Below are 144179 nucleotides of genomic sequence, written 5' to 3' on the forward strand. Positions count from 1 at the left end.
GAAACATTTTCCTCTAATTTTGCTTCTCTCAAGTAGTAGGATTAAAAAGCATTTGATTGTACATGTGAAAAAATTATGTTCAACTCTCAGTCACCCATCATCCGTTCTCAGGTTGCTGTTATGTGATGTGGTATTTTGTAACCATGGAATATCTCAGATTGGAAGGGACACAGAAGGATAAAGTCCAACTCTGTGCTCCTCACAGGACCACCTAAAGTTAAGCAGCATGACTGGAGCATTGTCTGGTTGCTCCTTGAATTCTGACAGGATTGATGCCTATTATATTAAAGAATATATATTTTAATGTAATTTGCATCAATGTTGACTACAGGCTGATCTCTAAATCTGACCTAATTGTCAAATATGGTATTAATACTCTTCTGATTTATTATAAGAAACCTTTTGTAGATGTTTCCCACAAAAATTTAAAGGCAATATTAGAGATTCCAATTAAGCTTATTCTGAGCAGCTAAGTCTATTATTTAATTTCATATTCTTCTGAAGCACCAAGTGCCCTGGCTGATTCTGTTTCCTTAGGAGTCTGTGGAACACTAGATTATTTATAAAATGAAATTAATTTTCTTTCAATCTATCCATTCATAATGGCTTAAAAGAAAAAGCTATAATCCACCTTACTGCTTTTGTTGCATGCTCACTATTTACATTTTTGTGTAAAATCTCATTATTCAGACTGCTGATTGAATAACTTTGAAGTGTTCTGTGTCTCATTAGCAATGCTGCTCATTATGCAGGGTATGATGACTAATGGAAAGCCTTTGCCTCACAGCTCTAGGTGATGGAGATTTTTTTTATCATAAGCTTCAGACATGAAATGATTATGGAATTAATAATAAATAATTAAAAACTTAATTACAATTTCCTTTCAAGGATTGTCACCATTTTGCTGGTGTTTAGGTTCTGTTGTGATGCTGAATGTGGGTGTTCCCTTCTAAATGTACATAGTCTGGTGTGACAAATAGCAACTCCAAAAATGATACATTTATATCAGTGACAGAAAGTAAACAAGGGGGAGAAACCTCAGACAAAGGTTTTGAAAATGCTACACTCCCCAGTCCTTTAGATCAACACAGGCCAATTCCTTCAAAGTGGGAATCCTAACATTTAATCCTAATTTAACCCTAATAATGTTTCCTTTAACCCAAACAATGCTCAAGGTAGCCTCAAGATATGGAATACATGCATTCCTTACACTAAAAAACATAATATTTTTTTTTCTGCATGGAAAAATACATCCCAACAAGGTGATCCACACAATAGTAATAATAAAGGGAGAATTCAGCCCAAGCAGAAATATATACAGTTACACATGGTCTTCAACAGAAGTCATGAGTATGATTTCTTCACACCAGATAAATAAGGAATCCAGTGGGGACATAAGAAATGCTCTGGAAAAAAACATCATGATTTGCTTTTCCTGAAAGGTCAACCATGACTTCTTTATCCATCAAGTTTGTAATAGATTATGAAAATAAGAATTTCCAGTCGGGTTTCACAGCATTTAGTGCATTGTCCAGGGTTTCAGCTCTGTGATTGAGAGCATTCCATTTTGCTAAAATATCTCTAATTTCCATCATTAGGAACAGCTCCTTTTTAAGAAAAGAGGTGAATTGAATTTTGTTTTGCTTGTTTGCTACATATTGTAGTTTGTGATTAATAGCTACTTTACACACAAAACGTTCCGAGCCGTCCCTCTACAACAATTGCATCATTAAATGCTTTTTAAAATCATGGTCCCTGGAAGAATTTATCTACTTGTATTTTATTAACTATTTCCTGAGTTAAAATGAAAACCAGAGTTAAGCCGTCAAAGAAAAATGAAAGACATCCTGAAAAGACCCAGAACTAAAAGGAGCCTATTTTTAGTTTAGAGGAAGTACAAATGTACCACACATCATTATCCTCACCAGGATGACAGGTGATGCCAGGATAATAAACAAAGTCTCTGATTAGAAATGAAATTGTTATGACAGAATCTAAAGGCCACAAAGCCTTCAGATTCCCCTCCTCTCTGTCCTCTGCATACATTCTTCCTCTTCCTCCACAATAAACTGTCTGTTCATTCAAATTCAAGGATACACTGCAGGGAAGAATCAGCAAAGATCAACATCAGAAAACAAAGCAAACAAAAATAAGACATACAGCTGTTGGTCTCAAATTTCCTAGCCACAAAGTGAGCCTGAGGAGGAGACATTAACCAAATTTCCTAGCCACAAAGTGAGCCTGAGGAGGAGACATTAACCAAATTTCCTAGCTACAAAGTGAGCCTGAGGAGGAGACATTAACCAAATTTCCTAGCCACAAAGTGAGCCTGAGGAGGAGACATTAACCAAATTTCCTAGCCACAAAGTGAGCCTGAGGAGGAGACATTAACCAAATTTCCTAGCCACAAAGTGAGCCTGAGGAGGAGACATTAACCGTGCCATTGAGAACACAGGAAAGCCTTTTGGCAACGGTTGGTTCTGCTTTACCAAAACACCAAAGTGAGAAGATTTCCACTCTGTGCTACACATCTCCATTCTAAATCAGGAAGTACAGTAATAACCTCAAACACACACTGCATTTTCCCTTCTCAGTTGCAAAGGAGAGCAGCCCTGCTGCTATGCTGGTACTACAGCCACAAAAGGAGCTGCCCATGTAGGTCCCATTTTCAGGAAGCAAAATGCAATTGCAGGGATATTCCAGTAGCAGCAAGCCCAAGCAAATGTGTATTGAATTATTCTTCCTTGGCTGCGTTGTTTATGACTTAACTGCATCACAAGTAGCAGGAAGTGCACTTTGAAAAATCATGTGACATTTAATTAATTAACAATAACCATTGTTTACATGTAAATCAGGTACTCATTAGAGAATTAGAAAATAATTTCTTTTGAAGTGGGATTATTTCTATCCATTTGACTGATAAACTTAACTCTTCATTATATTACTCTTTGCCACCTAAATTAGTATCAGTAGGATTTGATATGACCACAAGACACAGATTGCTGCAGAAGCTGAGAACAGAGACCACCTTCTTATTTAAACTGAAGTAAGTGAAAATACTTTCTCAGTTTCTCAGATTTTGCCTTCAGGAAACACACATCTGCAAGTTCCAATGGGTTAGATGAGATTGAAAGTGTATTGAGCATCTTTGACCTAAGGTGTGGGCTTTTCCACCTGTACTGCAGGGTGGTTTGCTTATTAATTACATCTACAGCCCTTTGCAAATGTGCTTGAGGATTGCCCATTTCCACAGTCTAGGGCTGGAGAAATGAAATCACAGCAAACTGATATTTTGTGCCCCACCAATCAATAATGACAAACCACAGAAGTCCTTGTACTACTGGAATGCACCAAGGGCAGCCCTGAGCCCTCAGCCAGGCTGCAGCATGGTTTAAATGGCTGCCGTGGTAAGATCTTTGTGCATCCCTTTATTTTCCTAATACAGACTCCTGTAATCTCTGAGGCTAATTTGTCATAAAATACTTGTCTTCTGTCTCAGTGTGTCTTACAGTACCCTCTTCTCGCCTAAGTATTTACACAAGTAATGACTTGAGGGGCAGAAGGAGGCAGAGGTTTTCCAATTCCTTTATTCTTCTCTTCCTGGGTTACAGTTTCAGCCAGCAAAGCAAGGCTTGTAACAGAGAAAGTTCCTATGAATTCAGTTCCATTGTACTCCACCTATCAAAGCTCAGGTCCAAAAAAAATTCAACCTAATTTTTGAATATCCTCTCCAAAGCTCACAAAGCTCATGGTGCAACTTTCTTCATTCCTCAGTTCTCAGAGTAATAAAACTCTGAGACAAGATCAAATGATGCAGATCAAATGTATTTATTGGCTCGCCTGGAGCTGCTCCACTTTTTCTAGTTTGGTTGCTATGGGACTTGATATTTAAAAGGTTTTCATTGACTTGAGTGCAGAGTTTGTACCTTTACTGGCAATAGCAATCTACAGCCAAATATATAGATGTTAATTTCAATAGCTAGCCTTTTTTCTCAGTTTCATAATATTACTCTGTTAGTAAACTTTTATAGCAGAAACTCACGAATAGGTATCTCCAGCATTTCTACACACCTTAGAAAAATGGCTCTCATAACTGGATACTCAATACTGTCACCTAGCAGAATGTGGCATTATTATTTCTGCTTGGTTCTGTTCTATTTTGCTCTTTCTTTGTACAGTTACTTATTCCACAGCTGCACAAAGTATTATTATTACCACCCCTCCCAATGTAGTGAATCTAGGAATTCAGTCCAAAACCACATCATGTTGCTCCTTCCATAGCCTGCCCATGAGAATGTAATTTGCTGTGCAATGCTGGTAAGAACATTAGGAGTTAATAATTTGTCCAGCCCTCTTCAACAGCCTAGAAATATGCACGGTACAGATATGACTTATGAGCACTTATGAGAAAAAAAGAATTATTGTCCTTAATGCACAGGACTTACAAAGGAAGTGGAATTAAGGGAGGAATCTGACTTGGACCTGAGGCCACTGCCCTTTGTGTTCAATGATGTGGTTTGATTTTACACTGGATGTCTAAGAGTCAGGAGCCCAATGGTGGCAGTGGTGGCAGCTGAGCCAGTGGCTTCTTTTTCAGCTGAGTGGGTTAACAGCATCTGTATTTATTTTTTATTTCAAAAAATGAGGCTAAACCAATTCTATTTTGTAGCCAACCTGCAGCAAGAGGACCTTGTCCAGGAGCAGCAGAGATTCCCAGACAACAAACTGAGAGCCAGTGCCTTCCCACAAAGGTGTAGTTGGCACAGATGTGTCACTCTGTGCACTGCTGACTGCCTTCATTTGCTGTGACTTTGCAGACCTGTATTAGAAAGACATTTTACTTTTCACACGACATCCCCTTTAAATTGGTGGAGAGCAGGTCTCTCAAACTTGGAACATTTCCCAGACAAAACACAATGCACAAAGCTGTAACTTGTTCAAGAAATGATAGCAGAAGTTAGAATATGTTCCTGATGAAGCTGTAAACTTCAGCCGGTAGACTTCTCAAAATAAGGCTCAATGCTCCTGCTCAGTGATGAGTGGGGTGAAAAGCACTTCCATCTGTTGTATTGTGCAGAAATAACATCAGCTTCAGAGAGGAAGCTCTTAACCTGTTTGCTTTTGCTGGAATGAAAACACCAATTCAGCAATTCATATTTTGGAAACAAGTCTCCAGTAATCATAATATTTTTTTGGATGCCAGATGGCCTGGCCTGCTCTCCTGGTTTGTGCATCAGAATAACTAAATGCTTGTATTTCTTGACATGTCCTTTTAGGGGTGAAAATGAATATATCAACTCATGAAAATTAGAAGCTCTGAGATGAAACCTCAGTCCTGCTGAACTCATGGACAATTCTGCCATTGATTCAGCACTATTACATTTTCATCACTGCTACATCCCAGAGTTGAAAATATGTCTGGTTTATTTTGACAATGGCATTTCCAGACAGATAGATTGTTTCCTCATGTTATTGCTTCAACAGACAATCCTTAGGAACTGAGAGCGCTCTAAAAATCATTTTATGACAGTAGGCAAAGGCACGTCCAAAGTGGCAGAATCAATCTTTTTTGGACTATTGTTTTGAGTGACATATTTTACAATGCTTTCCTTGTTAACCTGTAAACGTAGATCCTGCGTCCCTCATATTTACAGCTTAGTACCTATGCAATATACAATTGATAACCTGTAAAAAAACAGGTGCTTTACAAGCTTCCTGAAACAAAAGCTTCATTTCAAATGCTTCTCTTAACAATTTCTTGCAAATGAGCATCATAACCCATTCATCTGAAAAAAATGTAGTGTTTTGTTTGGAGGTGTTTACAAATGTACCCAGATTTCACCTAAATTTTAAGTTCCCTAAAGACTGGGGCAATGAAAATAAATGTGAGAGTTTCATAGGCAGTCAGCAGAGCAAGACAGAGATGTCTCTGAAAACTCCCTGCTGTTTACTGTAGAATACTCTGGCAATTCCTAGACTTTACCAAAGAGAAAGTTAGCTACCTACATTAGTTAAAAAGGTTCTTTCTTCAGGATTGTACCTTCAGTAAACCAGTACCTCTTTTTTCATCTGAGAATTAATGTAATGACAGTAACCACTAAATGGGTATGAAGTTATGGTGGTAAATCACTGTTGGGTTTAATTTCAGCCAAGTCCCCCTTTCCTCAGTGTAATTTCATTGGCCTGAATGGATACCCCTTTCCCTCACCTTGTATATGACACAACGACTGTGTGAAGTATTTCTAGATCAGAATGGCCTTACCCGTGGCTCCTGTCTGACAGGACACGTTTGGACTCACAGCATGGGACACGTGCCAAAACACAAAGGCCTCCACCAGGTCAGTGCTCCCAGCACAGCACTCACCGTTATCCAGGGTGTGCCTGTGAAAAGCAAATGCTCCTGACACTGCACCCTTTGCAAACAACAGGCATTTCAATGCTGATTCCAAAGGGACTGCAAACTGGACTAACCAATTATACCATGAACTGCTGTCATTTTTGCCTACTCTGTCAGCTAATAAGACAGTGCTAGAGAAGGATGGCGCACATTTTCTTGTCGTGCTGCACTGTTACCGTCTGGGTTGTGGTGCTGATGTAGCATTGAAGATGAGCTGAAGAGTGTCTGTTGTATATTTATAAAGAATTCTGTGGCTAATTGCTCTAAATTGGGCATGTAATGAACGCATTACTGCAAAGCAGGGAAATAACACCTATTAGAGGCTAGACATGAATCATCACAATGGAAAATCATTTTTTAAGCTGCAGTATTTTCTTTGTTATTGCTTTGCCTTAAACTTTAGTGAAAAGCAATTACTTTATTCTTTCTCTTTACTTTTATTGCTGGTGATTCTTATGCTAATTTTTCCTTCTATGTTTGATTTGATTTTGAAAAGGTTTTAGAATTGAAGATTAAATTGAATTGGTGATACTGCCCTACCATCTTCACCTCCTACCTTTCTTATCCTCAACCCTCACTCTGGATTATGAAGAATTCTTAAGAAAACAGACCAAGCAAACTCAAAGCTAGCACATTTTAAAATGTTTCTTGTTCTAAATAAATTAGATAAATAAGCATCCTCCAGTCATCAAAATAATAAAAGGTTGGGGTTTTTTATATTTAGCTTATTATTAATTTAATAGTTTAAAGAAACAAAAGTTGCCTGCATTTGAAGTGTTACCTATTCGAATTTTTCCCTTGAAGAATCACACATCTCCTGCAATTAAGTGAAATGTATTCACTTGTGGTACTTTGGTTGTTCTATGCCACTGACTTAGGTCGGTATAAAACACGGAAATCTTTTCCTTACAGTCAATTTAGGGAACAGAATGTGCTGTTTTTCAGAGGCGTCAATAATTGCTTCAAGTAAACCAAAGAATCTGAAAATGAACAACTTACCTTTGTATCCACAAACCTGGAGGTAATTCTCAGATCATACTTTTTTTCCTGGGCTACAGCATTTTACAAAACAAAAGATGTTTATTTATTATCAAAAGTCACTGTCAAGATACAGAACTAGTGAAGATTTACTTTGTTGAACACTTAGAGAAGAAATTAAGGAAAGAGCTGTCCAAGGTCCCCTGTGATCAAATGGGAGAGAAATTCTAAGTGCAAATCTAGAAAATCATCTGTATTTATGATCTTTGTATTAGTTATAGTTAGGTGAAATTAAACTTCAACTTCCTTTTAATCAAATGTGTTCATCAGCAGCATTCCTGGAAGAAGCCTGCATAGCGTGCCTACAATGACTGCAAGGGTGCTTTCAATTTGCTTACCTCAGGAAGATCAAATGATGCAGAACCAGAAATGGAAATTATTCTTTGCCTAATGCTGGATCTAACATAAAGGCAATATTTTTTTAGAAACCATGAAATGCTACAAGCAAGTAATGAAATACCTTCCTGTAGGCTTGGGGGCAATCTTTGATGTAAGCAAACTTGAAAATGCATTAAAATAAAAATCTTTGAAAAAGGCTCCTTGTTTTCTCCCCTTCCTGAACTCTGCCCTAAGACACCATGTTCTATTCACAGCTGTAATGTCAGCAAACACTGGGCTTTCACTCAATTTATTTTGGAAAACTTAGAACAAAAGACATATTCAGACTCCTTGCATAGGCCTCAGGCAATTGTGTGTATTTCATTATTTCAGAGCAGATATTGCAGGTTAGCTGGAAAATTGCAGTAAAAATGATTGTCCCAGTCACAAAGGTGGCAGTGCCATATCTTTTCTTTCTTGCCAAACAAACCCAGGTGATTTAAAAATATAAAAAAATGCTTGAAAATTATTTATCTAACAGAGTCTAGGGACATAGGTAAGGATTTAATTTTTTATGTCTTTGAAAGCTCAGAAAACACAGCAATACCCACACAACAGCCATGGTGAAAAAGAGAAATATGCACTTAACATTTCAAGAACTTCTGTCGAGTAAAAGTCAGTATTTTTTCATTTCTCTTAACAGAAATTTCTTTAAATCCTCACTGCTTGTTTTAAGATCAAATCAAAGACATTGTGACTGCCAATGAGCCAGGAGATGAATGATTTAAAATAACTTGCTATTCTTACTGCTGATTTAATGAATTTGAGCATGGTACATGGAATAACTGATTTCCAGCTTGTATGGCCCAACAAATGAATCATAGTTTTAGAAAACAGCAGAGTCATTTAAAGCTGTGATTCTGACTTAAACTGATTAAACCCTGAGCATTAAGCATTGGTTCTCAGTGTATTGTCACATGTATTGAATCCACACAGACCTACTGAAAGCCTGGTTAAAGTCAGACTAAAGCAGGCATTGCAGCAGGTAAGGAGCTCATATGCAAAACATTAAGAGCCTGAAAGTTCCTTTCTGTCAACAACATATAGGCTGTCCTTTTGAAACCTTCCAGCTGTAAAGAGCAGGTCTGACAGGAAGGGGAATGCAGCCCAGGCATCTTGCACTGTCTCTTCTGTGCACTTGAAGTCTTTGAAGGCTGGAGGCTGTGCAAAGAACTGGCAGAGATTACAGGAGAATTTTTCAAAGGCATGAAGAGTTCTGAGGGCCCCAGCTCCTATTCCTAATCTATGAGTGCTGGACACCTAATTAGCAAGGGTACTTTGAAAATCTCCCCCTCCTTCTCTTTTATGCAAGTGCCTTGCTATAGAAACCGTACTGAAATAGAAATCTAATTGGGAAACTGTGACCAGGAAACAGAGGTGAGCAAGTGGACTAACTGCATATATCAGTACAAAAACTTTGTCTCAGGCATGTTTATTGCACTTTCTGGTTGAAATCACAATCAGCATCTTCACCAGTGTGCAAATCCTTTTATTTTTCTCCTTGAATTTCAACATTTGGACTCTGAAGATACCTTGTGTGTTATTTTTCAGCAATATTACTTTGCTTTCTGTTATGTTCATATTCGTGTTGTTTTCATGAAATAATACAAAGGCCCATATCTGTGTTTAGAGAGCAGGACATTTTCAGCTTGTCTATGCTAGGCCTGATGAAACCATTCTTTGATGATTTGACATTACAACACAGCAGCTACAAGCAGGTGGATGATCACTGCATTCCCACCACTCTCCCAGTTTTGAACTAATGTCAAGGAATGACTGGCCAACCACAAAATTGCATCTCCATTACCTTTCAAAATGTCAACTCAAGGGCCAGCTAAAACCAGTGTGAACTAGGAGCTGGAAATAGGAGAATGGAGAACCCAAAGATGGTTTGGAGAGACCTGCTCTGTGTGTGTCTGCATTTTTGTATTACCTACAGTGATAAACCAATCCTCTCCAGAGTTTTAGATATTGCTGGCCTTGGAACAGTCATCTTTTCATTTCCATTATTATTTTCCTAACCACTCTCCTGTGCTATTTCCTACATGACATTGCAGGCGATTGCTCCAAAGCAATACATATTGTGTGCCACCTCAGTGGCACAGGTCCTAAGCTTGGACCACTACAATCATTAATTTGAGTCTAACTTCTCAAAGGTATCCTCATTTTCAGGTCAGGTCCTCCCTTACTGAGGCTCTGATTTCTGAAGTGACCTCTATGCTTGGTGGGAGTAGGTCTTTGTATAACCACTGACAATTGCTGAAAATATTTTATTCCTATTATTTCTTGCTCTCCTGATAAATGAGGATCAGCAGGGTCACCTGACAGTAAGGAAGCTTGCCAAAACATTATATCCTTTTATTGTCATATGCTTTGAGCAAGGACTTGATTTTCTCCCTTGGGGAGTTGAAATTGAATAGAAGTGAAAACAGATCAGGCACATGGACTACAGAATGGTTACTAATTAGGAGTTTAGAAATGTTTATGCACAAGTGGAATATTTCAGAAAAGAACCAGGAATGGTTATTCTCATGGAAATGATGACAGAATTAAGGCTGTTTTGATGAGAAGGACAAAGGCCACAGAGGCACATATGACTCCACAGCAGAAGCAGCTGTTACAGCCACACCAGATGTGTTGGTAGCTAAGAGCAGAGATGGGCCTTTACATCTCCTTGGCAATAGGTATTTCTCTTGCCAGGAATCATTTTGATCCTTCATCCAAGAGAAACATCCCTTCTTTCCCTTAAATATAATTCTGCTTTTTGTCATTCTGCCAGCTGACTCAAAGTCTCTGGCTCAGTGCCTCAATATGACACATTTTCAACTTGCCAAAAAGAAAACTCTTCTGTAGGCCCATTTTGGCAAATAGCTATCATCACGAAGCAAGAAAATCAAGGTTCCACTTGACACACGGAACTGATTTTAATCAAAGTATTAGACTCCAGGATTGATAAATTGGCCAGGAATTGCTCAAACAGTGACTACTGATACACTGCCTGCGTAACAATTAGCTTAATGACGCAAATTACTGTGATGCAGCATCCCAATTTCCCCTTGGTCTTCACAAAAAGAGAACAAAGTAGGCAATACCTAAACCTTTGTTAAATAACTTGAAAACTTCTGAAATGCTTTAAAATACTTTTGGTTTACATTCCATATAATTCTCTCATCACTCAAATATTGTACAACACTTAATTAGGATGTCTTACAAAAGGAGCCATCCTGAAATGATTCCTTTCATCCAGCTAAGAGTTTTCCTTGTTTTAGGTCATGGTTTTCTCACAGAAACATTTCAAGTTATAGAAATATCAGGACCATAGTCCAGCATGGATTTACTAATTTCTTTCACTTTGAATGTATTTTCACACCATGAGTTATAGTTCTGATGGCATATGATGCATGCAACTAATTGTACCCTGTGAAACAGGTAAGTATGTCAAAGTTGTCTGACCTTTTAGCTTATCTTTTAAAAGAATAATTGAAATTAAAAGGGTACTGGCTTGCCAAAAGAGCTTTTATTTTTACCAGAGGGATTGAATACGTGAAATTTGGAGGGAAATGCTTGAAGATCCCAACATTTCCAATACAAGCATAATACATTCTGATATGTGTAAGTCTCACACTTAGGAAGGTCCCCACTACTGAATGTGATTATCTCACCAATGCATTATCAGCACAAAGCCTTCAGGGCAGGCTTCCACAGCTCCTTTGCCTTACACAGGCCAGCAGAATTTTCATCAGTGAATTCCACTAGGAATTACTTGTCATGGTGATACGCAGCTACATTTCATTTACCATCATTTTATTACAGCCTCCTGCAGCTCAGTTCCTTTTATTATAGTTCTGTATGCTGCTACATTCTGCCTTGTAAGCTGGAGGGTAGCTGAGTGTATTCCCCACAATCTATTAATGTAGTGAAACCTCTGTTTCTCCCACTCCACATTAGTGAGGGGGAAAAATGTCTAGCATGTGCACTCTCTGCAATATAATAGATGTTAATGGGTCTAATTTAAGAATACTTATTGCCAGGAGGAAGAGAAAGGAAAAAAACAGAACTGCTTTGTAAAAGTTCTGTTTCTTACATAAATTCTGTTCAAGAACTGGAACCATTAAAACAGCAAGTGCATGGAAAGTAGATCCAAAGAAACAGGGGGCCAGATCTGGATCCATTTTTACTTACACCAAGTGTTTATGCAGCCAAGGCACTTCAACAGCTGCTGTTAGAGACAAGCATCTATCAGACTAACACGGGCCAAATTCTCTGTTTCACACATAAGATGTTTAGCTTTAGACAAGGGCAAGAGGTGGGGTCTGTCACTTCTTTATGCTGAGAAGATTTGAGGATCTGCACCATGCTGCTATACAGCCCAATTTTTCAGAACAGGTCAGATGGCAAATCTGAATCTCCTAATATTAGCGACCAATTCTGAACTGTAAAAATGCTCAGACAATCAAGATGTAAGAACTTTCAGTTGAGGCAAGCAAAAAGAATTAAAACACTTTCCTTTTCTATACTTGCAATTGGACTTTGGTGTTCCAAGGAAAACAAAACACTGTTCTCTCAAGTCCCATGCACAGAGACAACAATTTCTAACTTGAATGCCTATAAATAGTTTGTCTTGTCATCCTTCCAGCTTCCCCTCTCCCTCCACTCTCAGTGAAACAGTACTTACAGGAGCTAAGCCAGGAGTCTTTCCAGGAGCCTTCTCAATCCATTAATTTACCTTTCTGATGTGAGGCTGCGGTCTAGGTCCAACATGGCAGGTCAGTGTGGTACTTGAGGAAGTAGAAGAGAAATACACTGAGAAGAATGATTCTCTGCAAATGGCAATCCTCAGAGGGAAGACAACGTTTCATCTGTGAAATAATAAGCAAATTAACACATGTAGAACACGTGGAAATGTGTAGGAGTGATTTAAACAAACAAGGAAATGGTAGAGCAAACACACAGCCCCTAAGGTGAAGGCTTTAGCTGAGAAAAACCATTTATACTGTACTCTGCACTCCTTGCAAAGAAACAAAGATAAACTCAGGCACCCTGCACTTTCAGATCTTAATACTAAACTCAAAAACACAAATTCATCAGTCGCTGACTTGAACCAGTTTTGAATGAGGCTCTTTAGGAGAAAAAAGAGTATCCATGAGGATACTCCCCACCTTCAAGCCTTCCCCACCCTGAACATTTGCCTGACAGAGAGTGTAACCCATCCAATCACCCATGCAACACTGTACACGAATCATTATCAGCTTATGCTGATAATTAGAGTCCCTGCTCTGACCCCAGTAATTACACTGTCAGCAAGCAGAGCTCATCTGTCACTCCCCAGCCCTGGCTGCAGCTTGGGCAATAAGAGTTTTGTCTACATCTCCTGGAGTTACTGCAGAAGTACAGAGCACATCTGCAGCATTATTGAAATTAAAACTTGTGGTTCCCAAACTCCACTTTTTAGGTAGTATGAAGAGAAAAGTTGAAGAGTTGAACAGGATGTATCTTTGGCACCCTGAACATTTCTCCTTCAAGTGTTTCTGTCATTCTCAATCATTAACACAGACCTACTTGAATACAGAGCTGTTTAATTACTTTTAAATGTTAGTTGCTGTCTTTCCTCTGTTATTTTCTCTGTTAGCTTTTGGCAATGGAGGAAAGAACAGGAGAACAAAGGTCTGGAGAACTTTGATCCCCTCAAACACTACAGGCTTGAAACACCACATGGACCTCCTGATACACTCACTTCAGCTAAGATTGTCTCCTCTGACTGTTTACTTGCCAGAATATTGTATTCAGCTTTACAATTTATATTTCACACTGTCATTACAGAGTGTGATTTTTTTATTTGGGCCTGGCCTGTAAAAGTATAAAGAGATCATATTGTTTGACATTATTTTCTCCTCATATTTCATTGAAATCTCAGCTGTCAAATTCCTGGCACGGAGTACATTACCTGTCAAGTGCAGTGTACCTTCTAACAATCTCTTATTTCAAAGTTACATTTCCAGTCATAACTCAAACCTGCATCTTTCCCTGTGGTGCTCTCCCTCTACAGATTACGGAAGTCGAGTTCTATTAGAGGATTAAAGCATTAATAATATTTATTTACATCTGCATTGGTTTAATTTCTGGGCAGCTTTACTGAGAATACAGAAGAGTACCTTTCCATTGAAGGGAACACTCAGGGAATGAACTTGGAAGGGCTGTGGAGTTATTTGGGGCTGTTATCCCTCATCTGTGTGGTGCAGGAAGGTTTCCACTTTCATATTTCTAAAGTAAAATCACTTAGAAATACTACTTGCCATTTTGGGGTTTTTAGGACCTAAGTTCATCCTGAGCATCATTTGCCAGTAACAAGAACCTATCTGATTAAATATCAAGGTCAACCACAACACACAAAGGAGGGACAACTTCCCATAGAGGAGAATTTAAAATCACAGTTCTCCTGAGAATCCCAGAAATCGTTGGTCTCCTAGAAAATATTACTGTCTACTTTCCCTTGATTTTACTTTTCCTTACACCGCATTCCCTGGTAAATCACTCACTGACATGTCAGATTTGGTACATCAAATCTGTCAGCACTGCTCACATGACACAGAAATCTGTAACAAGTATTCACTTGGTAACCTCAGGAATAAAAGGAAAACTTGCAGTTTAACCATCTCAGCTATACCCCACGAGCTTTTCTGTCTTGGCTGCACTCAGTGAGCCTCAGAGCACCTTGGAAACAAAACTGGGTATTTCTGGGAGGCCATAGCTCCTTCTTATCTCTGCTAAGGATCTAATCATGTGTATAGAAAGGAGGGTCATTAAAAATCCCTACAGAGATAAATGGGAATTACTTTATTAGTTTGGTAAGGCTCCATATCCTCAATTCAGTTCTCTTAACATTCAATACTACAACACTGAATTTTATTTTTTTCCCCTAGTTCGTTTCCAACTTAAGCTGTTCAAAAACTGGCATTGAAAAAATTAATAAATTTCCAGAAACTGCTCTCAGGGCTCAAAAAGGAAGCACAGACTGTATTTTCTCTCCATCACAAGCCATATTTGTCTTCCTGTCCAGGATGCTATCCAGAATAAAGGAGGGTGGTCAGAAAGGGAAGAAGGACAGCAACTCCATACTAAAGGAAAATTACAATGCACAATGAGGGAAAGGCAACAGATGGAGACAACTGCTGTTATAGATCTGCACTGATTCCTCTACTCTAAAAGAATATTTATTGACCACCTGCTGGTTAAAAAGGGGAGCATTTCCTTCAGAACCTAAAATGAAGAAGAAAAAAATTAAATGGGTTTTTTCCCAGTGCTCCAAAACCAAAACGAAGCACACATTGAAGTTTATTTCTTTTGTTCCTTCTTTTTCTACTTTTTCAGTGAGAAACCAAAACTGACCTACCTGGCTTTGCCCATTACAGTTATTACACATCTACCATTTTAGGGGAAATAATGCATTTCAGCCATTATAGGAGCAAAGGACTAAATGAAAGAACCAATCTTTCTCAAAGCAACACCAACAAACATATTGTTGACTTAACCCTTGTTTTCAGTATGAAACTCAGCCTGAAGAAACTTGGTTTATAAAGACAAACTACTAAAGAAACACAAACCCATTATTTGAATCTTCACTCCAGGAGCATGAAGCCTGGCTGAATTTGTACCTCCTTGGATGCCAGCCCAGCCTCTGGTTTTGTACTTCCAGAGCTGGGGAGGAGAAGCAAAGGTATGGCAGAAAACTGCAACCCAGTTTAATTGGGATTTCATCAACTGCAACTGCTCACCACCTATGCCTGTTACCATTCTGCAATGTCTCACTGACTGCTCTGGGGAGGATAAAGTATCACAGGCATTGGGAAAATGGTTTCCCTGCTCAAAACCTGGAAATATGGCAGGAAAGGTTTCATCAAAGTTCTCAGAATACTTTGCCCCACCTAAGTAACTTATGATTTGGAGGGAATCCTACTCAGACTGAGCTACTGATACTCTGATACTGAGCTATGGAATATCAGAGCTGCTCAATGGAACTTCAAGGAAGATCAAGAGCTTCAGAGACCTGAATCCTTGAAAGTCCTTTTTCTACTGAGAATACCATCTCAAGACTGAAAAACTGTCCAGAAGGAAATGAAGACCTAAAACCATCAGCAAATCATCTGATTTTCAAGCCTCTGTGATATTTCTGCATGACTACATTTCAGGAATCTTTTTTGAAAGTCACTTTTCGGCTACAACATCTTGCAGTGGCCTCAGTCTCACACAATATTCATTATTTAAATAGAATCTCAACAAAGTCATTTACCTGTCACTAAAATGCAAGTCCATGCAAAATGAGCTTCTCAAGTGCTCATCCTGACCTTTCAGGTGTAATACATAAGACAAATAGAGAATATAGAACCAATTCCAGCATAAAATGAAAAAACAGATTTCTAAAAACATTTTTGTATCTATAAAATGCATGCACTTCTGTAAAGTGACACAATAACATCTACAGAACAAAATAAACACTTGCTTACATTAATTAGATGAGAGTAACATAAAACCAAACAGGTTTGAGTTTTTCCTTTCAAATTCACCCATAGACCTCTCATAGCCTGTAAGAAATTATTCAGGGAAATAGCAGATATTTCAAATGGTTAGTCTCTTATTACAGTTGAAAGAGCAATAATCTTTATTGCATCATTTTCATGACACCAGTAGAGCTCCATTAGGAATATTTCAAAATACAATATTAGTATACTGTCATTTTCATTTATAGAGATAATTTTTTGCATTTGCATCATCTGTATCATTTACAATGCTAACTCTGCATGTTCACAAATTAATACAAAATGGGCTATTTGCTTCCAGCTAACTACCCACATGATGTGATGAACATGGATCATCACTGGATTAAAAATAAAAAAATATTTATTAAAATTAAAAATATTTTTGTAATTTCTACTCACCCACAAAAACAGATTAACAACTCTAGAATATATTGCATTCTATCAAGTTCAGAAATAATGGAAACATGTATAATCTTAAAAAATCATTCCCTGTAAATGATGGAATTAAGAGGATTTGACAATTTCTCCAAACCATTAGTAGCTTATTCTGTAATTTTGAGAATATCTTGATATGCAAGTGAGTTGTGATTTTTGGAATTATATCAGAAGAAGCAAGATGAAATTAAAACAGAATAAGCAAGATAAGATTAGAAAGGCATTTTTAGACTGAATATTACTTAGGCTTTTTTCTATTATTACAAAATAATGAAAAGAATAAAGCATGTGCTTAGGTTCATGACACAACACATTCTCTGGACAGTAAACCTCAGGAATCAAAGCAAAGTCATCAAGACGAAAATTCAGATCTAAAAACTTAACACTGGAAAGCAGAAACAGAGATTCCATTAAGTGGCAAATACTGCTTTGCAACTCCCTGATTTCATATTCTGATTTCAAGAAATGAAATGATCCCATTCCAAATCCAGACACTTGTGCTAGAATAAGTACTGATTCCTCAGAAAACCATAACGGTTCATGAGCACTGAACACTGGCAAGAGATTTTTTTTTTTTGTGAGTAACATTGAAAATAAACTCAGGTGAGTGTGTGTACACTTAAATAAGGAAATATTTAAATGCTCTTTTCTTAAAGGCAAGAGGTTGCAATACATCAGCATTGTGAATTAATTTATTGATTCCTATCTCAGAGGCAACATCTTGAGATGAATAAATTTTGAAATCAAACTTAGTTTTCCATCATCTTAATTAAGGGGAGGGTTAATTTCAAGAATTCATTACAGAATTTATTCAGTGATCATTTTAACACAGCTTGAGAATATCTGTCTACCTGAAAGTTGTCAGGTTAGTGCACTGCATAAATTTTTAAACATTAATCTATGCCTTATTGTCTTTTGAGCTTTAGAGGAAGAGGTGAGTTCATTACTGTGTGTCAGACAACTGATTTTCCTCCTGGCAAGGGCTGATACCAGGGGAGGAGAACTGGAACACACTGCATTAGACACAGCAGGAAACAGCACAAAGCAGGGCTCAACCACTCCACAATAGCTCCAGCGCACTTTTTACAGTTTCAGTACCACAGAGTACAACTTCTTGTCTGTCAAGTCCTTATTGGAGAGAATAGGAAGGAAGAACAGGCTGCTCACTTACCCAAGTGATGGATTATCTGGTGCTGTCTACAATACCTGCTAAACTTTTACTTCTGTCTATCTTGAGGTGCTGTAAACATCCCTACTAAATCCTATAATCCACTGTTAGGGCCTACATAGGGCATAAAGGAAGAAGGATGATGGTTTCCTTGATGGAAGCTCATCATCTACCGCCAAGCAAACTGTGATGTTAGTAGGGAACAAATTTCTTCTTGCTCCCATGCCCTTCAAAAGCAATTAGCTTTTACTCTTTAAAGTGATAACACGCTCCTTATTTCAGTTTACATCACTTCAAGTGTTAATTTTATTGTTTATAAAATTGCCCTTCTTAAAAATTACACATAACTATTTCATACTATAAACTTCGGCGGCTCTGATTTTAAAAGCTGGATGCTGAGCTATGGAGCATCCTATTTATTTTTAGATGTAGCTTTATTTATTCAAATTGCATTCTTGAGTTTAAGGATCAAATGTGTATCTGTGTCTATATCAGTATCAATGGTATAAGAACAGCAGGTCAGCTCTTGGCTAACAGATTTATTTTCTATAGTCCTGCCACTGCAGAAGTCTGGAAAACACAAGTGTACTGCTGCTCTGAATTGTCTCTGATTGTGTTTCCAAATCACAGAACCTTATCTGAGCACCATCAGACTGCTCTGCAGCTCCTTTAAGCCCTGTCTGTACACAAATATTTTCAACTGGCTGCTACCTTTCCGGGCAGAACACTGGGTTCCACCGTGTGAGCTAAGTTGATAGGGCTATTGGCATGCCAATGTGCACGGGCAGGGATTGCAAGAACCTCCTCTCTGCAAGTCAGCAAATCCAGACTCATTCACAGCAGACAGGAGCTGCTGCTTTACCTGGTTTATTTGTCAAAGACTCAATAACTCTATCTGCTGAAAATGAAAGTGCACATCTCAGCCTAACAGAACAACTCAGACATTGCTATTACAGCTGAGATGCCAGATTCAGCAAGACCCATGTTCAGAATAGGATGTTTGTTAATTAAATACCTGGGCATATGGCTAATTTATGCTTCTTAAGTAACTCCTGTAGCCCAGCTACTGTGACTGTCATGAAATACATAGTGGTGCAATTTATCTGGCTAGACTGAAATCATGAGCTCATAGCACATCAAAGACAGCTTTATCCTTATGCTGTGGGTCTGCACAGCAGAGACAGACAAGATAATTTCACTAACTCTTATTTAGTTAGATAAAGGAGGAAGAAAAACAAGTGGAGCTGTCCTAAGGGTATCAATCCCACTTGACTTAGAGAACTGTCATTTCAAGTCAGATTCAGTGCTAAGCACATCAGAACTTGCTGACAATCAATTTGGCTCACTGGCATCCCAACAGGCAGAACAATCTGTATGAACTCTGCTGTTGAACAGACATTGCCCAACCCCCTGTAAATTATTATTTTTTGTAGTATAAGACACCTAAGCAATTTTGATAATTGAAAGTATTTCAATAATCTGTTCCTCAGCTAGAAGGGCCTCCAATCAAAATGTCAACTTCACTCTTATTTCAATAGCAGGCATCTTCATAGAAAGATTCTACCTACATTTCTGCAGCAATAAATTTGTTTCTGTTAAAGAGGTAGGGAGATTATATTGATGACAGAAGTGACTAAATGAGATTTTGTTACAGTTCTTGGGTTTACCTCTGAAATCTAATTCAGCAGGCAGCTACATGCCAGTAACGACCACAAGCAACCACAATCTACAGAGCATTGGAGAAGATAAATATTTACAGTGAGTGAAGAAAGCCAAGTAAAGCTTAGCTCAGCCTCACAGGGTGAAATGGGACTGTCCCACCCTAATAACTGCCAGAATATTGACTCTGGGTGCTCCCCAGTGCAGCTCTGTTTGTGCCATTATTGCTACCCCAGCATTCCCTTGCAAAGGCTCCTCAAAGAGACATTTCAAATTCTGCTCGCAGAATGCTGAATAGCTTCAATTTAAATAAAGTTACTGCAGCATTTTCATCCTGTGTTTCCAGGTGATGCAAAGGCTGAAAATTCCTAGGGCACTGACACTTGTCCCAGGCCGTGGAGACAAGGCTCTGCCACTGGGGCAGCACAAAATCTGCACTAACACCTGGAGCAGTGGGAAAAAGCTCCTCAGTCACAGCCCATCTAACCCTGCATGGACACGCAGCCTCACTTCCAGTCAGGGCTTCAACCACAGCAAAATACTTGAGGAAACATTAAAAAAAACTTGCTTTGAAAACCATCATCTCAAAGGTTAAAAGAGTCTAAAATGTAGGATTTACAAACCTGTTAACTATGCTGTGGCGCTTTCAGTTATTGCAACCATAATATTGCTCCCAGAGAAAGATGGGAGCATCCCAAAGGCAGATGATTGTCTTTCAAAGGAATCCTGATGTCCTATTTGTAGCAGGTAGCATCATAAAAATAGCTTTTTTTTCATGTTGCCTCAAGCCTAAATAGCCAACACCATCTCAGAGAGGTATTCACAGATGGATAAACTCTATAACCACTGGCTTTTGTAAGCTGCACATCTCTGGAAATTTGTTACGAGGCCAGTAGTGATGCAAGCACTTCAGGTTGGTGTCATCAAGAAAAAAAATTTAAATCATGGTTTAGTATTATGTACAGGTTTGGATTTTTTAAAAAGTTATTATTTTGTTAACGTATCATGCCACAGAAGAATAAAAATGTATGTGGCTGTTATTATCTAGGAGTTGCTCTCCTACTGATTTACTTCAAAGCCACCTAGATTTGGCACCTGGGGACACGATTTAGTGGTGGGCTTGGCAGTGCAGGGTCAGCACACTTGATAATCTTAAATTGATAATCTTAAAGCTCTTATCAAAAGTACATGATTCCATGGGCTGGAAGGTGGCTGAAATATTAACTTACTCATCACTGGAAGTGCCCCCTTAAAGATGGTAACGGGTTTAATGGACCACCCCTCCCTTTCTTAGGAAGCTCTTCATTCAACTGTTCATTGTGCTCCCGTACCACAGTCATGTCACTGTGAATATATAACCTACATAAAATGTATGTTTGCACAACATATTTCAGAGATCAATAGGGGATTTGGCATGAAATAGGAACACATAAACCCCATCATTTCAAATAGAAAAGTTATTAACTACTTGAAGGAAAAAAAAGAAAGTACAATGCTGGAACAAATTTATCATATATGCATTTTAGGTAGGTTTTACACCTTTTTTGAGGTCCTTTGTCTTTATTCCAGGGAAAAGAAATTCAATACACAATTTCAGTTTTATTACCTTTGTACTATTCCCATCAAATAAATCTAGCTGTAAGAAGGTTGTTCTCTGTTTTTTAGAAGATCATTCTTGAAATGAAACTTGCTTTTCATTTCAGTGTAACATATCCTGTTTTAATAAAGAGTTTTGCTTCCTATTGAGAGCATTTTGACAAAATAATAAGGTTGCTTTTGTTTGCCATTTAATTTACCAGTGGATCGATAGAGTTAGACATAACTACTTCTGGTATTAAAACTCACAAATTCCAGGGGAGCTGGAGGTTAAATTGTAAACAAAATATTTCATTGGCATTGATCTGAAAAGCAGACTGACAGCATTGCTAAAATTCATCAGCTTACAATTATAAATCTCCCCAAACTGACAAGAGACAGATTTGATTATTTTGCTTTGAAAGGGTCATGCCTTTAAAGCTGCAAGAGTTGATCAATTTATAAAAGATCCAATGAACTGCATTTTGCTTTAGTTCCTGTCTCAAGTCCTCCTTGTGATCACCCAGGCTAGGTCAGCTTGTGAGAGTGAGTGATCATTTTGCTCTCTATTTTAGGCAACATCAAATTTACAGGATTTATGACCCATACTAGATCATTTGTGATATAAAGATTACAGGTAACCTGAATTTACTTTATCTACCATGATACCCTGCCAGAAGTACAGCCACTCATTATGCCACAAGCGTATGAAAAAGTGCCTGAATTTCATCCTCCTTTTGGGCACTATCCACCAAAGTTACAGTGACAGCTTATTCCCTTAAATAAACAAGAATTTTCACGTACACTGTAGGTGACAGAAGTACTGCCTTCTTTACCCAATTCCCCTCCCACACCTCTTTTCTCTTGCTCCAAGAAAAACCCGAGTAGGCCGGGTCTTGACACAACCTTGACTGCTCTATTTCCATCACTGATTGTGCACATTTTAATTGCCAGAGAACATGGAACATTAGCAAATTCCAAAACAAGCACCAGGCCTTATAAACCTCTGAATGGAAACTCTGGTAAAAGAGAACCCTTCCCTGAAAAGCACTTCTCAGATGTTGGTTACTGGGATTCCCACATTACCACACAACACAAGTGGGATTCTATTTTGACTGCTGATATCCCTGTCCCTGGATCACGCTGACCCCAACCCCAGGGTATCAGTCCCTCTGCTGTGCTGATGGCTGAGCTCCCAGCAATGACAGAATTCTCTGCCTGGTGCCAAGAACCCAGGAAGCCCAAACTTCCCTCTGGAACCAACGTTCCTCCTGCAGCTCTTACAGCCAGAACAAAGGCAAGGAGACAGCAAGATGGTGGGATAATAGCTAAACCCCAGTTCCCTGTGCAGGTGTGCACAGCCTCCAGAGAGCTGCTCATTCCATTGATGAATTCCTGCAGCGCTTTCCTGGGAGCTTACAGGGCTAGGGAATGTGAGGGGGAATTCTGGTGGTGGTGTGTGGGCAAGCATGAGTAGGAACCAAGCCTGAATACCAGTAAGAGAAAACCAATGAAGTAAAATACAACACTGCTTTTAAAATTATTTTTGTCTCCTCCTGCACAAGACAAGTTCAGATGCCTCCAACTCCTGTCTAACTACATCTTAAAAAAAAAAAGCAGACAAAATTTTTTTAAATGGTAACACTTGCAATAACAATGGTAAGGTTGTAAAGGTAACTTTTTTCTTAACCTTGTACCAATCTGCATTATCTACCAAAACCAGAGCTGTGCTCTTTTCCCTCAGATTGTATGCACAGTGTTAATTAGATTAGTTTTTTCAGCCAGGTTACTATATTATTTAGAATAAGGTACTGCACAACTTTCCTGGGTGTCTGTTACAGCCATAAATAAAGAAGCATGGCTGTAGTGCCATATGTACAGTGATAAACAGGAACACAGAAAAGAAATTATTAATATTGAAGTTATTATTAATGGAAAAATGAAAAAGTGCAATGGTAGGTGGAAAGTGTGAAAGTGAATACCTCTAAACTTTGTTTAAAGTACTATTGGTCCCTAAAAATATTTTCATGAATTGAGATTATTGTTAGTGATGTTTTTTCCTGATTTGGACAAGGTTTGTCAAAGAAATATTGTTAGAAAGACCAGGACAATTCATAGCCATTACTATCATGAACATCATCTTGCAAATGAAAACTTCAAATTATTTCTCTCATCCACTTCCTGAAAAAAACACTTTTGCTATGCAGACAGCTACCAACGTGTGCAGTTAAAATCTTGCTAGAGCACTTCAAAGGAACCTTAGTGACTTATTCTGGTTGTTTTCTTCTTTACAAGGAGAAACAAAAAACCATAAGAGACACCTTCAAAGATGTTCGCCTTTCTCAAACTGCCCACCACTGACATTCTAGTTTTGAAACTTACATTAAAGCAAAACCCCTCCTCTAAAAACTCCACTTCTACTGTTCAAACTGTCCTTTACTTCTATTGAAATATAAGATGTCATGCTATAAAATGTACGTTCAGTTACAATTTTGCTTTACTTTTATGCACTAGATGATTTACAGGAATTCAGTCCACTAAAAGTCAGCTCAGTCAAAATGATAACTTTACCAGCACTTTAATCTGTCTCTTATTTTAAGCTTTATATCTCTCCTTTTTTGAATCAAACGCCTTCCAGCCATTCTAAGCATTTTTGTGTCAGTATTTCAAAGTTCCCTGTATTCTAAAAAGCTACCGATGAAGCTGGTGCTCTATAGCATTATGTAATCAACTCATCAATTTTTTATAATTATTTCCAGTAGTCTGCTCCCATCACTCTACATGGAACTATCTGCCTGAGGCCACCACTCAGAACATTGTTATTTTAAAGCAGATGTGGGCAAGACTTTGCTCTTTCTTGGCCAAATTTTTTTTTCAATTGTGTTTCAATTTTTTTGCTTAGTCATCCATAAACAGGACTCTATTAATAGTAGTTTTGAATAACAAGAAAAAACGTACAACACTGCAATATTTGCTAATGTTTCAGCTTCACATTGACAAACATGGCTCAGTGCAATAGGTGCAAGTCAGAAACAAGGAGATAACCAAAAAAATCCATACATTTTACTGCAAATTACCCCATACAGGTCTTGTTAAAAGGATCAAGCTTCAGTGGAAAGCAGAAACCCTGAAAAACAACAGTAAAGGCATACATACTTCAAACAGTGAAAGAGAAGGAGACTCATGCTTGGCATTAGTAAATAGCAAATAAAAAATCAGCATTGATCTGGAAGTTGTTACTCACCAGCTAAGCCCTTGGTCAGAGAGGAACAGGACAGCAGTTGTTCTTGGCTGACTTTTAAACAGCTAAGATGTAATTTTTATTTCTTATGCACAGGTTTCTAGAGACCTGAACAAAAATATTGCTACTCTGCACAGTCTATTACAGAGACAAACTTTGACTTCTGATCTCCAGCCTAAAAGTTAGTCATTTCTGCTTTTGAAAAAGTGTGTGAACAGGCATCAACCTTCCTACACACACTTTACTGGGATGTATAACACCACAGGCTAAAATACAAGAGTTTTTGCACTTCTACACCTGGTTCCTGGCATAGGAATTGCAGATATCACCTACATTTTATTCAAGAGTTAAATTAGCCAATACAAACAAAGTTTGATAGTCTATGTCTCTTGAACTCCCTAAAAGGGACTGTTGCTCTTGCTCATGTAAAGGCATCCCCAGCCACAGCAGTCAGTGAGCCAGCATAAAGGACACGTGGCTGTGCAGCCACCCCTCACGGTGCCAGCAGCACCAAGGGAATGCTGCCACTACCTCGTGGCTCTGTGCCACGGCGAGATTTCCCAATATCACTGAAGGTGGGATGGCCCCAGGAGTTGAAATTATCAGCTTTCATTCATTCATTTTGATGCTGGCTGAGAATACCTTGATGCATTTTTGTGCAAAATTACAGTAGTAGCACGCTTGAGTTCCTTCAATCTGGACACCATAGACATGTTCATTTATGTTTCACCACATCTTAATGACAACTGTTAAAGGTAGGAATGTGAGATTGGTAAGCATGGCATTTTACAGAGTCATCTTTCTGAAGATGTTCCGTTGTCAATATACTAAAAAACTTCCATATTCCTAAAGTTTTGTACCTCCTTGATGTTTCCCACAGGCAGCTCCCCCAGACACTGGCCCCTCTTTCTCCCACAGCAGCCAACTGACTCCAGTTCCCCTCAACCAACCAACCCACTCTTTTATAGCACTCTTCTTAGTGGCTACAGCTGTGGCCTGGTAAAGTCAGGCCTGTTCCCAATCCCTAATAATTAACCCAGCTGCAACTCCTTAAGGGGTAAGATTACTTCCTATACTGCCTTTATTTTCTTATATTGTATCCTCCTACAATATTTTATATTTTCTGGTTAAATTATTTCATTTATATCAAGCCCTCTGAGCTTACTGTGACCTCACTTGCAGCCAGTCAGCAAAAGCAATAAACAAAGAAGATTTGCACAGCACATTTCTCTTTTTACTTAACTGCTAACAGAGCCCTCATCCAAAGATTGTTTTGGAAACAGTTGTCTGACTCACTGAAATAGAAAGGAAGTTTTATCAGGAACTGGAGGGAGAAGGAGCACCACAACATGCAGTTGCACCTGGGAAGAGATGGAGTAGCTTCTGAAACACATCAACGCCTATGGTGGCGTCTGCAGACCGACAGACAATTGACCTTAATGAAAGAATTAAACCTCAATTTTAAAATTGCTGGTGCTGTGATTGGGATTTGGATTGATATAGGTAGGTTTGCAGACAGCAATACAAACTAATCTGACAGAAACCACAGATCTGAAAGCCTTTTACAAAGTAAGCAGCATCTGTATCAGTACTTTATAAATGGAGTAATACTGGCATAAGATAATGAAATGCTTAGGTTATTCAACAGGCAAATTACAGACTTCAAAATAAAAGCTTAAGCCTGTACATCCTCTATCAGCAATGAATTCATGGACTTTCTCTGTTAAAGACATTAATATGATAAAATTTAGAAAGGTTCAATTAATCTCTCTGTGGCTGGGGTTTTATTTTTTTTTGAGGTACAGGTTCAAGCAGATATTTAGAAAGGAATCATGAGTTTTCGCCCTATAGCAGGCCAAAGTTTAGGAAGGAAAGGCAGCTGAAAGCAGAGTGTATGTCTGGGACAGAATTAGAATGCCCTGGTCTCTTTTCAGGCAGATTGCCAGAAAAACACTGGGTTTGTGTGTGAGGGAATGGGATCCAGGCAGGCTCTCTTTGAAGCAGAAGCTGGTGGGAATTTGTGTTTTGCAAAGCTGCTGAGAGAACAGCTCTGTCTTTCTGCCCCATGTGCCTGAGTCACACCTGCAAGCCAGAATTAGGTTTATGTGCACACAGCAGAACACTCTTATACACAGACTGTCGTTTAAATACTTCTTATCAATGTTAATAATTTTTTAAAAACTCCCAAACTCTTAACCTATATCTAATGTAACAGCGCATCCTCTTCAGTTCTTGATAATTCTTTAAACCAGTTGTTCTTACAGAGAAGATTTTCTTTGACAATAACATCAAAGCAATTCACTTTTGTCACCCATTCCCCAAGCTAATTTGTCACTGGGAGCTCTGCACATCAGGCTGTATCAATCACATTACACTACAATGCACCAGCCATGCCCCAAGGCATGAGTGATGTAGCTGAGAGGAGATGTCACAAACACTCACATTACTGAGATGCTTGAGAAGCCAGAGGATCAAATTCTTGTCTGATATGAAGTGGCTTAACTTGATTGGGAGAGTCTGGGAGATTTTCTCTTGGGGGAGAAACTCTAAGACAGGATTTGCTTTATCTGCCAGCATTACACCATTCCTTTCGATTCTGTGTCATTTGCTGTACCGCTATATGGGTCATGTAACAGGAGCACATTCAGCCTGTGTTCCTCCATGGATATTTGACTAGCATGGAAAATCACCTCCTGGAAGAGCAGCTGGTGCAAACTGACCTTAGCAAAAGTGAAATGGTGGTGTTTGGAAAAGAAAATGTTTCAGAATTTTTCACAAATCTTACCATTTATATTTGTTAATCCAGTGCACATGCCTGGGTCTTGTAGGGTCCCTCCCAAACTTTGATGAATCATGAGTCTCCAAAAGGAGCCTTTGCCCTTCCATTTTATGAGTTTAATTTTGCCTGAGGACAGTTTCCCACAGCAGGGTCTGGATTTACCATCACATCTTTGTGACCAAATCAAGAAGAGACAGCATGACCTCCCCACTCACTGCAAGCCCATGCCTATGCTACTTACATAAATCAGCTGAGGGCATTCCATACGGCATGGCAGTACAATCTAACAGCTTAATGAGAAGAAAAAAATCCCAGAATTCAATATTCCTGTTAGACAGGGAAGTCTAGAAATGCATGAATAAACTGGTCATAACTTTATCCCTCCATGAGGAGTGAAATATATGTCATTTGTACTGTCAGCTAACTGAGAATACAAAAAACCCAAGAATATAAGACTATCAAAAATATAACAAAAGATAGTTAAGTATTACCAGTACAAAAAGGTAAATAAATAGATAAGAACGGTCTAAACGTTTCCTTTTTTTAACTTTAGAGCTAAGTTTATTCCCCACTGGAAAAATGTTCATTACAATGGACTATAATACCATAAATACACATGCCAGTCATACCCTTTGATGTCTTCTATAGATTCATATCTCAATAAACCCATCAAGATTAGGTGTGATGGCTTTATTTCTTTGTGTAAAAGAATCTCTCATGATAATGCCTTATCACAAACCCTGCAGAACTTCAGCCCAACACACCCAATAAATTCACACAAATTCAAGCTCCTGGATTCTCTCTCCAAATGATTCTGCATTTTTGTAATCTGATTCAAAGACCAATAGCTTCAGGTTAGTCAGAAGAGTCTAGGACATGAACAAATACTGCAATGGATAGAGATACCTTACCTGGGCCAGTTCTCACATAAAAATTCATGAAAACCTCGAGAGCTGTGAACTGCAGCTGCTGAGGCACCGTGCCTGTCTGGACATCCTGGAGTCACCCCTGCACTGGGACTGAGGCCCCTTCTCACCTGTGCCCTCCACACTCACAGCCAGACCAGGTCTGCTCATCAGCTCCATCCCAGGATCCCCACAGTGGAGTCTCAGACATCACGATCCTTAAAATACTTTATTCATGGTGCAATAAGAAAAAGAGCAGCTCCAGTTTGGTGCCTGGAATGAGAAGGCCCACACAAAGGAACCCCTGGGTTTTTATACCCCCATAGTGTGAGCACTTGACAGTCTGGAGTCCTCATCTCCTGCTCTGTCTGCGCTGGTCACCTGCACTGATTGCATTTCTCAGCTCTGGGAAGTCACCACTGTGTGTCACATCCTCCAAGCAGCTCTAACAAAGGAGTTTGCCAAACAGATCTGCGAATTCTCTGCCTTAAAAGTGTCTCATTTTCCCTTGTGATGAGTTGTTTCTTACACACATTCCTAATGACACATAATGTTGCTGCTTAGGCTCCAGACCATCTATAGAGGGTGAGCACTGTCCACCTCCACCAGGGCTTTTTATTGTGTAGAGAAGGCTCAGAAAGAAGAAAAGAATGGGCCCACCTTATACTTACCACAGAAGAAAGGAAAATATATATTTTACAAAAGATAAGATTCAATAAAAATCAGATGTCAACTAAATAAAGACAGAACTTTGTGCAAAAAAGGAAATAGGAAAGACAACACCACTATGACACCTGGACTATGTGTCAGAACACACATTGACATATGTGTTCACCTACCTTGTGCTGTGTCTCCTCTAATAGCACTGTGCACGAGTAAGACACATACAGAATGTGCCAAAACAGTGCCAAAAGAGGCAGCACCTCAAATTAACCTTCTAAAATGTAACCTTCTGAAATGCAGTCATTTGGTAAAATTCACCTACTAATTCTAGTGTTTCAATATGGAGTTAGAGTACGGATGCTCTTGTGTGATACTGTAAATTATGAACATTTATAAATTCCTTCTGTTTCATTACTCTGTGGCTCCAGTGAGGTGCAAAGGATAAGTTAAATAATGAAAGTAATTGCAGATGATAAAAAAAGAAATAATTAGCTTTGTAGTAGAAAAAAATGTCTGTAGCCAGTGTAGGATGCTAAAGCCAATTTTAGCTTCATTAATTGAAGTAGTTATTCAGCATCCATGAATTCAGTCCCCAGAATTTAGAAATGGCAACTAATCAATAAAAAGAAATGAGTATTGATAGGGCAGGACCTGTGCAATGCTGTGTTTACAGTGCCCCTGAGGCAAGCTAGATCCTCCATGAAAAGATCCATAAACTGAGGCAGAGGCTGAGGCCCTGCGTGCAGAAAGCCTCAGTGGTGGGGATCAGGGAAGGAAGGTGAACACCCACCCCCGTGCTCCTGACGGCACTGCAGAGCTCTGCTGGGGCTGAGCCCAGCCAGGGATTACCTTTCCAGCAGAGCCCGGTGCTGCTCCGCAGCGCTCGGCCAAAGTCCGTCCGTCAGGAAAGGGCTTCCTCTTCCCGAGGCTCCGGCACTCCCCTCTTGGTCACTGGGAGAGAAAGAGAAAACCTCCCCTCTTTATCAGCAACAACACAGCTCTGCAAGCTTTGAGTGTGCCTGACTCATTGCTCTGCTCTCAAAATAAAAGGAGAATTAGAATAAAATCAGATTTTTTTTTACTAAATTTAAAAAACAAAAAGAACCCCCAAAATCTAATCAAAAATTGAATCAAAACTAATCAATGAAAATTCCAGGCCAAATCATGTCATGCAGAAATTTCAGTAACAGCTATCAAAAAAAAAAAAAATCACAGTCAGCCCCTTGATCAAATGCTGGATTTTCTCTCTGATACATGTAACACAACGTAAGGGTAGAATCACACATTCCAAAAACCTGCATTACTGCAAAACTGCACATAACACTCACCTTCTCAGAATTTAAAGCAGCACTGTTTGTATTAAGAGACTTGGGCTGATTTTATTGAAGGATATATGAGAAATAATTAATGGGTTTTGTCATAAAATATGTGACCGGATAATAGAATGTCAAAATAAGCATTATTTGATGAAAACCACATAATTTTAAAAAAGACTGCTTCACTTTCTTATTACTTTTTCCCCACATTTTTCGTTAGATTAAATTTGGCTTGAAAACAGCCAAATCTGATCATATACTACTGCAATACATGTATTTTACGTTGTTCATGAAAAGAGAAGGAAAAAAATGCAGGAAAAAAAAAATCTGTTTTCTATAAGATGGATATACTTCATAAGTTGTTTGCCAAAATGATTGCTTCAATGATTTTACCCTCAAGAAAACCTTCTCTCTAGAGTTTAAATCAGATTATCCAAACAAAATAATTTTCAAGCTTTTCTAATAAAAAATATTTCAGCCCTGCCTACTCTACAGTTTGTCTTCACCTGGGCTTTTGTTTTCTGTTTTCCTTGTTTTGGCTCAGAGCCTGGATTTCCAGGTTCATTGGTCAGCAGTGAGAGTGACTCAGTGAGGTGACATTCTTCAGCTTCCTGGGCTGCCTTCCAGTCCACACTATGAAGAGATTTCAAACTATCTCACTTCCCTTAATTGCTGATTTAAAGGGATTGACAAAGTGGAACTTCTGATAAAAATGTATTCCTGCAGAGTCTTGTATTTCTCAGATTTTATAGTACCTAAAACAGAACTACCTAAGCACACTGATTGGGCCTTGGTCAAAATGATTGAGCTGACACAAAAGCATTAATATCAGTGAAGCAAATAGAAATAAGGAAATCAAAGATTTCCTGACACTTCAAGCTATTTTTCCTTGGGATCCTATACCCTCTCTATTGCTGTTAAAATTGGCCCTTCCCTCAAATCACAATTTTGTTTTCATTTTCAAAGCAATTGACCTGCCTGGAGATTTCACTGCACACTTGATGTGCACACCTGATTCACACACCCAGCAGCTTTGATTTTCTGCACCCTTGTGCCGGTTTTTGGCTGGGATACAGCTTGCATGACCTCTTGTTCAGTCAGTATTTTACAGTCTAAGTTAATTTTTGCAAGAACTACTCTTCAATGGCTGCTGTTAGGTAACTAACTGTGATAATGGTAAAGATATTTTTGTACATATGAACTTCTCAGGCAGCCTGGTCAGTAAATCTTACTTATTAGTACCAGCTATGTATGGATTTGCCAGCACTAAAGAGTTTAATCAGGATTTTTAGGTAGCTGTGATTAGAGAGCAGTTCTTGTGGCTGGGTTCATTGGGGTTTTTTAAACAATAAAAATTGACACCTCTGACCTCACCCTCTTTATTTTGATGAGCATTTAATCTGTCTTTAAAAAGACCACTTTTGTTTAAATAAAGACTTCCAATTTGTGCCTGGAAATAATGCAATCCAAGGAAAAAGAATACAGTCTTTGCTTGAAATTCCAATGTTTTGAGATGATATAAGAGTTGATTCTGTTCCTAAATGCTGGTGCTGAAATTAAGATTGATAAGTAAGTATTAGAAGAAAATAACTTTGAGTTACATGCAATAGCATTTAATTGCATCATTTAAATTCTTAAGCATTTCAATTTTATATTCATTCAGGGTTTTTCATAATTAATTTGCAGCTTTCCAGAATGCATTAGGATGAAACTTTTAAATGGCTGGATGGTTATTAATGGATGATATAAATATATTATTCATTATTTTTTGTTGTCATGGTAAATGGCACTGAATACTTCTGAAGGAATATTAAATTAAACATCATCCCATGAATTCAAAAGCAAAATGCATTCCCAGTAAAAATTTGTTGTAATATAGAATACTTGAGGTGCCATTTCATAATAAATACTCTGTAACAAAATGTTAAACATGGTTAATGTCACACTTTCCTTTCCTCTAGAAAATGACAGGATCACCCAGGCAAAACTGAATTTCAAGTAGCCAACCTTTTCAAAGATGTCAACGCCAGCAGATCTACTCCAGTCCAGAAATAAATTCTCAAAGCTCAGATTACCTGAGCAATACTAAAACCTGCAGCCCTGAATGCTGTGCTAGAGAATAAGTGCATTTATACCAAAAAGCACCAGAGACATGTATGAGAATATTGCCTCAGAGAAGATCCACTAACTCAGGAACAAGCCCTTTTTAAACCTTTCACATCACACAGTCTTTAATGAACAGACAATCACCCTCTCCCCACCAGTCCTATGCCCTAATTCTTCTCCTTTAGAGCATGGCCGAACATCTCCACAAGCTGCCCCTTCTGGCAGAGCAATCCATCCAGCAGTGTGGCACTGACACAGTGGAGTTCAGCAGTGCTTAGAAGGGTTCTGTGTGAGGATGGCCTCGGTGCCCTGGCTGCAGGGAAAGCCTTTCCCTCACGAGCAGCCTTCAGGGATTGCCACAGCCAAATCCAGCAGGCTGCTCTCTTCTTCCCATGCAAACATGGGAAACACAGCTGGAAATACCATTGTAGGAACATGGGAAGCTCCTACCCAGCCATTTAACCAGTTTGGTTTGGCTCTGCGCTGATGGAACTGTGAGAGGTGTTCTTTTTGCATTCCTAATGAGCGCAGACCAGATGGGAAGGCTGCTAGTTTAAAGCAAAAAGCCCATTTCTAAAAGTCTGTGGTAATTCCTCACTCTTAAACATGTGTTTCCCATGTTTGCATGCATTTCTGCTTTCTCTTCTTCTCCTCCTTTTGGCACCACCCCCTTCACTTCCCATGCCCACACTCCTGCCCTTTCACCACGTTGATGAGAAGTCACAACGCGTTTCCCAAGCTTTGAAGCTCTTTCTCTGTGGGAATCATCAGGATAACCACTGCTCAGTGAAACACGCCAGGAGCAAAACTGGAATGTCACAAATGCTGCTCCAGTTGCTGTTGGCTTGCACAGAGCAAACACAGCACTTTTCACTGAAGGGACAAATGCAAATGTGTCAGGTGAAAAATCTGCTGCACCAGTGACTGTTGAGGTTTCTGTGCACAGGAAACGTGTTCAGCAGACTGACAGGGCAATGCCCCTGCTCATCTGCACAGGTAACTCCGTGGGGATGAAATGGTTACAGCTTAAGCCTTCACACAAAATTGTCTCACCCAGACTGCCCAAAAAGCCCTTCCTGAACTAGGGGATTCCAACATGGAATTCATGGACAGGATTTCAAAAGGATATTACACATATGTCAGTAAATAATAAGGTTTTTGACAGAACCCATAAATAGACGTAGACCTACTTTGCAACACATTAATTTTAACCCAAGTTTTGGTTTTTGTGAAAAGCTGAGTATGAAACCCAGTTATCAGTATAAAGTTGATCTAAAGGTTTTTCAGAACCTGAGAGAGTATCACAAATTTCCTGAGATCTTTCCTCTCAGTTAGGTGAAACTCGTACTCTAGACCAGACAATCTCTTCTCTGGAAACTTTTCAAATCTAGCAAGAACCTTTGAAAACACACTGCAGTTATTTAGAATGGTAGGTCAGCAACATGCAAGCAAATAAAAACAAAAAACAAGCAAACAAACACCCCTAACAACCCCAACCTTTTTTCCACACACACTCATAGACCACAGTAAACTTCTTTAAGAGTGAGGAATTACCACAGACTTTTAGAAATGGGCTTTTTGCTTTAAACTAGCAGCCTTCCCATCTGGTCTGCGCTCATTAGGAATGCAAAAAGAACACATCTCACAGTTCCATCAGCACAGAGCCAAACCAAACTGGTTAAATGGCTGGGTAGAAGCTTCCCATGTTCCTACAATGGTATTTCCAGCTGTGTTTCCCATGTTTGTGACACATACAAGGAAAAACGATGCCCTGAACGACAGGGAAGCTTTAGAGTTAATAAAAGCTTCTTTGTATCTGCTGTCAGACACAACGATCTGTCAGGGTAGCACTGCAGCTCATTCTCCTGACCTAGACCAGGAGCTCAGTGCAAAAGTGAAGAGACAGCACAAAAAAACCCCCAGTGTACATTTATCTGGAATTAGAGCAACACCTTGGGGTAAAAGAATCTACTCCATCTATCATTAATACCTCAGCTGCTAGAAATTAGTGTGAATTTTATATACCGAGATATCACTTTTATTAATATCTTGGAAATCTAAAAAGTGCTGGGGAATGCTTAGGTCAGGAAATGGCATCTGGCTGGCAATAATAATGAATAAAAATACCCCTTTAAAAAGTTAAGTTAGTTGGGTCTGAATCGGGAAATATCACAAATGCAGAATATAACGGGTGAAACACTAACAGAGATATTTGAGAAGCAATCAAAAGCAAGAGCAGATTTTTAAAAACGTGAAAAGCAGCCAGACTGAAGTAAAAAGGAGTTGCTTGCAACACTATCAGAGAAAAACGGGACACACATAACAATTCCTTTTCTTTTACTAGAGATGAGATACTGTGAGACTGCAGCAAAGCAGCTCTGCCATGAGACTTCCACAGACTGCTGGTGGTTCAGACTGAAAATGGGAACAATTGTGGTTTGAGTAAGAGGATTTCTAAGCCATGTAGAAGAAATTTCCTGGAATCCTCCAGACTTCTAACTATGTAGCAGTCGTTAAACGTGCAGGAGATAGATAATAGATGGCACATTTAAAAATGTATTGGTTAAATTACTTAAGAAAGCAAACATTGCATAAGATAGCACTTGGTGTTGGAGATGCTATGTTAGATTTAAAGCAGATTGTCAGTTTCTACTTTTCCCCATTTCTTCAAGTTTTGAAAATAAAATTCATGCTTTAAAAACATAACTTGCTTTATAAAAAGACCCTCAGAATAAACACCTGCACACATTCTATAAATCAATCCATTTCTTTCCTAAGTTTCATGCCAATGCTGCACGGTATTTCTCTTTTCCATTTCAGCAATTATTTATAACAAAGAAATCCATTCACAATTGTTCTAGTGGACTTTCCTCAAGCAATGCAAATCATTGTTATCACTCTCCCTGTATTTTCTCAGAACTTATTTAGACTGAGAATCTAATGATGCCAACCTGGTTTTAAAACACTTTTTGTGCTGATCGGCCTTCTACCATTTGAGGAACAGTTCTGTTATTTGAGGAACATTGGAAAAGATTCTCCTTAAATATTCTAGGAACACTGAAAAGTCTATTCTGTTTTGTGTGTTAAATGGGGCTTTCTGAGGGTGTTTTATTTTGCTTTGGGGTCTGAGGGAAGCACCCCATGGAAGGGCTGATTCACCCTGACAGCCCAGTCAGGAGATGGACCTGGCTTCCCTCACAGGGCTCTGAGGGGGCTTTGGGGGCCAAACTTAAAAACAAAACAAAACTCCAAACACGCAGAAAGAAAACGCGCAAAAAAGACGGCAAAAAATGAACTTACCAAGCGCAGACAAGACAACTGGAGAGCTCCGCCGGTCCGTGTCCACCCGTTCGGCGATCCTGAGGCGAAGCTGAGGGCGGGAACGCTGCCCCCTCACGGCTTCCCGCCGTTTTTCAGGCTTCTGAGAGCAGGAAGAGCCGAGCCCGCCCCTCACGGCTTCTCTCCCTCAGAAATCCTCAACAAGGTGGGAAGTTGTGGGGCGCAGCTGTTCCTCGTTCTTTTGAGGACTTCTGAGGGCGGGCAGCTGTGAGGGGGCGGCGTTCCTGCCCTTTTAGAGGCTTTTTAGCCCCTTTGCTCAGGGCTGTGAGGGTGCGGTGGGGCTTCCGTAGCTTGGTGGGTCTTTCCGGGCTGGGAGTGCGGTGTGGCTGGGGGGTGCTTCCTCCCTCCTCTTCCTCAGGAAAGTTAAATTTTGTGTTTTAGGAGGAGTAGAACTGTGAGGGGCTGTTTACGGCCCGTCCGTGCTGCCTCCCCTTGCGGCTCCTTTGTTTTTGGCTGTGTCACTGGGTGAGGTATGAGGTAATACCTTTCTTTGTGCTTGTGGTTTTATATATGTGTATGTTTTTTTAAAGTACCTGTGTATATCTATACATGCTGTATGTGTGTACATACATATATCTTTGTCAGGCCCAGAGGCTGTAAAAAAGACTCTGCTGAGCACTTTCAGGGAGGTGAGGGTTAACCCTGCTTGTGGACCTGATCTGTGAGGGATAATGGTTTCACTTATCTCATATACTTAATAAACTAACAAGCAGGGTGTTCATAAAAGAAATAGCTACTACTAAAGCTTTTTTCTCTCATAGCAGAAAACAAGTCCGTGACTTTGGTTTTATCAGAGCCCAACATTGCCTTGAGGGAGTGGGGTGGGTTTAAAGTAGCTATTAAAATTATTGCTGGGAAATGAAATTTGATTAAAAAAGCAGCAGCGCCATTGTTTTACAGAAGTATTTGGTTAAAAGGGTGCCATTTCGGGTTGTTATTTGAACTCTGGGTGCTGCTTTATTGAAGATATCTACTTAGAGTATTACAACTGTGAAATGGAGAACTGCCTCACCTTTTATTATTTGATATTTGAACAGCAAATACAGGCCATTAGAAGGAAAAACATTTGCTTGCCCCACTGGTAGATGTGTATTATTTCTGTAGCATGCATGGCTCTTACACAGCAGTATGATGGTTTTTTTTATGGCTTAGGGATTTTTTTGTTGCTATTCCTGCCAGTGATTAGAATTCGGCAGAGACAAGTGTGTGTGTGTCTGTGTTTTGTTTGAGTTTTTGTTAGTTTGCTTTGAAAGGGGGCCCAAACATGTCAATTGCTGCTATTTTCTCCTTGAAACTGAGTTACCGAAGCCTTCTTTGCCCGTGAATAAACACTTGTAGTTGCTGGCAGCCTTCCAGGGGAAGGTCTGCTGTAGTTCTTGATCCTCCCAGGGTTCAAGTAGTAGCATCGGCCAAAGAGGTGTGAGAAAGGCCGTCTCCATTATGGCTTTCATTCCACAGAAGCAAATTGTAAGTAGTGGGTGTAAGTGTTTTATTTGCTGACATTTATTCATCTGAATAAAAACAAGTCATGTTAGAAGAAGAAATTAGGAGAGTTGTGTGAAAGGAGACAATGTGGGGTGAGAAAAGCATCAAATGGTGTGTGAGTGACTTCCATGCACATAAGAAATAGTTATCTTGTATTAGATGATATTAATGACTTCAGGAAGGAAAGTTTCAGACATGAACACTGTAAGTGCATGTGTGAATGGCTCTTATGGCATCAACCAGAAAGCATTCAGTGTTAATACTTTTATTGCATTGATTTTATAGAGTTATGTTCCCTTAAGGGCTTAGGGAGGCTGCCAATATTTGACATGACTTGTGCTTTGCTGTGATTAGGTCAAGGTTTTAGTATGAAGCTCGGTGAGTGTTGCTAGGATGTTTGGCTCATGTGATAGATCAGTATCCCTCAATTTTTCCATATGCCTTTGTCTGTTGTAGCTGCTTTTAACAAATGGGCTTAATTAGTGCTAATAAAAGTGAGACAAACAAGCATGCTCCATTCTTTGCTAGAGTTATTTGGGTTTTTTTAAGTGGGAATGTGAATCTGTGTGGAAGGTAATCATGCCTATTTTCTCATTTCAGAGTGCCTGATTTCAAACAGCTCACTTGGCTTTTCAGGAGAATCCTGCTTTGTGCCATTCAAGGCACCTTTGACAGCCTCTGCTGGCCTGGAGTTTTCAATAAAAGCACAGAAAGTAGTGAGTTTGTCCCACGGGATTCAGAACAGCTGAGGTTTGACCCTGGTGTCCTGTGTTTCCTTGCCGTACTCATGCTGTGGTTTTGTGTGTCTATAACAGCAGTAAATCCTCAGTGTTACTGTCAAACGGATCAGGTAGGTGCCAACTTCACCACTTACAGGTAAGGGCTTGGAAGGAGAGCTTTGTTTTTGTGTCTTTGTTGCCGAGTTCCAAAGTTAATACAAAGTAACAGATAAAAATGTTGCTGTGTTCAGCCGCTGTTCCTGGTGTTACAGTGTTACTTCTCTGTCAAGGGGCATTTCCGTATGTACTGCATGCAGGTGTAATCCCAGAGATATGGGTACACAACCAGGATCCTTTGTGTTTTATGTTCCTACAGTTTTTCAAACACTTGAACAGCTCCCATAGCCTTGTTTTATTTATCTGTAAGCTGCTTGGAACTTGCTGGAAATGGCAGGCTCCGAGGCTGGAAGCACAGCTGGGCCCCCAGGTCAGAGGCTTGTTCTCAGCTTATTCAGCAGTTTCTGCATTGGTTATTCCCCTTGGGGAGGTGCCACATTTGGGAGCCTGAACCCGAATTCCAAGCTGGGTGTTTAACTCCAGGCTGTGAGTGCAAAACCTTTGTCTGGAATACCGGATTTCCTTGTGTTGGCTGTGTGGTGGGGTACAGTCAACCTGTGGTGCTTGGGAAGATTTTTCTCGAGACTGATTGTGCCTCTCAGAAAGAGAATATGCATTTATAAGTCTTGTTGGTCTTTCTAAATCTGTAGCTTTAATGAATACTGGCTGTTGTGTTTATCCATTTGGCCTCACTGTAAATCCATGTAGAATTATTCAGACACATTAAAGCAAACCCAGAGCTCTCTGGTTTGTCAGCTACAGAAGTGGAGACTGGCAGGTGAGTAATGGAAATCAGCTCATTTTCTTCTCGTAAAAGGTTTTAGGAGAAATACTTTACATCATCCTGGTTTGTGGCAAGGGATTTTGGATCTGAAGTGGACCATGAGGAGCATAAAATCCTTCATGTTTGCACTTCTGGTCTGTACTGACATTAAAGCTGCATATTCATTACAGCTCCTCCCTGAGAAGGATGCAAGTGTGTTTCCAGTTTAGCACCGTTTTTCAGCTGAAGTTTTAGGTAGAAGGATGATCACATCTGGCATGCAACATGAGCTTGATATTGTGTTGTAGACCTTGTTTTGGCAACATCAAATAAGGGTAAGTTTCTACCTGTTGGAATTCTCCTAAGTTCAAGGAAAGAAGAGAGAAAAAGTTAAGTATTAAAGCAATGTTTATTTCATATTTATAAACCAGTAGATAATCCCTTTCAGGTTGCTAATTGAAAAAAAATTTGTTTTAGTGGGTATATTCTCTATTGAGTAATTACAGAAAAAAATCTGATTGCTGAGAAACTAAGTTATAGAACTGAATCTAAATCAATTCCTTGTGTTTTTCTTCTGGCTGATGGATGTCTGGCAGGGTCTATATTCTGTCTTGCCTTTGACTAAAACACAGAATGAAATATTTTCTTGTCTTTGATGGTGAAAATTTATTCTTGTGTTCTTGTTATTTTATTACTTAATCTGAGCTGTGCTGGCTGTGCTACCTTTTCCCTGGAGCAGGCATCTTTGCACAGCTCAGCTGGGCTGTTTTGGCTGAGCCAGGCAGGAAGGAGAAGCAAGAAGAGACTCTTGACCTTTTTCTCATCCAACTACAATGGGGAGTGTCCTTGCTGTTCCATCATGTCATGTGTTGCACAGAAAGGATGGGTACAGATCCTAAAACAACATGGACACACTTGGATCAAATTCCACATGGGCTCTCCTCAGAGACAGCGAGTATCCAAGGTCTGAAATCATGTAGGTGTGGCAGTCTGTATTATCTCTTAGGTTCACCTAGGAAAAGGAAAGAGCTGTGTAAAATGAGAACATGAACAAAAAGGGTTCCTCTATTCCTGCCCACATTGTGGAGCTAGCTGGTAGCACTATAGTGATCCCATGCATAAAAATCTTGCTTTCAATTAATTGCACACTCCTTCAGCACTGGTGTAATGCACGAGGCTATCACAAATTGTGGGACTAGATTAAATACAAAATGCAAACTTTTAAAGGAATTGGCTAGCTCTATACAGGAGCATTATTTAATTAATCTGAAAGCCTAACAAACTGTTAGTTTCTACAGTGCAAATGCCTCTGCATAATTGCTTACTGCTGTTGGGTGTTTTTCTTCACCAAAGCCAAAAATCCTAGGATGACTAAATAATAAGCTTTTTCATGGTCAAAAGCAAGGTTGGAATAAGGTTGGCATGGTTTTAGTCTTGTTTTGAACTCAGGGTCTGAGACTTATTGTTCCTTTTAGGAATAATAGGCAAATTTTACGTGTACTTCTAGGACAGTACTATTCATACATCCTTTGCCTGATTCTTTCCCCAATTTTCTCATTAAAAAAAACCAGATTTTTTTCTGTTTTGTACTTTATTTTTCTCTTAGAACTGCTGCTTTTTATTAAATCTAGGTATCTTTACATTAGGCTCACAGATGTGCTAGGGTTTAATAACACAAATGTGTATGATTTCTTTAACTTGATTGCCATTAATGATGTGACATTTAGGAACTAGCTATAAGTGTAATAGGTCACAGGGCTTTTCTCATGGATTTTGCTATGAGGAAGGAATAATGCATGGACTAATGGGGGTACAAGCAACAGCTTTATCTTGGATGCTGTGATTTCTACTTCACTTGGGTTTGCCTGTTGTGCTTTGATGTTATTTAATAGAGATAATTATTGTGGTGCTCAGTGTATTGCATGCTTTGAATGACAAGAGCCATGGTTTATAATTTAGTGCTTAGGAGCAGCTTTTGTGTTGTGCAAGTGCTATGGGGGGAAACAAATCCACTGTAGGAATAAGGAACACAGAGTCTGACGGTAGGACAGGGTACATGGCTGCTGCCATTCTCAGCAAGCAGAGAAATTTCTGTTCAAATGACTCAATTTTCCAATTAGGGAGAGCTAAGTGTTCTGTTTGATAACTAAATGCACCACAACTATGACTGTAACACTGGAAAGAGAAAAGCAGCCAGCAGTAACCAAGATGTGGCTCGTGAATCTACTGGGTTAAGAATAGCTGAATGAATTTATTCTTGGTCTTGGAACAATCTGAAATGAACGGGGAGTTGCTTACTAACAAACCTTCATAGCACACTGCAGAAAAGACCCATTATTAATCTGTGTAATGAAACAAGTCAGATTCTGTTGAACAAGTTTGTGTTTCTGCTGAAATTGAACATGCATCTACAGCTGTTTCTTGTTATTCTGCACATCAGAGAATGCTAAAATGCCAGTAAAAACTGAGTGATCTGCAATGAACAAGACACATTACAGTATGGTACCTTCATTTCCCTGGCTTTGCAGGGCTGTTTGTGCCATTATTTCCCTGGATACATTTCCTGTGTTCTGTTCTTCTCAGTCACAGACGTCTGAAGCTGTTGTTTGCTGAGGAATTAACCCACCTTACTGTGCCCAGGTTGTAGTAAGGAGACACAGTTGCTGAGGTGGCTGTGAGGTTGCTGAAGTACCTCAGAAGCCTTATTTTGTATCCAATAGAAGAATGTGGGTTTTGCTCCAGGAGAGGTGTCCTCCTTTAAAAGGAGGAATATGCTCATTTACAGTCAAGAGGGGGCTCCAGGCCAGGGATGAAGGCTGGATGCTTTGAGGCTCTCATGAAAATCTCATATCTGAGAGTAAAATTTTTCTGATTTGATATTTGTCTTAATTGCAGCTCAGTGGCCCCATTCTTGGGCAACACAGCCCTTTCCTGACATACTTATGATATTGCTTTTCTGGTGCTCTCTATGTTGTTGTGCCACTGAAAGAAGCTGATGGTCCCTGGATAGCACAGGCGGGGTAAAGGAGCTCCTGTGTTGTCTTCCAGTCCCTTTAGATCTTGTAGGAAGGAGGTGACATGTTTAAATTATCCTGTTGCTCTGGTGATCTCTGGCTTGCAGGATCTGCTGCAGCAGCTTGGAGCAGTTGAATGCTGCCCACCCCAGCCTAAATCAGATGTGTGCCTACATATTGGCAATACTAATTGTGAGTGATTTCTTGCTATGGTAAAAAAAAAATAGGGACTGGATATGGCACTCTTTGAATGCAGTCTGTGCAAGAACAATTTAAAATAAAATGTTCTTTTGAACACAGAAGATACTTGTAACAAAAAAAATGGACACATTTCACAATATTTTCATCAGTTACTGGCTGCTGTGAATAATTTCAAATCAATTCTAAAAACTGAATGTTGGAAAACATGATGAAGTTCTACTAGGTTCCTGGTGGGTTTTTCAAGAAAGAATTTTATAGTAAAAAAGATAAAGTGTGTAGTAAAATTAGCCTTTCCTGCAGCAATCTCCACTACAATTAGATGTCATTAATAATGCAGTGTTGGAAGAGTTTGCATAGGAAATCTAGAGCATGAACATTTTCTTGTCACTAATACACTTTGATTTCAGTTCACGTTTTCTGACTGGAGCAAGGGAAAAGTGGTTTCTAACAGTGTTTTTTCCATATGAGTGGGCAAGTATTAATCACTTGCTCAGGAAACCCCCAGGGGAACTTGCACGTGGGCCAAGCTTATTTTCAGGCTTCTTTCTCGTTCAGGTTTGCTCTGATTAACATCATGTGAGCCTTTTCCTTTAAATTCAGCGTGTAAAATCTTGTTCTGCCACAGCCCGAGGCATAAATTGCCTGCTTAGATTTGGAATGAAATTCTGGCCCTACTAATAATCAAAGATTTGACAAATGCCCATGTGCTGAACGTGATCCGAACACAGAAGCTCATTGCAGGTAAGTAATTCTTGACAGCTCATCACTGGAGTCCTTTCCAGCAGCTGGAGGCCTCCCAGCCTCAGGAATCCTTCACCTGTAGCACTTTATCAAAGCACTCACATGGACTTTGGTGATGACTCACAGTGGCTGCTGGAGTTTGACACAGTGAAGCAATCTGCCAAATGAGAACCACAGCAGAAGGGAGTGGGTTTGTATTTCAGAGCAGAGCTAAGGCAGGAGGATTTGTGTGCTCTGCTGCTGGATGTGCATGAGCTGGAACCCTGCTATGGAATGCATCAGCAGAAACCAGAATCCTGGTGAAACTGTAGGAACAGTAATGGGTGTGATCCCCACAAAACCCTGACTTAAAAACAGACCCAAAACTTGTTTGAGGTCAGCAGGTGCGAGTCAGTGGCACAAACAGTCTGGTAGTGTTGTTGTTTTACATGACTAATTTATTCCTCACAGATACTTCCGGTCTTTCCTTTCTTGCTGTGTACTTTGTGTTCAGATGACTTGGAAATAGTGTTAGCTCTGTAATTACCTACTCTGATCACCAATAAAAACAATAGTCTTATATCCTAGAGTAATTTCAGTGAAGCTATGATTTCATAGCTATGTAAGTGTAACAAGTTAGTGAGACATTGTTTATGGAATACTACTGTACTGGTAAAGAAGGCTATTTCTTTGGTAGATGAAAATATGACTACTTTGACATTGAAATGAGGATCCCTTTCCACTGCAGTGGTAACTACAACTTATAGTCATTTACCCTCAAAGTCCTTTGTTACCTCCCCTTTTTAGTTTTTTTAAGGTGACATTTTGTGGAAATAAGTAACAGTCAGATCTTTGTGCCAGTGTTAAGCTGTTCCAGCAAATATTTAAGTTCATGTAGTAATATGTCCATTTTGTTGCCTTAACAGTATTATCTGGTTAGCCTTTTACTGTCTGTGTCCTTGATTGAAAAAAAACTTACTATTTTTACATTACTAAAAATATTTGTAGTAAAAATATGCCACATTAACTGTCTTAAAATGGTATTGTAGAGGGAATTACTTTAAAGATTTATTTACTCAAAAATGTTCTAAATTACCTGATTCATTATTTCCCCCCTTATTAGTGGCCTTGTCAGCATTTAAGGCCAGCATGGCTAATCAGATATCAACAAAATGCAATTACTACCAAGTGAAAAGTCATTTTCATCCTTATGTTTGTAATGAGCCTGATACAAAGCAAATTTAGCTGTAATTGCAGCGTTCCTCAACTGTGCACCATAAATTTATGGCTTGGGCTTTCCATCACTGACTGCCTTGGAAAAGGGATTTGAGGTACTGAATGGCTTTCTGTTTCCTTTGACTCAATTTCATGGGTTAGTCAGCTCCCTATGGAACACTTGTTGGTTTTATTGGTAATTACTGTATAGTTTTCTGAAGTACAAAATTGAAATATTAGTTTTTATTAATCTGTGCCTGGTTAAATTTTGTAGAGTCCTCTATTAATGCATTAATAGCAATTCTATATTTTTTTATTTCCAACTTTATTTTCCAATTCTAAAAATATTTTTTTGTTAAGAAAATCCTCAAGTCCAGCACTTTCTTGAGCTTTTATTGAACAGGAAAATCTGTTTCTCTTGGTGAAACTGTTTTTAGTTATTCTATAGTTTTGGGGAATGAAGGAAACATTGATAGCTTAACAGCATGAGATGTTTTTGAACATCATCAATTACTGAATAATATATTGAAATTACTGGATGGACACAATGGCACTGGAACTTAATACTTGAAATCCTTTGCACTGTGCCTGTGTCACAGCCTGTCCAAGAGCTGGGAGTGCTCCTGGTGACTTGGTGAGCTCACTGACATTTAGGAGGTTTTCAGTTGTTTCTTGTCCGTCTCTGAACAAACCCATTTGGTACCATAAGTCTGTAGCCATGGAAAAAGAGAAGCCAAGAGCTCCCAGATAACACCCTGCTGATGTGTCTGGTGCTTTTGGAGGCAGTGCCAGTGAGTGTTTCTAAGCAGACTGAGGCACTGAGGTCAACTGAACACTGGAACAAGAACACCCCACCTATACAAAAATAATCAACTATTATCTCAAGGCACATAATTACAGAGTGATATACTTGCCTGTAGCAGGATATCTTAATGATGTATTCTGAATGCTCCATGAGAGCAATTTTCATAAGTTCTCTTTGTATTTCCCCCCTCACTGTATCCATAGCAAGTCTTTTAATGCAAAGATATTGTGGCTTTCAGATCATACCTTAGAGCTGCTAGAGACTATTTGCCAAGATCTTGAAAGTTACATAAATGAACTCTGAGATGACAGAAAGAGGAGTGTGGCAATTTGGGTGCTGGTTTGCAAGCACCACTGTTGTGTGTCAGGAATTTAGCTCAACAGAGGTGGGAGGATCTGAGCCTGTGGAGGCCTCAACATCCAGCTCTTGCCAAAATATGGCAAGGTAAGAAGATGGTTCTGTTTTGTTTTCTTTAATCTTCCTGATTTATGATGCTGGCAGTTTATTTACAGACACAAACAGGATGCAGGATGGGGCTGCTGGGAGAGTGTCTTGAGCTACTTATTGTTCAGCATCAGTCTCATGACATGATGATGCTAATGGAAAGATGTGAACAGCTCACTGTCTAAGCAGCAGGCTGGAAAACTTAATGTTACAGCATACTTTGTAACTTAGCCAGTTACATGAAGCCAAAGCATATTGACAGTAGTTCTATCTAATCACCATAAACACACATAGCTTTGGTTAAAACAATGCTTGCTTTTTTTTGAATACAATACCCATTTGTGAGGCATAATGCATAGAGCCCTATTCATAAGCTTAACCCTCCTAATATCTAGCTAGATCAACTTCTTGCAACTTAGAAAGCCATTCAGACAAGCTCTATTGTTCTATTCCCATGTCTTCTCTACAGCTTAAATAATTTTTCTGCTGCTTTAGCAGTGTTCACAATTCTGCTGTATCTGAGGCCTGTCTTCTGCAGTTTTCCTAAAGCCTTCTGATTTTATAGATTCCCACAATTTACAGTCACCGGCTGCTCTTCGTACTCATGTGTATTTTGCTTCTGAGTACCTTAAATACACAGCCCAAGTTTTGCTGAGTCTTTGAGCCACAAAAAGTACTGCTGTTTGCTTTTTAAATGCAATGAATCATCTCTCCAGAGCCTACTGCTAAATCTATAATTTTCTAGCTACTATGACTACTATTTTAAGGTGAGTGCCTTTGTGAATGTTAGCAAAGCTCTGTTTTCTGCTTGCCCCTGTGTTTAATTGCTGTAGCTGTGCCAGATGTGACTTGTGATGTGATTGTTTCACTGCAATGGCTTGTGTTATCCCCTGCTTCTATTTTGGATGGCCAGATTAGCCTCAGTATTTTATTCAGATTTTACAAGCTGAACTGTGTTGCCTCAGCTGAAGAACTGTCACATGAAATAACATTCTGCACCTCACTGGTTGTTACCAGTAAGGGGCTTGTGGAATTGGGAGCATGAGGAAGACCTGGAACTGTTTAACAAAATGCCTAACTCCCCTCACCTGCATACTAAGGGCCAAATTGAATTGGGTTCAGAAGTGCTGTGTTAGAGAATTGTGCTATCAGAGTCAGTTTGCAGGTCTTTGCTGAGTCTCCATACTGTTCTAGCCAAATTTTCTCTTTGTGCTGCTTGCATCAACATCTGTTTTACTAAGAACTACACTACTTTTTCAAGTGATGAACAGAAATTAAAAGAAGACCGATTGTAGTATGGCTACATAAGCAATTATGTTTTCCACCCATCTTGTGAAGTTAATATTTAAAAAAGCCGTGCATGTGTTTTCAGACTTCAAAGCCACCTAACATGTGAAATTACAACTTGCTGCCATCCTGATAGAAAGTCAGTCAGGCAGCAGAATGACAGCTGAGCAGGATCCAGCTGGACAATTTTCACTTGGAAAGTAACCTGAAATCCTACCAGCGTGTCACAAGGATTGCAGTATCATGTGCAGCAAGATAATTTTTTTGTTTTTCATTATGGTAGATGTTTAAAAAATATCTTTTCTCACAGATTAGTAAGTGAGGCTTGCCAAGCAGTGCTGAGGTGCTGAATATCCAACTTAAAGGAATGCAGGAGCACAGCTTGTAGTAATTGGGAGTGGGGCTGGAGCCTCCTCCCCAATGGGCTGCAGCTGTGCCAGGCAGGTGAGCAGCATTGAGGGTAAGGAGCCATGGAGTGCCCAGGGGCCTGACCAATCAACCAGGGCAGCAGAGGGCACACAGGGGCTGTGCATGAACAGGAGGGGATAAAAGGCTGGGCTGGGGAACGAGAGGGGCGGATGCCCGCAGCCTTCTGAAGGGACGCCATGTTGTACTGTGTGGGCTGATGCCTGCAGCCTTCTGAAGGGATTGATTCCATGTTGTACTGTGTGGGCTGATGCCTGCAGCCTTCTGAAGGGACGCCATGTTGTACTGTGTGGGCTGATGCCTGCAGCCTTCTGAAGGGATTGATTCCATGTTGTACTGTGTGGGCTGATGCCTGCAGCCTTCTGAAGGGACGCCATGTTGTACTGTGTGGGCTGATGCCTGCAGCCTTCTGAAGGGACGCCATGTTGTACTGTGTGGGCTGATGCCTGCAGCCTTCTGAAGGGATGCCATGTTGTACTGTGTGGGCTGATGCCTGCAGCCTTCTGAAGGGACGCCATGTTGTACTGTGTGGGCTGATGCCTGCAGCCTTCCGGTGAGGCTGGCGTTACTCTGGGTGCATGAGTGCTTAAAGCTTTCTGAAACTGTGTGCTGGTTCTCTGGGTGTTGTGGCCATGTGCTGCAACAAAGGAAAAGTATCCAAAGGAGGACACCTGCTCTTCAAAGAACAAAAAAGTGCTGGTAGTATAGGTGGAAACAGAGTGCTGTTCTCTTTTCCAGTGTTCTGTCTTTGTTTAAACACCTTGGGGATCACGGTAACCAAAGATAAAAAAAAAAACCTTAATTCCAAGTTTGTTAAAGGATTTTTCTTGGGTGCTACCCTTCAGTTAGGAAAAATGCAGGAACTGGAAGTTCACTGAATACCATGAGTTTCTTTGGAGACTGTGTAGGAATGTTTCGATTTCAGCTTTAGGAGCTTGCCAGATCTTTCTCTTAAGGAATGTTATTTGTTGTCACATTTTGTAGCTTATTAAAAAAATATTGCTGTGTTGGGTTGTAGAATAGAAGTGCTGGAGACTGGCAAAAAATGGGAGAAAGAAAAGAATTACAGCTTTCCAAATGAAAAACCAAATATGCTTGTCCTCCTTCCAGAGACTTGTACAGTTGGTAAATTATAATGAATTGGAACTGTAGTGTTAATTATTGTCCTGGAGTCTCAGTGCAATAGGATAATCATAATCATCACATTCCTCTGGAAATAATTAAGCTGGAGGACAATCAGTAACTACAGATTCAGGATGGCATGTTGAGCCACTCAGATATACCTTGAACCTCTTATGTTTTTCATCAGGCATACCACCAGTGTGTTACACATTCATGGATTTAGAATCATCTATGTAAGTGGGAGATCTGCTTTCATATTTTTTCAAAGCATTAACTGTGCAGCTATTAATCAGATAATGGAGAAGCTCATTACTGCTTAAAAACTGTTTGCTGTGGAGTTCATACCACTTTTCCAGCGTGGGTTTCTTCTGGTTTAAAACTGGGCAGTCAGACAAGTCCCCATCTTGCTGAACAGAAACTGGCACCTGTGCTCTCTCTCTCCCAGGACTACAAGTCTCAGCTGGGGAAGGCAGAGAGGGAGATCAAGCCCAGTGTTTATGCTCCCTAGCAAAGTGTAAGAACTTGGGAGAATGTGAACACATCTCTTCTGTATTGAACAGAAAGCGAGTCAGGCACTGTTTGTGTGCAAGAAAACAAGTGTCCCTTAGTCCATGCAGCAGAGTGACCTTATGAATTGCTGGGATTCCCAAATTCCCAAGAGGTACAAGCATTCAGTTTTTCCTCCCTGCTCAGTTTCTCAAGTTGCAGAACTGAAGCATGTCATCCATGGGTGCGTGCCACATACCCTTTGCTTTGGCATTTTCAATGTGTGGAAGAGGAGGCATCTGTGTACTGACAATGCCATGACCTGAGCTGCTGAGCACTGAGTCATAATGCTAAATGCTAATGGCTAAAAGTCATCCTGCAATCCCATTTTGGGACTCATTCACTCAGTGCTACTCTCCCCTGGTGTGCACAGACCTGCTCTTTATCCAAGTCTGTGTTTTTGCATATGAGCTGGTTTGAAGTTGCTGTCTAGGCACCAGTGGGCTGCTTTTTGGGAGAGGCACGGGGAAGGAAGGAAAAGCAGATCAGCTGTGTTTGCAGCCTGTCTCAGTGACAAAATGCACTGCGGTGTGTGTGAATTGCTGCTGGGTAGCTGTGTAAGGCAGCACCAAGGTGAGCAAGCTTAAGTGACTGTGATGTCACTCAACGCAGTGCCCCTGAGCTTTGATGTGGGTGGCCTTCCCAAGTGTGACAGCAAGTCAGGAGCTGAAAGCTTTGGCTCTATTTGCCCAGTGTGATCCTGCTCCCAGGTATCTGGGAAATCAGACAGCAATATCAGGTGTACTGTCTCAATGTGCTTGTGCAGATGCTCAGTTTGCTTGGGATGATGAGTCAGGCAAGCCAGGAATCTTCAACTTCCTGAAGGGTGGCTGTGGTGAGCTGGGGGTCAGTCTCTTTCTTTGAGCAACAACAGACAGAACAAGAGGACACAGTCTCAAGCTGTGCCCAGGGAGGTACAGGCTAGAATTAAGGAGGAAGTTTTTCACAGAAAGAGTGGTCAAATACTGGAGTGATCCACCCAGGGAGGTGGTGGAGTCACCATCCCTTGATGTGTTTATGGAAAGACTGGATGTGGCACTTGGTGCCATGATCTAGTTGAGGGTTTAGAACATGGGTTGGACTTGATGATCTTAAAGGTCTCTTCCAACCTAGAACTTGTGTGTTTCTGAGATATTCCTTATGATGCCTAGGTGTACATCAATGCTCAAGTGTAGCTTACATGATATCAGCAGTAATACTTGTCTGCTTTGCAGCTTCCAGGGCTTGCATCAACAGAGAAAGAGCGACATAATGGGGTTGAGTTTTGCTGCTCATTACAAAAGCTAAGTGCTCTAAGAGATGCTTGGCTTTTACCAGGTGCTTGGATAGGCGAGAGGCTTCAGCTTTTCCTGCTCCAGGAAAGATTTCATTCTTAATATGAGCAATGCTCCTTTAAATCAAGTCCATTTCTGATTTTCTTTTCCTCAGTCTTCCTCAAACATGGTTTTGTAACTTGTGTCTGGTCCATAGCATTAGCTCAGAGGTAAAGGTCTCCTTGTAGTGTCTGCCCGTAGAATGTAGAGGAAAGCTGACATCTTGTGAATAGCCTTTAGTTGCTGTTACAGAGGAAACCCTGCTAAACAGCAAGGTCAGAGTAGTGTGTGCTTCAATGTATGCTGTAAAGCAGTGTTAAAATTAGTACTAATTAGCCTCTCTGTTGACAGAGCTGTAAAGAAGAAAAGTAAGATTTTTTTTTCCTGTGTTAGTGGGGTCCTTTGCTATGATCAAGCCTTGTTGGTCCATTTGCACTTCCTAATTTTATTCTCCAGGACTTTTAGCCAGGAACCTTTCACCAATGCACTAAGCATGAAAATATTTTCTACAAGAACTATGAAACAAAGAATGAATAATTTAGCATATTAGACAATTATCCTGCCAAGGGCTCTGTGTGATCAGACACCTTGCTTGGCAGGAAGAGTGTCTCCACTTCATAAGAAATCCTTTTGGGTGTTCCTTCAGCACCAGGAACTCATTCATGGCAGAATAAGAGTAGTTGAGTATAACTGTACTCAATAGTAAGCCTTATTTTGGATCATAATCCTATAAAAATAGGAAAAAAGACATCTGGGAACTTTTATGTCAGATATAATTCCAATTCACTAATATAAAATGAGTAGTTTAGCTTTCAAGACACTAAAACTGCAGCTGTTTGCTCTCCAGTATCTTACATTAATGCTTGTGAAGTTGTCTTTGTTACTTGGTAATATTTGCACCCTTGAGTCCAGAAGGTTTAAGGGAACTGGAGGAGCCAAATGCAGGTTAAACTGCTGGAGTTGTTTGACTTGACTCTAAAATTGCAGAACAGGAAACATTTGGGCAAATGGGACCTGGTTTTGTTTAGTCTTTGTGTCTTTGCTTGCATAAACAACCCTCCTTTTCAGGCAGTAGACTGCTGAACTTTCCAGTATGTGTGCAATTTTAAGTTCTCTTTTTTCAGTGACAGATGATTGTCTCTAGTATTTGGTTCCTGCATGTACCCATTTGCATTGCTATGGAGTTTCATTGATGTGGTTTTCATTGTACTGCATGGAAGTCTACACCTTTCACTATAATAAAGTGCAGTACTTGAGGTGATTGGGGAAGGTTACAGGAGTGGGAACTATGTAAGTGGTGTTAGCTTGAAGGTACTTGGAGGCTGTCAACAAATCAGTACAATCAGTGGAGCAATCATGCTCGCTCTCAATAAAGTGCCATTTTTTAAGCATTGTACTTGCCTGTGTTGTTATGCTGAGCCAAACTGGGGCTCTTAACATGAATTTCCTCTTAACATTGCTTCACATTTTGTGGAGGACATGGTAAGATCTTGAAGCCAGTCTGAAAGGGAAAAACCAGGGTTTAAACAACACTGATCTCTCACAGACTGGTGGAAATAAGATTACAAAGGCTGTATCAAAAGTAAGAATACCAGATGGATTTCAATGTTTTTGCAATTTCAATCCAGTTCAGACTGACGGTCTCCTTGGGTTGGTGTGTTTGGTCTGTTTTGCCTCTTTCCAGTCTCGTCTTAAATGGCAGAGAAAATTTCTGCTATTCATGACCACAGTCAGTGTGGTTTTGGTTATTCATGCAGGTGCAATTACAGGGCTTATGTGCAGTTTTAGATTTTAGGGAATGACATCTGTGTGTACAATTGCAGTCACACTGATGATGCAGTTACTAAATATTTAGGCAGTAGTCCCTGTGACTTTAAGCCATTGCCATATTGAGACAATAAGTACTTTTTTGGTAGTTTATGGTTTTGGAGCAAAATTCCTTTTTTTTTCCCCTCAAATTAGTTTTCTTTGTTTTCTAGCTTCTCCCAGTTTAACTTGAGCTCATTTGGTGTCTTGAATGAAGATTAATTTTTTCTTCCATACTTGATTATATGCAAAAAAGAACAGGCCTAGCTGTATTGGGACTGTATATATAAAAAAGGATTTGATATTTAAGTATCAAAGTTTCCAGTGTTTACTGAATAGGCTTTTTTAATTAGCTGTCTCATGAGCTGGTTTTACCACCTGAGAAAAAAGAGGTGTTTTTGTTTGCTTTTTCATGCAATTATTGACTATGATATATCCTGAATTTTTTGAAACATTTTTGCTGGTTATTGGTTTCAAAAACACTGGGTATAGTAGCAGAGGGGCATTCTTAAATAATGTCAAGGTAGTTCCTTTTATGATGAATGAGAGAAAAGGGACGTTTCCATTTATTTCCATTTCATTGCCGTGTTACCTGAAAGAAAAGAGCAAGGAGAGGGCTTTTGCACCTTGTCACTGAGTGTAAATTGAGTAATTTATTGAAATAAGCCCTTTTTATTTGATGGCTGATGTCTGCTGCTGTAGAGTCATTAACCACCTCTGGCTGACTGGAAGGGAACAAGTGTGTTTGGGATCTTTTCCTTTCTGGTAGACAGGTATAAGGAAAAGAAAGGTGGGGCTGGATTATTGTTTCTCAGCTTCTGAGCTCTGACCAACTGCTGCATGCCTTGAGTTAGGAGGAGGAAGGGATTTATTCCTTTTCCTTTGTTTGTCTCAGGCTTTGGGGATTTTGTATGCTCTGATGCTGCTTTGTGTAATGCCAGGAGTAAGAGAAGTGGGGGCTGAGTGTGGCAAGTTTTGATCTTGAACAAGGTCACCACAGTTACCAACAGATCCTGAATCCCCAAACTGTGAGGTTCATATTCAGCTGATTGTTTTTTACCATCTTAGATAGTACCAGAGAATAATGAAGGAAGCTGGCATTGAATTTCACATTTCACGGCGTAAAAGTTGTCTTTTATGGGAAACATTGCAGAAATTGTATGGTGCAGTTCTCCACAAGATCCTGTTTCCCCTTCATGATGGCTGTGGAAAACTCCAAGTTTTAGACTTGATTGTCCCATTCATGACTGAGGTTTGTAAGAAATGACCGTGGTTGTGTGCATCCCTTTGCAGGCTGTAAACTTCAAAGCTTTACCTTTTCCCATACTTAGCTGCTTATGGTAAAAGGAGAAACATGTTTTTGCCAGGCACAACTGCTGTATAGCAGATTAGGCTGGTAAAAAACTCAGTCCATGGCATTGCATGTTTTAACTATTGAAGGTGCCATAATTAATCACTGAATTACCCATGAAAATTAGCAGTGTGTTTTGGATGTTATATCTTTGCAGCTGTGGGAGTTGTCTTCCAACAAGGATAAAAATGGGGAAGAATTCTATTCGCCCTTTTTTTAGCATGGCCTCTTAGCCTGTCAGTTGACCAGCACTAGAAGTCCTGGGATCTAATCCAGGTTCTTAGGACACAAATCCCTTGTAGAAGACCAATGCTTAAAAAACCCCTGAAGTCAGGAAGGGCAGGAGAAATTGACTTTTTTTTGGTCCAGTTATCCAGGAAGGTAAGTTAATGTGTTGTAGTCCCTGTTTCATAAACTACCTTTAATTACCATGGTAAATGGACTTTTACATGAATTTTAACCTCTTTGTTCTGCTGAAGCATGTCCCAGTACTTAGAGCTCTTGCCTTGGGAGCCAGCTGGTGTCTCAGGACCTGGGCACATCACCCACAGACCATGAATGCTTCACCAGGAGAAGTTATCCTGCTTGCTGGGCCTTCTGAGCCTTGAAATCCTTACAGCAGCAGATTTCTGTGCTTGTCAGTCCCCTCTGATGTGGAGAATTCTGTGCAGAGGTATCAGTTTCTTTGGAGATGGAAAGCTGAAAATGTAGTGCCCTTTCACCTACAGAGCAGAGTTAGATTTTCCTGCAGCTGTAGTTATGAGGCATTGCTCATTATTAAGGATTTTGAAGTGCAAAACAGGGGTGAATATTCCAGCAGAGGTGACTTTTGAACTGTAGACTGCCAGTGTGGCAAGCCCTGTTCATCTTCTGATAGGCTGAGGTATTTGAAGGTAAATTCCCACCTCCTTTATAGAACAGTGATCTGAGTCTTTTCATTGGTTTCCTTCTACCATTTTACATTGTGGACATGTTGCAGTTCTGAATGTTTGCTGAAGTTTTAGCTATGGCTTATATTGTGTGAAAAAGCCAATTTTTGTGTTTCCCTTACATAAGGAAGTGCTTTGCATGATATTTGTCAGTGTATTTAAAAAAAGTCAAGTTGCTTTAAAAGGAACTTCATATATTCCTGTTAGTGCATCATTCAGAACTTGTATTTTGGGGAACCTTGGTTTCTTTCAAGGAATTTTTTTCATCTTCTGGTTCAAGTGTGAGAAATGCAGTGTAGAAACATCCCAGGTTTTCAGTGATTTTCATCTCTAAAACTGGAGAGGTAAAAGCCGATACCGTGCGCATTTCAAATGGTTCTAGGAGTACTGTACTTCATCTTGAGATGAATCAATTATTTTCACCTGAAGCCTGCCTTGTAACTGTGATGTGCAGTGGGTTGGCAGCACATTTGGTGCCTACCCTTGGCAAGACCCATCTAATTGCATCAGGTGACCTATTGAGATGAACTCAACCTAGACTCAAGTTACTGATTATTTCTGAGTGGAGAAAATGTGCTTTTTGTTTTTCTCTGCAAGACTGGAAAAGAGCTGCTGTCATTGCCAGCACTATCAAGGACATGTCATTGTTCAATTTGTGACTTTTCCAGCATTGAACAGGGCTCTTTGAAAATGATTGATACCTGCAAATCAAGTCCTTTGGTCCTGAGCTTGTGCCATCACTGATAATTTAATTACAAAGACAGGTAAGAACTTGCTTGGAGAAATGTAAAGATAGACAGGAATGGAGCAATGTGATTTTAGTCACATCACATTTTTTCTGTCTCTAATTCATCTCAAGTTGTTATCACCAGCCCTATCTTGACACAGACTACTCATAGTAATTGCCAGAGTTTGGCTGCTTCATAGCTCTATTTTAATGCAGTTTGGATTATTGAGGTTTTGGATGGTTTTCAAGATGGTGAGCTACTTTGCACAAGTGTCTTTCAAGGAAGTGTGTGCCAAAATAATTAGTACATTATTTCTGCTTCCAATCCAATGTTGTCTAGGTCTTGCGGATTTGAGGAACTAAACTTGAGCTTAATAAGCTTGTCTGTTCTTTCCAGCATGAGATCAAGTGAATGAAATGAGTTGAGACAAGTGCGTGCCCTAAACACATGTGAAATCCTGTCTGTCAGACATGGAATACCAGGTTAGCCTTTGGAGGGACCCATTCCTGGTGTGTCCCAAGGGCTGCAGCCCATAGGGAGCACCCCTGCTGAGGCAGAGGGAAAATGAGAGGAAGGAGCAACAGAAAAGACACTTGACTGATGAATCACAGCCCCTCATTGCTCATGCCCTCTGTGCCACCTGGCTGTGGGAGGAGGAGGTGAAGGGATAGGGAATGAAGGATTGATGTTTGGCCTGGAAAGAAGGGATGGTGGCTAGGGAAGGTATTTTGGCTTTTTTCTTTTTGTTTTCACCTCATCATCCATCTTTATTTTTAATTGCTGTTATATTAAACTAATTTATACTTAGGTCTGTTTTGCCTATGATAATAAGTGGAAAAGAATCACCCTGTGTTTACCTTGACCCATGAGATTTTCCATGTTGTTTTATCACCCTGTTCTGCTGTGGAGAGAGAGTGAGAAAGCAGCTGGCTGGGTGGGGGGGGCCTCATATCTGGACAGGGTCAGCCCACCACAGCCGTTTGAGGGTGAGATGAAGGAATATATATTTATGTTTTTAGGTATTAGTCCTTAGATTCAGAGTACTCCTGCTTGGCAGGCTCAGTGTCACAGTCATAACACAGTCACTTTTTTATTGCTTCTCCTAAAGGAGTAGCCTTGAAGGGAGAGAGAAATCCCACCTTCCCTGAGCAGACAAGTGTAATTGGAAACCAGGTGAGATTTACTGTTCTCTGCAGCAGGACAACTTTGTCTCCCAACACATCTGCAGCCCCATGACAATCAGTATATTTATCTGAAATTATGATTGCCATTTCTTCACTTATTCTGTAGCAGGAACTGCTATTTATGCAACACAAGTGGCATGGGTGGTGAAATTGGTATCCAAGCAAATTTTGCATATTTATAGGGTTTTTGTAATTGGCTAATTGTCAGTAGTTTTTCTGAACAGTAGTCAAATGTGTTCTGAAGTTGTGCTTATTTTTGGAGTAGTGCACCTTTTGCAAATTGTGTAGCCCACAGCAAGTGCTGCGTGGGAAATTGAACATTAGGAGCTGCAGAAACTGAAGAGAAGATGTGGGGTTCTTTTTGTGGTCAAGGCATCCACACTGAGGTTGCCTTTATTCAGTTTATACAGACTGAGCATGGCTGTGAAACAGAACGGAATGAGGCAGTCACTGGATGGTGAGCGGTTGTGCTGACATGCCAATACTAAAAAGATAACTCCTCTTATGTAGTTCAGGGTAATCCTGGAGGTTTTTGGAGCAGTTACTGGATTCCCACATTCCTTGCTTATGTATGGCATTTGCCTCAGAACTCCATAGAGATCTAATGAAATGATGAAAAAATAATTTATTCATACCACATAATATAAGTTATTGTGGAGCACAACCATTCAGTTTTCAACAACAAAATATAGTTCCTATTTAAAATACGCAGTTCTATGAAAACAGATGGTGCTTTTGAACATTTTCTCTCACAGTAATTAGTAATTAGCTGAGAAACTGAAGTTAATATTTTTGAGTGTTGTGCAAAAAAAAAGAAATCACATTAGTGGTGTGCATTTCATTATAAAAATGCTCTGTAAGCAGTTCATGTTCCTAAAATGTAAAAGAGGAGGTGACCTATATTAGAAAGCTCTTCACAGCTCTAGATAGAGTAAAAGGATTAATATTTATGCCAAGGCTTAATCCTGTGAAAAGTTCTATCTTGATTGATATCACCTTTTTACTTCAGTTGGAAGCAGATCCACAGTAGCTATTAATCTGTTTCAGGGTGGTTTATATCATAAACTTGAAGGGGTAATGGTTACCAAAATTTCTGCTGTGCCTCTGCACAGGACTGTGCTACAGCTGAATGTATGGTGGCACTTAAACAATTACTTACTGGTGTATTCCATCAACAGCACCAACAGAGCCCTTAAGCTATCGCTGAAAAAAATTTTAGGAATAAAACCTAAGAACCGTGACAGGACAGGAGTGTTGGAACTAGATTGTCTCTAATGTCCCTCCCAATGTAAAGCATTTTAAGGTTCTGTGATTAAAGTGTATGGATATGGAAATGTAGTTAGACCAGTTACACCAAGAGTTCCTTGATACATTGCTATAAATGGAGATTCCCAGCCTGTGAACTCACCAGTTTTTCAGTAAGCCAGGCAATCATCTTGTGTAACATTTTATGTTGTAGCAGCCAAAGGTGGTAAATCATCAATGAGGCTTACTGTTGAGGTTAGGGCATGAAATGGAAGATGATGACTTGCATGTGAAGATGCAGTTTTTCAAATTTCAAGACGATGTTCCCACAGGCAAACAAATATGAGCCAGTAAAAATAGGTTTTTCTTCTCCCCTTGAAACTGAAACACAGCCCTTGCCTTGAACAGGCAAAGGTAACTGGTTTGATCAATCCCGTAGCACCTATTGTGGTGGTGCTCTTTCAGAGCCAGCTCTGTGGCAGTTTAGAACTGGCATGTAGTTACAGAAGGAAAGTTTCCTGAGTCCAGTGCATTGTTTGATTGTGCACTTAGCGTTGGTGGGTTAGTGCATGCTGGCTTTCAGAGAACAGACAAGTCAGAATTGTTCTTTAATGTTCTTGCAGCGAGGAACTGAAATCCTATCACAATTCTGTGGGCATCCAGACCCCTTTGAAATGTCAGTTGACAGACACCTCCCTGGGGAGATGTCAGAAAAAGCTGTTGATATCCTGAGTGGAATACAGGAAAATGTGTCAGAGCTGGCTGTAGATCTGTGAGGCACCAGTGAGTAGTGAACTGCTGTGTTGTGATCACAGCAATGAATGAGCTGACTGAAAGCCTGTGCAGGGAGATGAAGGGAATACAAATGGCATCATAAAGCAGCACGTCAGAGATGACAGAGCTGTTCCTGAGCCAAGCAGGGCATGGAAAGCAGGCACAGGATTGTTCCAGTGCAGGTGTAGTGCTCCTGCTAGCCCAGGGGGCAGCCTGGGTTCCCCTGCACTCAGGAGTGTGGCCAGGCCCTGTTTCGCATGGTAGAACAGGCAGGACGGCCCACCCTGCCCGAGTGGCTCTGTGCCCTCACAGAAATGGCAGCGCTCTGGTACCTGCCTCAGTGGCTCCCTGCTCTTAGCCCAGGTGTTAGCAGGGAGCTGGGGCCTCAGGGAGAAAAGGAATGTGGTGCACTGAGCCACTGCTTTGTCTGATGAGAGGGCATGGATGTGGCTCCTGATATGGGACTTCTGAGCGCTCAAAATGTGAAAGGAGGCGTAATGGAGTTTGTTTGTAAGCTGTGTCCTAAAGTGCTAATCCTAAAATGCACTAAACTGATTCCTGGCAAGTAAATGGTTTTGTGATCAAATGGAGCAATCTTTGGCCAATATACAGGAGTATACAAATATTCAGACAATATAAATTCTTTTCAGATTTTAAGACAATCTGAAGGAAGAGTAGGATGGGTTCTTGTTTTCTGAGGTATTCATGCTGGCTTTGTCTCTCTCTGCTCGGTTATGTGCATTAAAAACAGTCCTCATGTTTTTCTGCAAGTTCTGGCTTACAGTACCTTGTATTATACAATTTTATGGTGTTGCACGTGTTCCTCTACTTCCAGCTACATCAGGGAATTGGAAGTGTTACACAATGCTGCCACCTGATGGTAAGAAATGATGGTATTGGAGGCTTAGACTTTAAAAAGAAGGGGTTTTCTCTTTTATTTTTAGCTGGTCTTAATGGCACATCTGGCTTTGTGTTTGGATTTATTTTGTTATGTTTCAGTAAAATGGAACACGGAAAATCATTGCTTTCCCAATATTCAGCTAGTAGCTTTACTGTTAGAAGAAGACTGTTGTTGAGATCCCTCAGCTGCATAATTGAACTTGTGTCCTCTGCATGGCCTCAGCTGCAGTTTTGGGTGTAATTGCCTTATCCAGGACCAAGAGATATTTAAACAAAAGATTTGGTATACATTCTGCAATTTTAAACTGAGCAATTCAGTTAAATCTGGTTCTGTTAGTTATGACAAGCATAGGAGATGTCACTTCACCCACATGATTTGAACCCTGATATTTTTTGAGGTGATTTACTAAAGAGAGAACTTTATTATTGTTGGCAAAGACCCCCAAACTACTAAATTAGAAAAACAGAGGGCACCTGTGCTGTGTGAGACACTTGTAATAAGAAGAAAAAAATCAATCTGGAACTTCACAAGAAGACACCAAAGCTGCACATAGTGATCTGAAAGGCAGAAATGGTGAATTGGTTTCAAGAGAATGAAATAATTCCTTCCCTCTTTCCCTATACTGCCTTATTATTGGGAGCTGAGAAGTCAAGTTGCTCAGCTGTGTTAGGAAGAAAATATTGCATCTTTGAAAGTTTTGTTTTGTATTTGCTTCTTTTCCTTGTTACTGACCTAAACACCTCAGCTGCTTTGTAGTTTTACCTCTTGTGAACATCTGGAATAACTTATCCACTGCTCAGGACTTCAGATGAGAAAGGGAATGACATGTCCTGAATAATCCCCTTATAAACCAGTGAGGATCTAGGCAGGTAGCTTTTGTTTAATGGAATTAATGGGCTTCTCTATTGAGACATGTAAGGCAAATCTTTCACAGGTACAAGCTGAAGATCCGATTGACTTGGGTTAATGCTGCTGAATTTGATCCCAGTGATTACAGGAGCCTCCAATGTGGTGGCCAAACCAGAAAAAGGCTTTAACATTTTTCAAGCAACTTTTACTGATCTGCACTGAATAGTAACATCCTTTGAAGGCAAAACAATTAGAATTATCTAGTCTTCTTCCAGATGCAGAGTTCTTCTGGATTCCTTTAAAAGGTCCAGGTATTAAATCTGGGGATTTGAGGAGGTGTGTGAGGCAGATACTGAATTAGAAAACTATTTCCATCATCTGATTAAGGGTACTTGATGTTATGGTTGATTTCCCCATGATATTTCAAGTTCCTATTTCTGGTATTTTTCAAGTTACTGGAATTGCTTGGTGGGAGAAGTGGGCAGCAATTTCGCAGTTGCGCTTTGCAGAAAGCACTGTCAACTTTTTTCAGTTCAGAATGAAGACAAATGGCAGAGGTGGCAGACCTACAGGTTTGCTGGAGCTCACATTTTTCCCTGCAGTTCACATTTAGCCTGGTAATCCTCAGAAAAAACCACAGGTTACTGAGCAGTGCCCTGTGGACCAGTACAGGGTGAAAAGCCTTTAATAAGGGGTGTGTGTAAATAGCTGCAACTTAATTCCCATATGGCAGCATTATAATAAATATTTTTTCCCTAAAGTAAATCCTTGTATGTGTAGATGCTAGTCTGCTGTATTTTTAAAATATAGGGTTTATACTATTCAGTTTAATTATTAAATTAAGACATTTATTTTATCTTTGCCTAGAAAAATGTGGAATATCACCTGTACCTTTTGGGAGCAGAAGCAAGCTGGAGAGCTGCAGGGGCTATCACCTTAGATTTCAGGAAAAATATGTGTGCTGTGTCTTCATCAGAGATGTCAACAATTGAAAGGAGAGGAGTCTGTCACAGCAATTGGTGTTCGAGGTTATTATCAGACAAAGGCTCCTCTAGAAGGGTTGGCAGAGTGTGAAGGAAATGATTTTCCTAGTGACAATTAATCAAGTATCAGGACAAACTGCATCAAGGTAGGAATACCTAATCCAGAGGTAGTCCTCTGCTTTGCAATCAAGAAGTAACCTTAAAGAAACCTCTGCATTCCAAGTGTTTGTGCATTAAATCACTGATGGAAGTGTACTGTCCCCTTTAAAAATAGTGTGTGTGCTGACCCTCAGAATGCTGAGCTCCCAGTGAGGGTACAAGTGACAGAGGAGCTTGTCCGAGGGCACCAGGAAGGCGATTACAATGCTTATTTCTAGCCTGGAGTGGCCATGCTCTTTTCAGGGAAGCTTTGGTCTACAGGGAAGCTGATCTTTGCTTTCCCTCGCATGGATGGGGTGATTTAAACTGTTTCCTTGTGTGGAAATAATTGCCAACAGCTTTTGTGTATCCAGGTGGAGTTTGTATCACATTTACTGGCGGTGTTTAGGCTTAGGAGTTGTGTGAATTACAGTAGTGATTGTTTGTTGTCTGCTGCTTATAATAGCAAAAACTTCTGAGCAGTTTCAGTGAATATTGCTATTGAGTTTATAGATTCTTTATACAAAATGTGAGGGGTGATTAAAATCTAACCTGCTCACATGTGAGTAGAAATTTGTTGAATTTAGCCAATGGGGCATGCTGTGTAAAAAGCTGTATCTCTAATTGCCTCTTAGTTGCAAAATGGCTGCATAGGAGAAGGGAATTCTTCAAGCCTTGTGAGGAAAGCATTCCTTTAATTGTTGAATAATTAAAGTTAATAATGTGTAGTTCATATGATGACTTTCTGCCCCATTTGTGCAACTCCCATGTGGGAAATACTTACCACAGTATTTAATTTCTGATGTTCTCAGTCAGTTTAATTTCTGTTACATAATTGGGTGTTTTGCATTTTCATGTAAACAACGTGAATTAGGCATAAGTAGGGAGGGGGAGAGGAGGGTCTGTGGTGCTGTTGTCAGACACTGTTTGTGCCAATGGAATGAGAACCAACTTACCCTCCTGTTTCCTTATGGTCAGTTCTAGACTTTGTTGCTTTCTAAACCTCTAACTGGCAGCTGTGGTCATTCCAAGAAGTAGGTTATTCCTGGTTTTCATGTGGTGGGAGGGAAGAGATCATCAAAGTTTGTTAAGAGAGGTAAAGATCTTGTATAGATGAGAATCAGAGTAGTGGAACGGCTTCCATGTGAGGAACAGCTGCTTGCCATCTCTTCAGTCTGGAAATGCAAGAATTGGGTGGAAGGCAAAGAGGGCAGAAGGATTGAAGAAATGATGAACTCATTTCTTCGATGAACTCATTTCTTCTTCAGGAATGTGGTAGTAGCTGGAGTGCCACAAATGAAGCAGCAGGTCCTGGGTTTGAAACAAAAGAGAGAGCTCCCACACTGTAGTTGATCTGTGTAACTACTTGGAATGGAATTTTGAGATGAATCCCCATGAAATCTGAGTTATGGAGCTTTCAAATGGAGCTTGACTTTGTTCTAAGTAAGGTAGCAGAGCCACACTGTTGAGGATCAGGCTTTGAGTGCAAAGAATGAGTACCAAAACCAGCTGTGGGGCAGCACAAGACATCAGTAAGTATAAACCAAGCACAGGAAGCAGCAGTTGAGTTGTGCTGTGGTTGCCTTGCCACTTGGAGGGGATGTTTGACTTTTCAAATGGTGAACAACAATACACTGGGAAAAGTTTCATTGTTATTCAGCAAGAGGAGCCTGTTGGTGCTGCCTCATTGAGGAGCTCTTGGACACCCTGGATGTGGGAGAGGGGAACATCAAGGTCACTACATCACATCATGAGGTTCTGAGAACTCATTGTGCAGAAGATCAAGCTTATGCTTGAGGAGAGAAGAGCCCTGAGCTCTTTGTCCTAAAAATTCTATAGACATGAAAAGCTGTCATTACATATTATTACTGAATAGAAATTTTTTGGTTGCTAAAAGCCACATTAAATTTGAATGTTATGACAAGTATATAAGAGTTAAAATATTTCAAGGTCTAAACTCTAGTTTATCCAAGTATTCAATCCCTCAAACTCTGATAGAAGGATTGGCAATATAATCCTTCCTAGGAGTCACTGTCTAAATGGGTCTTTTTACCAAGTTTAATAATTCTCTCGTGACCTTGCAGCATTGGGTACTGAGGGTGTCATGGGCAGCTTCTGCTTTCTTCTCACCAGTCTCTGCTCTGGCTCAGTCTGGGCAATAGGGAGTCACTTCTGGCTGAGCCCCAGCTGTAGCTCTTGGCTCCAGTGGAATCCAGCCCAGCAGAGTGTGTTGAGCCAGACAAGGGGGTAATGTCACCAGCAGGAGTGAGCCAGAGATTCCTGGGATAGGAGGAGAATGGGAGTAAGGTTTAGTGTGACAAGGTAGAGGTGTCATAAGGAAATTATGCTTATAGGCGATTAAAACTTTTGAAAACAGTTATCTCCAAGTTCATGAGACATGACATACTGGAGAGAGTGCTGGTAATTACAGTAAATAATCATTTTATGAGCACTTGTGTGATAGTAACCCTAATAAATTCTGTTTCTCCCACACTGAGGTCACCTTCTCCCTGTCTGTAACACATCTTATGGCAAAGTTTTCTTCAGCTGTGAAGTGCTAGAAAATACAGGAGTGATAGCACTGGAGAAGATGGAGTAGAAGTGCTTAGGAGGAAAAATAGATCAAGAATAGACAGTGTTAAAGGGAAATAAATAGGGTTATTACTCTACTCTATTTTTAAGGATTGCACAGAGAAAAGGGATGAGTAATATTTATAGAGCTGTTGAACTACAAAAGTTGGTTTGGTTTAATGTTCAACACAGTGAATGGTGGAGTCCATAGCTCCTTAACAGAGTTTCATGAGGAGTAGCTCACCAAAGGAAATGTTAATTAAGCTGAATTGTGCCTTGCCTGCTTAGTACACCTGAGAGGTAGAGAGGCTGGGGGTGTGGCAGGTGAATAAAGTCAGGGACAGTTCAGACACTTGATTGCAAGTGGCATCTTCTTTCAGATGTGTCCTGACAGAATCTAAGGCACTGCTGTTTTAACTAAGAGTGTGAGATTGGCTGGAGCTGTGTAAAATAAAACCTTCCAAAGGACACGAACTGGAACTGCTCTGCTGTGCACTTGAATGCAAGCAGGAGTTTTTCCTCACTGGGGTTGTCACTGCACTGCTTAGGCTTTATTTCATAAGGTACAGTCCTAATTTAAACTTTGACTTGCTGTTACAAAGTATAAATCAGAAGATTAAAAACCTCCTGCTATAGGTTTTTTAATAGAAAGTGACAGTTTAATTTGGCAGAGTACAGCTGAAAGGATGCTTAAACCTGGTAGAGAGTGCCAGCATCAGCAGCTCCAGAGTAGCTGGAAATGAAAAGAGAAACATGAATAATTAACAGATAGGCCTGAGTTCCTCAGATACTTTGCAATTACTTACTTAAGAAAAGTTTACTTCTCCATTAAATCCTGGAGATCTATTTCTGTAGTAAACCTGGTTTTGCTTAATGAAAAATAGTGAATCTGTGTTACTGGTGCTCAACAGTGAAATTTTGGGGTTTGTTGTTTCTATTTATTTAATGAGAAAGTACTTTTGGAGGGAAGCTCATTTTTTGACCAATAGGTAATTTCTTGCTGTCATATTGGTGTTTCTTTACCAAAATACAGCAACCTTTGAAACTGAATTAATTTAGGTTTGTTGTGCTCCTTGAGGTCCAAGAACCTTCGGTGTTTAGGTGCAGTAAGGAATTAATGATCACTTGTGGCCCTCTTGGCAAGGCATTCCAAACCAGGGTGCAGCTTTATGTAACAAGGAGCTGTTAAACATCAGAGTTATTCCATGTGCTGATGGAAAATGGCATTGAGGAAATGATCATCATGCTAATGGCACAGGAAATACTCCTTTTTTAGTATTTACACCATCTATTTTACTTGCTGTGAAACAGCTTCATGAGGTGGACTATGGTTCAGCCAGATGGTGGAATCAAAACAGCCAGTTTGTCCTGCAGGGAAATGACTCTGCAAAGTCCTTGCTTTGCGAGTTTTTCTATTTCAGCCTGCAGGAGGCTTTGTGAACCCAGATGGGGATTTCAGTTAAGAAATTTGTTTAGAGCATTTTGTTGGTAAAATCTAGGCGGTTTTGCTTTGAGAAAAAAAAAATTAATGCCAGCAAGTTTGTCTTGTCTTCCCCCCGCCCCTTGTGCCGCCTTACCAAGTAGGATGACAGCCTGTTTTTGTTCCAGTTTCCTCTTCATAATATTCTAATTTGTAAAATGTTTCTTATTTGATGAAGGTATGTACTTTTTATAGGAAACCAATTTAACTTGGGTTCTGCTGCTCCGATTTCCAGTGTAAGTGTATTTGTAACAGCAGTGACCAAACTGAAGAGGAAAAGTGATGCCAGTTTGTGTTTTATGCAGAACTGGTTAATATTTTCTGCATTGAAATCCTGCATTTGATGTTTACCATACTGCCTTGCATCTCCCTTATGTATCAGCATGTTCAGATATTCCCATTTTATACCTGCTCTGAGTCTTTCACAAAGGATTTGCTTCCCAACATCTTTAAAAAAGAGAGCACCCTGTCTCTTACTGCATGTAGCTTTTTGGTATTAGTGATTTTTGTGTAAAAGCACAGAGTCAAATTGCTCCATCACTTTTAAGGGTAAGGAATATTGCAGGAGCAATTCCAGCAGGATTTTTCTCCCAAGGTAAGAACAGAAGTAACTGAGGTCTCAGCCATCCTGATGATGACATCTCTGGTTTCCCTCTGACATGACTGGTGTCATTAGTGAGGCAGGATCAGGAGGTGCTCTAGTGAAGTGTTGGGAAATCTGCAGTAGCAACAGGTGCTGTCACTCTGATTCTCCTGAGGCATAAAGTCAAAGGACAAATGAAAACAAACAAAACCAAGCAAACAGCCTCCAGGTATATGTGTTTATCAGCAAGTCAAAGCAGCACAATTGTAAACTAAGGGAAGGCGTTATTTGGCTTCTGACATAGTGTGAAGGGTATTTTTTAGAATGTGGGATTACTGAAGTGTGATACATTGTATTTTCCTGTTCTAATGCTGCTTAATACCATAATGAAAGGAAACAAGAGAACTGAAATGCTTTCAGGCTCAACATAATGAAGTAGACAAATGTTCTTTTTCTGTTCTTTAAATGTCAGATTTGGTTCTCATTATTTTAAGAACCTCTGTTAAGAAGCAATTGGTCAGGCACAACTTTCAGCAAGCACTTGGTCCACAAGCCTTAGCTTCTCAAATGCTAATCCCAACTGTATTTTATTACCATTCCTATTAATGCAACACGTATCATGGTGTCACTTTCCTTATTTCTGCTATCAGGGAACAGGTTACTGACAAAGTACAGCTCTTGCTGCTTGCATTTTGTGACTGTTCTCAGCTTTAACCTTGAGAATACATTGGTAACATTGCTTAGAGATAAAGCTGACTTTATTACTGGAGTAAGAAATTCAAGTTTGGGACTGGGGAATTTGATGTGTTTTTATAGAAAGACTATGAGCTTTGCATTACTGAAAAACTACTTATTGTGTTTGGCCAGTTAAAAAGGATCTGTTCTGTTGCTTTAACAAGTTCCTTTGTAGCATGTTTGAACTAGAGATGATGATTTTGAAAGGAAGGGTGTACAACTCCAAAATCCTGTAGGAAATCCTGTTAAACTTTATCAAGTACTTGATCAAGTTGAGGCTAATCCCAAGTCACAATGTTTGCTTTTTCTATCCTGGAATTTGTAAGCAAATTGTGGTTTTAAAGGTAACATCTACAACTTGAAAAGATGGAGGAAAATCAAGAAGTTAAATTGATTGGAAGGAGTCTTGTGTGGAAATACATAGATATTAAGATATAGATCAGAAAACGTAGTAAAAAAATACAATTGGTGTCACCTATTAAGTGAGTTTTGATGGAATAGTCAGTGTCTTATAAAACAGATTCTAGCAGGGTTTTGGAGATGAGTTATTGCTTTTCACCTGTACTTAGTATTGAAAAATAGAATATCCATGTTATGTGAAATTAAAGCAGCTTACTAGTAAATACCAGGAGTTTGTTTTTGATGATAGTTCATGGTACCTTCATCATTTCTTTCTGTGTAGTGTGGTGGATGTGTTATGTCTCCCTTGGGGAGTGCAGTCTGTAGTGTGGTGTAGTGAATCCATCTGTTGGTCTGTCTGAAAGCTGGATAATGGGGTGAGTAGCAGAATGGCATCTGCTGTGAGTTACTGAGGTACTATCCCTGCAAGAATGACCCAAATGTAACTCTCATTCCTTCAAAAAAAGTCTTTCACAGCCTTGTTATTGGTAGAGGTAGTGCTCTTTAGCTGTCCATTGTCAATAAATGTCTTTTTTGTTAACTGAAGCCTCACGCCTGTATTTGAATCTCATCTAAACCCTTCACCCAAGAAACAAGGCAAGAGGGCTTGTTTTCTGAGTGGAAGGATTCAAAAACAATCAACAGTGTGTTGTTTCTTGTAACTTGCTGAGTAGCTTGAGTTGTTTCTTGAGGGGATAAATATTTTTTTCATTTTCTTTGTGTGTAAGTTGTCCCTTAAGGGAAAAGCAGAATACAATCCATCTGCAAAAATTTGAAGCAATTTTGTGAGTTTGGTTAATTTGCTGTCCAACAAGAATTTCTTTGTCCAACTTGTCAGTGGGGGAGCAGGATACAATCTGGGAAACCTTGATAACACACGGCAAAGAGCTTTTAGTGTGTCTGATCTGTCATGCAAATATAAACAAATGCTGCTGCATAAAGCAGAAATGTATGGCAGGGAGGTGGGAAACTCTCCCCCAAAACAAGAGAATGAGCAAAAGGGCTGTGTTTAGCTCCACTGTCCTTTTAAGCTGTCTGAGAATGTTGTGCAAAAGAGCAGCAGTCATTCCTCAACTGAAATATTAAGTGTACCATGTGCCAAGTAAACATTGAATGGGTGCCAGGAGCTTCCAACAGCAGCCCCAGGTTTACACCTGGTGAGACTGAACTCAACAAGGATCTCATGAAGCTGCTCAGGGAAATGTTGAGGCAGGTGTGATGCTCAGCAATTTGTGAGCATGGCTCTTACAAAGCCAAGGGTGTATCTCCTTATTCCAGATGACACTGAGGCAGCTGGGTAATGCTCACCAAACCAAATCAATTCACTTCAGAGGGCTTGGAGGGAAAGGCCTTTTGTCTGTTGGTTGTTTAGAAATGCAGCTGGAAAGCACTAGACTGGCAGTTTTTTCAGAATCAGACATTGCATTTGTGCTTGAGAGAAGATTAGTTTGGGGCTTTTTTTTTGCTTTAGGGAGAAAAATCCTTCAGTGTGTAGCAGGTTGCTGAACAAATACTGAAACATTTCAAAATGGAATTGACATGCAGATGTTGTGGCACAAGGAAATGTAATGCAGCTGTACCTTTTGGTATGAGGAATAGAAAAAGAAGGTTATGTTGGTTATAAGAGCAGAATTCCACCCTTTCTAGGAATGACCTGAAAAACGTGAAATTTCTGTAACAGGCTTCATCAGTATGTAATCAAAATGCAGAATTTGCCTCAAGTTCAAGACTTGTGGTTTTGATACAGGAGCTTCCCTCAGCAGCTGACAGAGTAAATAGAGAAGTGCCTGCTGGTCTGTGTGCAACAGATTGGAGCCTTTTGTTCAAATTCAGGAAACCAATGCAGAAATTGCTTTCTGGATGTCACTGCACCACTGTGTTTATCAGCTGACAAACACACCAGTCAGTGTGTGTTAATAGCCACTAATAATATGTGCTCCCAAAGGAAATGTTTTCAGTGGCTTCAGCATATTTTTTCAGGTGTGAAAGAGAAGATGGGTGGAAACAAGCTTTAAATACCAGCCAGTGTGTGCATTTCCTGTCTTTCTCTCTTTTAATACTAAATTCTTCTGTTAGGAGACTAATACATGGATCATCTCTCCATATCTCTCCAAGCACCTATCCTGCCTCCCACTGAAATACACATTAAGCTCATCTATTGTGAAATAAATCCCCAGAAATCTCTGCAAGATAGACTTACAGGTGTAATGGATTGAATTAAAATTGAGTGACATAAGTTTAAAAAATACTTGGTAAAAACAGTTAATCCTGATGAAAGGTATAAATACCTTGCCTGAAGCAGAGATAATGTTGGACTGAAAAAAATGTTACACATTTTAATCACTTTTACTGCAACCATTTTTATCTATGAAATAAGCGGTCTTGGAAGCTCTTTTCAAGTAAAAGAAGGCTTGAGTGGTATTTTAGTTGTGAAATCTGCTCAGTTTGGAACCTGGGGAAGGGTCTAATGGTCTGTTCTCTTTCCTTCTCTGTGTAACTGCAGCTGAAGAAGTACTTTCAGTACCACTTTAGACAAGTTCTCAGGAATTCTAAGCTTAGAAGTGAGCTTCTTTTTTGTCACAGTAGTGCAGAGGAAATCATGTTATATTTACTGGAGAGCCATTAAACTTTGAGCAGGGGATCCCAGCATTAGGTACCATTGGGCCTGCTTGTTCCTGATTACAACAGGGAGGTGGTACCTAACCAAAATTGAAATCACTGCAGCAATTGTTGTCATAGGTTTTGCAGCCCATTCAGTGTCTTGTAGCTGCAGCTCACTCCCAGCTGTCCCAAGGCCATTGCACAGCATTCCAGCACCCTCTCTAATGAGGCTTCCTGTGTCCCAGCCTGGGGCTCTGGCCAGGGACCGGCCCCCGGTGTGGAACACCGGGGTCGCTGGGATGGGGGAGCAGCCTCTGTTACTGCTTGCTGTGCTTCTGTCACATCTGAACTGGCCTGTTCTTGTGAGGAAGCTGGCAGGGGAGTGATTCTCCTGAAAAGGAGCTAAGCCTCTTGGACATGGAAAGCCTTTGGGAGTTATTTTCAGACGACTGTAATGTTTTCTTTTCTCAGCCTTCTGTGGAGTCCAATTAGCCTTGTCTTTGCCATTTCAAGTCATGTGCTGGAGGTATTAAATACCCAGGTGGAGAGGTAGATAAAATAATAGGGCACTGTTGCAGACAACTTGTATAAAAAATCCTTTCCTTAGTATTTTTTCCTCCTGGGAAGCTGGGAGGCCTTGGAAACAAAATGTGGGCAGTGATTATCTGTTGCTGTGGAAGGCAGCCAGGTGGATCTGTGATTGGTCTCATGTGGATGTTAGGAATTGATGGCCAGTCACAGCACAGCTGGCTCAGGCTCTCTGTCTGAGCCACAAACCTTTGTTATTCATTCCTTGCTGTTCTTAGCTTAGCCAGCCTTCTGAGGCGAAACCTCTTCTTCTATTCTTCTAGTGTAGTTTTAATGTAATATATATCATAAAATAATAAATCAAGCCTTCTGAAATACGGAGTCAGATCCTCGTCTCTTCCTTCAGCATAAGACCCCTGTGAACACGGTCACAGGGCACAAAGTACATTTTGACCCAACTTTATCTGTATCCTAGGTGCTTAATTCAAAACTCAGCCACAGGTATATTTGTAAAGAAGTTTAATCTGTAGCTGGTAACAGTGAGGTACTTGAATGGGCAACAGGAGTATGAAACATTTTCCTTTATCAATGCAAACTTTGTGCAGCTACACTACTTCTATTTCTACTTCTTCCCCACCAAGTTTTAGAATATTGCTGAATTGATGGCAGAAAAAAAGCTACAGCCACATCCTTACAGAAAACCTGTTGTGTCCATGGGTAGGTTCAGACTTCGCACTTGGTTTAACATGAAGCAGATTTCTGGATATAAAAAGCCCTATACATGTGCCCTTGGCTTACATCGTGTTGTGGCCTGGCTTTCTTGGTCATGATTTTCTTCAGTAGTGTCTGTAAATAGTTTTGGGACCCAGATTAAGTAAATGGTGTTAAATCAGGATATCTCTCACCTCTGCAGTCTCTCAGAACAGACCTACTCTTCACGGGAAATTCATAGCTGATCATATGTTAAGCACAAAATGTGGTGGTTTTTTTTGTTTTATTTTTAACTCCTTCTAGCATAAGCGTATTTTCAGGTAATACTGATTTTTTTTTTCTTGCATAGAGTGCACAGCTACCAAAGTGTCTTCTCATTTAATGCACTGTACAAATAAGCATTTCAAGAGCTGAAGTGTAATATTTCAGGGGTTTTTACCTGCACACATTGCATTGTGAAGATGCTGTCCCTTGCCAGCCTGCTAAGCAAAGAGGAAACTGCCTCTGAAGCAGAGTCCCTGGGAAGAAGCTTTGACATTGTCTCTGTCACCTGGTGTTAATTGTCTTGTGGCAAATGCTGTTTCTAGTAGTGTTAAACACATTAGGTGAACTGATTGTCAAGAAACAAGACAATTATCATAATTTGCCTTGTGCTTTACCTTTGGGGAAGTATCTTATTAACAGGATTTATCTGTTTAAGGTTGGTGGCGAAGTGTGAGTTCAGCATTGCTCTCCTTTGGCATTCTGAGCTGTGCTTACACTGATACTGCACTCCCATCTCCATCTTCCTAGTGCCACTAATGGTTTAGATATTATCTCTGAATGACATCTTCAGGAGGTCTCACAGGTAAGAAAATGGGACTGATGTCCTGGGATAACTTGTCCAATCTTTGGCAGTGTTTTAGTACCTTACTTCAGCCTAACTCATTGCCCTCCTCCCTGGGAGACCCTTACACACTGCAGTCCATGGGATCTCTGTGTGCTGAGGGTGAAGGGATGGGAGATGCTTGCTAGTGATGCTTCAGTCAGTGTTTTACTGGCATTCCAAACTGCCTTTTTTCCAAGCTGTGCATTGCAGACAGCGTTAAATCACAGGTGTCAGTCCTTTTTTTTGTTTTAAAGCACCAAGCTACTTAACACCTAGTGCCTCAGGAGGGAAGCCCTGTTATGGTTTTGCTGTAAGAAGAGAAAATCATTCCCCTATTGTTAGTCTGTCTTTCTTAATAGTTCAATGAGACACTGCACCTCGCTTGAGACAAGGAAAGCAGCAGTGGACATGGCAGAGCAAGCCAAGTCAGCACTTTGCTCATCTCATGTGCATTCATTATAAAATCAATACAAATGTAAGTGCTGTGGAACAAGGGTGAAGCAATCTGAGTGTAGTTCTTTTGCATTTCAATTTTAATGACAACCTTTTTGCTGCAGCTGTAGTATAGGTTCATCCCAAAATAGACACCTAGAATAGCCATTTTTACATAAATAATTTCACCCAGAGGAAGGAGAGAGTTTAAATTACCTACTATGCAGAGCTCACAACAGAGTAAATGCTGACTCTACTATAAAATGCCAGGTAATGTTAGTGAGTATAATGAGCAGGATTTATTTAAGGACAATGAAAGACAAATATTAACCTTAACAAATGGGATGTCAAAAAGATGGGCTTTAACATGGAACTGAAATGGTAAAATGCTGATTTTCTTTTCTGCTATTCCAGTCCTGAAGGGAAAAGGGATTCATTACTAAGTTTTGAGCTTTTGTCAACTCAGTAGCCTTTGAACTAAAGAGAACTACAGTGCTTAGGTAAGTTCAACACACTAATGGAGTTTGTCCCTTCCACTTGAAAATTTCTAGCCTGTAGTCTACTTGGATGTTCTTACTCTTCTTGTATTATCAGAGGTCCTGGCAGATTTCTCATTTATTATTTGATTTATGATAGCATAATGAGCAGTCTAATTGACACTGAATAAACTGAGTGATAATGAAATAGCTCTGCTGACTTGATGAAGGCAAAAAATTTACATAAAACATTAAAAACATTAGTACTTTCTCCTGTTGTTGGCCTTATCTCTTAAATATCAGAAACCACACTTTCTTAGCTTTATCTGCTAGCAAAAGCATCATGCTCTCTGTTATCCTGGAAATCCAGGGCAGTGAAATCCTGTGTCACATAACTTCCTAGAGAAAAGGCCTTTGTTTGTAACAAAATGCCAGTGACTGTTTGTGTTCATTTGCAGTCAGTTCAGGTGCCTGCAGAATTTTGATGGAGTCCATTTATTCAAAAAGCAAGGGCTTTTCACAGTTTATGCCAAGGACTTCTGGATAATTAATTGTAATGGATACTGTAAAGCTGAAAGCACTTTATTTGTGCTGTCATGAGCAGTTTGGGATAGGATGAAAATAGTTTTTCTTTTCATGCATGATTTGGGGAGTGAGAGGTCAGCTGGCTACCATGTCAATGAGATGGGCTTCTGCCTTCAGTGGAGCAAGAGGCTTCCCCCCATAAAGCCACTGGTATTTAGTTGTGCAGAGGCATTACAAAAGTGCTTAATCCAAACACTTACTGGCATAATTGGTAAAATGAGGTCTGGAGTTTGGCTGCAGCCAGTACCAAGACAGGGTTCTTGAGCTGGAGTTTAGGCTAGAATTTCCTAAACTGAAGTTCTGTGCTGCAGGACTGGGGCACAGCCTTTTTTTTCAAGGTTGTGTTTTTAAGGCAGAAAACAGAGGATCTGTTGAAATTGGTCGAGGATGTTACATCATGTCAAGACTTGGTTTATCTTTCTGCTCTTTTGGTGCTTGTAATAATGGGCAGGTTGCTTTTCTTCCCTCCTGTGTCATTACCATGGCATGTGTTTCCTGAGCTACTTTCAGCCAGAAATGCCAGAGAGCTGATAAGTACAACTGGTCTGAGGAACACGGACATCTGAGTGTTTAATGTAGTGTTGTGCAGTCTTTGCTTATCTGCTCTGTGCAAAAGGCAGCTCCTCCATGGCATTAAGTATTTTGATGTTCTGGTGCTATTCAAAATAATACTTTAAATGTTGCTGTTAAAATATTTAATCTGGCACCAAAATAATTCATTTTGTTTTACTGTAGCCATGAAGTAAAATGTAAAACTGTACAAGCTATGATTTTTTTTTTAGGTGTGTAGGTGTTTTAGAGGTTTAAACCATGATTCCTAAAAGCAGTATTTCACAAGTATTCTGCATTTCTTCAGGAAGAATGTGCGTATAATATTGGGGTGATTTAAATTAGAGTTGCTTTCAGGTTGTTAACTATGGAGTGCACTCAGCAGGCAGTGTCTGTACAATGGAGTGCATGTGCCCAGTGCACACTACGAGTTACAGGGAAAAACAGCAACTGGTTTATCAAGGCACAGCTTTTTACCTCATAGCAGTGGCCTAAGGGTGGCTAGGTGGCATTCCCAATGGAAAGCCTAAGAGAGACCACACTTTCCGAGAGATGGTTCCCCCTTAACTGCTAGAAGGGAGAAACAATCCCAACTACTAATTGGGCATAATAGTTTCAAGGGTATGTAAACAGGCCAGACAACATGCAAGCAGCTGCAGTTATGTGCTAATTATCTGTTGTTTCCTGTTAAACAGGTGGTTTCTTGAGCCACAGAAGCAGGAAAAACAGCTTGGGAAGGGGTCTTTATTTAGACAGAAATCTTGTGTCCACATAACTCTTTCAGAGGACTAATTTGCAGATTTGTGTATCAGACCAGAGCATTGTAAGGTAAAACTGAGTTTGAGAACAATCTGATTTTTTTTTTGTACGTTATTAAACATAATTCATCATTCCAACACTAGGCACTCCAAAATTCTGTGGCCTTCATTTGCACATCTTACTGTGTGTGCTCCTTCAAGATTCAAAAAAACTAGAAAGGCATTGATAGTGCACTGCATGAGCCTTGCAGTGTCAGTTTAAAGAGGAAACTTGTTGCTGTTTGCACTGGTCAGGCTGGTGCTGAAGGAATGGGGCAGGGCTGATCTGTGTCCGGAGAGGAACAGTTAATCCATGTGGCTGCAGGGAGAGCTTCCTGTGGAGCAAATGGAGCAGCTGTACGTGGGGATGCTGCAGAGCTCTGCAGGATGAGCCCTGGTTCTAACAGAGATTGTTCTAGCAAGACTTAGTGTCTCTGAGGGCGTCCTTTGACACAGAGGCCTCTCTGTAATAATGATGCTTGCTCATGGACAAATGTGACATCATTAACACAACTGGTAATGGTTTTTTGTTGTATGTCTTTGAGTTTGTCAGCCTGAGGGAGCCTGGTGAGCAGAGTGTCACTGTGTGACCAAAGAGCTGTCTGTGGAACAGCTGCAGGCTCCACACCTGCACCTCCACTGGAAATGGTCTGGGAGCTTCTACCTTAATGAAACTTGAAACCTCACAGCTAGAAAAGGTTATCCTGTCATTTCTACTAAATTGGCTGCTGGGTTATTATTTTACTCTGCTTTTCTTTAGTGCCTGGACAATTCTGATCTGCCACCACCTCTTCAGCTCTGTTCTGCTCAGTTTTGCCTTAATGGAAGATCAAGTTGAAATGGTACTTCTAATTTCTTTTAAGTTCATTCTTGTGGCAAACACTGTCTTCTGAGTAAGTTTTTTGGTGTGATGTTAAAATAATAATTACTAGTCCTTAAATAAAAACCAGTCTTTAAAATAACAATAGTAGAGTAATAACAAAGATGATTCCTGCAGTCAAGGACTCGCTTGCCCTTGTGTGCTGTATGACAGTGCCAGGACGTAGTGCCTCAAGCTTTCCTTTCTGTGCAAGTGTGATTGTGGCATTCCATTCATATTGGTTTGTGATAGAATCAACACAGCACAGCTTGAAACAAACACTGAGAAAATGTGATTTGTGGGTGCATTGAAGCAACTGAATAATTTGGTCTGCCCCAAAGCTGAAGTAAGACTAGAAATATTTTTCCAACCAGGGAAATGTTATAAAAAGCTGTCAGCCAAGTGTACAGTCTAGTTATCTTGTGCTATTGCATCTTGCAAGTGTAATCAAAACCCATCATCACAGATGATCGCCTTTTGCTGATTTTACATGTAAGGAACAACTTGCCCCAGGTCAGTTATGGTCATTATTAAATGTAAGTAACTGGTGCTAATATTTACATTTTTATCAGCAATAAAGGCCTTTGACTGTAGGAATAAGTGTTCTTTGGACTAGATATTGAAAGCCAGAAATTATCTCTCAAGTAATTTATTAGCACACTGTAAATTTCTAACCATACAGTGCAGATCTTATTTCTGAGGAGTGCCATTTGTTGAGTGATTTCTAGGGCTGACAGCACTAAGTTCAGCAAGTGCATTAAGTGCTGCAACTTCCTTTTGAGAAAAAAAAAGTGCTTTATGTTATCAAAGAGTCATCAAACTTGTAGTCATGAACCTATCTGTTGCTGTTAGCTAATCAGACTGGTTGTTCCATGGATAATATTTTCAGGTAGTGTTTTAGTACATTGCCTCTTTTATTGCTTTTCTAACTCAGTAACCATCTTTTCCTTGATGACTCACCAACAGGGTACATAAAAAGTCCCTTAAGAATATGTCAATCTTTGAAGTGAGAACATGTCCCCCTCTTCCACTGTGGAAATCCATTTAGAAATTCAATTTCATTGTTAATGAACAGAATAAAAAGGAAAACTCTTGAATGAGGAAAAGAATTATGGTCAAGGTCAAAATTAGTGCTCAAAGTTGTCAGCAGCCCCAAAGACATGAGATTTGCATCAACACTTCTGCTATTGCCAGTTCCCATTGAGTTTCTTTGTAATTCCTGTCCTGTGGTATTGCCCTGGCTTTCAGTTGTTGAGCTACTCCTGGAAAACTGAATGCATCCAGCAGACAGTCAAATGAAGGACTGAACCAGGCAAAGTGTGCTGCAGCAATTGGCTCATTTCCTTTCTTACAGGAAAGTGTTGGGACAATCTAATGGAAAATGGAGACCTGGGTGGTGAGCAGTGAGATAAACTACAAACAAAAGGTGCTGTGCTATAAACTATTCCCTTCCCTCTGTTATCTCCCCCATCTTCTTGCTTGTCCCCTCTCCTGTGACAGGGACAAAGATGGAAATGAAAGTCAAGTGCCAGCCTTTGACTGCCTTACTGAATGAAAAGGATTCTGAGTGCTTGAGGTGAAGGAAGCCAGCAGGAGAATGAAGGGTGTCATAAAAAAATAACAGTGCTGCTGTGTTTGTTCTGAAAGCCTTTATTTAATAACTAAGTTATTAGTGCAATTGTGTGCATATTAAAAACAAGTCATTTTATTGACATTTGATTAGCAAATCAGCTTTATTAGGACTGGGAATAATTGTCCCAGGTTATTTATTTCAGTTTAATAGTACAACAGCACACGTATCTGCAGTGTGTGTTCTCATTATTAAAGGCTCTTGGTACAAATATTTAAATACCTAATAATTGGGGGCTTGACATTTATTAGAGTGTAGGCTTGGGGAGGACTAAATAATGCTTTTTAATATAACTTGACAGCATTAAAATGCAAGTTTTATTAATTCCATTATTGTAGTGCCATAATGCAAAATTATAGAGAGTTGCAACTTGGATTTATAATTTACTTCCACCTTCCGAGTCTTTAATGTATTATGGTTGCATTTGCTCAAATATATGGAAAAAAACAAGGGATCTTGAATCTTACTATGTTTTTTTCCCCTTCCCAATAAAGGGCAAACAGATCTGAGTTCATTTACCTAGCAACATCCAAGTGTCTGTGCTTAGAAATAGAGTTAGTGCTAAATGAGGTGGACAGGTGGATAGTCACAGAGATTCTTCATTCTGGAAAAAGTCAGAGCAGAATGCCAGAAACTGAAATTCAGGATAAAATGCTTCTGCATGTTTTCTGCTTTTCTGCTCCCAGACAGGATAGTGGGCTGATGCAGAGTTCCTAAAGAATCTTCCATGCCCACATCAGGAGATGCAGATAAAAGCCTGTCAGGGTATTTATGCTATTTTTTTTCCAGTTAAATTGAGAGATGGACTTCTCTTAGCCTGCTGCTCTGTGGAAGAGCACATATTGACAAATGACACACTTTTAATGCTTTCTGACAATAGCAGTGCTTCCTGCCAATTTCTGCTGCCAATAATAATGACTGTCTGCTACAGCAAACAACTCAGGGATGTCTCCAAATGACCTTTGAGCAACTGCTGTCAACATGAACTACTCTGCAGCATTTCCACCTTCCCTGGGAATTGCTGGTGTTGCATCTGGAGTGTGTGAAGGTAACGGGCAGAAGGACAGCTGGAGCTGTGTGAGTCTGGATGGCATTGACACTGGTCTAGTTCTGCATCTTGTGATGAACACTCAAGGTTACAGTGACAGATGATCTCTGGGGATGGGGAAAGGCGCTTGCCTGTGTGCAAGTTTGTCACATAAAGGGGATAAAAACCACACAGGAGTTGTTCTGACCTGTGCAAGGAGCAGGGAATGAGCTTTAGAAGCCACTGGATCACATGAAGGTCATGTTGTTCAGGTTCCTTAGAAAACAACTATAAGCATGCAGCTTCCTAGAAATCACAAGGCAAAAATAAGCTACAGGAGGTGAAGCTGGAATTGGGGAGTTGAAGTTCCTGATCAATGACAGATTTCCTGTGGGACCAATTAATCCTCAGTTAATTGTGTAAACCAGTTGTGTAGAACATGGCTTCTTGTAAGTGAATTATTGCTTCTCGGTCATGGCAGTTTTCTGTCATCTGTGTGGTGTGACCCCATCTGGTTCCCAGGCAGCTCTCTTTAGCTTCCAGCCCAGAATGCCAAGACAAAACAAATATTTGAGAGTAAGGAATAAGATCCCTTGGATTTGAAAGAACACAAACATCTCATCCTCTTGCTTAGAGAGCTGCTCTCTTGAGGCTCATGTCAGAGGACTACTCTTTAAAGATCTTTATATGTGTAACATATATTTAAAAATAAGTGTGAAAAAGAGGTTGCATAACATAGCTTGGGCTGCTCTGAACATCGCTCTTGGAGGTTATTTTTCTAACAAAGCTGAGAAATTCTTCTTCTTTTTGGCAGAGAGAAGAAGACAGAGCTGGACCAGTGGACGGAGAAGATGGGGATTACAGTACCAGAACCAGAACTCGTGGAACACCAGTTTGCCAACTTGCCACCAGCGCCTCAGACTCAGGTTTGCATCCTGGCTTTTTATGCTCCAGCGTCAGAACCTCTCTGTTCTGGAACACACTTCCCATCCCCCCAGCACAGGGCCTCAGTAATTCACAAATAAGTTCTCCATCTCAACTGTGACCCTTTGTATGGAACTGTGTAATAGAACTGAATCCTTATAGCTCTGCTTGCTTCATGGGAGTTGTTCAAACACTTCTGCTCTTGTAATGTGAGGCAGCTGTTGGGCACAGAAATCTCATTCCTAAACACTGAAATTTAACAGCATTTTAGTAATTAAAAGGCAGCATTTTTGGTGCTTAATTTTAGCCTGGTGTTGCTATGGAAAATAAAGAGCTGTGCTTTCCCTTCCCCCCTGGTTCCCAAAGAGAAAATTGAAAGCCTTTGATATTCTTCCTCTCTGCAACGTAAAGCAAAAAAATTCCTAAATAAAACGGCTTTTAGTACTGTGGTACCCAATATAAGAAAGCACACTGTAAATTAATTATTCTCTACAGACTACATTATTATGAGATTGAGATAAGCTTTGACCTTTGCTGCATCCATTTGCATAATGCAGCGCACAGTGCTGTGCCATTGTGGATTTTTCACCATTGCCTTGTGCTGCTGCTGATACTGAAATGTGTTCACTTCAAATACTCCATTGTGTGAATTTTAATTGCCAATACTCTTCATGTTAACTGTTGGACTAAAGTAGTGCTGAGTACAATTTATCTCTTAATACCCACTGGCTTCCGGTATCTGAAAGACAACCAGGACTGGAATTGGATATTGAGAGCACAGGATATTGATCATTAGAAGTCCATAGAAATATTATGCTTAACTGGGGGGATTCCTTGGAATAAAACATTGGCCCTAATTTTCACTGATTTCACTAAAGCTCTTTTTTTTTCTCCAAATCCTAAAGAGGAGCACAGTTATGCTTTCAGGAATTAATCTCCTTGTTATGTACATGACTGACTTTGGAAGAGGTGGGTTAAATGCTGAAGCTATTAATCAGCATGTGAAGGCAAAATGAAAACAGTTAAGAAATATTCTTTATTAGTAGGATATCTTAAATACAGGTAGTGAAATGGTGTGCTGGGCTGACTGCTTGGCAAATAACCAGAATGGACAGATGGTTTTTCATTATCTTTTATATGGAAATATAAGGTTTGTAACAGTGTGTTTTATATTGATGCTTATTCATTTGTGAGAGAGCAATTTTCAGGCTGCTTGTTCAGCAAACATTCTACATCTTCCTTTGCATCTGCAGAACAGCTGCTTAAGCTAGGATTGTCAGTGTTTTATTTCTGGGAAGCTGCAGGCTGTCCTAATGTCTTCCCAAAGCCAAAGAAATGAGTATAAAATAGGATTTTGGGGCTGTGATCCAGGGTTTATTGTCTATGAGCTTTTTTCTTTTTTGGTGTGTAAAATCCTACTCCATACTCACTCTATTCCTGCTAATATATGATGTCAACAATTAGCACAGAAAAAAAGTTTCTCTTTGTAACAGTTTACAAATGGTGGGGGATACATTGAGTTTAGGTAGTCATGCAACCAGCGTGTTTGCTGAAAAGGATCATTGTAAACAATAAGGCCATGGTATAAAATCTTAATAGCAAATAGTTGGTTACTCAGGTGGTTACTCTGGAGAAGGGAGGCGGAGGATTTCACAGCTACAGGAAATAAAAATTAGAAGTTGTTAATTACCCTGTCTGTTTCAAAGCCTCAGCTTGGAAGTTGCACTAGGTAGGGTGCAGAGTTCAGATCTTTTAGGTAATCAATATTCCTTTAATTTCTCATGTGCCAATAATACTGGTATCTTTGTCCAATCATGCCACCCCTTGCTGTTGACTTCAGTCCTTTTGATAGCTATTGGAAGCATAAACCCATGTCACAAGCTCTGAGAGAACGTGTGGGACAGTCCCATGGTTGCCTCACGTTTATGGTATTTACAGGGGCAGGAGAGAACTCAGGATGAATCTCTCTGAAGCACACACAGGTATCCCATGTGTAGGGCAATACCCCTTCTTATACAATTTTTTTCACTTTGGCAACTTCATCCTGGTGTTAATTCCGTGAGAGGTACTGAAGATGAAGAGGAATATTTTTCACATTACCATGCAGTAATGTGAAATGTAGTGTTTGATTTTTTCAAAACATCACTCAATATGATTTGCCAGAAATCAGAAAAATTTCTGCAGCATGATCGTTTCACTTTATCCTGTTCTTTTGTATAACTTCAACAAGAGGTTATCCTGGTGTAAAATTTTCTTTAATGTGGTGATTTTCAGAAAAAGATTTTTAAGTCCCAAGAACACTGTAGTACTATTTTTGAAATGGTAAGTAAGTGTAGATGATGAAATAATTAAGGTCAGAGTCAAGGTTTTTTCCCATTTTGGGAAGGTTTAACCTTATGCCACCTGCAGACTGTGTGTTTCAATGGATGTTGCTCTTGAGAAGAAATGGTCACTATTCTGACCTGAGCTTTTCTGTCTGTTGGATAAAATGATCTCCTCTGTCTTGGCTCAGCAAGGAATTTTAATTTTTCTGTGAACCTTCCTCTTGTATTCAGGGTTTCACTATTTCCATCTTTCCACTACAATGGGCACGTCCTTCCACCTCAACTTGGTCAAGGCTCAGCTTGTAAGCTTGTGGGATGAAACCTTCAATCATGCACACCTTACATCTTAGCATAAAAAGACCTTTGTCCTATGAAATATTTTGAAAATTCTTGGGAATGATTTCCAAAATTTGAAATAGAAGAAAGAGCCAGTTACACAAAATAGATCAATAAATGAGTGTTATAATATATGCTTTGGAATGAGGATTAGCTTTTCTAATCCAATATCCTGTGAAATCAGTCTGTTTGTACACACACAATTATACTGATTTATAGCAGTTATATATGTAGTTACAAATGCTAATTGATAGAGAATGTTATACACAGAGTGTGCCACCGGTTTCATTAGTCCTTAGAAAAACAAACACTGGAAAGGACAGAAGGGACCATTTTGTGCTTTTTGCAAGGCGCCATTTTAGAGTGTTTTGCTCATTCCCTTAACTGCATGATGACCATGGATATTGACTTTGAACACTGAAACAGAATTTTGGCAGCCTTTTGTGAGATGAGGGTTCAAGTTATACCTGAAACTGCCTCTGATCAGAGTGTTTTACTTTTTCTGTTGGATGTGTGAACACTCCTTAGGCGTTTATTTCTGTCTCAGATTACAGGATGAGGAGATGAAATTTGTAGCTGCCATATGTGGTTAAATGTTGTTTTAAATGTAGTGATCCTCAAAAGAAAGTTGTTTCAGAACTCATCCAGGTGTGAACATGAGGCAGACTTCCTAAATGAGGGTGGTACTTACCCAGCCGTTTCCTTCTGTGTTAATTGGAATAAACAGCTCATCAAGCCAACCTGAGATTTTAAGGTGATGACATTGCTCCTTCTGGAGGTTTTCTCAGCATGATGGGTACAGGCTTGTGGTTGTTAGTACAGCAGATAGCTGAGTTTTCTTGACACTTATTCCAGCTATTTTCTCTGCTGGAATTTTACAGATAGATATTACTGCCAAGCACTATTACCACCCTGAGAAAGTCCTGGACAAATTATCCTGCTGAGTCCATGTAGAAAAGGGAGCCCATCAACTGATTTCACCTCAGTTCTGTAATCTGACTTTTTCTGTTTTTTATACCAGATTGTTTTGGAACATAAGGATCTTAAGAGTGTTGGATCAAGAGAAAATAAGATGTTTTTAAAAAACAGTTGTTTTTATTTTGCTTTTGTGATGTAACAATCACTTTTGGGATTTCATTGCTGAAGTTCAGCTGAATTATTAGTCTGGCTTTTGTGACAGTGTACTTGTGTTTTGTCATGCTCTTCTTTCAAGGTAGCCTAAGTTCTCAAAACCAAGTTTGTTTGCTACGGAGCAGAGAGTGTGGTGAGGCTGCTCCTCAAGTGCAGATTACCAAAATTCTCTGAGTACACTTAAAAGTTAAATATCCCCAGGATTGGACTTGTGATGTGCCAAGCAATGATCAATGAGGCTCAAAAATGCTTCAAGACCTTGACAACAGGATAGCAGATGCTTAAAGAAGTAATGATCACAAAGATTGAGATGCTGATTGCTTTTAAGAGCAATACTGCAGCAGTCAAATGAAAAGATGTTAAAATTGCAGGGACTTGAGGTACTTTAATTTCTAGCACTTCATTTGAGTTGAGACTTCCAACAGGAGAGTTATTTTTACATGGTAATTAACTCTTATTTCAGGTGTACCTTAACTGAAACTAAATGTAAGCAATGTGTTTTCCTCACTTTCCAGTTCTTATCATTTATCTGAAATTGCTATGACTGGAGTCAATGCTTCCATTTAAGTTGCATTTCATTTTTTCTCTACATTTTTAAGTAAGCATCTATTCATTTTTTATTTAATTTATTGATTGATTTCATGGCCACAGAACTGCAAAGAATTTCACAGCTTTGTACCTTGGACAAAATTGCATCATGCATTTTGAATTCAGTTTCATCCAGTGGATTTCACACAAGTAAGCCAGGTTAGTTGAAGATGTCTTTTTTGAAACCACTCTTTGAATGATGATTTTTAGCAGTTGGTACAAATAACCACAGACTTAAAACCCACACTGTCATCATCTGAAATCTTAAATCAATTTAGGTACGGTCAAGTGGCTGACTGTGTTGTGAGCTGGACATACCTAATTATTTTCTTGCTCTGCCATCTCTTGGCTTTAAAAAGTGTTTAAGTTAAAAATTCACCCCTTCCCATTTTTTCTTCAAAAGGTGTTTCTGTGAATGCTGTGGTAGCTGGGGAACATGGAGATGAGCGGGGCTGACAAGTGATTAAGTCCTGTCCTGGGTCTGAATCTTTGGTTGGGTTGTGATGAGCACAGAGCCAGTTTAAAAACTGCTCAGTACAAACATCTGCTGAGGAAAGCAATTGGCTTCCCCCAGCCGCTCTGTGGGTGCTGTGGGCTGGAAGGAGAAAAAGCCATTTCTTGCACTGAGCACAGGGCATTCTTGCATTGAGGACCACACTTAGTGGTGAACACTAAGAATTTCTCCCCGAACACGCCATTAGTGGTAGCTGTGTCTGCTTACAGAACTGGCAATTATAAAATGCACTTGTTTTGCTTTATCTGCAAGTGGTTTCTGCCAGTGTAGCATCCGTTACATTTTTGAGCAAGGCAAGGTGATCCCTTGGAGAATATGCAGGAGGGAAAAGCCAGAATGCTCAGTTTCAGAAAATATCTTTTTAAACAGCCAGAACCAGGAGAGAGTGGCTGTTTCACCACTTGCTGTCCTTCAGTGAAGTACTGTCTTCTTAAATGCACAGCCACCAATTTAATGCAAAATTGTCTTAAATTTGCTGAGCTTCACAATGGCCAATTATTTTTATGAGTATCATTAAGTGTTTATTGTTGGCAGTTAGTGTTTACTGTTAATGATCATGAGTCTTTATCTGTCTATGGAGAAACAGCCACAATTATTTATCCTGCTGTGTTGGTTTATTCTGCATCTGTGGTCAGCAGAAACCAAACTGGAAAATAGCCACTAAACTTCTATTTGGAGAAAAAATTTATACTTTTACAGTAACAGGGACAGCAACTGTTCTTAGACATTGATTATTATAATCTTTAATGGTTAATATACATGAGTTTTCATAATATGGAGTGATAAAACCTCTGTTTACATCAGTATTTTTTAATACTGATTCACCAAAAAAAAATTAATGTAATGGAATTTGACATTTATTATTCAGAAAATTTAGATTTCCTTTGAAGTACTTTGCGAAAGACTAAAAAATGAGTGAGTTTGTAATTTAACCCAAAATGAAATTAATCAACTTCAAGAAATAGAAAGGAAAAAAACTTACTGAGTTCTTAACACTTTTTTTTCCCTCATGTTTCAGACAGAAAATTTGTTATTCTGACAGTACCAGAGTCTTTTTCTTGACCCTCTATGATAAATATAACCTTTATAAGCTTGGGTGCTAAGGCAGTTTTCAGTTACTTATTCCTAAATCTTACTTGAAATTTTTTGTACCTGGATGAAATTTGCATAACTCATCACAAATAACTTCACTGCTTTAACAAATGCTTTAAATTACATTTAAAAGCTTCTGCAACAGAAAACGTTTAGACAGCCCTTGTGGTGAGGAACTTTTCCCTTACATCCAATCTTTAATGACAGAAGGAACTGTGACACAATCAGATAACAGTGCAATTTGGCTGCTGAATGTCTTAGAATGATGTGGAGTCTGGATCAAAAGTCATGAATGATACTTTTGAAGTTAGTAGTTACGGAAATAATAAAAGCTGAAGGTGCTTTTTATTTATGAAGACCTTCTAGTGGAAAATCAGAATGAAGGGATTTTCAAGGACCACCTCCCATAAGAACATTTTGTAGTCTCAGCTTTAATCAGGGCCTCTGTTTTTATTTTGAACATGGTTGTGGAGAGGAATATCTTCATGTCCTCACATGCTCACTGGCTTCAGAATTAAGACTGGTTCTGCATGAACAAAGTCTGCAGGGACATCCTCTGTGAGATTTTGCTTTGTTTCTGTGCGGCTCCCATACCTCAAAGAGGGAGTGTGACCAAATTGGTTTTTTGCTTTTGTTTAGCCATTTTAAAAAAATTATTACAAATTAATGATCCCAGAGGGAGATTTTATAGCCTTTCCTTTTACATTTTTAATGTTAATTGACTGATTCCACTATGAATGAAAACTACTTGTAAAGAAAACAAGGTCATATTTTCTGCAAGGAGAAAGTTCCTCAAGTCATTTTTCCTATCTCTGCGGGGAGAGTGTAGGTCGAGTTTTCTACTTGTTTATTCTGCTCAGTCAGTGTCAGGGGACACAGCCTCCTCCTCTCTATTGCTTTTTTGGTTTTCTGCTAGGGATCATAGTTCATCACATGTTCTTCTCTGTTCTCTTCAATTTGCCTCCTTGTGGTATCATGTATCAGGAGGGGTCTTGTCCACTCTTGCTGGGTGCTGTTGTGCCTTAGCTTTACTTGAGTTGTCTCATTAAAATGTTGGTGCCATTTCCAACACACCTGTGATACCAGACTTCATCATCCAGTTATTAATCGCTGCAGAAAATATACTGATTTCACCATTAGCTTTGTAAATCTCTGCAAGTTAATTTAATCACCTTCCTTCTAATCTTTTCCTGTAATTCCTCTCTGGTGTTATTCCAAAAGAAGCCATCCCAAAGCTCTATTGGCTTCTATTTGAGACTGCATGCCAACATTGTGACCACAGTTGTCTGAATTGTTTTGTTCTATTTCCTAATGCTTAACTAATTCTTGGCTTGAATTTCAGATTGCGAACTCTGCAGTGGTGACTAATTTTTTGTGGGATTTTACAGCAGAGTCCAGAACTGGGAATAGACTCAAATGATCCCAACAGTAAAACAGGCAAGGTGAGGAACTGTTTTAGCTGTGATGGGGGAATTCCTGGGACCACAGCTGCAGTGGTACTGGACACCTGCCTGTAAGATTTGTTCATATTCTTGTGGATATTTAGTGTCCTCCAGCCCAGATCTGGTTTTAGCACTCCATATTTAAATATGGAATTAGTTCAGAACATTTCCAAGACAAAGGAGAAGTTCTTAATTTAATGTCATAAAGAAATGAACACCTTATTGTAGCCATAATTGTAGCTTATCTGGGACTCCAATTGTAGCTTATCTGGGACTCCAATGTTCCAGACAGACCTCCCCAAAAATGAAGATTGGTCTTTACAGGCAGTGTGCAGAACACTTTGCAAGTCCACAAATTTCTTGGACTGTGTGGGGGAGTCCTATTGCGATCTGAGGGCTCTCAAAGGCCTTGCTGAGAGTTGTGTTGTCACTGTCTTGGTACTGCTGCATGTTTTAGCACTTTTTTTCCCAGACTCATGGATTGTGACTTATTGCTCCAGACACTTGTGACTGTTGTGCTTTGAGCTTGATGCCTGAAGACAGTGACTGCAGCACTTGCTCTGCCAGAGCAGATTCAGAAAGCCAAACCCTGGTGTTGGCATGTAATTCCTTCAGTGTAAATACAAGTTCAGGTTGATGTCATCTAAGCTCCACTGTTATCCTTTCTCAGTCATGAGTCCTGCAGCAAGGAGCATTAGGAAAGCTTCATTTGATCCCAGCTCTTGGATCTGTGGGGAGAAGAAATAACAGAGGATTGAAGGAAAATGTGTGTTGTTGGAGTTTGGCAGGACAATTTCCAACCTCAGGCTTAAGGAAGGGTCCCTGATGAAAGACAAGGAACTTGAATGTGTTTGTGATTGAAAGACAAAAAGTTCTAATGCATTTTTATCCTTTGGTATCCAAAAGGTTAGCTTAATACTCAAGTTTAGCACAGAATAATGTGATGGCAGAGTGATAACACTTGGATAGAATAGGTTAAAATGCATTGGTTCTATTCTTGTCCCATTACTTCCTTTTAGCTGGGTAATTGCAAGAGAATTTGGGCTTATCTCTGTCTCGGGCTAAATGCAGAGAGACAACCAGATTTTGTGTTTTTCTCAAATGCCTGAACTTTTCTGCCTGTCTTCTGTCTCTGTTTGCAATCCACTGTTCCCTGCAGCGAGAGAGTTCTTCAACCTCTCAGCAAGACTCCATAAACTCCCCCTGTGTATGGCAGGATGGTGAATGCTTCTGATCTAAAGGCATGGCTGAAGGGACAGTGAGACAGAACCTGCACATCAATGTGTTCAGACTGGTTTGGTATCTCTGCTGCCCCTGAAGTGTTGATAATGCAGCATAAAGCTGGGTTGTGTGTCAGACCTCAAAGTGTGGAGCTGCTCTGTCAGATGGAAACATCATCCAGGGACTCAGCCATTATCCTGTGATCTTCAAATCATCTGTTCCATTAAAAACATGTGGAATATGCTGATAACTCTTTTGTATTTAAGCAGTGTTCTGGCTATTTACTGTCAACTAATGATGACTTTGAAGTCACTCAAAGCATGGCAGAGCTAATCATTGCATTGGCCTATCAAAGTGCAGCACACAAATGGTTGTTGAAATGTAATTTGTATTTTTTTCCCATCCATTTCTAGATATGCCTTAGAACAGTGCATCCCAGCCCCTCGAAGCTGTAATGCAAGGGGCTCTTCCATGTGCTCTAACAGCCCCTGCTTCCTGAATTCCCTGTTGCTGCTGAATGCAGGGCTTGGTGGATCTTCATTTTGTAACTCTGTCTTGTACAGAATAAAAATGTTTTCAGTGCCAGTGTAGTGCAAGAAATTACATGAATAATTCTTCAAGAGTTTAAATGAACTTGGTCTGTGGCTATACAGTTATTACCTGTAAATAACATCTGATAGGCTTTAAACTCAGTTTAAAAAACCTGATTCCATGAGCCTTGCTAGCTTAATCACGGAGCAGATTTTAACCTGCAAAATATGCTTTCAATGTTAAAGAAATTCACTTTTTTGAATGACCAGTTAAAAATAATTAATTTCCGTGTAACATACAGAACATGACTTCAAGGGGTTTTGCCATAGAATTTCTGGAAGCTAATATTAGTTATTTTTTGTGAGCTATTTGTAAGCAGTCCACAGTCTCAAATGTTTCTCTGGGTTCATGTATCTGCCATAAAATCTCAAACTGTGTGTAGCTACTGTCAGCTTTATGTCTACTTGTGTGATAAATCAATACCTGAGGATCACACAGATACTCAAGGAGATTCCCACATCCCATCCCTTGGCTTGGATGCTCTATGGCCAAGTGTAATTCAGCTCATCAGGATGTCTCTTGACCGCCAAGGATGATCAATATTCGTTTCACTTTGTCATGAAACGTGTCGTTTACATGCTTTTCCAGAGCCTGCCTTTCTTTGGTGTCTTGTTCTGCCCTCTCTTTTCTCTCTCTTATCTCTTTTCTGGGAAATTCGCTCTCTCATGACCCTGCAAGTTTGGCTCATTGTCAGGAAAATTCATCAGAGGACAAAACATGGACTCTTGGAGGGGATTTGATTACCTGTTGTTTTCCAGTTCAGGTATTTGTTTAAACAAATACAGCTTAGATCCTTCTCCAAACCAGGGGTCTGAGAGACCCCATAGATATTGCACAAACTTGGACCTGGATGGTAATCCATTTTTATTTTATCCTGTCTTGGACAAAGCCATGATCAGTAGACACAGGACAGTCAGTTTTTAGTCATCTACATCCTGAGCAAGTCAGACTGATTGTCAGGAAGTTTAGCAGCCTGCCTTGTGGTCAATTCTAGGAAAACATCCTCCCATCGCAGCCTGTCCTTGCACATCAGGAAATGGGGCTGCTTCCCTGGCACACCTCTGGAGCTGGCCTGGAAATGGCACTGGGATGTGCTGAGGTGATGGAGGGATTTGGGGGTGTCTGTTTTGCTCAGAATTTCACCCAGACATGATTCAAATCTCAGGAAGGATTGTGGAAAAGAAGAATGATTATGAGCAGTTCAGGCTGCTGGAGCCATGTGCAGAGACTGCAGGAGATGAGGGTGATGGGCTGGGATTTGGTTTGCACAGCCCGTGGCAATCCAAGGGTTAATTGCCTGTGGAACTGCACACAGGGTTAATTGGAGCAGATGAGATTACCATGATTAGTGGTGCCTGGGGAGCAGCACCAAGTGATTCACCATTCCAACAGGTTCGCTGCTGCTAGAATGAAAATAAGCTGTGCAGGAAAATCCAATTATCATTGCTGAGAATGTGGGTGTAGGTTTTGAGGGATGAGCATGGTTCTCCTATGTCTAATTCAACCCAAGTAAAAGCAGTTTACAAATTTTTTCTCAACTCAGAAAATATCCACAGGAATTAACCCTGAGGGGCTGCACACACAGAGCTGAACTATCTGGAATATCGTATTTTAAAATTAGGGATATGAAATCTTCAAGTTAGTTCCTGAAAAAAGCCAACTTACCCAAATTAGATGGTGGGATTTTAAAACAAATAAAAATAATTGCTAATAATAATAATAGCAACAGTTACTCAGAGCCACACAAGTGGAAATGCAATGGAAGCCTTGTTTTTATCCTACATTTTTATAAAACTCTAAGTAGAAACAGAATAATATTTCAGAGAGGTAGGACAGTTTCTGGCCTGTGTTGTCAGGCAGAACAAGGGTCACTTGAATAAGTTCTGTGTAGCAAAACCTTTCACATTTGTCAATTTTTATCTGAAATACATTTATGAAAAATTATGTCTGTGCTAGCAACACTACTTAATGTGTTAAGTATAGCAATATTTTGTGTGTCTTCCTGCTTGTCAGCAGTAAATTTCTACCCTTCCAGGCTAATGTATGCCATTAATTTCAGCTCTTAGTTATGCCCACTGCATGTGTTCTTAAAGACTTAATCAGACAAATTATTTTGTGTTATTTAGCAATTAATGCTTGGATATTACAATTAGACCAACTCTTGAAGTCATAACACTTATAATTGCAGTACATGTTTATTACTCTGACTATGATGATATAAGTTAAATGCTAGTCATTTAACTGTACATAAGGTCTTAGTATTTAGTGGTGCACTTACTTAAAGTGTCCTAGAAATTGTTTTTGATTTTAGATGAAAAATTGTTCTTATTAAAGTTGATTTATTAAAGCTTGGGCAATGTATAGTTAATAACAAATTGTCCCCAGTGACATTAATTAGCAAACAAATTCATTTAACAGTCAATAAATAACTGAATAACTAAATCTAAATTTTGTAGCCAGTTGTCTGATACTTAGAGCAAGGCATTGGGAAATTGGAGAGATATGTCTGTGTGTATAATATATATGTATACCTGGTACTTGGCAGTAGATAGATACCTTTCTTTAAGAAGGTATATGTCCACTGCTACTACTTGAAACGTTTCTTTTTGTTTCTTAAACATATACCAAGCTGGCGGCTTGTTATTCTAAGAAAACCCTGTGAGAATAAATTATTTTTATTAATATTGTTCATGTCAAAACCTTGCAGTCAGTCAAATAACAGGAGGAGTTTTCATTGTCTCTCTCCCCACTGATGCTGTTATAGGAATTGGAGTTACGAGATTCAGGCATCAAGTGAAACAGTGAAAGATGATAAGAAAATACTTCTTCACAAGGTGTTTCTTACTAAAAGAGATTTTTTTGCAGTTTTGTTTGCTCTTGACACTATTTTGAGTAAACCTGAGCTTCTGAGACATGCTCAAGGCAATTAAATATTTATGCTCCCCAAATTGAATTTTTAAAGCACATTTTCTGTTTACAGGAATCAGGTTTGCTTTGGTTTTATAGCTTTTCTTACAGGATATAAGAGGGTTTTTTTTTTCATTAAGGGAAAAAATAAGTGTTTCTATGTTTGTCAAGACTTTGCTCTGCTGAAAAATGCAATAGGTAACATGGGTATAACATTGTGGTCTTCCATATTTCTGTTTTTAAGTCCTATTACCTGTGATATTTTTCACTTTGCCTTCTATTAGGCCTGAAATGGGAAACCATTTAAAACCTAACAAATCCCAGAGTTTATCCCTGTTCTCTGAATAGCAGCAGGAATGTGGCTGCAGGGGTTTGACATGGAAATGAAGAACAAGCTCTGCTCCCCAGCAGGTGCTCCAGTGGAGCTTGTGCAGGTGAGCTCTCAGCAGCCGTGAGACCTTGGCTGCTGCCTCTGCTGCTCTTGGCCTCCAGTTCAGGACTGGGCAATGACAAATGGTGAGGGAATCAAATTGATTTTATTTTTAATTTGGGACAATTCTGTTTTTAAACATACCCATACTCTTCCAATGCTTTCAGTAGTCAAGGAGGAAATTTTGAGCAGACAGGAACTCCTCACTTTTTTTCTCTGAAGAATAGAATTTTGACTTTGCCCGCAGAACAGTCCTCACTGTAGGCAGATGTTTCTTCTGTTCTTCTTCCAGCAGTACAAGTGGCTGGACACTGAACCTCAAAGGAGAGGGAACTGAGCTCCCTGACCTGGATAAAGCCACAAGTGACTGCACTGGGGAGGTTCTTCCACCAGAACCAGCTCTTGGAAGGCTTTGCAGCCCGTGATAGGGAATCAGCTGATTCCTGCGGGGTGCCACATGAGAACCGCCTGACTGAAGTGAGCACCCTGCTGTAGAAGGCTTTGGGCATAGTGCATGATCATTTGTATGGAAAGTTAATCTGTGCCAAATTGGGCATTTTAATTTTTTTTTTACTTGAACAAGCATCACATCTTCATAGAGAGATGTTGTCTAGCACTTCTGCTGTGGATACCTGAATAATTCAGCTGGTCAGGTGGAATGATGAGGTAATAGAATCCACATGTTGAAAGGATTTCTTGGATGGTTTTTCATAGGTTCAAGCTGAAGACCCTGATTTATTCAGGCTTTGAAGTCTTTCCTGTGGAAGAAATTGTGTTTTATGTAAATAAGTCACTGTGTAGTAAACTAGAGCAAGACAGGGAGCAAAAAAACTTCCTAGGACCTTAAAGCTTCACGTTTAGTGCAACTGTACACTTTGTGTTAGAAGACAATTCTTGGAAGTTGTTTTCCTTTAAGTTCTTTGGAAGCATTCACCCACTGTTTATTGTGCTTTTATTGTTACTCTCCATCCTTTTTCCCCGTTACATTTTTTGGCTGTAAATGGTTAACTGAGCTAGCTTTTTCCATTGCAACACAGCAAGAAGCCATAACTAAAAAATGACAAATTTTATTTTCAAAAATAGTAGGACCTTTATTCAAATAGAAAATATTCCCAACTCTCCTCTCCTTTCCTCCCTTCAAATACTGTTTTAAGATTATAGAACTCTGTACTCTGTTACCTGAAAATGCTCTCCAATGCTCAAGAAAATGTAGACATCTACCTGGACAAATCCAGAAATGACTGTTCTTTGTGATCTTCAGTGATGTTCTTCACTCAGAAGCCTCAAAGCACAAATCCTTTCAGTGAGACAGGTAAGAGAAGCCACTTGGATTTTCTCTTCCAGTCCAGCAGCTGCTCCTGTAGCTCATGTGACAATGGTTTGGGCAGGAACACAAGAGGTGAAACTGTGGGGTGAACTTGGCTTCACACGTCTTTTCCTGTGCATCTTGGAATGCTCTCAGCCAAATGGTGAAATTCAGCACAGTTCAGTGCTTGGCAGCAGGGCCAGTCTGCTAAAGCTAAATTGGCAGTAGCAGCAACACTGGAGTATTGTGATGCTGGTGCTTCTTATGAATGATTTTAAATAGCAGAAATTAATGAAGCTGCAGCAGTAGTGAAATATTGCAGTGCTGGTGCATATTAAAAATCCTTTTAAATTCCAGTGACTACTAGAAGTCTAAATTCCTAAGTTAACCCCCAAGGTTGCAGTTTTTCAGAACTCAAACTATGCAGGTCCTGGAAAACCTGGGGATAATATTTCCTTTGATTTTGTGTCAGAAAGGCACACACGGTGGAGCTGTTTGTGCACTGAGGGCAATCCCCTTTGTGGTTTTTTGAGCTGAAGTTCTTCAAGCTGTACTAGTGTGAACAGCAGCAGCTTAAAGCACTTTCTTATCTGAAAGAGAGCATCAGTAACACACTGCTTTAACAAGGTGGATTTGAACGCGATTCAGCCAAGTGATTTGCCTTTTCCTGTGTTTCAGTTTTATTTGTGCTTAACACTGAATTGTTTTAGCACTGGAATAGTTTAAAACACTCAGCACTTAGATATACAGCTTACCACAGGAAGTGAGAATAAGGTTTCTAGAGTTATGTTCTTAATGTGTTCATTGTAGTGTGAGTTATGTGGCTCAACCCACAGAAATTCCTTCAAATTTTAAATTCTAACAAGTCAAGGATTAGGTTTTGGGTTGGTTCTATTATTCTGGTGCAGATGGGAATGATTTTATATGATTCTGTCCATCTGTAGTAAGTCAATCTCAGAAGATTTCAGGGTTTATTTTAAGTCAGTTTCAATCTTTAATATAATTCCAAAATTATTTGTATCTAATCCCTGTAGACTGAAGCATCTTTGAGACGAATTACATTATATGTTGGGGATTAGAAGAAATGGGGGAAAATATGTGAGAACTGGAGAGAGAAAACTGTCTTGCAATAAAGTAACTACCAACCCAGATCTTGTCATACAATAGGAAGAATAATCTCGTTTTTACTACAGTCCTGTTCTGTATTCAAGACGTTGTGGCTGGTAAAACGAGCTGTGGGAGTACTGTTTTATGAGGTACTTTTGTACCAGAAGGTGGAGCAGGAGAGCCTGGATTCAGGATCTCAGCAGGCTCAACGTCCTTTTACCAGGACTGACCTGGCTTTTGTGATCTCCATGGATGACATCAAAAAAGGAAAATTGAGATCACAGCTATTTAACAATTTAATAGCCCTGTAACCATTAAAACATAGTAAATCCAAGAATAAAAGCAGAGCCCAAGTGAAGTCAATTTAAGCAGTGAAGGAGCAAAGACACATTTCACTGGGAAACATCCATAAGGTAATGCAGAACTTTTTTGTACCCAACAAATACTTACAGATTAATTTTAAATTCCAGTGTGACTGGTCTCAAAAGTAAAGCTGAATGTGATTATTAATATAAGATCATTCATAACTCATTCTCTGTAGGACTTTCATTGAATTATGCAAAGCAAGGGATATGGTACTGTGAGCTTTGTCACAGGCAGATCTCGTATAGAAACTGTTGTGGGGGAATTTTGAAGCAAGATGCTCAACACCAATTAGTTTGAAGAGCTACTGCATGTTTGGATCCCCTGATGGATGGCACTGACTAAGGTTCAGCGTTTTGCAGACTGTTTTATACCTCGCAGAGCCATGAAATATGCCCACGTGATTGCCATTTTCAGGGTTTCTAAGCACAATAAGAGCATGGACGTTTTATTAATGCAGATGGTGACATTTTAAAAAAAGAGTTCTAATCATTCACGAACTGTCCCGTTCTCGGCTGTTTTTGATGGCTTGCAAAGGCTCGGGGTGGCCTTGGGACAGCCCGCGCTCCAAAGGACGAAAGGAGTCTTCAGGTTTTTTCTCTCTCTTCAGTGTTTATTAGTTTTTATCTACAAGATTTTCTCCCGGCCCGACAGAGGTCCACACAGCAAGCCAGCCATGGACACACTGACCGCCTTCGGGGCGGTCACTTATCTTGATACCAAAACTACGTATAAGATATTTACGTATTTTCCCCAATACCTTTCACCCTTATTGACAAGTGCACTTTCAGTAAGAACCAATCCCAAAGTGCCACCACCACCACAGAAGATGGAGGCTGAGAAGAAGAAGAAGGAGGACAGGACACGCCCCAATTCCTCCATCTTGCTTCTCTAGACCCCCCTGTACCGAGATTCTAAACCCTGTGTTTCACACTACAATTAACCCATCCCTTCACCATTTACCCCAGTGAGATCCTCCCATCCTCATACAGGTGTCGTCTCCTGTGCAGGATCACAGTCCAGCCACCAGACACTCCTGGCAACATTCCAGGACCTCCGAGCCCCCCAAGGGTGGTCTCGGTGACTCTGCACATCAGGGCTGATGTGCTGAGATCCCACAACGAACATTGCAACTTCCCCCTCTCCCTCCCACTAATACTGCAGGCATTAGAGATGTAACTAACCCTGAAAAAATAACCTTAGAGAAGGATTGAAACACAATTGCATAATTGCCCTTTTTTTAATAGCACCAGTTGCAAATGCGTACTTGATGTTGCTGCCACTTTATCCACTTATTGCAAATACTACATGCAAATCAGTAGGGGTTTTTTTTTCTGTTTTCCAAACTAATCTTCAATGTCGAAAAAGCACTCTGAAAATGTCCTATTTCAATATTTAGCTTAAAAAGTAGTATATTCTGTCACTTATTTGTGCACAAAATCCTCATTGTTGTATTGAGAACTCCTCAGGAAGTTTTGCCTTGTTGGACATCAATTCATTCCATCTTGCAGACAAACCAGTGCTTGCAGAACTTGTTGAACTTGAGGTTGCTGCTGGAGTAACAGCTCTTGGACTTCCCACAGGAAACACCCTGTGTTTCATCATCCTTGTCTTCCATTCTTCTTCCTAGCAGCCATTTGTGCTTTAAATTATTGTAAACACTATCCATGACCACAAAACACCAGTAGTTCCAGTGCCAGTATTTGGTTTCTGTTTTCAGGGTTATGATATGGCACAGTGTGGTTCTGACTGCCTGGTGTGCTACTGCAGACTTTTGAAACAAGCAGGACAAATGATATTTGGTTGCACTCTGAAAGAAGTCATTTTATGTAAGAACTGCAACCTTTGAGTCACTTTTCAAAATGGCTTGAATGACATTGTGTGTTTCAGTTATTTCATTAAGTGCCTAAATGTTTCAAGCATCTTTGCAAATGAACATTACATTGCTATTACATAGAATCTCTTGCTATGAATGTTCTATCAAATAGGTTTTTGTGAATGGTTAATACTTGCATAGAAAAATCAGACCCATGCACTTGAGAGTTGTCACAGGGCTGTAGTTCCAGAACTACAGTTGCCTACTTTGGATATTCCCAGTGGCACCCTGCCACAGTTTTAGTATGTAAAACACAGGCTTTCATAAAACCCTGGTCCCTTTGCTTTTTTATTTACTTCTGAGTAATTACATCAATTCATCTGTGTATTGTATCCAGCTGCACATGGGATTCTTGCTAGATGGTTGTAATTCTGTTGTTAACCCAGAGTGTGATTATTAACAAATAATAGCAAATGTTGTGTTGTGATCAACAGTAAACCAGTGGGCTTGAAAATGTGAGAAAACACTTGTATTAATTTTCTGTAAAGCTCTCGGGTAACTGAGAAGCCCTGGCTCACAGGAGTAGCAGAGCACTGCACATTTATTCAATAGGTCTGTAATTTACGTCCACTCCTACCTGACCCCCTGTCCTCATGTGTAATGTCAATAACTTCCTCTTGCTTATTAACCTTGGTTAATAGGCAAAATATGGGGTCAGGGAATGCAGAACTCATCTCTTTAATCTACCCCCAATAGTCAAAATACTGTTTCCTTTTGATGGAGAAACTAATGATTTTACGTCTTCTAGTTTTGCATAAAATTGCTGCATAATTTCTAAAGGCTTTTCTGTTGCATTAATTCCTCTGGGAATTGGTTGTGAGGTTTCAGGTCTCTTCTTATGGGTCTGGTGTCAGAGCCTTGCACACAGAGAGCAGGAATACTCCTCAGCCATGTGGCTAAAGGAGAAACTGCTGGAGTGAAACATCATCTATTCTGTTTTTTCTTGGGGAAAAACAATTGCAGTAATTGAATCTGCTCGGGCCTCCTAAAGGGAATTCCTCCCAGAGCATGAACACCTTCAGTGGGATGGAGACCCACAGAACAAAGATTTATGCTCCCCTTTTATGAAAAACCAAGAAAGAGAAGCATGTGGTCACAGTTTTCCTGTTTACAGTTTTAGCTTGTTGAACTGGTGTTTGTTTTAAGGCATTATATTCCTAGGGCTGTCACTCTAAAATTTGAAATAATGAAAACACAATTAGCTTGTGACCTCATTATGATCAACACTGCATTTGCTGTTTTGCATTTTTGTAGTTGAGGCTAAATTGGGTGGGGAAAAAAAGCTGATCTCAAAGGTGATTGGAAACTAAATCTTGCAAATTATTAATAATTTGCCGAAGCCCACAGTGCTTTATCTTATGTACTTGCTGTCAAATGGTGATGCTCTTCCAGACGTTGTCTAATTAGCCTCTATCCATCTCCTTCTATCAGTTTCATTTCCGTGTGCTACACTTAACACATTTCAAATCTTGTGATTTTATGCTAAATGCTTCTGCTGCATAATTAGTCTTAAAAGACGTGTGTACAAATCAAACAGATTAATATTCTTCCCAATTTTTCACAGTCTAAACTTGTTTTGGACAATTATTAAGAAAGATCTTCCCTTTCTATTTCTGTCCTTGAATATAATTCCCCAGGGCTAAACTGAATCTTTTCTGCATAGAGGAGGGCAAAGATTTCAGGGCTTGCTGCAAAGTCTCCTAAGGCAGCTCTACAGATAGTGTACAATTCTGTGTAACCTACTGCATGTTTAAAGTATAAGGGTTATAAACAGCATTTCTGCAAGAGCAGAGGAAGCACAGTAGAAATTGTAGCTTTAAATAATAAAGGCAAGCCAAGTGTGCGTCTCTCTTCTGTAGCTTCCCCTCTGTCTCAGTTTAATTCTAAATTCTGCACAGAACAAAAGAATCATGTGAGTCTTGGTATGAAGTCACTGAAGCAGAGTTTTCTCTCTGCTTTCGCTCCCCTTGGCATTCACAGGATCCTATCAGCACACAAGATCAGTGTTTCAGAATAAGTCAAAACTCTGCTTCTCTACCATAACAAGTGTGGAAGTCACTTTCTGTTGTTCCAGTTCTGAGTTGTTTGTGTGGAAATTGCAGATCTTCAAACTGGTTAGTGTCCTATTTCATCACCACATTTACCATTTGCAGGTGCTAAAGATGCCCTTTTCTTAAATGGCTTTTGTGTAGGAGTCATGCTTTAGTCTGGACTCAGTAATTGTGAGATTCACTCAAAAGGCTGTAACCATATGACAGAAGAAGAGCAATTAAGTATTAAAATTATTCAATTACTCTTAATGTAGGGATTTAAATGTGTTTGGCTGCATTGTAGTGCTTTAGAACATTTGATGACACTTGCACAGGCATAGAGTCTGTAACCCATAAAACAAGCAAGAGGCCTAATTGCTCTGTGCATGGATTATTTATAGCTATATGGTCTGTGAAGGAATGAGAGTCCATAAAAAGAATGCCACTGAGTGCTAAAACCAATCTGCTTGCTGCATTTTAATTGGGAAGACAGTCTTAGCTCTTAGGTATTGCATTAAGGATGTGGTGCTTGCATTCTAATTTTAAACACAAATACCAGAAGTAAACACTGATTCAGGAACTTTGTGTACCAGGGGTACAGTCACTCTATGACAGATGAAGCCATTAAACCTTGGAAGATTTCTGTGTTACTTGTTTTGAGGTTAAGATCTACTAATTTACTTGGGAGGGGCAGGGAGAAGTTAGGATTAGTTAATAGGATTCCTGGCTCTGTCTATGTATTTGTAGAGGAATAGCTCAGGTTATGCAAAAGTGTTTATGCCAGCCTACCTCTGTTTTTTCCTTTTTATTTCATTGATTCCCTTGCTCTCTGCTCTCTCTTGCTGAACACATGGATCTGGACCTCTTAGGAAACGCACTGAAGCTTCCTTCTGCTTCTCTCCTTGTCTGGAAGGTAGCACAGGCTGTACCAGTGCATGGGTTTTGTACAACCAGCTTGGCACAGGATTTGTGTAAGGTTGGTAAATGGGGATGCCAGGAATGCAAAATACTTTTAATTTTGTTGACTGTGTAAAATCATTTCCTCCTGAATTCCGTGAAGGGACACTATTCAGCCCAGAGTGAAGTTTTATTTCCAAGTTGGTACAGAAATAGTAATAATTCAGTCACATAATGGCTCGAACAGCACTGCTGTAGTCCACGATTAAAATCTGTCTCTGCAGTGGCACTGAAATCCATGATCATCCTTGAGAGCTGCCCTGGACACCTGGCACTAAAGTGGATCATTGATCCATTAGTGGTCACCTTTTGCCAACCTATTGGCTAGTTAGTCTCCTTTCATTTTCCCCTTTAGTGAAGCGCTTCCCGTGGTCTACATGTAATTATGGTCCAACATCCATGCCCTGTCAAAAACTGCGTTTTGGGAAGCTTGTGCTGGTTTCCATGTGGGAGAAGTAAGGAAATTGCTGTTAACTATGCTAAGTATCCAGAAAAGGAAAAGAAACCCAAACCCCCCACAGCTGATGCACTGTATCTGTCTGATTTGTATTTCACATGAAATAACTTTTATTACCTATGCCTGAAGGGAAACAAGCAAATGAATAGAAGTTCACAACTGCAAGAGGTGTAAGTTGTGAAAATGAATTGGAAAAAAATGGCACTCGGAGCTGGATTAGATATAACAGGACCAGGCTTGCTCTGTTCTGAGACTGAGGAGTAATAGAAGAGATGAAGGGTAACCTAAGCACTCAAGGGTGAAGAAGGAAAAATGTTTGTTGTTTTCCTAAACAACATCTTTTGATTATGGCAGAAGATATATTCAGCAGTAACAACAAATCTCTCTGCTCATTCAGTTTAACCATTTCCCATACGCTGGAAAAAGCAATGCTGTTTCATAAGGATAAAGGAGGGCAAAATTGTCATTTCCAACACTTTTCCTTCCTAAATCGAGTATGTTGTTAAAATATCTTGGAAAATAAAATACTGCTTCAGCAGGGTCTCCTGAGTATTACATAGTTGGCTAAATGTATATATTCAACTAGCCAGTGACTGTGCACTTACAAAGCTAATGGTGTTCTCCCTGGAAACACCAGGGAAGGTAAAGACACTAAGTGGTTATTTTGCTTGGAAAAATATAATTCACCTTGTGCAAGTTGTCTGCTGATACCGAGGATTCTCAAACAACCCACACCTTTCCATACCTTGTCTACCACCTGCCTTGAAATCCCATGCCAGTAAGTTTCATTATCCTGAAAGTTAAGTAAGAGAAGCTGAAAACATAGACAAGGTTTAGCAGTAATGATACATGTGAAGAGTGGTTATTTTTCTATTTTTCATTAAAAATTGGACAGGCTTTGAAAAGAAGCAGCCCATCCATTGTTTTGACGCTAACTGCAGGGTCAGTACATTTTGCAGTACAATTGTTGCTGGGCACTGTTAGGTAGCAGCCGACTCCGGAGGTGAGCAGCTGTCAGTTAACAGGAGATGCGGAATGCTTTTTAGGTGCAATCATGAACAGCTCGGTGTAGGCTTCAGAGAGCCAGGACCTGCCACCATCAGCTCCTTCTGGTGTCCTGTGTGTGTGCTCCTTTAGGGTCTGGAGGTGGGGCAGGGAGCTGCTGCTTTGGGAAGGCTTCAGTGTGCAGTGTGTGCTCATGTGCATCCCCAGCTCTATGGTGTGTGACAGATTGATTTAGCTCTTCACTTCCATCTCCTCTGGGAACCTAAATAAACATCATAGGACTCTTAGGAAACCCAGCATCACTGGCACCATGGCAGAGCTCAAACTGTTAAAGCAAGCCAAAAACCCCCAGATCTAGAGAGCAAAAAGTCTTTTTCATTCCTATTCCCTTGCAGTTGTATTTCTGGCCTGTGACTGTAGTGTGTGGTAGATGTTCAAGATAAAAGTTTGTCCCAGGTGATAAAGTACACTTCAATTTTCATAAGTCTTCATGTAAAAAAGAGATGCTAAGCTCATGGCCTTGTACAATTTTATGAGTCACCCTTAGTCACTGAAGCTTAGGGAATATAGTCTAAAATGCCATGGTACCAGTGGATTGTCAAGTGATTTCTGATTTAGCCCCTGGCTCTAACCAGACTGTCCTGCTTTCTGTGCGAGTAATAAAAAGATAAGCCTTGAGATAGATGTAGGGGGGAGAAAGAGCTCATTTGCATTCAGATGAGCTATTCTTCCAGCCTCTCTATTTTATCTTATAAAAATGAGCATAGGTTTGATCAAAAGCAGAGAAAAGACACATAAATCCAAAGACAGGTTAACAGCAGAGTTTCTCATAATGCAACTCCAGTAGAAAACCGATGCACAAAAACCCATCTTTCCACTCACTGAAATCTGTGCACAGTGCATCATGTTCTTGATCGGGAGTGTTAGATGTGACAATGAAATGTCAAATAACTTCACAATGAGCTGAAATACAGAATTTCATCTTAATAAGGCTTCCTGAAAATGCTGACAGGGTCCCTTAGCTTTGATGACATTGACAAGTTTCTTTATGGTCAGCATTGCACATGGCATGCAAAATATTTCATTGCTAGGAACTCTATTCAAGGCATGTAGGAGTGTGCTCATAACACAGATACCATAGGATATCTCCAGCTATATAATCTGATAATGCTCCTGAAGTAAAGCAACTGACACAAGCCTGTGGGGCAATCTGTTTGGAAATGTGTATTTCTAACCTGCTGGTCGTGTCCTTACATTCACTGAGTACAGCTGGGGGCACACCCTCAGTGGGATGAAGTCACTTTGATCCGCTAACCCAAGAACACCAGGCAGTGGTACTGACCAGGGCAGAATCCTGCTGGGAAGGATCCTTCAGCCTGTGTAAATAAGGTTTTAGGCCAGGATGTAAAATCTGGTGGCCGATGGCGACCACTGCAGTTTCTTCCTCTCGGACAGACTGTTCAGGGGGAAGTTCACTTGTGGTAATGTTGTTTTGACACAAGAAATACAAGTAAAATTTAGAAAGTACTTCTGAGAATATATATTCTCAGAATGTGGTTTAAAATGGCAGATTTACACAAGATGCAGAGCAAGTATCTTTCTTTAACATTTTTGTTGAATGGCAACAGGGTAAAAAGGCTCCCATGTCCTTGTTCTGTAGGAGACACTCTCTTTGTCAAGGCTGGGGAGGAATGGACCCAGAAAGGAGTTGAGAAGGAGGAAGGACTGAACTGCTCTTTACTTTTGCCGGTGGAGGATCACAGTTGTTGGCTGAAACCTACCTCAGCCAAGCACATTTTCAGTTTGTAGCAGCTTGTTCCACGATGAATTTCTGTCTCTGGGCTGGATATTCAGTGTCCTGAAGCGCAGAATCCTTGCTGGTACCGTGGATCCTCACCTTGTCCCTGGCACCACCACTTCAATATTTTCCTTTCATTGTACAGTGAGTGAGATTTTACTCAGGTGGGGTTTTGTGTGTTAGGGAATGGAGGTTTTTCATGCACCTTCAGAGTCTTTCCTAAGGACTTCTGTATTACACAGAGGCCACACATATTTGGGTCTGAAGACCGGTGCAGTTCTAATCGCTTTAAAACTGAACCACTTTGGTTTGTATGGAAGGCAGCCATTCTCCCTGGTAGGAATTTTATAAAATAGTTTACTCAGGTTGAAGAAAAATCCCTCTTGGAGATAGTTGAGAAATTGCATCATGATGAGCACAGGGATAGATAAGAAGACCACCAACTTGCTCATACCAGCACACTTGAGGTCAATATGCAGGCCTGTGGTTATCATTTTAATCCACAATAACCCACACATTTATCTAAAAAAGTCAATACTACAAACTTGGAAGCAAGTTGAAGTTGGAGGAGTTGGTTCTTAAACACTCTTGTTTACAGCAGGATTGGAGAGTCTTTGCCTCTTGTTACAGTTTTTAAGTGTGTGGGGAATCCTGAACTAGGAAGTACAAACTGGTGGCTGCATTGCTGCCCTTCCAGCAGGCACATGACACCACAGTAAAAGTGCTTTGTTCTGACTTGTGTGGAAGCAGTCCACACAAATGCCATAAGGAAGCGGTGAATGGCAGGACATGGGGTGGATGCTGTTAGCCCACAGTCTGAAAGGACTTGGGAATATCAGTTTTAGCCACATGAGAAGTCCATTAATGTAATTAAAAATCAGTTCCTGCACTGTCTGTGCTCCTCTGTTCTGTATCAGCCTGCTGACCAGGTAGATGAATCTGTTGGGGACAAAAATCCACTTGAATTGAATGCAAAGGAGTTGCTCCATTGTAAATTATGAAGATAAACCCGTGAGGCTATCAAATAAATCTTTCTTTGCCTCCCAGTAATAATTTAAAATGGGTAACAAATACATGCTGCATAATCTGCTTTTAATGCATTTGCTTTGGAACACGTACATATCAGTGCATTACATAACTGCAATAGATTCACACATGCAATTTCACCCTCAAATGGCCACAGGGAATGTGACAACTTTTATTTATTAATGCTTCAAGGTGTTTCTCTGTGTTTGTACACAGCTGTCATGGCATTAGAAAGACAATGTTCTAAAACTAGGAGTAAAAAGCCCAGAGAGCTTCTCTTTGAGGCAGACACAGACAACATTTGATCTGAATTGTTTTTGCAAAGCATCCTGATGGGGAGGCAGATATCAGGAATGCAAACTGCAGAGGTTGTGGGGCTGTTCAGTCCCTCAGGATGGGTTCAGGAAGGGCAGTGTTACAGACAGAAAAGCCAAAAGCTTCAATCAGCTAAGCAGGAGCCACCACGCTGCTGATCTGTGTCAGGGCAAGGCAGGAATCAGGCCCCTCTGCTAATGGAAATGCAAGTTGGAGCTTCAGCAGCCCAAGGATATGCAAATAAATGGCTTATATAGATTACAGAGTATTAAGCATAAAGTTTTGGTTTCATGCAGTTGTTTGAAGGCAATGTGGGACTCCAGAGCTTGGTGCTGGAATTGCAACTTTAATTTCCTTGTTTGCTGTTATTTTGAGTGTTCTGAAGTAGTAATGAGAAGAAAAAATGGAAGAAAATGTCATTTGACAGGGACTGTGGTAGGGCTTTCTTCACAGACTTGAAATGGTTTTAATTCATTAAAATCTCCATGTGAGGGGAAGATTGTATCTATTCCTCTCTTTTAAAACCAGATTTTAAAAGGAGGATCTAAAATTGTATTTGAGGGTCGTGGTGGGATTTTTTTCCTTCTTTCATGTGCAATCTAAGAACTCAAATTTACAGGCCTATTTAACATTTGATCCATAAAAATCAGTCCTTTGCTGTGTATATTGGGAACTCCTTAATCTTGGGAAATTTGTAATCTTCTCAGGGCACTGAAGGTCAATCAAATGCTGCAGGTTTCATTCTTCACTTAATATGATTTATGTATTAGGGTTTGACTCTTAGCCAGAGATATGTTTATTGGCAGACTGACAGCTCTATAGTGGAACTGTGTGCAGGCAAATTCCCTTGAGAAGGATGGGTAAATCAGCTCCTGGCAGATGGGCACTGCCTGGCCCCGATGCTGCAGCACGCTTGGGATCAGGCTGGCTGTCTGACTGCCTACTAATAGTGCATAATAATGTCATTCAATATTCTTTTTAATTGGTGATAAATAAGTTTTTTTGAAGTCTGTTTCATCAGTGACCTCCCTGACTTTAGCCTGAGCTTTCCAGTTCCTGCTTTTGTTATTTTCTCTCCTGTCCTGAGAGGAAGGGATGGTGGCTGCAAGTGTGCGGCCAGGGGGGCCAGGGCACCACAGCAACCCTGCACACTCAGCCTCGGAGATCTGGTCAGGAATCTGCTGCTGGGTCTCAGCCTTCCACTGCAGAGCCTGCCCACGCTGCCATCCCTGTGCCACACCAGTGACTTTTCATCTGTTTGGTCAAACTCACACCAGCCTTCATTTCAAAGGGGAATTCTTTGTGGACGGTACTGTGAAGAATGTGGTGTTTAATCTTGCCTCATACTGGCAGCAGAGCAGAACAACTCCTGCCTGATTTGGCAATAAAGATCTCCTTTTTTCTTCACTAAACCTGCCCTAGCAAAATTCACAGGCTGGTGATAGCTGTCTCTACAGTGGAAAATATTTATTGACTTTATTGACAATTTAATATACTTTGTCAAGCTTTGTTGTTTGGTTTCTGTTGATCCTGGGACACATGGGGGTACTTTTGCTTCCTAAGGGATTAAACTGGCAAGCACTTAGAATCAGATTTGGGGAAGATGGGTCCAGAAAACTTTCTAATTCACTTCTGAAAAGCATAGTAAGAATTAATATTTCAGATAGAAATGATAGCATTTAACAAAATATGTGAAGTTTTTATTATGTGGGTTTTTAAAAAAATCCTGGATAAATTAAATGAGGCTTTTGGAGATAGCATGAGCTGGATTTTATATTGAGTTTGATAACCTCTGATTCTGCTCTCCTTTCTCTTTCTGGTGGAACTTGTAGCGAACTTATTACGTCAAAGTATAATTTTGTAGTAATTATTTTTCAAATTGAGCCTTTCCCACTTGATGATGGGGAGGGAGGGGAATGGAGAAAAAATAGCTACTTTCACAAAAATAATTTGAATTTCATACTGATGATTTGGCCCTAAGATTTCACTGAGCACTGGGTCTGGTTGAAACTGAGGGGACTACTCATGACTGAGGTATGAAAGCTACATTTCATTCCTTGTATTAGGAGTCTTCTCTTGCCCACAAGGAAGTTAAGGGGAAAAAAAGAGAAATGGGTTTAAAATTTCCTGTGCTATTTTCAGTTTACTCATCTTTCTGGAGATACCTTAGCAACCGTAGGGCATCTGAAAAGCTTTGAACTGTGTCTTTATTTTTGAGGCTCTGTTGAACATTGCTTTTGTTTTGATGTTCTTGTATCGGTACTTTGAACTTAGCCAAGTAATGTTGGTATCAGCAGTGACTCTGATAAAGCTATGCCTTTCTAATTAATAATGCATTCTTAATGAAACAAAGAATATATTTCCCCATGTTTTTTATAGCCTGATGAGTCTAGGACTGAATGAAGTCAATGCCAATCAGCTCTAAAGCAAAACACTGGTTTTTAATGTGTTTCAGTGTAGGTTATGCACAAGGAAATAAGCATTTATTCCTAAATTCCAGCTACCTTTACTTACTAGCTCTATGCATATTCAAATTCAGATTGATGAACATTGAACCAAAGGAGACCTAAAATAGTTAATTTAAATTCTCCTAATTCAGAGGCAAACTATTTTTATAGCTTTGTTTTGAGGGGTTTTTTGTTAAGGAAATGGCAAGTATTTATTTATCCAGCTCCCTCCACATTTCCCACCATCATTATTCCCAGTGATCCCTGCAGGGATAAGCGGTCTCTGACCCTCACCAGGGTGAGCTGCAGGAGCCTTGCAGCCGTGCCTGTGATTTCTCACAGTGGCAGAACAACTGCAACAGCACAGGGACGTTTTGCTAAAAGCTCCTACTGTTCCCAACAGGTTATTATACAGGCAGAATAAAATGCTTTCTTAAGGAACCAAACACATTTTTTGTCTGCCTGAAAGGTCACATTTGTTTGGGTTTTTTTCTCTTGTTTAGGTGAGAGATAAACAAATGAAGAGGAGACTCAGAGGAAATGCTGAAAATACCAGCTGGCAGTACTTCTGTGTGAGTATCTCCATTTACACCTCACCTTGCTCTTAGAGACCTTTGAACTCCATTTAAAATGCATTTTGATAGGTGGTGGGTGCTGACTATCTGCATTTCTTCTTCCATGTGTTTTCTGTGCTTGTTTGGTATTGCTGAATGTCACCAATAAGGAAACTGATGAGGAAGAGTTGAGGAACTAGCTTTTGAAATTGTCAAGCTGATCTGTAGGATTTTTTTCCTATTAGATTTGTAAAAATGGGTACTTCAGCAAACGTTCTTGAGAAAACAGCAAGATTATCCTCCTTGCAGTGAGGGATCTGTATTTTAACAGAGGTGTTTGATGGTGCTGTAAAGGAGCAAGATGCAGAGTAAGTCACAGAGAAGTCATTTAAACTGAGAGTAAACATGGTTGATTCTTAGGAATAAAATAACTTAAGTTTTGTTTTGCAGGAAAATGAAATTTAATCCCATTTTGAAGGTCAACAGGATAAATGTAAACAACTAAGTATTTTATATTAAATACATATAAAAACCTCAGAACTAACAGGACTGAGCCTCACTGGACTGATGGCTGCCATAGCCCAGCAGCCCCTGGACTCAGCCCTTGCCTGGGCCCCAGGGTGGGCTGCTCTGGCTATCTCTCACAGCATTCCAGGGATGATCCTGCTCTTTCCCTGGTGCCCCAGAGCGCTGCCACCCAGACACCTCCCAGGGCCTTCAGGGCCCTCCCCCCGGCACAGCGCAGACAGGGATGGACTCCAACCTTCCTTGGAAGGAGGAGGCAGGAGAGCATTGCCACCATGTTCTCTGCAGCTGCCCTCCACACTCGTGCAGCCCCTGCTGGGGCACTCAGGCTCTCCATACCAGGCAGGCTGGAGCTCCCCTGCAAACCCAGCACTCGCCGGGTCCCCTCTAGGATGGAATGTCAAGGAAAGGACACAGCACTGCATAGAAAATGTGAACTTTATTGACTCCTTGAACTTAACTTGACTACTGGCAAAATCTACAATACAGGGTGACTAGAAGACTACGGGGTAAGAAACTTATGCCTAAAATATTTCAACTTTGAGAAAAGGAACGCCGAGGGAAACGTCAACTACTTGTGGAAAAGGTGTCGGGGAATGCTATGACTAAGGACGGGGTGTCTCTAACTCCTAAGATGGGATGTCGCAGTGCCCGGGCTGGGCGCTGGTCACACATCCCCGCAAGGCTCCGCGCCGCACTGGGGCTGGAGGTCAGCGCTGAGCGAGGCCGGGATCATCTTCTCTCACCGGGCCCTGGTGCTGAGCGAGGCCGGGATCCTCCGCTCTCACCGGGCCCTGGTGCTGAGCGAGGCCGGGATCATCTTCTCTCACCGGGCCCTGGTGCTGAGCGAGGCCGGGATCCTCCGCTCTCACCGGGCCCTGGTGCTGAGCGAGGCCGGGATCCTCTGCTCTCACCGGGCCCTGGTGCTGAGCGAGGCCGGGATCATCTTCTCTCACTGGGCCCTGGTGCTGAAGGACGCCGGGATCCCCCGCTCTCACCGGGCCCTGGTGCTGAGGGAGGCAGGAGCCTGCTCCTCTGTCACCGGGCCCGGGTGCTGAAGGAGGCCGGGATCCCCCGCTCTCACCGGGCCCTGGTGCTGAGCGAGGCCGGGATCATCATCTCTCACCCGGCCCCTGGTGCTGAGGGAGGCAGGAGCCTGCTCCTCTGTCACCGGGCCCGGGTGCTGAGGGAGGCCGGGATCCTCCTCTCTCACCGGGCCCTGGTGCTGAAGGAGGCCGAGATCTCCCCCGCTCTCACCGGGCCCTGGTGCTGAGGGTGCCGGAGCCTGCTCCTCTCTCACCCGGCCCCCAGTGCTGCTCTCCCGGCTCTGGGTCTCTGCCGAGGGCGGTGCCGCAGGCAGAGCCGCAGCAGGGCGCGGTTTTGCCTCAACAGCTGGAGCAGCTTCCTGGGGCAGCCGCGGCCCTGGCAGCAGCGGCAGCACCGGGGCTCTGCCCGGGCCGAGCGGCTCCGGAGCTTCTCCTGCAAGGCAAAGCACGGGGATCTCGATGGGAGGGCGGAGCGGGGCCGAGGCCGCTGCCAGAGAGGCTGGGGCCCGACTGGGCTGCCCTGGGCAGAGGCTGCAGCGAGCAGAGCTCCTGCCACCTCTGCCCGGTGCCGTCCCTTGGCTCAGCCTTGGGCCCCGTTCCTGCCCGGAGGCTCCGCTCCCCTCTGCCGCGGGGCCTTGGCCAAGGGGCTGCCCAGGAGACCCAGCAGCCTCGGGGTCTGCCCCGTCCTGCCCCCCTCCCTCACCTGTCTCCAGCGTCTCCAGAGCCTTCTGCCAACGTAGCATCCCAGGACAATGCCCATGATTAGCAGCTCCAGCAGGAGGCATGTCCAGGACACCAGCGCCAAGTCCACCCACGGGGCAGCCTCAGGGTCCATGTCCTGCAGCTCCAGCTCCTCAGGAAGCAGACCCGAGGTGCCCATGTCCCGCTCAGGACGGCTGGAAGGGTCGAGTGGATGGACCAGCAGCATCAGCAGGTACACCTGCAGTGTCCAGGAGAAGGCCTGGCTGGCCATGGTGCTCTGCACGAGGAGCTGCCACCACCACGTGAGCTCTGGACGTCGTTCCACAACGAAGTCTGCCCGGGCTCTGGGCACAGAACAGCTGGGGACAATTGGCAGCCACCGTGCTGTCCCCAGAGGCTGTGATGTCACAAACCATGAAATGCACTGGCTTGGAAGAGCCCTGCAAGGTCAAGTCCAGCCCATGGCCACCTGTGACCCACGGCCACCATGGCCAGCACACTGGAGCCTGGAGTGCTGCTGCCAGGCTTCCCTTGAACACCTCCCACCATGGTGACTCCACCAGGGCCCCAGGGCAGAGCATTCCCATATCTAATGGCCCTTTCTGGGCCAAAGTTCTCCCTGATGTCCAATGAAGACCTCTGGCACAGCTGCAAACCCTTGGTGGCATCTGCTCTCTGGTGTCCTCGCCCATCTCTGGGAAGGCTGGCACTGCCGTGTTGGGCACTCGCTGGGTGTGGAGGAGAGGCTGTGCCAGTGAGAGCTGCTCAGCTTTTAGCCACTCTAAGGAGCGCTGGGTTCTGCCTGCAGCGGAAAGGAACATCCGTGCATGTTGCCATTTCTTACAGGTTTTACCCCAGATTTTCATGAACAGCTGTGCTAGTGAAAGCAAGTCTGTTTTCATGAGTATTTGAAGGGTAATAGAACACAGTGTCATCTCAGGGAAATTCTGCTGGTTTCATTTTACTGAGACTTTGACATGAGCTGCAAATCCTGAAAATTTTCTCCTTGGGGAGGTGGTAATTTCACAGTTTACGTTGTGGGGATATTAATTACCCAATGTTGAGGACCTAATGTAGCTTTCAGCACCAGAAATTTTAAACATCCAGTGATTGTCCTTGAAACAAAAACATTTTAACTCTTTTCTGTGGACAGGAATTGCTTCTGTGTTATTTCACATAATCCATTAAAAATTTCATGCCTGGAACAAGTCTGTAGTGCTGTGTGATTTCCTTGGTACTGTTCGTTGGAATGGTTTTGCCCTCATTATCTGGAGCTGCCCACAGACAGGTAATGAGATGTGTGAGAAGTTCTGGAAGGCAAACTGGTGTAGTTCTTTGCCTCCTGTTTATGTGGTAAGCTATGACTCAAAGAGCTGATTTCACATGACGCTGAAAATACCATTTAACCTTTTTGCAGCAGGGTGTATTGACAGAATCAAAGCAGAGCATGGCTGACACTAGTAAATGAATTAATATGCATATCTGGGCTGTGTTTATTTGATTGTTATGCTAATATTGTGGTAATAATTATCATGTCTGAATACTAACCAAGCTAACACCTGATTTGTAGTTGATTTTCTGTCTCTAATGTAGGGAATAGGTTTTTAAGAATTATGCTTTCTCTCATAGCTGAGCAATGTGTTGTTCCCAGGCTGCATCTTAATATCACTTTGCTTTTGCAGAAGAGCAGCTTCACCTGAAGATGATTTTCCTTGCCCTCACTTTAATTTTTACTTGATGTATTACTGTCTGGCAGGTTGACCTTTTCAGATTGTGTGCTGCAAAATGTTGCTACTAAGGATAGTTGGTGCTTTTCTAGCTTTTATTTCACATATTGAAAGATGAAAGGTTTCTAATGAAGTTACAGAACTGCATATTATCAGGAACTGAACTTCTTCACTGCTTGTATCTAGAAAAACAGATTGGTGCCAGCTGAACTCCTGAAATATTATGTAGAGATCAGGAGTGTCCACCCCAAGTGGTATTCAATTCTGGGAAACATAATTTTTGTTAGAAATAATCTTTGCTTTAATAATGCCAGCCTATTACATCCCCAAACTGGCAAGCTATGTCCCTGACCATCTGCATTTGTGTTATATTAATCATGGGTTTTTGTGCTAACCATGGGCGTGAGTTTCCTGTCTTGTTATCACTTCTTCAAACACCAGGTTTGTACACTTGCTGGCTTGTTCTTTATATTTCAAGATGGTGTATCTTAGGCACAGAACTTGATGTTATTGTGAACTGTGAAAATAACATTTCTGGTCTGTCTTCATTTGGTTGAGTGATTCCTGTGAAGGGACTGGGGGATTTTGGGGTTTAAGATGTGAAAGAAGAGGTTGAGCAGCCTTGGCAGGTAAGTGTGCCAGTGGACAAGATGAACAGACACAAAGCCCCGTGCTTCAGCTGGAACATGCACTATTGGGGTTTGCTGCTGCTGCTGCTGGGGTGTTTGGTTTTGTTGGTCTGTGAATCCATGCTCCACACATGATCATTTGTCAGAACTCCATTTCACTTTTACAGTCCCTCTGTTTTCCCACGTCTGAATTATGGTTTCCTCTGTGCCTTTTATGTGGGGAATTCTTGGTGATAAAAATAATACATGGTCCATAATGTTTTATGTTTCTGGATTTTTTTTCTAGGTTTTAAAAAATGACCTGTTGTTTCTGTCCTGGGGCAGAATGCATTTACAGTTTCAGTGGGTTTTTCCACTTGCTAGTCCCACTCAGGAACTGAATAAGGAAAAAAAATCCCCTAGTTTCATAGAAAGGTTCTTGGGTACCTTTAAATGAGTTGAAATATGGTTATGTTGCTCTATGGTTAATTTCCTAACTTCATTTGGTAGAGTTTAGAAATCTCTTAACATGAAATAGGTAGTGAAGAGTGCCTGTCTACCTGTGTTTAACTGCTGGGTGAGCATCCCAAGCTTAGTTCAGAGATTTGCTTTTAAACATCGTAATTCCTTCTACAATCTCTCATCTTGCTTGTTTGTAGTTGTGTTAGAACATAAAGAGGAGGGAGATCATCCTGAAATATTTTTTCATCTGAACTGAATTTGTACCCAAACCCCAACACTGACTGCTCATTCATTTTCTCAAGGCATGAAGGACACTGGCAATTTCTCCCGGACTCTTTTTTTGGGACAGCAGCCATTTCTGCTTGGCTCCATCAGAGGCTTTGCACAGTAGTGCTGCAGCTCTGAAGGGCAGGGACATTCCATGAGGATGAGTAATAAATCATTCCTATACCTTGCACTGTTTCAAACCTAACACAGCAGAAGGAATTGTTTCCCTGTTGTTGAAGAGCCCCCAGCCCAGGCTGTGTGAGGGGTTTCTGTGGAGGAGAAGCAGCTTTGGGACTGGACCTTTGTCCAGTGGGCAGCCATGTGGTTTTAAGCAGGAGGGATCTGGAATTTAGGAAGGATTTGGAAGATGAGTAGGTTTGTTGCTGGAGGTGTGAGGGGGGAAAAGTCCTCTACAGTCCTGGAACAGCCTCTGAAGAGGGTGCGGCTGCTGCCTCACATGATTCTCCTGGAGCTCAGCTGATGCACACAAGATTTGTTATGACTAAAAGGATTGCAACTAAACAGAATACAGTCATTTTTCTTGTCATTTAGTGAGGCATCTTTTGATCCATGATGAGCTGAGGGCTCACTGTGCAAGGCTGAAAGTAAATGAGACACCCTGAGGAGATTTTGGTCTCTGTGACTTATTGAAGGTGGATAGGACATAATTCCTTTACTCGTTGGGGCTGCATAATTTAGTTTTATCTGTTCTCTTTCTTAGCAGTGCTAAAAAAATGTTATTTCCCTCAATTTTGATGCCAGCAGAGGCTGAGCTGACTAATATGAATCTAAGTAAGGTTTCTAAAAGAAAATAAATAGTCTGAAATCCTGTTAGACAGCCCTATAGTCAATCTTACCAGAAAAGGAAGAAGCTAAACTTCCCTCTTAATTTCAGAGATGATTCCTCTGTCCTGCCTGCTTTTCCCATACTGGGTATGTAACCACCACAGTTCATTTTGATCCTTACCCCTGCCTGCACCACCTCACCTGCCTTCTGCTGCTCCCCTTTGCTTTCTAATCAGATGGAATCACTGAGATAGAAAAGATGGCTTTATTTAATTTCCTTCATTAAAATGTCTTGGTGATCTTTAAAATCCACTTTGCGCTTTTATCTTTGGCTGAATGCTGGTGCTGGCTCATACCTAAGGCAGCAAATGTAGATGGAAATGCTGTACTGAACATAACATAATTATGTTAGGAGGAACACTGACTGCTGCACTGCTAGGATAAAGATTAAATTGAGCCTGTGGGACAATATGCCTGATTATACTAATCGGTACCTGTGCTTGTAATGCTCAGTTACTTTTTTCCCTCAAAACTGTGGAAGAACACTCAGCCATCTGACGTGGCCGTGCCATTGCTGCAGCTCCACGTGTCCGTGCTGGGCCGTGTGTGAGAGGCCAGGTCAGCACTGAGCTCCCCATTTATGGCTCTTACAGCCCCTTGTTAGGGAGATGTCCATTTGGGATGAGAGCACATCCACCTCAGAAAAGGCATTAGCAGAGTTGCTGAGGTTTCCAGAACACCTGCTTTTCCTGGGTGCTTTCATGAAATCTAATGATGAGCTCCCTTTTCTGGGAAAGAATTTAATTTCCTACACTGGGAAGGGAAATGTTCAGTGTCTCTCACACCCAAGGACATTGGCAGCTTTGGCACAATTTGATGCTATCTGAATGAGTCCTTTAACACAGTAGCATTCTTTGAGATCAGTTCATTGTTTCTAAATTCCTCAGGTAGATCACTAACCCTAACAAATTACTGGTTGTTTTTGATTCTCCTGCAGCCAGCAGCACAGCTTGCCCCTCTCAAAGAGGTTCCAGCAGGACAGAAGCCCAACTCATTCTTTTCACCCCAGCACATGGACAGGAGAATCTTTCACAGCTCTCATCCCAGCTTCTTATGTGGACCAAAACAACTTTGTCTTATCACAACAGATCAGAGTTCTCTTCATCAAAGTCCCATGGACAGCAGGACAGAGCCTCTTCCTTCAGTGCTTGCTAAGTACCAAGGTCAGCATCTGCTTTTTCACCTCTGCTGTACCACAGTCTTGCCTCTGACTATGGGGTGGCTCAATCTTGCTCCAGTTACAGTTCATCTGTCTCACTTGCTCCTCCAGAATTGATCTATGCATGAAAATTACCAGAGTCCATTCTTGCAACTGGTGCCTAGCTTCTGCAACAGATGAAGAGATCTATTTTAGGAAGTTTATCCACAAAAGAGTATGGTTTGTTATTATACTAATAATGAAATTTTCATTGTGTTCATTTTGTATTTTTATCTCTGATTCAGCCTCCAATTAGCCAAAATTACTAGAAACCCCTAACAAATAACTGACTATGTCAGTTACTTATATGATTCAACATTGAACCGACTGGCTGTCAAAATCCCAGTACCTTGGTTCTCCACCCCTTGGTGTGAGTCTTTAATTTCTCTGATGAACTTTTCCCAGGCAAACACAGCCAGCTCATTGGGACTGACACCTTCTGTCCCTTGACATTTGTTACCTTTTGAGGTAATGCAAAGAGACCCTGTGGGAGTTCCAGTCTGCTTTAGGCCTCTCTTAATTGATTTTCAGTGAATTTTAATGATGAAGCTTCTCAGATTGCTGATCGGAGCTGTGAAGGGAACTGGGATGATCTGCTTCAATTAATGCAGCATCTTCAATTTCCCATTAGTTGCTGACAGCTCCATGCTGAAAAGTCCTCTTCACTTGGGACCAGAGGTATCAGACACAAAGCAAAAAACATCATTCTCATTCCTAACTCCAGGGAAAGGACATGTGGCATAGAGGGCAAGCGATCTCGTCTTAGAATGAGCCAGAGAAGTGATAATAATCTAATGAGGCCAGTTATTCATCTTCTCCCTGTAGCCCTTATGCCTTAGCAGGCTGCAAAACTTCACTTTTCCCCTACCTGACTTTGAAGACAATTTCCCAGCTGCTTGCCTGTAAAATTCCTGTCATCCTGGGCATCTGGTTTTGTGTGTATTTCTGTCTGCATGCTCTGAATCATTGGGAGGCATTCCAACTCCAAGGTGGCTACAAAGCAAGGCCAGAAGAGATTTACAAGTCTTAGGCAGCAGGATGCCAAGTCCTATTTCTAACACTGCATGTGTTATGGAAGTCAAAGAGTCCATCAGAAAAGCTTGCCTTTAAAAAACAAACACTCCTCCCTCAAAAGAGCCAAGCAAACAAAGAAACAAAGCCCCAAACCCAAAGCAAGATATTCTGAGCAAGTGTTGTAATTGTTTCTTTGTTGAAACGGTACCTTTCCACTTCAAATGTACGGAAATAATTTGAACCCTCCTCAAAAACAGAGAGCTTGCAGACTTCACTGTATCTTCAACTAGAAATAAATAGAGGGTAAGTGGATGAAGAAAGGATATTCAAAAAGGTTAAATGAAGTTAAAAGGAAGCAGTCAAAAAGATCTGGATTTTTATGCAATTTCACTAAAATGTTTACTGTGTCATTAACAGGTAAGTCTGCTAATCTCTAAGACTTAATTCCTCAGATAAAACTGCATATTTAACTGCTGCTTCATCATAACTCATTGCTGAAGGATAGCATAAAGGATGGGAAACTGGATATATAAAGAGCCACATCCTTCTGTGAGACTTGTAATACATTTACTGGGTCTTTTTCCTGTTTGTTCATAATGCAGGACTCACAATACGGGGCCATGGTACGTGCCTTAAATTATAACTCCAGTAGAGAAATGAGAAAGAAAAGCTGTTGTAGATGACTTGTTGCAGTATTTCAGGCTGGCCTAACTGCAGGCAAATCTGGATCTTCACTGCACAGACTCTGAGCAGTGGAGTTTGAAAGGCTTGCACCAAGCACTTGAGATGTATGTGTGCACTTGCCTGTTTTCTAAGGGCAGCCCTTCAGCTGAATATTCCTCAGCCTTTTCTCTCTCCACCATGCACTGGCAAAACCTTCTGGCTGTTTCAAACAGTTTGAGAGATTTTTTTGCCATTGCTTGGGGTTTTTGTTCTGTTTAGCTGAAATAATTTTAAGCGGCCTATGGTGGTTTTTTTGAGGAAGAGAAATTAAATGGATGGAAAATTGCATTATTTGATAGTGTTTGCAGTCTATGGCCATAGCAGTGTGCAATATTTGGGTCAGATTGTTTTTAAGCAGTTAATTGTCTGCCCAACTGAATGCTGAAGCATAATCAGGCTGATTATGTTCAAGCAGTTGAAAGTTCAATGTACAGTGAGAAACAGGATAGCAATTATCTTCTAAATTCCTTTATATGAGCCACAGGAGGTACTTTTGCTCAGGACTGGAATCCTGGATAATCTGTATCATCAACACAGTTTTGGTTTTAGTTCCTAACATGTTTTTGAGAAAAAAAATCAGCATGCAAATGACTGAAATCAATTTTTAAGTTAATCCTCAGGCAGCTATGAGTGGGAGACACCTGTGATTTCAGACTTCTAAAACAAAGACAAGTTCAGTAGTTAAAATTCTGAGCCCTGAAAGTACAAGAGAACTGCTTATTCCAGGTATTCATTAAAACCACATTCCAGCACAGCTCAAAGAAAGTGCATGAAAATTTTGGGATTACATGAGGCTTTTTAAACACTTTGTTTTATTGGCTTTGAATGTATGTGATTTTTCAATGTGATGTTCATATTTCAATAGATGTGATATTTCAATATCTGGTGTATGTACCATTGAAATCCCTAGTCTTTTATCTTTTACAATATGTTCTTAAGAAGGCACTTTTCCAAGATGTATTTGGTGCAAGGAATATGCTCTGAATCAGGAATTTGATATTAGAAGTTATTCTCTTGGTTTTCTAGAAATGGTGTGCAGGCAGGTAAGTGAGGAAGCTTTTATGTCAAATGCCCCCAGTCTGAAGGGAAATAGTTCTTCCTCTGGGTTTGGGGCAGAGGTGCCTCACTGAACACCTGGGGCTGTTGTGTTTGGCCGTTCTGGCTGATGTCACACGGATTCTCTGAGCACAGCTGAGAATTACAGAAGGACAGTAGAGAATTTTTATGATCTTGAGATTGTATCTGAAATACAGAATCAACTTCTGCTTAATCAGCTTCATGATGGGTGAATATATTCAAATAACAAATATGTGTAAACATTATTTTTCTGAATCAGTTTCATTTCTTTTTCAAGCCAATCTACATCTGTTAATTTAACCTAGAAATGTAAAATTTTTCCAGTCAGAACTTCAAAAAACTATAATTTCTCCTGTTTTCTTGTAAAGCAATATTCTCTTCAAAAAGATGACACAAATGCTCTGTAGCACTGAGGTCCTTGTGCATTTGAATGAATCCAATGGCACTCTCATTGTTTTGTTGGGTTAAATCACAGTCGTGTTAATTTTATTTGGTTTGAACTCCTTTGACCTGGTTCACTTGGAGTAGTCTGATAGAATTCAGTTTTGACACAAAACAGAGGAAATTTAAAAGAAAAAGGAACTCCAAACTCTGCTTTTTGTCAGTACATCTTTATGATCTATCCTCCACAAGAGGCTCATGCTCCTCTGATAATGTGGGATGATAGCTAATGGGGGAATTGTTCTGCTGCTGAGCTGATCATAAAAACAGGAGGAGATGAATGAAGTCATCAAACAGGTTTAAAACAGCAGCTTTTATTTCACAGCACCTTTAAGGCCGTGCTTCAGAAAAACTCTGAAATCTTGCTGCAAAGCCTCAAGATGCTGAAGAAGTAAATTGCTTGAGAGGTTTAAACCCAGCACTTGTTCTGTGTTTTCTAGACTATTCTTCACTGTTTTCTGAATTCTCCATGCTGATGGCATGTGCCTTGGTAACAGTAGGTGATGGCTGGTTGTGTGGAATTTTTCCCTGAAATATGTAATTTAAACATTATCTGTGATAGACACAGACTCCTGTTGGTAGATATTAGTTCAAGGGAGACATATCCATCCTCAACACCAAGATTTTTTGTTTAAATGGGGCATTCCTCTGCAATTTCACATTATCTTATGTTCTCCTTCCTCACCTACTTGTATTTCAGATGGGTGATCTTTCTTCCTAAAAGATAATTTCCCAGAGTCCTCTTATTATTTCTTCAATTTGGGGATCTCCTAAGCCTAAATGACCACTCTGACATGGGGGTTCCCATCTGTTCCAAAGCTTTTTTGGTTTTGGTTGCGTACAGGTTTTATTCAGTGAGGAGGAAATGCCTCCTGAGACTCATTCAGGGGCTACCCCAGCACCTACAGCAAGAGCCCTCCCCTTCTGAGCTGGAAGGATCTCCCTTCCTTCCAAGAGAGCCCCATCTGAAATTGTTTCCCCACACAAACCCTGCCCTGCATTCTCCATCTCGCTGGACAGGCTCCAGCACCTGCTGTGGGTGGCACAGCTGTGCTGAGAACACCAAGTGCCCCCTGTTCTCAGTCACAAAGGCACTGGCAGAGACTAAATGGTCAAAAGGAAATTTCTTAAAACATCTTGATAAGTAAAATAGCAACAATCGTGACAGCCAGATGGTGTTCACAGAAAGCTTGAAAGAGTTAATCCCTGTTCTGTAGGCTGCTAGCAAAAATATGCTTGCTATATTTAAATGAAGGCAGTTTACTGAAGAGTTTCAGAGTAAATAGAATTTTCTTAAAACTCACTGCCATAATTACATTGAAAGAACTGTGGGCCAGATAATTCTGACCCAAATAACTTGGTTCAAGCATTAGGTGCTTAGCCCAAATGTTTTTCCCTTCCTTGTCTTTCCTGATGACTATTTTAGCCCTTGTGGCTTCATTTGGTGAAGTATTTGATAGAAGATTTTAATTCAAGTATCAAAGAAAAGAATAAAGCTGCACTGGGCAGTAAGCTGCAAACTAATATATTTTAGTGTTTTATAAATTGCTGCTCTGAGTCCTGATCTCAGTGACATCCCCAATGGTTTCAGCTGAGCCATGGCTGCTTTCACTACCAGATTACAGTTTTAAGTGGCTGTGAACAACTTCTTCATGCTTTAAGACAGCTTTCGGTGTTTTCACCTTTAAAATATATTTTAAGACTCATTAAACAATTCTTTGAGAGTTCTGCTACAATAATTCGGATGCTTTTGGTGCATTTTTTCTCCTGCCACATTTCCCCTTGTTTTAAAAAAAGTGGTGTCGTTATTCCATTTTCACATGTCCCACTGAAATCAGTGAAGTCTGCAATGAACTCTGCATTTCTTGCAATTAAAAAAAAAAACCTAAACCATCAGCAGGCAACTCCAACCATGCCACATCTTCCTTTCCATAAATGAATGTGAGTTTCTCTAATTTACTCTTGAACAACTTGCAAGGAGAAGGAACTAAAAGAAAAAGGCAATGGCTGATCCTTCTTCCTTTTCTTCAAAGGAGAGGACAACGGGATTTCTGATAGATTTTCCCTTGGAAGACAAATGAGAACATTCCAAGCTTTGTGGATTGGAAATCAATGTGCATAAAGCAAGAAAAATGGGCAATGTTGTCAAGCCCAGAGTTTGCACAGGCAGTGAACTCCAGACAAAATGGGCCATTTTCCCATCTCTGTCTGAGCTGGCAAGCTCCTAACAGAACTGGCTCCATCTGTGACTGCCCCTCCTGCCCCAGCACACGGGGTCTGTGCTGCCTTAGACTGGCCCACCTGTATCTGAGAAAGTTCTGTGCAGTTTTTGGTATTATCCTGTGTTGTGTGGGGTTTTTAACGTGTGGTCATCAATAGCACTTTTCTTCTGTATATGAAATGGTTGCCCACACTTTGTCATATTTTAAATCTTTCTTTTCTAGAACTTACCCATAACTTCCCTCTCTTTGCTACAGTGAAGTTCCATAATGGCAGCAGTATTATGGAAAATATTTGTACCCAAGTGCATCCACCTAAATCCATAGACTTGTGTGGTGATGCAGAAGTCCCACAGGTAATTTTAGGACAGAGCATTAATTGTTCTTTTCCATCAGGTACGTGACATCAGCAAGGTTTTGTACCAATCCATTGTGCTTTTTAAGTATGAAAGTGGCTCTTGGAATCCTTACCCATTCTGTCCTGGCATATTCCATGAGTGGAATGTAATTAGGTTTATTTGGAGGATTCTACAGAATGTCTGTGAAGGGAAAGTGTGTGGGTGGGATCCTGGCCCTGTTAGAAGAGATGAGAAGTTTCCATTGCCTGGAATGAAGTTCCGGATTTTAACTGGGGTTTTGTACACATGAGATAGGCAGCAGGCAAAGCTCCTCAGTGATGGGTATTTCTTATCTCAGAGAGAAGTTGTCATAAGAGATAAAGTATTTGGAATCTTCTGATGTGTACATGTTGTCAATTCTCAGAGTGGCAAAAGAGCTACCACTTGAGTCAGTGAAAAATCTGGATAGTTGTAGCAAGGATAAAGGGTACATCTTTAGGAAACACTCCTTATAGTCAAACTGAGCAGGATTTCTGGGCACTGAAACTCTCATTCTGTATTGGAAAATGTGTTTCTTCATTTATATGAGATAAGAATTTAATGAAAATCTCTTTATCTCTTTCCCTGGAGAGGAAGTTCTTTCATTAGTGCAGGAGTAACTGTAGTTTAATTTTAAAGGTTTTTGCAGTCAAGTTATTCTAATCTGCCAGAAAATTTACCTGGATATATAGGAAGACATTTCCTATACACATTCATTTGAATAACACAAAGTCACACTATTTTCTTACCTAATCTATGAAGCAATATTCAGTCCCTAAAATTGCACTGCTGCCCTAAAATGTTCACATTATACAGGAAATCAGAGCTGGGCAAAGTTCTGAACTCTTCTCCATGGAAACAGCATCAGTCATTATTCCTGGGATAGTGAAGATTTTAAAACAAAGGAGCTCTGCCCTTTTTCAGTATCCCAGTTAGACTGGAAAATTTATGGGATAATGTATAGATAATCAGTCACTTTTATTTCTTTGCTTGTAAATAATGCTGCAATGAGCTCCACAAATTGAGTTCTATTCTCAGCCTCTCTTCTGTTGTCAAAAGAATTTAAAATCTGCCAAGCAAGTAAAGCACACCTGGCTTCTTTTGCCTTGAGTCTGTAATAACTTTGCTCAGTCTGCTGGCTGTGCCACTCTGAAATAAATGACACTTGTTTTTGCAATGGAGGAGAGTATCTGTTCATAGCATACCATCTTGTCATCCATTGCAAAAACATTTGTGGCTGCTGATAGCTCTGGAGTCTTGAATTTTGATTAAGGAGTTCAATTTTGAAATGACTGCTTCTCACTTCTCTTAAATTTCCCGTTACAAAAGCCTTCAATGCAATTTGATTTTAGTTTCCTTTGATCACCTTCATCAGTTAAAGGTAAAAATGCAAATCTGTCACTAAAAGTCATTTGGAAAGGAATAGAGATTATGAAATTACATGTCCACATCTAGAACCACGTGTGCAGTTCCAGTTTCTTTATCTCAGGAATTGTATCAGAAGTAGGGAACAGTTTCTCCTTTGTATGTAAGACATGGATATGTGTCCATGTGAAGAGATTTTTACTGACATTGAGGGAACAGGAGATGGGAAATGAGCAAAGAACAAAACTGGAGGCAGACTGGAGTGCAGAGTGGGGCTGGTGATATGCCAAGTCCAGAAATGGGGAGGTTGTGTTGTTAAATAAAGTCACATCTCTCCCAAAGGACATTTGAAACAGAAGTGACCACATTTTTGTAGCTTTCTATGAGTCAAAGAAAACAGATTTCCATCAAATCCTGCATGTTCTTTCATGAGTCTGAGGTTCTAGCATGTGTTTCATTCCTGTTTGCTGCTTTGGCCAGTTTTGTATGTTTTGTTGCATATTTTGCTGCAATAATCTCAAGACGGAAATGGCAGACATGGATACTGCAAAGATGATCATCACAGCAGGCAGCTGGTAAGAGACAGCACACGGGAATGACTAAAGAGCCCAATAATGATAAGGAGAGAACTTAAAAAGTACCAGAGAAAAATACCAGCACACACAGTTCAAACCATGGGGACATCAAAGAGGAAAGCAAATCCATGGATATTTTCCAGCTGTTGCTGTTCTAATTTAATTTAATTTAATTCTCTACTCCCAGTGTGTATATGAAAATAGAGTATCTGGCACTGGCAGAAATTTCCTTTGCCTGTGTTAAACATTTGTGTAAAAAAAAAAAAAAAAGTCAATATTTTTCTGGACTGTGTTGTACTAATTTTTAAAAAATACATTTGTTTCCTTTAAAGGGGAAAAGTTAGGTTTTACTGAGTGATCAGACCAGACTCTATTATCAACATTGCTAAGAAAGAATCAGTCCAAGCTGAATTTAGTGGTAAGGGAACCTAACAGTGCTGTTTCTCTGGTAACAGAAAAACTGTGCAGAGATTAACGTGTTCACAGGCTAGGCCATTAACAATCTCTTAGTGCAGTGTAGTTTTGCTTTGTTGCTGATATCTTTTTCTCTGATCTTCTCACTGGCTTTCTAAATTCTAGTGAAAAAGAATCTTTTTTCTTTCACAGATAAAATTATTCTTCAGCTGTAAACAAAATGAGGAATTTTTTCTAGATGAAATAGCCTGAAATTTGTTGGTTTATTTCAAAATGCCACTTTGAGCTGTGACTTTGGCCTGATCAATGCATTGCTGAGCCTCCAGCTCTGTGCTCCTGCCTGGCCCCAGGCCCCTGTTTGTGTGACTGGATGTCAGCTTTGGGAAAAACCCCGGCACAGGGCTGAGGAGTGTGTGCTCTGTTTGGAGATAAAGGCTGGCAACGGGGAAAAGCTGTTACTGATTTTTGTGCTTGTTTCTGACAACAGGAAATATTTCTGTATGGCAACATGGAACAAGAATAACCTGTTAATGGTGAGAAGGGTACTTGGATATATAGGCCCAGCAGTGTCACCAGGAAAATGAAGCTGCTTTTTAATGCAAGGAGCAAAGTTTTGGAGATCAAGAAACACGGGGCTAAAACCAGATTTGACAAAAGTGAAACAAAGTCTGATTTTACAAAGATTATTAAAACATGTTTTAAAGTTGGAGTGATTCTGATGGCAGCCTGCTCCAGGATCCTCAGCTTTCTGCCCCCAGCGGCTGCTGATCCTGAAGGCCCGGGCCGTGTGTGAGGGGCCGGGCCCGGGGCCTTTGGGCTCTCTCGGTGAAGCTTTGGGCGCCTCAGGGCCCAGCGGGGGCTGCGGTTTGGCTCGGCCAGCTCGGTTTTATTGAGCCCAGCAAAAAGCTTCTCCCTTCCTGGCTCGGAGGAGCTGCAGGAGCGATCTTCCAACAGCCTCCGGGCCGAGCCGGGGAGGGAAAGCACAGGGAGGGAGAGAGGGACAGGAGAGACACAAGGAGAGGCTCCAGCCCCGCTGCTCCGCCCGCCCTGGCTGCCGGGAGAGGAGCTCGACAGCTGAGAGCCCCGGCAGGTGCTGGGCTCGGGCTGGAGCTGCCCTTCCCTCAGAGGGAAAAGGGAAGCTCAGTGCAAGCTCCATTTCCCTCAGAGGGAAAAGGGAAGCTCAGTGCAAGCTCCGTTTCCCTCAGAGGGAAAAGGGAAGCTCAGTGCAAGCTCCATTTCCCTCAGAGGGAAAAGGGAAGCTCCCTGGAAGCTCCATTTCCCTCAGAGGGAAAAGGGAAGCTCAGTGCAAGCTCCGTTTCCCTCAGAGGGAAAAGGGAAGCTCCCTGGAAGCTCCATTTCCCTCAGAGGGAAAAGGGAAGCTCAGTGCAAGCTCCATTTCCCTCAGAGGGAAAAGGGAAGCTCCCTGGAAGCTCCATTTCCCTCAGAGGGAAAAAGGAAGCTCCCTGGAAACTCCATTTTTCTCAGAGGGAAAAGGGAAGCTCCCTGGAAGCGCCGCTTCCCTCAGAGGGAAAGCTGGTGCATCACAAGTGCGGAAGGGAGATTTCTTCAACATCTGCCGTGTTCTCTGGCATTCTCTTTTAATAAACTGTTGGGTTTGGGTTTGGTTTTTTTCCCCTCACTTTATGAGCATTTTCTGTCGGTGGAAGGGAATTGTTGAAACTCTTTAGAGAAGAGTACTCATTGCAGAGTGTCTTGTTTTTTGTCTCAAAACTGAGACACAAGTGTATTCTAATCTAGATAAAATAAAAAGAGAATAAAACGTGGGACATTATCAAAGAGAAAATTAGCAAATCATTCAGAGAAAACAGAATTATCTTCAAAACTAAAATACTGGGATTTATGAAATGAGGCAATATTTTCTTGATGACAGGTAACAAGAATTTACGTCAAGAACTGAAGACATGAACTGGAGGAAATGATAGAGCTTGAGAAGGACCAGCTATAAATGCCAGAAGGTACACACCAAAACAGTGAGGAAAAGACAGATGTGGTTGTAGAGCACATCCAGCAAGGTAATTCCTACAGAAAAATATTGATACTAGTGGAAAAGAATGATGGGATCTCACTTGGGAAGCCATGTACAGTCTGAGTCCTCCACACAGGAAGGATGGGGCTGGAGGGTTGCAGAGGGAGGGAATGGAAAATGAGCAGAACAGTGTTTGGTAGGCTGGCACACAGGGGAGACAGACAGACAATATTATACGCGTGTTAAAACTGCATCAGAAGTGTGGATACTAGGGGCAGAAGAACTAACACCCTGTTTTTCAACAACTAGAACAAGCACCAGTTTTTCAACTAATTGTGCGTAAATCAACTCTGAAAATTATAAGTGGGTTTCTGATCATTAAATGTGGCAAAGTTTGCAGCCGTCCTCAAAAAAGAGCAATTGGAATAATTGTAGAAATGGACCAAGTCTGAAGTTTGCAGTAACTGAAAGGTTTTATATTTTGCTAAGTAATTGTCAATTTCTTGGTTTAGCTGCTCTCACTATATATATTTAGCCTTTTATGAGTAGTGACTCAAAAGTTAAGCTTTTCATCTTGTGAGACTCATTTTCAGGCCCTGCAGTCAGACATGTATTCATTAAACTCTGTGATGCCTCAGAGCTACTCGTCTGCTCTGGATACCATGAATACAAACAATCACCGTCAGGTTGTTTGCAGTGTCAGCCCTGAATAAACATGCAGGAATTACCAGGTGGTTACAGTGTTTTAGGTATGACAGATCTATGGCCTGGTGTTGCTGGTTTATTATCTGCTTATTTTAAAACACTTAATTTAGTGCTGGGGGACCAGACTCCTCCGAAGCAATAAACATCTGTTGCTGCTGTTAGCCTGAGCATTTGCAGCCCATAATGTTCTTGTCCCCTCTGGCAGCCGAAGGTAAATAAGGGAACATCACTCAAGTGTCAGTATGGGGGACCTGGGTGAGGAGGGGGACAATGTGTGACTACAAGATTAGGTCTGAATTCTCTTCCTGAAAACATTTTTCCTGTGGAAGTTCACATATAAATAACATGAAAATTGGAATAAAAAAAATTTCAAAATGCATATATTAGTTTTGCATAAGTATATTTCTGATAAAACCTCAAGCAACCCTCCCAATAAACCAGGAATGAATATTGCTGCCTTGGGTCAACGCTTCCTAAACTGCAGTCAGATTTCCACTCAGTTTAGGCTGTTTCCTTTCAGCCTTTGAGTGTAAGAAGATGGTGAGGGTTATGTATTTACATCAGGTAATTGGTATTCCATAGATAGGGAAGGTGGGCTTGTTAGTGCCCCTTATTGTCACCATCCCCCAGCACATGTTACTGTAAGACCTTATTTTCAGGTAGGTTTGTAGCTTCAAAGTGCCTGTGACCTTCCCTCCTTCCCCTGCCACTGTTTCCTTTCAGATAACTTCTCCCTGCTATTGCAGCTGAAATCCCATTTTCTGAAACTGAATTGAGGAAAAATTCTTACTAGCCATGCTAATAAAACCGCATAAGCATTTAATCCAAATTATCTCATATCCTCTGCACGGTAGAGCAGAGACTTGAGATCAGAGGAACAATCTTTGCCTGGGATGAGTTCTTTCTGTCTCTGTGAAATTTGCCTATCAAGTCACCAGCCTCTGAAAAATCCTATTTTACAGACATTTACTAGAAACACGTGGATTTTGGTGGGTGAAGTCTCTGAAAATGCCCTGGGCACTAAACCTTCTCCAGAAATGCAGCCTCTGAGTAAGCTGCTGCTGTTTTGCCTCCTTCCCTCTGCAGTTGTTCTCCTGCAGGGAGTGGGACTCCAGGGACTGTGACCCACCTTGGCTGTTCCTGCTGTCACCAGTTCTGCACTACAAGGTGAAACATTCAGGGTCTAGTTTGGGTAGCTTTGGATGCCTTTACTTTTTTGTTTTTCTTCAGCGAAATGTTTCCAGGGAAAGGAAGGAGGAGAACAAAATTGTGTTCTGGCTTTATTATTTGTTTTATTTTTCAGGAAATTTATTTTCTCTACCATTTTAATTGTAGTGTTGAACATGATGGAAGAACTTGAATGACTAGGACAGAAATTGTGCCCTTTCAGGAAATACAAGGCCTTTTGTTCAGGCCTGTGTTTGGGCACAGAGTGAGGGCCGGTAATGAAACAGTGAAGAAGTGCTCACTTAGCACCCCAGGACACAGACATGGAAATACTCCTGCAGTCAGAGCACCTTCAGCGTGCACCTCCTCACACTGCACAGCTGGGACACCCCCATGTGGTGTTGTGCCATAGCAAATGGGAAAATAACCTCACTTGTCTGCCCATTCATTTTTCTTGCCTTCACCCAAATTATTAAACAGAAAGTGATAAACACAGCAATTTCAGCATTCAGTTAAACTGCAGTTTTTTCTTACTCCATCTTTCTCTGAAGGATATTTCTCAAGTCGCAGTTTCTTTATACATGTGGAAAGAATGCAAAGCATAAACCCTTCTGAATCCTATTTTCTAAGCCTTTTTGTCATCTCTGTTGTTCTCATCTGCTTGGATTTCAATTTGTCTTTTTGAAATGTCCTGTCCCAAACTGAATCACATCAGTGCTGCTGCTGAAGCCTGAGCATTGCTGAGCAGAGCAGGAGGATTATTGTGCTGGTTGAGACAAACTATTATTGTTAATATAATCATGGGTAGCATTTGTCCTTTTTGTGTAAGCATCTTAGATGTGAATTGCAAGCAGTTTATGATTTAACTTCTAATAACTGTGTCTTGCTAGGAGTGTTCCTTGGCCCACATTGCTCATAAATACTTGCTTTGGGTTCAGTAGTCACTAGCATTGCTGCAATCTTCTGGGCTGTAAAAAAAATACCTGTTTTAAAGAGTACACATAAAATGTATTAGGCAATGGAAGGCTAAAACAAAATGGCTCTCTGTGGCAGGGAATATCACAGGGAGTATCACAGAATCATAGGGAATTTTTGTGGCAGCCCAGCAATCCAAAGGTATTTTTTCATGGTTGTTTAATGAATCTGAAGTAACTGGATTGTCATTGGGAATACAGCCAGCCCCGAGTGCTGCATTTTCATCGCCCTGGCAGACTGCACAGGGCTCAGGGCCTTGGCTGTTAATTCAGGGGAGAGGAACACACTGATGGTGACATTTGGAACAGGAGAGACAGAGGCACTGAAGGGTAGAGTTCAGAAATGTGCTACCAGGCTGTCACAGCTGCAGATAGCACCTCCTGAGTGTTGAAATGGATGTGGAAATCAGCAGCTGAAATAAATTGAAACTGCTACTCTAGGTCACTTTACTTTCTCAGTGCCTAAATATTCAGCCTTGTGAATTCTACAGATACCAAACATTGTCTGTTTTTTCTCCTGTGACAACATTGACCACATCTTCTCAGAGGGAAAAAAATACTGGAGCTTTTCAAGTCCCTGGCACCTCTCAGAGCAGATTATTCACCATTTTAGTAGTTTCTCCACAGATCAGAGAAAAAAAAAATCTTTTCTGAGACCCTCAGAGTTCAAAGTGGTAGATCAAGAGCTTGTGCTTGGCAGGGGAAGGTAATAAGACACTCAGATGTTAAAAATATGAGATTATAAATATGAGATAACCACTCATTGACTGCTGCTAATGAAAAAAAGCCCAATATTTACTTAGAGATTAAAGAAATCTGTTATCTAGAATAAAATGGAATTAGTGCATGGGTCCAGCTATGAAATATGTGGTGCAGCCCCAGTTCCCATGGTGTGGCAATTCTGCAGTAGCTCCACTGTGGGCACAGTAATTCCCACACCAGGAATATTTTTGTATGGACTAAATGTGGCCACAGAGGGGGGTAGTGGAGAACAACTACAAGACTTGAAATTCGCTCCCTGATTTATCCCCCCGTGGCTTCCATCTGCAGACAGTCTGGTCTTGTTCCTTATGCCTCATTTGTGCAAACTCCTGCAAGGGAAGTCAAGAGAAGAATGAGAGCAGGTTAAAATCTCAGGATGTGGATGATCTCTCTGAGAGTTGGGGGCACTCAGCACCTGCAGGAAATCTTCAGTTCTTGAGAAATGGATGCTCAGGGTCCCTGTTGCTGAAATTCTGTTAGGGAAAGTGGCTGGAATATGAGGGAAGCCAATGTTACAGGAACACATAAAGCAGTCCTAGCACTATCCAGCTTCCCTTGCTGTTCATTGCAAAAGCAGTGAAGTCAGCTTGGCATGGCAGTTTCAGCATTGTGGAATGAAGGGTAAGGCATCCACTCAATTCTCCCCTGGACCATTTTCTCTGGGTGAAATTCAGGATAATGATTTCTGCAGAGGAAGGAAATCCTTGAGAGCAAAAGCTCTGCCTGGCAGTGTACTCAGCTTGATTCCAGGGGGGAAGAAAGTCCATGTGGGCTGAGAAAATGGGTGAGGATGGGTGATTTGAGAGCTGCTTTTGGTTCTGTTGTACACAGACCTGCAGTGGAGTTTTGACCTCTCCAACCACAAGAGAAGCCATGGCAAGTCTTGGAAAGTCAGATGAACTATTCTGAAATACACACAGAAAAATTCTCATTATTTATTGCAAATGCCCAGCCCCTGAATTACTTGTGCCAGAGCCTGTGGTCAGTGGGGAGAGGGTGAACACTGCTGTGGGAGAAGGGCTAATGCATTTCCATCTGAACTGATTGCAGAGGTGCTGTACACAAAAGCCCAAATTGAGGTTTTACAATTTTAGGTGTGGTGTGCCCAGTCAAAATTCTGCCATGTGATTACAGTGACAAGTAACATTTTATGATAAAGAGAAAAAAAGAAAGCCTTGTAAATCGATCTGTTTTGATAAGAAGGTGAATATCCTGATTTTGGTGATGTTAACCATTTAAACCTCCCAGTTTTGGTGGCAATCCATGTAAAGCCAATACCCACTCAATGGCCCTTGGGAGGTTCTGAACCTGGACATATGTTCAAATGCAGAGAGAGGAGAGGACTACAAAATACAAATACTTTTTCTGTCACTAGAACTGAAGTTGCACATAGTGACAATCTCAGTTAGAAATGACGAGTTGGGTTTTATTTTAGATTATGATTTAAATAAATCTTTTGCCATTACATTCTGTGTACTTTGAGAAGGGATTATAAAGAAATAGGAGAAAGTTATAAAATATAAATTGATAAAAGGCTTATTTGGTGTTTGGGGGTCCTGTGCAAGGAGCTGGAAAAGCCTTTGGAACAGAACCAGTCTCTGTAAATGCTTTATTGATCACACAGAGAAAAGCCCATTTTAAACACTTTCATAGCTCTGTGTTGCCTGAGGAAGCAAAATCTTTTACAGTCAGATTATGAACTTTTTGTTTATGAACTCAGCTGTCTTAGTGGGCAGCTGGAAGAAAGCAGCATTATTATTTCTTCTGCCTCTGAAGCAGAGTTATCAATAACCCCACATTTCCCCATGTGGCTGCCCCCGCTGTTCCCAGCCATCCACAGTGTGAGGTGCTCCGGCACACGCTGCAGCTGGCGCTGGAACGGCCTCCAGGTCAGCGAGCCTCGGGTGCCCCCTCAGCTCCCGTGGGCAGATCCGGGCTGTGCTCCCGGATCGGGGTGTGTGTCATTGCTCTGCTCCCTCCGGGCTTTCTTCAGCTCCGGGCTGTTGTGTTGTGTTAGGAGAATGACTCGGATCTATCCGTGGTTAAATAAGCTGTGAAATCAGCTGCCCGAACAACTCTCACTCATCGGGGTGATCGTGCTGCTCTACACGAGGATCTCCACCTCTCTTTGGTCTAAGGAAAGGTCTAAGCCAGAAAGATGGGAGAGGAAAAGCGATTCCTTTTCTTTGCCTTTCCTTAAAGGGGCGAATGTCAGACCGCAGCGGAGGGGATCTGGGTTTGGAAGGTGCCAGAAAGCTCCAGCTCCTGGGGCACAGAGCAGGAGCTGTGGGAGGGCCGGGCAAAGGAGAGCAGGGCGGGGCGGGCTCTGTCTCTCGGCCGAGCCCAGCAGCGCTCCGGAGCTCGGGGCTGTGCGGGGCGGCTCCGCCTGCGGGGTCTGGAACTGAGCCAGGGCGGCTGAACTGGCTCCTGGAGAGCAGCAAAGGGCAATTCTGTGTGCGCTCGGTGCTCAGTGTTCCTTCTGGCCTCCAGGAACGGGGCTGACGTTTGGCATCTCGCTGAGGGTGACATGATGTGACCTGCTTGTTCTAGCACCAGGTCTTTTATCAGTTTGGGCTCACAGCATCCGTCCAGCTGAAACTGGTACCTGTGAGTGCTTTAAGTCTCAGGAACTGTGAAGTTGATTAAATTGACTCTGAACCAGCATCTTCAAACACTTCTGCCTGTCCCCTCCATTCCCCCAAAGCTCAAAGCATGCAGAGAAAAGGGTAAAAATGATAAAATGCCTGACTTGTTTCCATCTAGATCTTTCCTTGGAGCTCACAGTTCTTTTCCCTCCAACTGACCCTCATTCCTGACTGTGAGAAATAGACTGTGCTGCTCACAGCATGTTTTCTCTCCTCCTGTGATACCTTGCCAGCCTGACAAGTTTTACTGACTCCTTGACATTTGTTTTTTTCTTTTTTTTCAGCAACAAAATAGAAAAGGATGTGAGAAAGATTTCTCACTGGTAATATCAAAGGTTAGAGCCTGTTCATTTGGCCAACAGCACCAGGTAGCTGCACTTTTACCACTGATTTATGTCTTGTGGAAGATGTGGATAAACACAGAAATACTGGGGAAATGCCTCAAAGCACTCCCAGTTCTATTCTCTTTTACTCAGCTTCTCTTTTCAATATAGTTCTGAATGAAAGCTTTAGCAGAAGAGTTCTGGAAGATTGTCAGGCATTTAACAGATTAAACTTCTTTGGGAGACTGAACATTGCAGAAAAGCTTTACTGGAGAATTAGAAAATAATGCAATGAAATGATAAAATTCTTGCAAATTTAACAAACTTCCTACATATCAGATCTAGGCATACCAGCTGTAATTTCTGTTAGCTGTGATCTTGCAGGGTTTTTGTGACAGTTTTACAGTGGTAAATTTAAAATAGAAAACATTTAAAACTTTCCAAAACCAGCACGTGAGGATTCTGGAGCACTTTGCTCTGTACAAGCCCCAGCCAAATTAATCCAAATGTTCACTCTTGATGTGAGCAATAAGGGTTTGCAAAAATTACTGCAAGTGTAGCAAAAGGTGTGATTGGATGAGTGGGAACTGTTTTTTCTTTAAAATGGCTTCATTTTGGTAAGTTTTTTACCAGCAGAGACTCAGTGAATGTGCACTGAAAGTAGTTCAGAAGAAATTCCAGATCCTCTATAGTGGGCAGTATGGGAGTCACTGATTTTTAGGGGAAGTTCAGTCCTAATTTCAGTGAATTAGACTTTTCAACTATTAAAAAATAATAATTAAAAATACATTTATATAATTCTGTCCCACCAAATGGGTGGTTTTATTTCATTTCTGCTGCAAGAGTGTTTGGTGAAACTGTTAATTTCATTAAGCCATATTTCTTCAAAGGTGCTTTACTCCAGTTTAGAACTTAGCAAGTGCTTTATAGCTGCTGAAACTGCTCTGTGATTAAACAAGGGCCTCTAAATAAATGGTTGTGATCTTTAAACAAATTACCTTGATTGTAGATCACCTGATGTATCTGTGTTGTCTAAAACTGTGCTGCCTGAAAGGAGGGACAGTATTGACAAGCTTTAAATGGGTCTGTTTGGTTTTACTGAATTTGAATTAAAAAAGAATTGGAGTTCTTTAAAGTAGACATTGGAAAGGAAGATTATATTGGTGAAAATTTGCGTGGGTAATTTACAAATATGTCTTCTATTAGCAGCCAGACGTTTTCAGTGCAAACCAGACTTAGCAGGCTGGGTTAGTCAAATTTAATTAATTTGCTTTCATGTATCTTTTGGCATATTGTTCATCTTTTTTCTGAGGTTTACACAGCTTTAACAACCCGAGCAGAAGCACAGCTCTGTGAGCAGGTGGTGTGGCTGGAGACAGCTTTGAACACCAGGTGTGTGCTGACAGGGACTTAGAATGGCTCAAATTCCTTCTCTGAGCCTCTCCTCAGGAAGAGAGATACTGGCCTGGAATACCAGAAATGGGCAGAAGGGGTTTTACACAGACTTTCTGCTCCCTGTTCTTCAGTCTCCTCACCCATGTAACCACGTGCATCAATCCCAAGGGTTTGCCCCAAGAATGAGGGAGCAATAGAGAACAGGGCATGGCCAGAGCCCCTCTGGTTCAGCTGTTCTGAGCAGGTGTCAGTGTGAGACCTGAACCAGTGCCCTGAAGGTTTGCTGTCCTTTTTTCTTCCAGGAAATGCTCTGAGTTCATTACTTTCAACTGGTATTTTTTGTTCTATTTGTAATATCAAGAGTCCAGGTTAGAGTTTGGTTTAGTAAGTGAGCAATGGGATGTGTGTGCTGTGATTAAAAAAATCCCACCAGATTGAAGAGATGAAGAGCAGCAATGTTAGGTGAAAGGAAAAATTTGGTTTCCATTTCTCTCTGCAAGTTGAATTAGCTTTTTGTCTGCACAGACTTTTGATAGATTGTAGCCCTGGAACTCCTTACCTGTTTTATCAGCAGTGTGTGGTAAAGGCTTGCTTGCCCCCCTCACCTACCATACCTCCTCTAACTTATTAGCAACACAGAGCAGTCTAGATCTTCCAAGGAATTGTTAAGTTTCTGTAGCCATGCCAATTGATGCAAATTCTTAAAAATAACTTCAAAAATTAAGTACTTGCCTCATTAGTCTGATCTCCTGGAAATAACCATTATAAATTATAAATAAAATACTTTAAATGCAGCTTAATTTGTTCTGCTTGTGGAGCATTAGCTAAATATGGTTCTGCTATTATAAAAATAATGCTAAGATAGCCATAATATGTTTAGCTAGATAAGCTAAATGTTTCAGCTTCCCTTTTAAATGGGCACCTTTATGCCTCATCTCTGATCCCTTTGAGGCTGGACTTCACTCAGCATCTTTATTCCTAGTATCATTTCCTTACTCTGTTATTGTTTACTGCAGGAATTCATGGGCACACTGGTGTCTTCAGGACACCTTAATCCCATATAGTTTATTAACATTTCAAAGGATCTTCCTCAGAGTCACAGGTAACATCATCTCTTGGAGAAAAATCTGATTTTTTGTATTAAGTTCTTTGTTTGCTCTGCTCAGAAGCAGTAACAGCTTCCCTCTGAACCAACAGCTTGGTTTCCAGATTTCATCTGTAGTGATTCATTTAGAGCATCAGAAATGGACTGCCTGGATTAGAATTGTCAGAACTGACATCCTTGTGCTAAACTCTGGACAAAGGGACTCCAAGTGCCATTGGTGTGAGGAGGGGGAAGGTGCTCATTCCCAGATTGAGCCTGATGAGGCACCTCGGTGCAAACTGGAGGGGAATGAGACAGGCTCTGCAAGGAGGAGTTAAAGAACAGCCAGGCCACTGCAGAATGAGAAGCAAAGGTGAGCAGAGAGAGGTCAGGCTAGCAGCAGAATGAAAAGAAGTAGAAATAAGGTAGAGAAATGTTAAGAGTGACTGCCGGCTCAGAGGGTGTGGAAACTCCCTAGTGATGGATCAGAGGCTGGAAAGGAGAAGTCCCTGCAGGCTGCCAAGAGGAATTTCTGTTCACAGCTGGGTTTGGGCTTCTGTGGAGGGGACGGGGCCTCGGGCAGTTTCGGTGAACAATGAGCTCCCAGGTGAGAGGGAGAACAGAGATATTTGGGATAGTCAGTCCGTGGGGAGGGTGCAGCCTGGGGCACCAGTCCCTGCATCCATCCAGACAGGCCAGGGAAATCCCCCAGGGGCAGCAGGGGTGCAGCCTGGAGGAGAAAAGCTGATTGTGCTGTGCCAGCCCATCTGCACACCCAGTGCCAGCCCAGAGAGAGCAAGGGCTGCACAGCCAGGGCACAGAACGTGACTGGGGAATGCAGAGCTGGGGTGAATTCACCAGCTGCCTTTCGTGTCAGGGAGACACTGCCAGTGTCAGCTGCACTTCCACACTTGAGGGAAGGTGATGCATGCAATTTCATTATTTTAGAGCAAAAGTTTGAAGCTTTAAAATTGTTGGGTCCTATAATCCATGGACACAGATTTTATGTGTTATGAATATGATAAATACATTTAATGATGAAAATTGAAGGAATGGCTAGGATGACATGCCAATATTTCTGTATGAAACAGGTTTTTATCTTTGAAATTATTATCTCAAATACTGTGAAAATAATAGTTTTTTTCTTGTTGCTTCTTAGTGATAGATTCTTTTTTTTGCCATGGATGTTTCAGATATCAAACTGGATTTATGGAGAACTGTCATTCTCCTGTGTTAGGTAGATTTTTAATGAAGGTTCTAGGTGGTAAGAACTCTATCATATATGTGCAACCGGATCACATTAATCTCTAAAGAGCTTTTTTATGTATTTCAGTAACATGATTAGAGAAGGGAAATGCCAGAGCTATATTTGTCCTTGCAGAAGACACCAGATACTAAAAGAAAACCCTTTTAGCAAATGAATTTCTGTGATGTAAGCTGGGCATGAATTCAAACCACTATTACACTTGGGACATAAATGTGTTAAACTGAAATAACAAAATTAGAGCAGACAATAAATAAAACTGGGGAGGGGTGCTTTTACTGCCTTAGAGACCAGACTGTCTCATTCCAGGACATTCACACATTATCCATAGAGTCCAGTCAGTGAAAGCCATTCCTGTATCTGTTGCCAAGTGTCCCATACAGTTGGTGATATTTATACAGTGCTTGTGATGGAAGCATCAGCAGCAGCAGCAAAGCCCCAAAAGTCACCTCCAGAGCAAATCCCTCTCAGTTCATTCTTGCCTCTGGAGAATGGCACCACCCTCCTGAACAGATGGGGAGCATTTAACATTATAGTACAATTTAAAAATCCTTCATCAAAGAAGAGTGCATGAAAAGAATTAGAGAAGGTTAATACTGGTGCCTGAATGCAGGGGAACAGCTTTTTTATTGAATTCCTTTGGAGCACATTTTGCCCTTGTGCACACTGCAGCATGCAGCATTAGCTGAGGGTAATTGTGTTTGAGAGCAGGACAAGGACAGGAGAGGCAGAAGGTGAAGAAAGAACTGATGTCAAGAGAGACCCAAGCATCACTTCCTGGTCAGGCTGAGACTGGGATGTGTTGTTTGATATTTAATTGTAGAGCTCTTAATTAAAAGCATCCTCCCATTCCTTTGGATGCTGTTTGCAAAGGGGATGTTTGAACTCGTTCCAGGTGAAACCAGCAGAGCCTCCTGATGCTGTTGTGTGTGGCTGCCAAATCAGAGTCTCTGTGGATCCAAATTCTGAGGAAGTCTGTTTGAGAAATGACCAGGACACTGGGATGTGTATTTAAGGGTTTTCCCCGTGAACAACTGGTGTGTGAAAGCAAGAGGGCAGATGTGAGTGTAGATTTAAGAGGTGCATTTCCACTGAGCTCCTGACACCTGTTCTGAATTTCTGTAGTGTTCCTGGCAAATCACATCAAGTAAAAATATTCCTTAAATTGTTTCTCTTGTTTCAGCACTAATCTGTACCTTTTCAGCCTCCTATTGCAGTAAAATGCTGTTCTATTTTTAGACCCTGCTTCCAAGCATCTGCTATTTCTTATTTTCAGAATTTGGATGCTAATGGCAAAACAGTCCTTAAAATGAATTTATTCTTGTTTTTAAATTTTTCTTATGACTTTTATACTGCATTCTTTAGGAATTAAAAAGGCCTCTTTTGTTGCGTATTTCATTTTTTATTCCGTAGCAGCTTTTGCTTGGTGTGTGCAGGAAAGTGCTGGAAATTGGAATTTATCTATTTGATGCATGAATACTATGGATTTTTTTTTAATCCTTCTCAAATGTACAGAGCATGACTAAAATCAGGTCAGTCTACATCTGTGCTATTATCTTCATTTAACCCAGGGTATTGTTCATCATGGTTTTCCTTACATTTCCCCAGAGAGCACATGTAAAAGATGAATATAAAATTTACTTTTAATAGCTATATAATCTGAATAATACTGGTCAGGAGAAACATTGCTGAGATTTTTTCTGTACTTTTTTTATAGTGATTGTGGACATACACACAGCTGATTGCCTGTGATTATTTGAACTGCAAGCATTAGATTGGGATGTGTGTTCTGTTTCCTATCTCTTTCAGTGACTTTTAGAAAGAAAAGGCAAAATAATATTAGTGGTGTCCATGGATATTAAATGGCTACATTTTGCATCTGCAAGTTGAAACTGAAGGAACTAATTTCAGTATTATTAACTCTGTAGGGTTCTTTGCATCTGTGCCTGATCCTAATTGCAGTCAGTTCTGGAGTCCTGTAGAGGTGCTGGCCACAGAATGTGACTTTTGGCTCAGTCTTGTCTGTGGAGATCAGTTTGGATCAGAGTCTTGCCTGGTTTCTTGTGTTGCCAATGTTGTTTGTTTTTTTTTTTTTCATTCCCCTGCTTTGTCCAGAACTGGGATGGTCAGGAGTTGATGAGTCCCATACACTGTGTATAATTTTAGAGTCTGTGTGAGGCAATCCTCACCAGCCACATTTTGAGCTGGCTTTGCTGGATTCAGTTTGGAATTAAGACCCACCAACTGCAGTCCTACCCAAAACAGAGGCCAGCTCAATTGAAATAAACTGTGTAACAGTCTGGGGGAACTGACCCCCCTGTGCTACTCCAAAAAAATCTGTTTTTTACACAGCTACTTAAACCCCATGGCTCTGACTGCAAGAGGGTGTGAAGGTGAGGACATTTTGTGATAAAGAAATAGAAAGAGCCCTGATGCAGAGGAAATTACCCTCTGAAATTCTGGCTGAGGCTGAGATTTAAGATGCTACACAAGAGGGATATTTCACATAAGCAGGAGATTTAATATCTGTGCCTCATTGACACAGGTTTGGGTGGTTTTGCCTCTGTGTCAGGAGAGCCTGGAATCTCAGTGATCCATCTGGGGCTTAAAATAACGTTCTGAAAACTGAGTGAGTACAGAACAAATCGCTTTACTTTGCCTGTGGTAGAAGAGGACTTTCTCACAAGGTGTTAGCCTTAGGAGCTGGACTTGCAGCCTGCATCTGTATATGTGACCAAAAAAATGAAATTACTTCAGCCTCCTTGGCAAGGAGGCAGAACAAGGAGCAGGCAAAAGGCAGAAGATCCCCCAGGCTCATAGAGCTCAGCTCTCCTCACAAACAGGGAGGTGAGCCCAGCCTGCCTGAGGGGAAGGGGCCCTGCAGTGTCCTGAGATGTGCAAAATGCACAGAGCTGTGGGCTCTGCCCAGGGTGAGGGCAGAGGAAATGTGTGCCAGGCTCTGCCCAGGCCCTGCCCTGGCAAGGCTTGGCTGCCAGCACAGCACAGCTGGGCTGGGCTGGGAAGAGGAAGGGAAAATGTTCCTCCCTGGATTGCAGCTCTAAAGCCTCATTTCCCCTTGGTCCTGGTGATGGCTCTCACCATTAAATGAGCATCCCTGATCCTGGTGATGGCTCTCACCATTTAATGAACATTTAATGCCTTTCCTCTCCCCAGAGCTGCTGCTGAGGCACACAAAGAAGGGGAGGTGCCTGTGCTGTGATTGTTTCTCTGTGGAGCAGAGGCTGACCCCGCCCCGCTGCCTCCCAGCGCTCTGCAGGGACGCGCTGCCCATGGAACGGTGAGTCCAGGTTTGTGTCTGACAGACTTTAGTGTGGTTTCCTGTGGAAACAAGACTTGGGGAATCATAAGGGCAATGGCAGAGGAGATGGAGCGAGGGAAGGGGTCCATCTGTCTGTCTCTGTGACCCCATTGTTGTGCCACTGGCTGTTCGTCCTCTTGGCTGTTCTTCCCTCTTTTTGTTCTCCAATGGCTGGGAAGATGTTGGCCAGACTTCTCTGGCTCTGACATAAGGAACAAGCAGACTAAACTCAGAAGAAACTGGTCTTTGTTAATTCATGTGTTAGCAGAAGTTCTTTCACTCTTTAACACCTTTTTTTTCCATGGGAACATCAGTGAAATCTATATGAACATGAAAAAAAAAATTGTTTTTTTCTGAAATAGCATTCTCAAATGTAAAGCCTTCGGCTGTTACACATGCGCACACAGACAGGCCAGCCTTTTTTTGTTAAACATATGCACACACATAGACACAGAAGATGTTTTTATCTATGGAGAGACTTCCACGGTCTAAAGTAACATAATAATCCCATTATTTCCTTGCTAGGGTTTTCTTCCTCCATCTGGTAGGCTGGCATTCTGCAAAGTGGTTAGAATAGCCTGGCTTTTAAAAACATTTTGAATTGTCTGGTCTGATAGACTTGAGCTGAAGGTAGAATGATTTTTGAGATAATCAGTTACTGTGCTGAGACACAGCTGAAATTCAATCCAAATGTCTGAAAGTCCAAATCTCTTTAGACCATCTTGTTGATTATAAACACATCACGTTCAGAACAGCTTTTTCTTCCCATAAATTGACAGGATTTTATAAAAAAAGGAAGAGAAAAATAGCCAAATTTTAAACTGAGTGTTGGAAATCCTGGCTTGTCCCCAAAATAGATCCAAATTCAATCCTGTGGATGGCATTTCTTGAAAATGGATGGTGCCCAGATGCAATACTGCATTTCAGAGCTACTGTGCTGTGTTTTTTTAAACACTACACTGTTTTTCTAACAGCAAAGATAATATTTAGGAGTGGAAAAGAAAGGCAAACTTCCCAGCCCATGATGCTCTGTTCTATCCTTGCTAAGAGGAGAAATAGAATTACAAGTGCATCTCAAATATTAGTAAATCTGGTTTTTTAGGTTTTAGTACAACAGCCTATATTATTTCTGTTAGAAAAAGAAAGTTAAATTCATATTGTTTACCTTTTGCAGTTATCCATCTAGTAAGAGTGAAAGTAGAAAACAGTTTTGTAACATTGCTTTGAATAAGTAGTGGAGCTCTGATGGAATGAGAAATGACAGAGTTGTTACATCAGGTTTGGAGATGCCTGGATGGACAGATCTGTGTACATGTAAAAGTTCATGATGCAGCAGAGAAACTGCAAATGCTTCTCTGGCTTATTGAAGCAACATCTCATGTTAGACATAAAACCAGAAGCATTTTAAGTAGCAGAATAACAATATGGAAACCTTTCCAATATTGAAACCTGGTTTGTGATACAAATGACACCTCCTGGAGTGACTGAATTCTCAGATGCTCTGTGCTTTGCACCACTGTACAGAGGGATGGTGGGAAAATACTGAAATGAGTCCATGAAGTTTTGGAATTGCAGAATTGTGTGGGGTTCAGGACCCACAGGGCTGTTGGCAAGTATTACACCATTGCTCAAATCCCTCACACCAGAGTTACCAATGAAGCCAGAAATGAACAGGGTTAAAAAAGTCCTTCTACACAAAAGATGGGTAAAATTTTAAAATAGGAGAAAATGTCTTGAAGCAACTCAATTCTCAGGGAAGCTTCCCATGTTAAAAATCCTGCTCTAAAATGATGGGGGGCACTTGTGAGAGTTTTTTTCCCAGATGTCAATGTGCACCTCCTTGCTTGTTTGAGTGGCTGAGTGGCCCTGAGTCCTTCTGGGTTCTGCATTCAGGAGAGTGAACAGGGGGAGTGAAGGAAGCCTGGGGGCACCCATTGGACACAGGGAAGGACACTGAGCTCTGCCTGCCTGGAAAAAATTCATCTGAGCATTGACCTCTCCCTGTGCTGAGCTGAGCACAAACTCTCTCAGAGAGTTCTGCCCCAGGCAGTTAAATTTGTGTTTAGGGTACCACAGGCTCCCCATATTTTGCATTTTCCCGTGTCTCAGCTTGTGTTTGCAGCATGTTTCATTCCTTGATAAGGTGTGTTGGAGGGAAAAGGGATGGGAACTGGGCTGGGGTAGTTCCTGGCAGTCTGTTATTAATTCTGTCCCTGAGAGATTTGGGCTTTGAGAGACTTGGACCTTATGCAAGGCACAGAGGGGCACGGGGCAGCTGGGTGCTGCAGGAAACCTCTCTGCAAGGAGAGGGTGAGCTGAAGGGCAAATTCACTGGCAAACCAGAGGACTGTGACCTTCCTCCTGAAACTTCTCAGTACTTGAAGGAAAAGTCACCTCAGGAAATCTCACCAGGCTCTGTGTCTGGCACGGTGAGTTTGCTGACCCTTTGTACAACAGAATCCATGGAATGCTGCCTTTATGATGGAATTTGGAGTCAGGCTCAGAATGGGGATGCAGAGTTACTGGAGCATCATTCTGCTGTTAAAATAGAGCACCTGATACTCTTGCACAACCAGTGAAATACACCTGCATGTCACAGTGCAGGCACACTTGCAGGCATCTACCAGTGACTCTGACATTAAGAGCACACCAATGATATTTTCCTTTTCTCCTGAGTCATTCCCCCTTCTTATGCCTGGTGCAGTGTGATTTATAAGAATTGGGATGTCTTCTAGTGATTTGTGGTAACACACCATTCAGCAAGGAAAGAGAAGTTTCATTTTGTTATTATTCCATATTTCACTTGGTTGGCTCAGTGAGCCCTTACAAAATGTATTCAGAGATTGTGCCTGTAGATGAATGTGGGGATAGAATTTAGCAATGGAACCAAATGCAGAATGTTAAAAGTGATCTGGGAAAGGTTTCAAATTCTTCATTTCTGTGACAAGAATTACAACCAACTGGGAAAATGGCACCAGGTGAGTGAATTGTAGTGACACTGAACTGTAACAATGGAGAGGAAAGATAAAAATTTTAGTCATTATTTTTAGAACTTCAAGGTCATTGTATCTGAGTTGCTGTCAGATGTTGCAGCATGGAGAATTAAATAATTGTACCAAAACTAGATATACATTAGTTCATTTTACATGATTTTTCCCTTAAGGTTACAGTTCTCATTACTAGAATTGAAATTTAGGAATGTATTTTTTCTATTAATTTCCTTTTTAAGACTATCAGCAAATGGTTTACATTGAATCATAATAATTTATTTTCATTCTTTCTTGCTCTGCCTTTGTTTGAATGACAAAAATCATAACCTAAGTAGAAAACAGTAAGGTAATCCATTCTTGTGTCACAAGTCATAAAAAGAAAAAAGTAAGGCAACAATTTATAGTTTTGACATGCCTAAATTACTCACAGGAGTTAATACCTATTTTTCCCTGTAAAATTCGTGTTTGAATCTCACAGTGGTTTATAAGTAATTTATGTGCAAAACATTGTAGCAGGCATACAGGGCAGTATCTAATTATTCCAGTCAAAAAAATTTTAAAGCTGCAAATTTTAGGCCTTCAAATGTGCCACATGTTATGGTCTGGCTGCAGGGTACAGCAAAACTTTTAGAGACACTGATTTTAAAAGTTGAGGTTTTCCAGCACAGAAATGTTGCAGGATACACAGCGTAAAAAAAAATGCTGTTAAATTTACAGGACTCAACACACAGAGATGTGGGAGATCTTTTGCTGTGTGCCAGTCAGAATAGGGGATTTATCAAACCACTACTGCAGCTTGAATAAAGTGTCACAGAATGTGCATTTTAAACAGCCTTACATGGCAGTGTTTGAGTGCTTCACTTGAAAGAGCAGAAAGCACCATTAGATTGCTCTTGAGCTCTGTCACTGCAGTCAGCTTGACATCACTCACATTTACATGGCTTAAGTGCTGCCTGCTCTTTAATCCTCATTTCCCCCTAAGTGTTGTTTTTAGTGGAACCTTTTTTTGCATTTTCAGGAACAGGCAGAAGCCATTTTTAGGTCAGTGAAATGCTAAAAATGCTGTCAGACACAGCAGAGGGAGAGCAGCAGGAAAGCAGGCTGTGGCAGTGGATGCCATGTCAGAGATGCCGTCAGCGGGGTGGAGAGAGCTCTCTAAAACACTTCTCTGAAATACACAGGCTCTGAGAAGGGACTCTGTGTCTCAGTGCTCCACCTCCAAGTGGGATTCTGCCTGTGTGCAGCATAAAGATGGTTTGTGCTTGCAGATGTGCTGCTTACAGCGACTCTGCTTTAATCTGTTTTTAATTGTCAGACAAAAGAAAGAGAAGAAACCTTTGGAAGCTTCATCTGTGGTCTGAAAGCCAAAGCTCTGCCTTTGCTGCTCTCTGCCTCATCAGCCATGAAGGTTTTGCAGGGAGAGCTGAGTTGATGCCAGTGCTGGTAAGCCAGAATTGAGAGCAGCTCCCTTTTCTAGGACTCCATTGGCTGTGCAGCCCTGGCAGGGCAGGAAAGGAGCAGCCATTTATTTCAGTTCCTGGGGAATCAGCCATGCCCATGGATTTACAGCCACAGCAGCTCAGTTGGTAACAAGGCAGGGAATGCAGAGTGGAATTGTGCTTGGATGTTGGATGAATGCAGCTCTGGGGCTGTTGGCTCTCCCCTCTGTGCCCCTGTGTGTGCCTGCGTCCATCACCTGGGCAGGATGGAGCAGGGGCTCCTTCACCTGGGCTGGTGCCAGGGCTTGGCAGGGCCTGAGTGTGCAGAGCTCAGCAGTGTGTGTGTGTGTGTGTGTGCCCAGGGCTGCCCAGCAGCTCACTGACCCTTTGGGCAGGGCTCCCATTGCCAAAATGGATCTTCTCACCCTTCCTTAAGGTGACTTCCTTAAAACATCTGCTTGGCAGCCGTGGGGAATGCCAGATGTGCTTCTAATGCAAAGTATCTTGCACTGATTCAGCTCCTCCAATGGGCACAGTCTGTTCTCCATATTACAGGCAAATGTTTGAGGATGTCCACCTTTCACTCTGTAATATTTAGTCAAGGTTACTGAGAAAGTAATATCAAATTAGAAATGTGTTGCTCCAGTATGAAAATATTCTTATTTCATTGAGGTTTCCCAATGATCACTGTAGGTTTCATCCATTATCTTCATTCTGAAAGACATACCTGATGCATTATTTTTGATATGCATGCCTTAATTTTGCTATCTTCTCAGAAGTTCATCTTGTGATCACAATGTTCTTTGTCTACAAAGGCTTGATTTCAGCAACAGTACAAATCAGATCAGGATCTGTGAAGAGATCCTAATTTGAGAAAGAATTTTTCCCCTCACATTTACATTGAGTGGTCACCTCCTTTCCTTCAGTCTAAAAGCTCAGTCAAAGTAGAATGAACAGTATTCAGTTTATACAACTCTGTTAATCTACTGAAAGAATGAAAAGAGAAGAAGAAATTTAAATTGATTAAGGCATTGTTTGCTATACCAGTAAATTAAATACTACAGTAATTTTACATTTTTGTAAGTGAAAACCAGTCAGATAACTAATTTGCAGTTTGAAAACCACATAGTTTAAATCCTTATTACTCATCTTCTTGACTAAAAGTTAAATCAGCTAAACTACAGTGCCCAAAGAGATATTAAATCAAAGCCACATCTGAAGAGCACAAGTTTCTCCCAATAAAATATGTATTGCTGTTTTCTGGCATCACATTTGCTGTCTGAATTTGGGTTATCTATTACACCATTGTACGTATCACAACAGGGCTCAAAGTATTTTTATGTCTGAATAAGTCATTTATTCTATAATAAACATTAAGGATATGCTGCTGTAATGTATTTAATTTCTGGAGAAAATGAAAGGCAAGCAAGTAGAGAAGTTGCAGTAGATTGTTTAAAACTGTTCGTGCTAGGCAGAATTAGACAGGAAACAAATGAAGTTTTATGGAGAATCAGTTAATACCGAGTGGTACAAAAGTTGGCTTGCCAAGGACTCTTCTTTCCTCAGAAATATTCCATGCCCCCTGTTGGATATGCAGAGCCTGGCCCCAGAGCAGCTCTGACTCCAGAGCAGCTCTGTGGTGTGGGTGGGACATTTGGGCTGGTGGCAGAGGGCAGGAGGGCTCAGAGCATTTCCTGCAGACAGCAGGGACTGCCCCACTTCTGTCTGCGTGGGAGATGGGAGAGCTGCTTTCAACCTGGGACATCAGGCACAGGAATCAGGGTGTAAGCATTTTGTGCTTTATTGATTTACTTATGGACATTTCCCACAGTTGCCTGAGATGCAGGGCGCCCCTGAGGCTGCTCCTGGGTCAGGTCACTGTGCCCAGCCCCAAGGTCACTGCTGTGTACAAAGGCCCGGGTGCTCTTTGCTCTCTGCTCCAAGGAGATGCTCTTCACAGCAGGAAGCCTGCCCAGGTGGGTGAGGGATCAGCCTGCCCTTTGCTCAGGGAACAGCAGGCAGGTTTAGGGATCAGCTGCCACTCTCAGAGGCTGAGAACTACATGCTCTGGGGGGAATTTAAAAAAAAAAAAAAAAAGTCTTTGTTAATAGATTATTAGATTAGATGGGGGAAGTCTAGCAGGGCTGGAAGAAGGAACAGAGAGATGAAAAGAGACAGGAGTTCCCTTGCAGGCTTTTGTCACACAAATTCCCTAAAACTGTGCTTGCTTCTGGAAGGGACAGATGGGCTGTAAAGGCTGGAGGCTGAGTGCCCACAGAGACAGGAGCTGATTTCTGTCACAGTTTCTGCCTTGCTGAGTGCACCTCCAAGGAGGCTCTCCAACCAGCAGCTCTTCTTAAGTGAATTCT

Source organism: Melozone crissalis, unplaced genomic scaffold, assembly GCF_028551555.1.
Source record: "Melozone crissalis strain CALT ecotype California unplaced genomic scaffold, PUWL_Pcris_2 ptg000383l_1, whole genome shotgun sequence".
NCBI classification, from domain to species: Eukaryota; Metazoa; Chordata; class Aves; order Passeriformes; family Passerellidae; genus Melozone; species Melozone crissalis.